Raw genomic sequence first — 124,399 nt, 5'->3', positions numbered from 1 at the left:
CATTGCCAGTTATCGACTCATTGCCAGTTATCGCAAACACCTGATTGCAGTTCTTGCTGCCAAGAGTCACACAAACAGCTCTTAGGTTTAAGGGGCAATTACTTTTCACACAAGGCCAGGTAGGCTTGTATAGTTTTTCTCCTTTAATAAATAAAATCATCATTTAAAAATTGTATATTGTATTTATTTAGGTTGACAGTCTCTAATATTCTCTATTTATCTAATAAATCTGATCTGAAATATGTACGTTTTATAATTAGCAAATCATAAAAACAACACTTTTTCATGGCACTATAACATAAACACAGAATTTATTAATTACTGCAACTCATCTCTTTAACCTGCTGGCTCGCTCACCCAGCCTGTTGTGTCTCACAAAAGAATGATGCTTGGTTCAATTAATACACCAAGTGAACTATTGGCAGGTGATGCTGAGTGCCAGGGTTGTATTGGGACCCTCGGAGGAATTACAGTAACCCAGCCATCTTTAGGATGATGCTATTACTCTTAAGAGACAGACAAAAAGATAGAGTGGGAATAAGATTGCAAATATAAAGGTGTTTATGACCCAGCGGTGACTTGGGGCTCATAGTATTTCCTGTCTGTGTCCCCAGGGAAGGTATTATTCACTTCCATATCGAAAGCTGCAGGATTCCAGCTGAACCTTGAAACTGGAAACATCCGCCCCTAGCATCTCTCCTGACACCCCCACATCACCATTTGTGTGTCCCATAAGCAGAGACTGACACAAAGCCTACAGCGCTGAGATGTCTGTGGGGCCATAAATTCTGCCCCAGCTTATTGAGTGGAGAGGATCGCGCGGCATGCTGCGTGCAATTGCCTCCTGCTGTGGCAGACTTGCACTCTAATCCCTGTTTGCAAGGTCACAGTGATATTTTAATATCCCTTGGCCACAGTGAGTTTCAGTGTTCCTCTTTATTAAAGCTGTCCACACCTGTTATAAACAATTGGAACCGAATTTCTCCCAGGAGGACTGAAGGCATGACTTTTACACAGTCACACACTCAGGCCTCTAGCAATGTAGCTCAAATGTGCTGTCCAGGCTTGTAAAGGAAGAAACAATATATTACACAATGCAGATGCACCAGTGACTTTTCTGCCATGAGAATACGAAGGATAGGTTACCAAACAAGCAAAACAGTATCGGTATGAAGTTACATTATTGGTTTAAGAAATCTGGGTCAGTCACCAGACTTCCACATACAAGCTTGGTTAGTGAAGTGCATTCATAAACTATACAGGTTCCCTACACTGACACAATAAGCACTTAAGAAAAACATACAGATTAATAACTCCTTAGAATTTGACTAATCAGGCCTAAAACACAACCATGTTATAAAGCCTGTGGTACACAGCAAGTCAGTCATAGATCTCTATTTAAATGCTCCAAAAAACCAAAAACAGCACAATTGTGTTGGCAGGCCCAGCTCAGTGGTTTACACTGGCAGTGGTGAGGCCGAGTGGACAGTTCTGGGCTCCAGTGGCTTGTTTTGGGAGTTGTTGTGAAAGATGAACTATCCATGGTGAGTATTTTTCACTGTAAATATGTTTTTTATTGCAGGTTAGTGGGACTCTTGAGGACAGCTTGTCCAAACAGACTGTGCTTCAGTTTTGATGAGTGAAATTCTAGTATTTTATAAACCTGTTACTTCTGAGGTTGAGTTTGATCATATTGGTGACTTGTCTTTTCTATCTGACACAACATAAAAAGTGTTAGTGAAACAACACAACAAAATCTGGTTGGAAACAGCTTTATGTTCTCTGCGGCAGGAAACCCTTCTGGACTTAAGAGACAAGACATCCATGAAAATAATGCAGGATTTTACTGTGATATTATCTGAAATCTGAATCACATTTACAACCTGAGTTTGAAGCAGGAGAATATCAATGTTATGGAAAACATCCTTTCTGGTTCCTGCACCAGAGCAGTCAACACTATCAGACCAGTTGCTCTCACATTGCATGTCATGAAGGCACCAGAGACCACAGATGAGATCATCCCTCGATCCCTTGCAGTCTGAATACACACCCGATTTTGGGGTGGATGACACAACGGTCTACATGCTGCAGAGAGCTAACTGCCAGGAAAAATCAGTAATCACATCTGCCATGTCGTGGATTACTGATTACATGACAGCCTGCAATATGTGAGACGAGGCAGCTCTGCCTGATTTGGTGATGTGCAGTACATCAGCTCCACAGGAGACGCTCCACAGGAAATGGTGCTGTCTTCATTCCTGTTCACCTTGTACACCCAGCCTTTCAGTACAACTCCAGGTCATACCACCTACAGGTACACTGTGATAACTCTGCAGCAATTGAAGTGATGGACAGCAGGAGGAGTACAGAGTACTAGTTGATCATTTTTTGGAGTGGTCTGGAAGGAATTTAATTTCACTCAACTCAGTTCAGGTTTGTACATCTAGTGCCAGATCAACAACAATCATCTTAAAGTGTTATATACTGTAAGGTATAATATTCTTGAAAAGTAAAAACTCCCTTGTAACAGAAAACAGGCTCAGGGAGGAGCAACCATCTGCTGTGACAGGTTGAGAGGCAATAGGAAAAAGAAATTAAAAAGAGAGTATAGGGAGACTGAATCATCTGCTTTTGAATATGAATAAGATGTATGAATAAGATGAGAGAGATGGTGTTCAGCTTCGGAAGGGACAGGATGGCTTCAGAATGCTGATGTGGTGGACGAGTACAAGAACCTGGGCAAGCTAAACTGACCAACACAGTCTCACACAGATGCTGCATACACAAAGGGGTGCTATTTATCCCTTAAGGAAGGTGAGATCCTTCAACATGTGCAGTAAAATGATGGAGATTTTATATCAGTTATTTGTGGCAAGCACAGTGCACACTTTGCTGTGATGTGCTTTAGCACTGGTGACACCAATTGACTGGAGAAAAATATTAGGAAAGCTGGATCTTTGATTGGCTCCAAAATGGATACTTTTTAATCTGTGGTGTAGAGGAGCTCACTGAACAAACTGTTACCCATCACTGGTTTACCCCGATTTCTTCATCATGTCAGTGACTGTAACAAACTGTTTCCATCCCCAACTGAATAATTATCTTATTTATCTATATGCATCTGACATACTTCATACAACACACTGCAGCTGGATTCTATGAACCAAAAAGCATATTATGTGTTGCAGTGTCATCACAGCTATGAGCTATCAGCATCAATCATGCTGCTTTGTCTTTAATAGATGTGAGCATGCTGTCCTGCACACAGCTAACCTGACACATCCAGCCTCCTGCTTCCTGCAAAGGGAAGCAGCAAATGATTAAATAATGAGGAGACCTTAATGCTTCCTCTGGCGGGGCACTCCTCTGTTAGTAAATGACCACTTACAACAGACAATAACTGCCTGCTTAAAGAGCGCAAGCATTAAGAACAGGCAAACACCTCTGGACATAAATATTCACACTATTCAAATGAACAGGCCTGAGACAATATTGTCACATCAGTCAGCAGCAGGGTGAAATATAGTCAGACACACTTTAATAGGCGCTTCACCCTCCCAACCCCCACGTTTGTGCTGACAAAAAGGAAAACACATCTTCTTAATTGAAACACTCATTTCCTAGCTATTTTCTCTTTGCGATGGATTACTCTGACACGTCTACTGACTTTAATTCACAGCCTCGATGAGGGCATTTAGAAGGCCATCTCAGGGATCATATTTTCATTTATCACATATTGACGAATACATTCCTTTTTAAAAACTATTCAGTTAAACTTTAATATATAAATATTGCTGGAGAGAAAGCCTTAAAGAACGCATGATGGAGTGTTTTCAGGGGATTGACTCAGCTTTGCTGGCTGGTGTGAGACAGAGAGAGCGGGAAGTTGTTTGGTTTTACAGCAAATTTGCAAATGCAGAGGATGCGTCTTCTTAAAAAGATTGACTTTCTCACATAGTCAGGAGCTACTCCAGAAAATTAACAGTGGTCTGCCAGCTTCTGTAAATTATCCTGAAAAGTGCACTGGTGGTCAGTGTAGGGCTCTAAACTTGAACAAGCTGAGAGAAAAGACGGGCTGATGGATAGCCATGGTGTCCATCACTTAAACACTTCTGATAATTGGAGCGGCTGATGGCATTTGTCATTGTTATTTACAGATATCACATTCTTTTATGTTGCTTAGCAACACCCAACAGTTTAGTGCTCAATATAAAAATAATCATATTTAGATTGTGCTTTTGTTTTGATAGTCATATTCATCCATTCTTTTCCACTTATTGTTATCAGGTTCACCTGGAGGCTCGAGCCTAAAGAAGACTGAGCAAAAAGAAGAAAGGCATACAATTCCTTCGGGATTAATAAAGTATTCTGATTCTGATTCTGAAAAAGATGACAACAAAACAAATCTCAATAAAAACACAACATTCTTGGAGGAGGTAACTAATAAACTATACTGCCAAGAGCACAAACAAATCTGCATTTTTCTGTTATCCTACTTTTATTCTACTTTTTTTTTATACAGGAGTAATTTGTGTAGCTTTTTTGTTACTATAGTTTTACATTTATCATATATAATTTATAATTTTAAACAATAGTCATGTAAAAAAAAAGACAATTTACTCTATATACCAAAATATTCTAGTGTTAAATTCAGTCAGTGATCTCTAGCACCAGCCTATTTAGAACAGAATGATATAATAATAATAATAATAATAATAATAATAATAATAATAATAATAATAACAACCCTGCGACAGACTGGCGACCTGTCCAGGGTGTACTCCGCCTCTTGCCCTATGACAGCTGGGATAGGCTCCAGCACCCCCCGCGACCCTGAAAAGGATAAGCGGAAGCAAATGGATGGATGGATGGATAATAATAATAATAATAATAATAACAAAAGTGTTTAAATAACACAGTCAAATTTCAAACCTGATTGAAATGCTGTGGTGGGTCATACATTCATAGAGAAAACTATTGCTTCAAGTTATTTTCTGCTAAAGGTGGTTCTACAAGTAGTAGAAGACCTGGGGTGTAACTCCTTTTTTCATATAGTATTAATCCATTCATAAGAGCACTTTTTTCTGTCTGTGCTTTTCTGTCTAACATTCACAGACACCCAGGGAGTAGCCCAAGATGAAATTTTCACCCTGCTGATTGGCAGATGACCTGCTCTACATGATGACCTGGGAATTGATAGGTGTAGCTTTCAGGTATGAAAAGTGAAGCAAAAGTAGAAATGCCTTAAACCAGCCTTATTTTTCATGGTCAGCATCTGGTCACAAAAACACTTTCCTAATCGCTTTAGGGTCTCAGCTGCCATATTATAAAAAAGATGAAGTCCGTTTATTATTGTCGGAAAGGAGGATTATACAGGGTATGCTCCACAACGTGTCAGTCATAAGGTTTTAGCCCATGAGCATGTAGTCTCCTGTACCCAACTTCAAAACATCAAAGTGTCTAAAGTAGACAAACCAGCTCAAGGTTTTACTGACATCTTTACTAATCAATGGGTTAGTGACATCTTTGGTGACATCTTTTGTATTGTGCTTCCACAACGAAATCTATTTTTATACATGGAATATAATATTCATAATTCCCTGTACTTCTTAAACAATTTTAAATGGCATTTCACATTACCTTCCAGTAGCCTTTCATACAAATATTAGACTCTCTTTGAAGCAGAGTCTTATTCTGTATGCCCACAGACATAAAGTGATGACGGAGAAATGTTTGGGTGGAGCTCACTTAAAGAACATCACTTGCCAGAGAGCTAATCAAGAGAGAAGCTGTTTTACAGTTACAGCTCTCTTTAATGTCCAGCCTTCAATCCATCTTTCACCTCTCAATAGTTTTAAAGTGACAAAAATTGATTTCTAGGGGCCTTCTGCCTCTTCCTTCCAAAACTCTTTCCCATTCACTTTTTTCACTTACATTCTTAGCTGATTTATGGCCCTGTTGTTTTTTTCTGTTTGTTTTATTCTTTTTTAACAAACCTCTCTGGTTTTGGTCAAATTTGCTGTCTGAGCAGAATGAACTGGAAGCAAATAAATACATTTGGCTTTACTTTAAATTACTTCTGCATCACTGTGTGCACTCTAAGAAAAAAAAAAAAACTATAAATGTAATATAAGTATAAATAGTAAGATCTTTTGGATGTTAGAAGTCAAGATGGGTTTAAAGACCCTGGCTTGATATGACACACCCTTGGGTTTTCCTATAATTGACAGCGGTCCACCCCATTAACATGACTCCTAGATTAGTTTAAGTTTTGTATCTACATATGCCCTATTTCATGTTAGTAACATCTTTCTTTGTGTGTCTGTGGTTGTTTCAGCTCGCTAACAAGTAACAAGGGATGACAATCCAGACAATGAGATGGGAAAAAGTATAATTAAGCAGAAGACACAAGAGACAAAAAGCTACCAACTAACACAGGAAATGAACATAAAAGCTGAATTATAGAAATGCAGGAACAAGACTGAACTTCACAGAGAGGAAAATAGGGAGGATGGGACAAAAGCTTGCAGCTATTTACAGTAAAAGCTGTAGATTAAATGACATATATACATTTTTTCACCTATTTTTTCAAATGTTTTAACCTTCAGAGAACTCACCTTAAACCTGAAGACAGAAAAAAGTGCTCATGGGTATTGTTGTTTGCCTAATGAGCAAATACATCTTAACTGTTTGACTATTTCCAGAGATCTGAAGATCTGGGAAATGTGAAGAATGCTTCGCATCACCTTGAGAATCTTCAGCTTCAAACCCCCACACTCATCCCCACAGCCCAAAGGTTATCTGCTGCCAGACTCGTCTGCATACACAGTTCAGCTGTAAACCACACTAATGCCTGAACTGAAACTGTTGAATCATGTCCTACAGATACATACAACAAATGCACGAACCAGGACTGTGACTCTTGGTCATGGACTTTAAATATACTAATGAAAAGAACATTTTCTACCCCTAAAATGGAGTAGAAAGAAGGGAATACAGATTTATTAAATTGTTTTAGACAAGGGATATGGACAACAGAATATGACCATGATGTTAAGGCATCATCAGTTTGACACTCATGATCCTTGAGATAGAATTTGCATGACCCTATGTACTTTGAAATTAGTGAATAGGATCAGCAAAGGTTCTGAAATTGTTTTTTAGTGAATGCAGCTCCTTTCTGCATAAATGCATTTGATCTGGACCGATCAATCCAATAATTACCCATATTTTAGCACCCATATCGAGGTACTTCACACAACTGTGAAGGCCGATCAGTCTATATATGGTTTGAGTAACACATGCTGATGTATCTATACAGGGTTTTTTTTTGTTTTTTGTTTTAACAGAAGTTATGTGAAACTGCAGAGAGCAGGAGAGAAAAACAGGAGGTCTCACAAAAGAAACTCAAAAAGAATCCAGCCAATATTCATTCAAAATAAAATGAATGTTTTGGTTCTGAAATGTTCCTGGTTGGATTTGAAGCTGTGCTAAGGATGGAACAGAACTGCTTCAGAGATATAATGTCACAGTCATGTAAATGATGTATTTAAGGGGCTATGACTGAAAAGGTTCTCACAAATCCTCATTTATGGATGGTTGGGCAGGACCTTTCGTGCATACTGGGTACCTTTAAAGGTCCTGTTTAACATGCAGGGCTAATGTAACCATAACCAAAGAATAAAACAAAGCTCTAAAGTGCATGACACATGAACTGTGGTTCACTCCAACTTCCTATATACACTTTTCAGCATCCTAATAGCCTGTGGGTCACCAGTGATCTGTTTAGGGTAAAGATTGGATAGTTAGGTTCACATCTTCCCCTTAATTTACCATTTAATATAGAATTTTCACCTGTATGGTATACGCAAATGGAAATCTTCTAACAGAAGAACTGGGTCCAAGATAAATGTGGAAAGGTTCATCTGAAAGATAAAAATATTTTTGAAACTATGCTTGTTTAACATGTAGCAAAACAAGCAACCTAACTCCTGTTCTATGTTGTTCACTGAGGTTAAGAGGTGCCAAAAATAACACCTGTCTGAATATGAAATGAAGGGAGACTTGCCAAACTTGAATTTCTCATGACTCTTTTTGCCACCTTGAGACATGTGGTCACAGTGTGTTTGATATCTCTTTTAGCACCTCTGCTCCGCTGCTAAACTACATTCCTCCCACCTCCAAAGCCCAAATATGTTCACTCACACTAACCCGTTACCATTAGGCCATTCATCAACGTTCAACTGTCCAAACACGAGAGGTGTTAGGGGAGACAGTGCGGGCAGACAGGTTTGGAGGGTTTCCAGAGCTCCTGGCTGTGAGTATGTGTCAGCTAAACGTGGTCAGACTTATTCTGTCTTCATAAAACATTTTCTAAAGTTTGTCTGTGTTTATGTTTTCATTTCGCAAATATTATTTTACTCTTTTTGGCTCTCTGGGGTCCGTTTTAAAAGTACCACAACATGCTTTGTGTTTTGACATAGAAGCCTATGGTCGATTAGACAGTGTTCCTCAGGAGCTTTGCCAGTGAAGTGATCTGGAAGATCCAGCAGCCATAAGAGCTGGTCTAATGATCTAAATATTAAGGAAATGTGCTTCAGTTCTTCCTTATTAACTCTGTTAGCATAAAACACACCAGACCATCATTTATGAAAGGACATAAGATGTTTCTGTCCCATAATTTGCAGCAATGCACCATCCTACCATCAATAAAAATAGATACCCATGGACTGATAAGTGATATATATTGTGAATGTTAATTAAAGTGAATTTTCCATTTCATGCCACAGCCTGCTGATATGACCAGTATAGAGCCAGAACCTCCTGAAGAGATTATAGATCTCGTATGGCCTGATAATGCCTCTGGATGCCGCAGAAAGAAGTGGAAACTGTGGCTGGAGAACCCTGCTTAGCCTGCTGTCATCATGACCTGACTTAGGTTAAGTGGAAGATAATGGATGAGTGGAGAGATGGATAGGATCAAAACAGGTTACACTGGTTATATGACATGTAGGCTGCCTTATCTTATTTGTGAAGGTTGTTGTCTGTACATAGCCTAAAAGGAAAACCAAAATTCTCATCTTCTTAGGCTATTGCAACATCTTCTGTATAAATTTTTTTAATGTTCTGGGCTCAGACATTTACCAGTCAGTGTGGATGGCCTTGAATTTACTCATCCAGTGAAAAATATGCCCACATTTACCATACTGGGTTCAACCTGATTTCATGAATATTTTAGCATGGGTCTTTGATCTTTGACTGCTTGATAATGTGATGATGGATGTTGCTGACATAGGTTATGGCGATTGTTTGTTTCAGCTTGCTGGTTGGATTTTGTATTTCTATGAATTAAATTAAATTTTGGTCAATTTGGTCTGATGACTATACATACAGATCTCCTGCCACAATGTTACAATCTGTCAGATAACCCCACTGAAAACTGACCCAACCCAGGACTTAAGCTTATTGTGATGGAACTTCCTTTCCCTATTCATCAAGCTTCTCTTGCCTTATTGGCACCCAAAAGGATCCATCCAGCAATGTGGATGTTTTACTGCAGAGAGTGTGTTACTGGGCAGTGACCCAGTGGAGATCTGTGGGTTTATCCGCAGTGGCAGGTTTTACACACAACTCATGGGCCAAACCCACAAATAACACCAGCCGTCTTGTTTGCCATCATTCTCTGGCCTGTTTCAGATTACTGGCTGACTCTTTGAAGTAGGCCGATGAACAGACAGGGTTTTCCCCTGCTTCCCTGATAGAAAAAGACTGGGTCATCAACAGTTCTGCCACCCACCACATATCTTGAATGACCTCTGGTTAAGACGTGTGCTTACTTAGGCATCTGATCAAAGAATCTTGGGGAAGCTGTAACAAAAGGTCCAGTGTGAGGCATTTCCTGATTTCACAGCAGAATCCTCACTGTACTACAAACCTCAGTGTGTTGCCTTTGGAAAACTGGCCTTACCGCTTCATCAAAGGCAACAACTTGAAGTTGTAGCACACTATCAGACACAGAATACTGAGCTTCAGGTATAGTTTATGTTCTAAGGAAAATAAACTTGCATATATCTGTTACAATTTGAAAATGCCCCAATGATCATACACCTAGAGAGGTAAAAGTTTCCACTGAAACATTTATATGAATGGTTTTCAGTTTAAAATGATACAAAGTGCATATGTTAGTGTTACAAAACATCAAATTTTGAGCCCATCTGGACCTATGCAATACTGACATAGATATTGGTTAAGTGCATCTATCTTATTATTTCTGTGGTGCATCACCTAAAATGATTGTTCAACAGTGCGGTGGAGCAGCTAGATGACACTACTATATGAAACAGTGCAGATTAACTCTTTTCATTTAAGTTCAGCCCAAAACCATCATGCAGTTCTGTGAAGCTCCAGTTGGACTTTGCCATATTGCCAGCTGTAATTCAATAATTCTGCACTGGCTGTGTTTTCTTGACCACCTTTTTAAAAACCATTAGAATTGCACAAAACAGTTCAGAGATGTAAATATGAGACGAAATGCTAGCAAAATTTTTTACAGTTGTACAGTTGTAATTTTTTGCAACAATGCACAGCCAGCTGGGAATTGTGTAAATATAATAAAAATGCAGTAAAATGTTATTTAGTTTAATCAATACCTCATCAAAACATTAAAGAAAAACAAAATAACTGATAACCGAAATCACATGGCCATTTCCTTTGAGAAATAAGCAAAAAATATTCAAACAAAACTTTATTATGCTACACAGACAAAATGCCACCACATTTTTACAAATCACATATTACTCCTCACATTTGGTGTGTGTGATGGGCCGTCAGCGATGGTGGTGACTGGACACAAGCTCTCCTCTGATACAGCTGTGGTCAAATCTAATTTGGTATTTGTAAGAGTGCCATCTGTTGGGGACATCATAGGTAATGGTCAATATTCGGGACATTTAAGGTAGAATAAGGGGCGAACTAATTTTGCTCATTATATGGGATGTCCCGTAAATTGAGCAAAATAGCGGGACAGTTGGCAATCCTGTTCTACATCTAGTCAGCTGCAAGTTAATGCTAATGTATTAGTAGGCTACAGTAACTGCTGAGGGCTTTTGCAAACATAATGTTACTCTCAGCGGTCTGAATTAGCCACAGTCTTTGATAGCACCAGTTGTACATTGTCAAATAGTTTGTTATTAATTTGTAGAAACATAGTGGCCTAAAACTAAGTTATATATTTGACTTAAAAATGGAAAAAATGCCCCCAGCAAGCATTTCATCACTGAATAATGGTCAGCTGGTGGCCTTTTCTTGCTGCCTTGTCTTGGATGTCTTGCAGGTTCTGACATCAAAGATATAATGTCTCTGTCAGCTGGACATACTTCTTAAAATCCCCTTACCCTGGACTAACTGGACTTCTAGTAAAGGACATTTTCATTTTCAAGAACTTTGGTTTTAATAATGTTTCTGTTGTTGTTATTTGTATTAGGACTACATACAGTAAAATTTCACACACAACTATGTTATGTGACTTCATACTCAATGCTATCTCCTCATGCTGACATGCTGTCCAGCCCCTCCTGTGTTGTACACACGTGTGGTACAACTGTATGCCGAACCTGCCGCCCTCACTCACACAAAGTTTTCCCTGCAGTGTCATGGACCATTGAGCAATAAAAAGTCTGTAACCAAATCTAGAGTCTAATCCAGCCGGGAAAATCACTGGCTGCTTCTCCACAGAGCCGAATCCTCCCACACTGTCCCCATGCAGCACTGTACAGAGAGACCACATCAGTGGAGCAAATGAAACCACAAGGCACGGCAATGATGTGGGAAGACAGAAGGTTTGTTTGTTACACAGATTTCACTAGTGGTGCTGCTATGGTGTTTGTTACAGTGTTTATAGGAGGTGGGGAGTGGAGGTTAGGGTCCTTGAGTCGGCCAACAATATTGAGTATACCTCTATGCAAACCTAAATGCAGGATCTAAGACAGACTGTGTTATACAAAATGGACTTTATAATTTATACAATTTGACCTGAAATGAGTGAGTGAGCCCATAAACCCATTAGAGAAGAGTTTACTAAGGTCAGACCAGGGGGCTGTTTTCCCATAGACTTTTATAGGGCTGGAAGTCTTTTGCAACCACAGTTATCGTCCTCTTGGTAGACATCAAAAAGAATGCAGGTTAAAGGCACTTCCATGCTGCCTTCATTGTTCAGACCCAGAAGCTATGCCCATCTTTTATACTGTGGTTTAAACCTTCTGTTGGCTCAAAGGGACGAGAGCTAAAACAGTTTATTTCAGACACCTAGGCCCACTATAAGACACAACAACACACACAGCAATGATAAAAGTGTTGACTTTTTTCTTCTTAGAAACACTTCAGTGTTTTAGTGTTTTGAGCACCATTGAGCATCTGGAATATTTCCTTTTTGAAGACTAGAAGCCATGTTGTCAGTCAGTGTTTGCTTTATCAAAAGGCATTTATGATGCCATCTAGAGAGCTCCTCTCCCAACACCTTTTCACCTTCAGGGTTCACTGTCAGGACTGTGCATTCACTGGCACCTACAAAGATATTATGCAGTCCTTCATGCTCCCAGACCTGTTGAAGAAACTTCCACTGATAACCTCTATGGCATGTTTGAGGTACTTGCCTTTCTGATCAAGTAGCTCACTGTCTGCGGTGTCAATATAGGGCACCACTGTAAGGATGTGTTTCCAATTTCTCCTGAGCTATAAAAAAAAAACTAAATGAAACAGCGCATGAAGCAGCAGAAAACTTGAAGAAAGCATAGATGAGTAGATGCAGGCTTTTTAGGCTTATCACTCTAAATGGTAAATGGACTGGTTCTTTTAACACTTTTCTACACTATCTGAGCACTAAAAGCGCTTTACACAACTTACCTCAGTCACCCATTCACACACATTCACACAAGCGCTTTTTTTCTATGCTTTCTCCGTACGTGCTTCAGTCTAACATTCCTACACATTCATACTCCAATGGATGCACTGGAGACGAACTTGGGGTTAGTATCTCGTACAGATATTTGGCATGCAGACTGGAGCAGACGAGGATTGAACAACCAACCTTCTAATTAGTAGATGGATTTTACACTACAATGTAAAAAAAACAAAAAGGCTGAATGGACAAATCATGGAGCTGACAAATGAAACCAATATGGAAGTACCAAAGACAAAAGAAAAAAAGGAGAGCCTCAAAAGCCTCTTTGATTGACAGGTGTCCAGATACAGGCAATTGTAGCTGGTAGCGGGTCTGCTAGGCCTCACCTCCACTAATCAGGGTCACTGAACTGGACCTCTCCACTGGGTTTGTGTTGTTGGTGCCTTTTGGAGCATTTTAATGGAATACCTGAAAATAATATGGCCTGCTGCGCAGTACAGTTTTTTCAAGAAGTTTGTGCAACAGTTTTGATAAGTTCAGTTGTTGTGTTTTATTTGGCTGTTTACACTATATGAATTCAATGATGAAGTTTTTTTATATATGAAAACATAATCAAACATAATCTGGTCCTTATCAGGTCCTCAGATAAACAAATTATACTTTGTTATTATGTATTTAACAGAAAAATTAGCAAAATGCAAAAGCAGTGAAAAACTAAATGCATGTATTCCATATGTATCAACCAGGAGCTGATAATCAAATGCACTTAATTAATTAATCTGTAGCAAACGTAACCAACTTTATAAAATCAGACGTTTTGACAGTTTTCTTGTGCCTTGAAGTGGAAAACATTTAGTATAGCTGCCAATCTTACTAGGAGTGCATGTCCCAGTGTATGAATAATGGGTGTGCTTAATAGACAGCACGTTGTAATATATCGTTATATCATGTGTTGCTGTTCATCTCTCTCTCTGTGTGTGTGTGTGTGTGTGTGTGTGTGTGTGTGTGTGTGTGTGTGTGTGTGCTGTACCCATATAATTAGCCGATATCTAATAGCACTCCACCTCCTGGTCCAAATTTGACCAAATGTTGTATAAAACTGGTTTCTGGACTTCCATTTTGAAGTCCAGAAACCAGTTTTATACAGTCTATGGACAAATCACACCCTCAAGTACAAAACCTGTCCCAATTCAAACACAGAATGGAACAAAAGAGTTCTCTTGTAAATCAAGGTTTTATACATTTTTTGTGTGTTTGTATGCTACTTCTCATAAATGATCTTTTACAGAAGATGCGATCTCACAGATCCATTGTTGGGTTCTTAACCTCTTAATCCCCCTTTTTAACCTCTGAATTCTACAAGTTAACCCTAATACGGGAAAATGCTATGATTTAAATATAATTTTATAGAAATGATAACGTGATTAGGGTAACTGTAAATCACAAATAAATACACTCATTTTAGTGTCTTAAATACTTTTTTCCTCCTGTGTCACAGCCGTATTTGTGTTAAAATAAGAAAATAGTATAAAATAGGAAAATAATTATTTAGGAAAAAAAAGTAATTTTTAGTGACACTTTGAATAATTTCATATTTATGGCGATGTTGCATATTGGTGCTGTATTATAAATGGCAACTTAAAAAAAATAATAATAATAATTTTAAAGTGAGCCAAGTCTTGGTTGTTTGTATATCTCAGTGTTGTTCGTGTGTAATGTGCTGTTTTGTTTTGTGATTAATAAAGTTGAATTTCACTCAACATAGGACAGCACTTTTCTCCACATAAATAAACCCCACCCACTGCCGAGTGTCACAAGGAGTTCAAACGTGTCAATAAGCAAATCGGCTTCGACACAAGCTGGGAGGCATTAGAGAGTAGTGGACCTTCGGCTGATAAACAAGTATAACAGCTGTTTGCTCTAACACGCTTTGCTGATTTTGTTTTTATGTGCAACTGTTTTTATTTTGTATAAAATTGTAAGGTCTTCCTAATAAAGTTTCTCTTTGGAAACCATGCGCACTTTCTCTGAGCTGTGCGTCTCAGCAGCGGTGCCTCAAACTTTTCCAGGAGGAGATCCGGCTCCCTGCGCGACTCTCCTGTCCGGATTCACTTTGTTCCCAATTGCATCCACGGGAGGACCGCCAAACCGAAGCCTGGATTCCAGTGTAGATCCGATCCTTCGCACATCTACGCCGGAGAGCTCTGCGCTATTTTCTCGGCCTCGTGAACTTGTGGAAATCGAGGAAACAGCAGAAGATGAGCCCAAACTTTATTTAGAAGCCAGTGAGCTTTGGAGACAGTTCCACAAATGCGGAACAGAAATGGTCATTACAAAATCTGGGAGGTAATTTTCTAACATTTACGCATGAATGGAAAGGTGTTGATGAATGCGTGCTTCCTGTCACGGTCTCTTCTCCTCGCAGACGTATGTTTCCGCCGCTCAGGGCCAGGTGCACGGGGATGGACAGAAAAGCCAAATATATTCTCCTCATGGACATCGTGGCAGCTGATGACTGTAGATATAAATTCCATAACTCACGCTGGATGGTGGCTGGCAAGGCGGACCCCGAGATGCCCAAACGCATGTACATCCACCCGGACAGTCCGGCTACGGGAGAGCAGTGGATGTCCAAAGTGGTCAACTTCCTCAAGCTGAAACTAACCAACAACATATCAGACAAGCATGGATTTGTAAGTTTTCACCTAACACCTTGTTTTAAAGGTGGCTTTGAACAACCACCATGCTGTCAAAGAGCGCATCAAGACGTGCTGTTTATGGTCTTTTAGTGAGCAATAACACAGAAATCCAGTAAATTCGCTCAATGCGTAAAGTAGCTTGGGGGTGCTGGGAAATTCTTTTCACTTAAGTGTTACTAACGCTTTCCTTTTATTTTTGCTATGCACTATGCTTCCAATTTTGAGTTTTTCTAATTCTTTTCATTTGCAGACAATTCTCAACTCGATGCACAAGTACCAGCCCAGGTTTCATATAGTAAAGGCAAACGACATCCTAACGCTGCCTTACTGCACTTTTAGGACATATGTGTTCTCTGAGACTGAATTCATCGCAGTTACAGCTTACCAGAATGACAAGGTAAGGAATTCTCTTCCCTAGAAAAAAGTGGAAAGGAAGGTGAAGACTTTGAGTCTGCAATCATAAAGAAATGTTTCTTTTGTATCAAATATTAGATCACACAGCTGAAAATAGACAACAATCCTTTCGCCAAGGGATTCCGAGATACTGGCAATGGAAGGAGAGAGAAGAGGCAAGTTATTTCTTATAAGTTACAAAAAAAGAAAATACTATGTACATGTTTGTTTCTATATGAAACCAAACCCTGCAGTACCTTGTTGTGGTTGTGTAGAAGTACAAAAAGGAGTAAATGAAAATTATATGTATTGGTGATAACAATGATATTAAAAAATGAAACATCATGCCAATAACATGATAACATGTGCTTATATAACTGTTTTTTCTCAAACAAAGTTAAAACAATAAACAAAGTCATCAATTAATTTTACTTATAGCATTATGGACACTTTTTTTCATTCTTTCCTAGAGACATCTAGGAAAATACAAAACAAAACCTAAACAAAATTTCCTCAAGTGTATTTTTTATGTGTTATTTATCCTATTTTGTTTGTGCAGTTTTAATTTCTCAACTGGAAATTCAATTTCAGAGTGTTCTCTACTAAAAGAAATCTGAATCCAGGTAGCTGTGACAATTCTTTTTACTGCTAGAGGAGTCAAATGTGCATCTAAAACCTCATGAAGTAATCACAGAGTATAATTATAAACTCAGTGCTAACATCCCCACATTTCTTGAAAAAACACAGACACTTTGGCCTCAATTTGGTAACTGCAGCCATCAGTATTTGTAAAAAAAAAAAAAAAAAAAAAAAAATTGTTGCTTTAGAAGAACATTTTTTCCCAGTAAGCCACTAATCTTGTTTACGGAATATTACTATAAATTTTAGCTTCCCATTAAAAAAGGTCAAATGTGTCTTTGCATGCTTTGCTTTACAGAATGTCTCTTTTACTCTAGGACGCCAAATTTCACACATAAAATCTGTTTCTGAGCTTCTGAGTTAAAAACAAAACAAAACTGCGGAAGTTCCGTTTTTTTACGACTGAACACCAAAGTAATGTCAGTTTGAACAAAACTGCCACAAGTCACTATTACTCAGCAATGATACGGGTGACCTTTTTCTTCTTATTGTGTTGTTCTTGGTTATATCAGGAAACTACAACACTCATCCCACAGCTCTAAAGAGACACAGCTGACTGACGTGAAACATGAACCTGTAAAAGACTCTCCACAGCATTCACACAATTCCAAGTCTTCAGGTGAGCGAATTCACCACTTCACCTGCGCAGTATTCATAATGTCAGTGCAACCCCTATGCTATAAAAAACACAAAAGCTTACAGAACTAAGAAAAGGGTTTAAAAACGTGATGACCATGATTACCGTTGACTTTTCACAGTTTTCGTGGTATTTTAATTTTGTTAATACGATATGATTGGCTCAGTTATATATACACTTAATAGAAGATTAAAAAAAATAAGTACACTTAAAGTTAAACATATTTTAACTTGAATTATCTTTGCTAAACTAACTTTGTATATGAGTGACCTATATATATATATATTTTTTTTAACCTGTATTCAATATTTATAGGCTGTGTTAAGACAGTGATCTGACATTATCCCATACAATGGAATTTTGTTGAATTTTTGTTGTTTGAACAAGTATGAATATGTCTTGTTTCTTGTTTATTTTGGTTTTGCAAGATCCCCACGAGAGTGACAGTGATAAGGACACAAATTCTGAGGAGTTTCCTGGAGAAGAGATGTGTGAAACACACCAGGAAAAAGAACCAGAGCCAAAGGTTTCCATCACAGAAGCAACCATGCAGACTACAGCCAGGATCCACAAAGATGTGGACCTCGGACAAAGTCATGTCAGCAGCCTAACAACTGACCAAGCAAATCGCTGCCAGAAACAAGATGCAAGGACGGAACAACTGTCTGATGTCTCCACCGGTTTTGCATACAGCTGTGCTTATTCTCCAGAATTAAACAGATATCTGTGGGATCCCAGTGTTTCAAATGGCCTTTTCCACTCATCTCGGCTGAACACCTGGCACAGCTGTGCCAACGTGGAGAGAGTAGTGCCATGTGGATTGAGTCCAGCACTGACTCCTCTTCCTATTAATCAACAACATGCAATGGCACAGGTACATAGCAACACAAAACACAATTTGAAAGCTATATCCAATGACTTCTGCATAACCTTAAAAAAATCCATTAGGGCACCCATAGCCTTTAAGTGCCTGTCAAAGTGAGGCATTAAGGCTCACATGATGAGACTTAGAGCATAGGAAGTATTATTAGTAATCAAACTTAAAGAATGGTGTGTTTTAATACTTATTATGCATACTACTGTAGGTAGCATTTAATTGTTGTAAAAAGTGCAGATTTAGCCTATTTTAACTGTTAACTTATACTTTATTTACTTATCTTTTTTACTTTAATTCAACTACAGAGTAAATATGAACAGACACATGAAGCACAAATAGTGTTTTTTATAGCAAAACTTAGTGCATTTTCCATTGGTCATGTTTTTAAGGTGCTTACTACCCAGAATGCACAACAAGTCTTATATCTGTTAAAAAAATGCAGTCAGCATTTCCAAAGAATGTATTTCCAAAGGCTGGAGAGAGGCGCTTTGACCCTCATGTGACTGCAACTTTTTGAAGAGTCTTTCTGACCGGTCATACATGTACAGACTGGCACACTCCACATTTAATACTAAAAGAAACACAAAGGACAAAGCACTGGTTATGTTTTAACAACATATATAGCTGGTTTGTCTGCACAGGAACCTTAAAGGTTGGAAAGGATAATTCACTGTCAACTAGTGTGTTACCTCACTGTGGTCTCATTGGTTATCCTAATTTAAGTAAATATAGCCCATTAATTAATGTAGTGAAGAGCAGAAAAGTAGGATGTCAGATTTTATTTTCAAAGTTGTAAATTTTTTATTAAAATGTCTCATAGTTGTGCATAACTAGACATCCCACCCCCTCCCTCACCCTGCAACCCTGAAAAGGATGGGTAGAAGAGAATGGATGGATGGATGTTGTTCATAATTTTAAATAATAAAAAATTATATTTTTCTACAAATCAAAAGGATTATTTTAAAGAAATTACAGCATAATTACTTGCAAGTTTAATGAAGAATGTGTCTGCTTTTTACATTCTGTAAGTACCCTCATGTTTTATTTTTAACTCATGCTATAGATAACTGAGAAAATTGTCTTCATCTGTATTTTTTTTGACTTAACTTCATATTGTTTGAACTACTTTTTAAGTTTCCAGAGGCTGTGGATATGCCTTAGTTTAGTTTAGTATTTCAAACGGTTTCCAAAGGGATTTGCAGAGTTTTCTATTTTTAAAAAATGCGTCTATATAGATACTCTATATAACTGAATAGCTATAGTTGCAGAATTACCTGCATTTAAGTACCCCTGGAAAAATGAGTAGACAAGTACAAGTAGGAATTCTTTGAATTTTTTTTTTTTTAATTAACACTAAAATGAAAGCCATTCCTATTATTACTTGATCTACTGTACTTTTAGGTTTTTAAAAATAATACACAATACAATAAATACTCATGTAATGTATTTACACTTCTAGAGCATTATGTGTGTTGTAGGTTTTTTTCAGTCTTTCTGGACTGAAAACCACTCTTGACCTGGACTGTTGCTGTCCATGATCCTCGGATAATCTTTTCTATCTATCTTATTCTTGTTATCAGGACCTGATGAGCCTTTCACACTTTGGAGGATTTCTGTTTTATCCTAATTCCAGCTTCTTAGCAACATCGGCCCACTACCTCAACCCACAAGGGCAGTCCAGATTGGATTTCAGAGGCTGTCCAAGCATCCGCAGTCGGGATTACTTCTCCTCTCCGGCAATATTTTCATTTGTTCCTGCAGCAAGTGGCAGTTTCAAATATCTCACCCCCGATTGGCTTACATGGCCTAAGATGGAGGAAAAGACAGAGCAGGAAGTGACTGGAGCCAGGATAAGTAAAGAACAGTGGGAGTCTACTGACCTGTGAGGGAGTTCTGCTGCTTGTTAGTGTCCCTGCATGTGGTTGTTGAGGTTGTTTCCATAACCTTCTAAATTCCTTATTTGGTGCTCTTTTAAACTCATAAGGAATGGTTGTGTATCTCACAAGTCATCAGCAGCTTTGATGAACAGGTAACAAAGACTTTTCATTACAACAAAATACACCCTACAATATTCTAGGGTGTGTTTTTATAGAAACTCTGCTGTCTGATGCATTATATGCTTATCTAATGCCTCCTTAATGCAGGTTCATGTTGCTTTGTGAATGAGGTTTTGCCAAATAACGAAAGTAAAATACATCAACACAATGTCTGAAACAATGGGGGCTGTCTCCATTTGTTAGTTTTCCCCTCCAAAGAACATAAATCTAAATACATTTGTTTTGCATTTGTAATCAGAATCTGATAACCACTCGGCGCAGATCTGTATTCTCTGTCTCACCTCTTGCTCACCCCAAATGTAAGCGTACCACACTGTCTAAAAGACTTGAGCCTTTTACTGCATCTACAGTGTGTTTGGGATCCCTGTCATGCTGAAAAACAAAGTGGTTAGCCAATTAGACCCTCTCCAATTGGTTGTGCATGGCGGATGATAATCTGAACCCTCTTTTCTGTGTTCCATCAATTTTAACATGGTCCCCTGCACCACAGGCTGAAACTGAGACCCCACTGTGTTTTACAGATAGCTGTAAACACTCACTGTTGTACCTCTGTCATTATGTTTTCTACATACTGACAAATGATGAACCAAAAATTCCAAATTTGGATTCCTCACTCCATGAGACCGTTGGATGCTGATTTTTAGTCTAGTTTGTTTTTGTTTAATTTGGCACACCTCAGCCCTTTCTCCCTGTTTCTTTTCCTTAAGAGTACATTTTTTTGACAGCCACCCTTCCACTCGGATCACATCTGATGAAGTTTCAGAGAACAGTAGATGAATCTTAGTGACATTACTTCTTTTAGACCTGCCACTACTTCTTTTGTCTTCCACTTGTCTAGAGTCCTCAAATCACAACAAACTTCCATGTACGTATGAGAAACAGTTGGTTGTAGTGAATGATGGTGATCCTTGGTGGTGCTTGTTTCATACCTGAAATCAAAATGGTAGTTGGTGTTGAGGTTTAAGTTTTTTTTTTTGTTTTGTTTTTTTTAATGTTTCGTATACATATATTTTAGTACGATTAAAAATAAAAAATGGAAGCCTAACTCGTCTTTCAACCTCATCTATTGAAAACATTACAATTTTCATAAAATTTACTTTATTTTGGACTACAGCTCCATAGGACCCAATTCATTCTGATGAGTGCCTCTGAAACTGGGGATTCAGAGATGAGTTCTTCAGTATTTAGAAGTTCTTTGAAGATATTTTGATTTTGCCCATTTTATATGTGCAGTATACTGCATGGTGGTAAAATCTACGTACTTTGCTAACCAACTTTGTTGGCTTTGACACAGCTCATTTACATGTTCTTAAATACTGATTAAAATATTGAAGCTTGACTGTCCTTGCATCTAGTATTCTTGTTGTGGAAATGTAAAATGTAAATTAGTTAATAAATAACATCTTAGATCATGATTGAAATGATATGCTGTCTGATGTATTACATGAGTAATGATTTAATGACTCTATAAAGACATGCAGAACTTCTTGATGCTCACAACTTGTAATCGACCAGTCATTAGCCCAGGAGCATGCCCTGGGTAATCCATGTTTCTTACTCTAATAATGACCATAATTTATAATGTGAACTGCTTTTTTTTTTTTTTTATTCAATAGAATATGAAACTAGCCTCTAAAGTTCTGAAGGAAGTGTTTACTGAGGTCACAGAGAAAGGAAGCCAAGGGTTATTTACCCACAGTGTTCACCCAGGTTTTTCTGCACAAATAGTCCTCCATGTTAAAACACTATATCACCAAGATTTACAAAATAGACTTGATTTTTTTATTCAAAATGATTCAAGTGAGGGACTGAACTGATAAACCCAGCATGAAAGTGTTTACAGAGGTTAAGACAGAGCCACTTCCCACTAGACTTCAACAGAACCAGAAGTTTTTCTTACAACCACATCTATTGCCATCTGGTGGCCGTCAGATAGAATACAGGTTTAAGGGACTTCTGCATTGGCTTCCCCAATCTTCAGTTAACGTTATTCCAGGTAGTAAAGTTGTAAAAGTTGTTTAACTATATACAATGCAATACTCGTATACAATACACACATAAAACAATTCAAGTTCACAAACCAAAAAAACAAACAAACAATGTAGAGCCATTCAAGCATCACTAGCAAAACAAACCAATACATTTTTTGTACTTAAAAACACAGCTGCAGCTTGTTTATAGATACGAGTTGAGGAGGCACACCAAATGAAAATTCTGACTTGGATCTGTCATGATGAGCCTGCTCTATCCATGTATGTTTTTACTGCATCTGCAGTGTGTTTGGGATCCCTTCAGTGTTCCATCAATTTTGACATGGTCCCCTACACCACAGGCCGAAACAGAGAGCCAAACCACGACAGAGCCTCCACTGTGTTTTACAGATACAACTCACTATTGTATCTCTGTCATTATGTTTATATATATATATATATATATATATATATATATATAGTGACATAGAAACATTTGTGCATAAACTACCTAAAGCTATATCGTACAATCAAGACATTCTTAATATTATCATATTATGATATTAGGATATCAGGATATACACGAAGCCAATTTGATTTTTAAAAAAAAAGTAGCTCAACGGAAACGACTTTCATCTCCGACGCTCATTGATGACGCCATTCACACGAGACGGCCATCGAGATCCAAACAAACATCTTTAGCTGAATGTGGCTAGCCAAATGTTACCATGAACAGCTTTGAGGAATAGCTTAGTAGTATTTGGAGTTGACAATGATTTCGGTCAGCTATATTCTGATGTGCGGACAGTTCCTGCTGCTATTAACGGCCATATTGTTACAATGTTTGGAAGGAATCCACTCGCAAAATTCGACGACAACGGAGACTCCTGCTTCTTCTCCCGGTCCGGTTTCTACTTTGCTCCCCTCCAGCGAACCGCCCGACAGTGCAAACTATACGGATCTCGAGTACAAACCTCCGTCACCCGTTGTCCTCTGCAGTTATCTGTAAGTAACTCAGATGCTGTTAACTGGAAGTAGCTATTAGCATGTTAGCATTGGGCAATGCTAACTCTAAACTGACACAGGACTACGTTTATAAATATGTCAATTCATACCTACTTACGCACCAGTAACACTGAACTGGAAGCACCGCATTTCCCACCCCAAACTTATTTTTGGTTAGAAAAACATTTGTTCATAGATTACAATATAATATCTTCAAAACTCGGGCTGTCTTTACACATTTCAGTTTGGCTTGACTACACACCGTAGTTTCTTTGAACTATACCTCTGTGTCTTTTGCTTTCTTTCTAAATTCAATGTGTGGTGAAGACCGGAGGACTTCATCTACTGTCAAGACCCTGTGGATCACGCGGGCAACTACACTGCCTATCAGGAGATGGAACATGTTGGTTGCATCGGGGTAGGTATTGTTGGTGTTTAGGACATTGTACTGTTAGTTAGTGTTGAGTAATCGAGAACATGTCTGACTTTGCGCCTTTTATCTCTACCTAGTGGGGTGGCCAGACCCAAAAAGAGGTGAACCACACACGGGTTTTCTGCACTGCACTCGATGATATAGAATGTGCCGGACCCAGAGAGTTCCTCAGAGAGAATGTACCCTGCATCAAGTAAGAGATGCCACACTGGATAAACAGCTGTTACCTCATATAAAACCATCTTAAGTTCTCTGGGTTCATTTTAGAGTGGATCTGCATCATATTTAAATGTTCAAACATTGCCTCTGTTTCCATATGCATCCAAAATATGTAGAACAAACAGATTGTTGTTCAGTGAATGTAAACATGAATCAGCTGCTTTGCTCAGTATTTCCATTACACCAGAACACATGAATCACTTGGGCTTTGATTTACAGTATGTATGTTGAAAAGAATGTCTGTCCAGGTTTTTAGTTATCCAGGTCATGGTAGTCTTGAGAACTTGAAAAACGAAGGCCGCTGCACTTCAGGTTTATGAAGAGTTTTCACCTCTCATCCAACAGGCTTCTTCAGATCTAAAACAACAAGCTGAGTGGGCCAGCTACTTAACTCTTAGTATGGTTGCACCCCTTTGGAGAATGTCTCTGAAGGGTTGTTGACTACTATTGACCTACTGTTGAGCATGTGAGTTGTCAAATGAGCCAAAGTATTTAAAAGGATGTCATTTTTGTCTCCAGGTCCAATGAGTCAAACCTCTGTGAGACATTGCCACACCCCGCCATCATGTGAGCTATTAAGGTCGCCTGAAGCAAGTTATGAGTGGGGTCAAAATGCCAGAAAAGGGATCTTAAGACTGCACTGTAGGTGGCTCATAGCTTCTATATGAGGCTCCTTTACTTCTCTCAAACCTTACTTCTCTGTCCAAAATGCAAACATTGGCATTCTGGAAAGAGTGACCTTTATCCTTTAGATGCAGATGTACAGCTGAGCCTTGTCCTGTTGAGATGATTCTATGAATTTGTAGCTTGTGTTTGGGTGTTTTGTCTGACGGTGTTGTTAGGTCAGAAGTAGGCGGTATAAACGGTATACGGTAGAAACGATATAAATTTGGCCAGCGGTAGAGATTTTGACTATACCGCTCTACCGCGATAGCACGTGTTGATGGTGTCACCAAGCGGCGCCTGTTTTGGTCGAAAGCATTGGAGCGGCTGCAAACAATATCATCTGCAAATTATGCCGGGCGACAGTAATAGCAAAGAGACGACGCACTTTTGGAATATGGGGAAAGCCAAAAACTTTGCTTCCTCCACTTCCGTACCATTGATTCATTAATGCTAAATTCTCTCGCAGCTGCTCTATTCCCATGTTCTTGCAGTATGTTAATGACTAACCTCGTATTGTAAATGGATTATCTCAGTTGTCCTCCTGACTGAAGTTTGGTCCGTTTATAGCATCCTGCCATGCAGTTGCATTTGTCCCTAACCACCAGAAACCCTACGTTAACTTTTATCAAATGGAAAAATGTTAGCGTTCATCCTTCAGCTTCACTGTGCTAATGTTATGCTAATGTAGCTGTTTTGGTAGCAATCACGTAGGACATCATTATACACCAGCTAGTCCAACTTCAGTAATTCTACAAACATCACTGCTGTTTAGTTTTCTCTCTTCATTTATGTTGGAAGTAATAGCAGAGCTGTGCGTTTTAATTTTTTCAGAAATCTCTCAGTCAGAACATGGCATATCATGTTTAGCTTACCAAAGTCGTACTAGAACATTTTTTGACAGATTGCTGCGCGCCGTGTGCTGCATAAAATTGGTTTCAGGTCAGTAAGCACAACCAGAATTCATACATAAGGCACACTGTCGATTTTTGAGAAAATTAAAGGATTTTAAGTGTGCCTTATAGTGTGTAAAATACGTTGTACAGAAGAAAAGAATATATCGCGATATATATCGTTACCGCACATGCTTCAAATTATACCGTGATATGGATTTTAGGCCATATCACCCAGCCCTAGTCAGAAGTACATTGCACTGGAACCCTGTTTGGCAGCAGCATGCCAAGGAGTCATTTTTAACCCAGGGCGATCCAGTATATGAATGTCATTCTTGTTAATCTGCATGTTTGGCTTGATTTGTACGCTGGATAGGGCTGCTCAATTAATCGAATTTTAATCACGATTACGATCTGGGCTTTCAACGATCATTAAAAATGACTGAGCCGATTATTAGCCCCTCCCTCATTTATCCGCGACACCTTAAAGGCCGGTCCGTGAAAATATTGTCGGGCATAAACCATCCATGGCGCAAAAAAGGTTGGAGACCGCTGATTAAGAGGACCCGAAGGAAGCTCGGAAAGCTAAGCAGAAGTTATTTGGAGAGGAGAGTGACTGCTGTTGATTGAAAAGAGAGGTAAAAAAAAACTTCAGTGGTGTTGCACACTATTTTATATTATTTTTTAAAGTCATTGTTAACCCTTTAAATCCGGTCAGAGCAGCACGCTCCGTTTTGTGTAACTATTTTTAAATCCCTGTAGAACCTGAACCACGTAAGCTAGCGCAATAATTTGTTTTGCATATGAAACCAGAGGAGTTGTACTTACATCTGATGCCATCAGCTTGTCCTCGGTCACGGTTTCCTTCCACATAAAGCTTTGCAAAAATTGCATAAAAAGCGCTTGCAGGAACAAAAACGTAATATTCCAGAAACACGCTTTGCCGATCCGATCAGCTGTTCGTAACACTTCCCACATTGAAAAAGTCGTCAGCCCGAACTGTTGCATGTCCGCCATTTCCTGGCCGAAACCGGAAGTGACATCATTTTCGCGGAAATGTAGTTTTTTACTTGTAGGCCTTAAAAGCCTACACTGGTCATGTTTGACTTTTCTGAATAGTTGCTGGGATGCTTAGAGCTCGAATTGCACTGCTGGAAATAGTTTATTTTGATGCACATGCTGTTTTCTTTGCAAATTTGCATCATAGGATTGTTTTTTTTGTTTTTCCTGCAGTATATAAAAATTGGTGTATCTCCAAGATAAAACTATGAAGACACTCAAAATAAATTTCCTGTTGTTGTAAACTATTTTTTGCAACTTTTTTGTATTTAAAGTTTTGAGGGATAAACCTCTTAAATTTCTCCAAGTAGAAATATATGTAAACAAAACAAACGCGATTTTCAATTTTTTTTGTAATTTATTGCACTTTTTTGCAATTAATGTAGTTACTATGGACTTAATGCATACATATTATTAAAATATGGGCTATAACAGTTATTTAGCAACTTGAAATGCTCCCACAAATGGCACTACAACATGTAAAAAAATAATATAAGCTCTGGTGGACTTGGTTCTATAGTAGGTCTTAAAGGGTTAAATAAATATCGTCAAATAATCGAGATCTCAATTTCAGTGAAAATAATCGTGATTACCATTTTTGCCATAATCGAGCAGCCCTAACGCTGGATGCCTTTCCTGACTTGCCCCTCCTGACAAGTCAGTGTCTTTGATGTAAACTATGGGTTTTAGTGGAAATCTAGTAGCGACCAAAGCAGTCACGAGGAGGTTTTCGTTGCATCACCTTGTTTGTGACCAGTTTCAGCACATTATTGCCAGGGTGTTGTGCAGTAGTTTGTAGTCCGTACATGGGTAGCATGTGTTTAAATATATAAATGGCTGTTCCTGAGTTTCCCCTATCTGTAAATTTTTTTTTTCTAGTTTTACTCTCCTGTAGAGTTCTCACATATGGTCATAGTTTTTGATATTTACACCTAGGGCTGTGCGATATGACCAAAATCTCATATCCCAATATAAGACATCTATCGTCCCGATAACGATATAAATCACAAAAATTTAACATTTTCTGTAAATTCTGTGAATCTCGGGCAGCTCGACTTGCGTGAAGTGTTTCCAGCTGGGCGTCATGTACCTGGAGTCAAGTGTTTTAACCGATGCATGAAACGATGCATTTTTAGACATAAGTTGTAACAGCTGCCGTTTTCTTTGTGAGTATTTATTACACAGCATGCTGCGGGGAAAAGCCTGTTCTAATGTTTGAGTCTAAGGTTTATCTTTTAGCACCTGGCGGCTCTTTTTTGCTTCTAATCCTTAAATACTCTGCATACTCTTTCACATGATTCATTTTTTTTTTTTTTTTGCAACAGGATCTTGAGCTTTATTGTGAAAGGTTTATGTGGAAAATAAACAAGCGGACAGATTAAGACAGAATCTGTGTCAAAAGCGTAGATGTTCCTGCTGACTAATTTCCTTGGCACCTAAGTGGGACAAAAAAAATACAACACTCTTAACATAACCAAGAAAACACTGTGTGCTCAATTTTCACTGTTTACCTAACAGATGAGGTTAAAATGATCTTTGCAGTGATTCACTTGTGAGCCATTTGAATATGGAACGCCAGGACTGCCATAATGAATTAATTAAATACACCATTAAATAATTAATTAAATGTGGCAATAATTAATTAAAATTGGAATTAATTAATTAAATAAATAGTTATGACACATGTAATTAATTATTGACACATTTAATTAATTATTTATGTATTTCACATTTTAATTAATTATTGACACATTTAATTAATTAATTATTGACACATTTAATTAATTAATTATTGACACATTTAATTAATTATTTATGTATTTCACATTTTAATTAATTATTGACACATTTAATTAATTATTGACACATTTAGTTAATTATTTAATGATATATTTATTTATTTCATTTTGGCAGTCCTGGCGCCTGGCTCTCATCATGAAATAATTTTATCTGTCAGCCTCACCCATCAAACTCAGGGGGTGGGGTTAACGCTGCCCATGCAGCTTCTCTAACATTTGATTGGTTGCCGTGCAAAGTAAGTCAAAACAGGTCGATCCTAGAAAATCGATTGCTTGTGTAGACTTGGGGCAGCCAGGTATCCCAGAATGCAGATCAAATCACAGGCAGCAATGGTGGTGGTGTAGTTTTAAAATACCCCGTTTTTCTGTCACCAGCTACACTTTTAACAGTGTTTTAGCCGCGAATGTCGCAACGTATGTCTGGTCAGGTTGTCAACATAGAACATGTTTGCAAAAGTGCTCAGATGTTTTCAGAGATTTCACTAGCTCTGCTAACAATTAGCATGCAGAGTGCACCGAGGGGGTACGTTAACCGGTTTGTTTACATATTCCACTCTCCGTGTTCCACATGTTGCATTCGCAGATTCTCATTTTCACCGAACGATCGTCTCTTTCCGCCTGGTCTTGTGTCTCTGTGCTTCTGTAACATAAAGAACGAGCTGACATTTTTCTCACGAAACCAGCGATCAGCTTAACAGACCCTCAGTTTACCTGCATGCATCCTCCTCCTCATCTGTCAGCTGTTTAACACCTGCTGCTAATTCAAGAAACACGCCTAGTTACCTGGTGATAGTCACAGTTTAACTGGGCAGCCGGTGCTCGATATAACGCAATGTCAGCGCATTTTTCTGCACAAGATAAGTAAATATAGTGTTTTCCCCGAGCGCAGAGCTGCTGGAGCTTGTTTCCTTACAGAGCACTTTATAGGCGAGCCAGCTTTATCAGCGGCTGATGTCCAATCACCGGCACACAGCTTTGAAACCTCAGCTGAGTTTTAGCTCTCAGTGGTTAAACGCTGGACTTCATTCACTCAGGTTCTGTCTGTCGGGTCACGTTTACTTCGCTGTTTTATTTACAACTGAGCAAATCGGTTTGGCTGAGGTTAAAGTTACGTTTCATAACTGCATAGTTTCACAGACGTTTAATGGTTCACTGGCACATGTGTTAGACTGAACTATCATCTAAATATCATCTGTTTTTTAATAGTTATTCAACTGTATTCTAAGCACCAGCTGTCTGTTAGAATGTGATTTTTTTTTTTTCTCTCTCTGTTGGCAGACGTATAAAAATGCGCAGGAAAATCTGACGTGCATGGCGAACTTCAGCGACGATATTTAGGGAGGAATAAACACACATCAAACATAAATGAACCATTTGCCTGTCTCCATAATTGAGAGCATTTTCTCTTCTTATCTCCACACTCTCTCTCTCTTTTTTTTTTTTTTTTTTTTTTGCTTTTTCGGTCATGTTATGTTTACCTGTCAAAGGCTTGTTACAAACTATGAAACACATCGTGCAGACTTCTGGATGTTAGAAGAAAACTAATACTGCTCATGAATGAGACTAAAGGCAGGAAGGTGTCCTTTAAGACTAAACATGTTAATAGGACCTCCCTATTAATATCATAGTTTATGATATAGCACGTGTATTTCAGTAATAGCCTGCTGAGGCCACTATACGTGCTGGCCTCATATCAAATGTGAAGGCAGACTGAGTCTATGTTTGACGTTTTTTATATCTAATCTTCCTTTTCAAACATTTAAACAGCAGCGAGTCTGCAGCTGAGGGAATACAAATTCAAATTGTCGGAACAGGTTTGCTCGTTTCTTGGATTCATTTGGTGATTTATTAAATGTATAACTGTTATTCTAATCTGCTGCTGAGTCTCTTACACTTTTCTTTATGCTGTATATTTTCACGTCTCTGGAATAGTTGGCAGTTAGATAGTCAGCTGGGAAACTTTGTGTTAACTCATGGAGCTGAGGATATCGTGGATATGCTGACCTCGCTGCGTGGTGTACAGAGCGAGGTCAGCATGATTAATATTCACAATAAAAATATTAGCCGAACATCATGAAGTCTGTATGTGTTTCATAGTGTCGAACAACCTTTGTACAGTTAAAGCCAGCAGTTACTACATGACGGAAACACCAACGTTATCTCTTTTATGTGTTTATACACAGGTCACGCTGATTACTGAACAAAAACCCAAAGATCAGATGTTAAACAGATTTATTTGCTCTCTCTCCTCCTTAAACATGTTTTTAATGTTAGTTATAATTCAGAATTGGCGACTGAAACACGTAGGACACATAAGAACATCAGGAAATAAAACACCGATAAATATAACCTCAGTAAAAGTCGTCAGCGGGGGTTACTACAGCTGTGTACCGGGGCCTGCGCTTTGTCGGTGGGATTGCTTGCGAGGCGAGCGGGTCTATCCCACGCTTTGCCGTGAGACTGGGCAGACATCTCCGAAATCATCGAAACACTTTTGCAAAGAGGCTGTATCTTGACAAACCGACCAGACACATGAAGATTAAACCGCTACATTCTCGGCTAAAAAAATATTAAAACGGTATTTGGTAACACACAAACAGGGTTTTTCAAAGCTCAGTTCTGTTAGCTTCCACATGCCGGTTGTTGTGTGCTAGAAACAATGGCCACCAGGCCAAAGCAATGGTTTTGACTCGATCAGCGTTAACCCCGCCCCCTGAGTTTGATGGGTGAGGCTGACAGATAAAATTATTTCATGATGAGAGCCAGGCGTCAGGACTGCCAAAATGAAATAAATAAATATATCATTAAATAATTAATTAAATGTGTCAATAATTAATTAAAATGTGAAATACATAAATAATTAATTAAATGTGTCAATAATTAATTAATTACATATATCATAACTATTTATTTAATTAATTAATTCCAATTTTAATTAATTATTGCCACATTTAATTAATTATTTAATGGTGTATTTAATTAATTCATTATGGCAGTCCTGGCGTTCCATATTTGAAACTGAAACCATTAATTTCATTTTTCAATAACCCGGTTTTATTTGAAATACCACTGAAATGTGTGCTACCTCTTACTGTGAAAGCGTTCTACATTGGTTTGCTGAGTGTAGATGATGCTGGCAGCTCTACAGCAGCAGGCTTCTTTCCTTACTGGCTAACATCCACACTCCTGTACAGAACATGGTTAGCCTATCCTCTGTGGGTAGTTGTGCTAGTTTACGCTGATACAAACTACATACTAGTCAGTGTATGCAGAACCAAACTTTCCTTCTATAACACTGAGCAAGAAGGACTGTGCAATCTGTGGAGCTGCAGTCCTAGCTAGTAGCAAATGGTTGGGTAACATCTTAGAACCAAAGGTGAACTAGTGTTATAGGTATCTATCTGGACTGCGCAGTGAAGGAAACTTAGGCACAGGTTAAAGTCCAAAAAAAAGATTTTTTTTATTTAACCCAAAAAACATAATTGGTTAACTCGTGCAAAAAGAATCAAAATCTTGGGCCCATAAAATAGGTCAAAATAACAGAACTCTACTTAAAGTTGACAACACTACTGCTAACTCAAACAAACTGACCTAACTCAACGTGACAAAGGGGAAACTTAAATAGTGGCTGATCAGCCCACAAAAAACACGAGAAGGGGTAAAACACACAAAACCTAACTAAACCTAACATAATGAACTCCAATTCCTCCCCATGATCCCGAGTTATGGCATGAACCAATTTGCAGTCTTCCTTTGAAGCTCGCTCCGCCCCTTTTCCACCTCTTGGCTCCTTAATTAAGGGACTGGAACAGCTTCAACTAAGGTAACTCAGAAAACAAAAGATTAATCATACATAACAGTGTAAACTAAAATGTGCGCACTTATTTAAGAATGCAGTGTTATGTGGATATGTGAATTAATTCAAAACCAAAACCAGTTATTTATTGTCCTGTAAATTAATTCCTATATTTAAAGACAGACAAATGTGAATGCAATGTTATGTATAAGCCTCTACACTAACATGGTGGATATTACCACTGTGTGGCTATAAGGGCAGCCATCACAGGCGGGGACAAAAAAAACCTGAACAAACATCAAAATCGTGTTTGTTCCTGTGCGCTTTTCCTACAATAAATGCTCAAACTTTTGATGAGTTGTGATAAGGACATTTATTACTTGCTTTACTGAACTTTTTACTCTTATTCATTACTTTTATTTTATTGCCTTAATGGACAACAGCCCTGTGGTAAAGTGCAAACTGCATCCAGGACAGAAATGACATCATTATGCTGCTAACACAACTTTGGTTCTTGACCCCGTACCAGCTGATCTCCCACAGACAGTGATGAGCAGTCAGGCTTATATCATTGTAGCCTCCACTTCTACACGTATATCTTTATACAGTGGCGATCACAGTGAGGCTTCTCAGATGGTTCTAGTCCCAATGCATTGGAGGTCATGTTTCAGAGTATCATGAAAGTAATGTAATGAGTAGTGTAATAAATTGTTTTCTTTAGTGAGTAATTAATAAGTAATGTACTGCATTACTTTTCAGAAAAGTAACATATTTTTGCAGTACTTTTTTTTTTTTTTCTATGTTTGTCTTGTGTTGCTGTTGTCTCACTGTTGGTAAATTACTTTACTTGCTCTTAATTTGTGAAGCACTTTGACTGACATTGTTGTTTTTAAATGTGCTATATGAATAAATTTTGATTTGATTTGAACTCTGCTGGGACTCCAAGGGATCCAAAAATGTCAACTTACTGTATACCAAAGATTGACTAGTCAGTGGCATCACCCGAGTCATGAGAGTGTCTCCCTCACAAAAATCAAAACTGCCCTTTTTGTCGTCTGGGGCTGGGCGCTCATGTATGTACCGGCTCACTTCTGGTGGCCGATTGGCGGGGCCTGGCGCCTGTGGCCCGGCTGGGCCCCTTCCGGGGGGTGTGATGCCCTCAGGCCTCTGGCCTCTGGGCCTGAAGCTCGGTCCTCTCTGGCACAGCTGGCTGCCGGCAGAGCCCGCAGGCACGCCACTGCAACCCCCTCTGGCCTCTGCTCTGTAGCTGCTGGGTGACCTCTCGTTTGGGGCTCTACTCAGCTCTTCCCAGGAGGGTGGCACGGTTCCCCCCCTTTTGGTGGTCCTCCTCGGGTCCTTGTACTCTGGGGCCTCTGGATATCTGGGGCCTGGATCTCCTCCATACCTACTTCATACCCTGGTGGACGGGGCTATGGCTCCCCACACTCCCTAGCAGATCGTTACATGGAGAAACCTTTGGAATACAAGCATGCTGATCCACACAGGTGTGCACACAGGTGTACACACGGGTGTTCACAGACGCAGACTACACCTTTCTTGGCTGCTGCCTCAAAGCACATTGTGCGCTGTCTATCTTGCGTGCTGCACAATATCGTTTAATATTTAGTATCTACTGTTATCTACTGCTAGCTAGTTTATTGTGATGGTGCTGTTTTTTACTTTGTTGCTCTTTTTGTTGTTTGCTTTCTCTTCTGTTTTTTTTTTCTCCATACAGGTGATCCAGGTGTTTTGTTTGTTTTTCTTTCTTTCTTCCCCCCTTTCTCACCGTCTCTTCTCCCCTTTGGTTTTCTTTCTCTCCCTCTCTTTCTTTCATTCTTTCTCCCGGTCCTATCCTCCCAGTCATGTCTGTCCCGTTTGTAGCAACCGAAAATAAAATAAATTCATAATTATAATAAAGGTCAATCAAATGGACCAATATGGCAAGGCCATGATGATCCACTTGGTAAAAGAAATCCACTTGGCATCTTTCTTGGCCTTAAGACAACAATTCTGATGGCTAAAGATCCAAACGGGACACCAAAAAAAAAAAAACCCGCCCTTTTTGAAACCCGGCAACGAGCGAATTGGCTGCACAAAAAACAACACCGTCGTCCCAGAATCTGACAAAAACTCATACACGGTATAATGGGATATTCGCCCGTGTTGCTATAACGACCCTGCGCACATTAGGTGGTACTCTATTGAAATGGAAAACAAGTTCAGCCAATCTAAGTACTAATGGAAAGGGGCTATGAGAGAAGCCAGAGCAAGGGATGATGGTTGTGCTAGACTGATGTTTTTGTATGACTAAGAGGCTCCATTTGAAAATGTAAGACTTGAAGGTGTTTGCAGCACCTGAAAGGTTGTAGCGTTGCAAAAAATCAATTGACTTCATTTCTGCTATCTGGATGATAAGGTCTGGCTGGCCTTTAGTTTCTGACAGACAGAAGGAAATTGACACACAATGGCATGACCTCAGTACCTAGCTAGGATTAACATTATCAGAAGATTACGATTTCTTAGCAGCTGTGCGGTGGTGTTGAAGCCAGGACTGGAGCCGCAAATAAATTAGACTTCAAGCCACTGATCAGGCATGATCTCTTCCTGTCAGACTCTAAGGAATGATTAACATGCTATTCACACACCTTCATATGTCCAAATCAGAGATGAAACATCTAATTAATCATCTGACTGACAGGAAGTGAATTGGCACCTAATTCGAAGTCAGATTTTTTTCAGAAACTACCACAGCCATTTCATTCAGCCTCCCATAAGAGAATGTTTTTCTTTTTCACATTATGAACTCTTTGGGTTATTTATGATCCTGATTAAACTTGCGGCATCTAAAAATAAATGACAGATTCACAGTTGATAAATAACAGTTGGTTACAGCTCTAACCAAAATCGTATTTTGAAGGTGTAATGTAATATTTATTATCTACAGCTCTAAGTTATCTCTCAGTGAACAACCTGACCCTTAGCGCCAATATCTTGATAGTGTGGCATGAAAAGCATATATTTATATCGTTCTTTGCCCCTTTAGAGATCTTCTAGCTGTGAAGCTTTGAAATTCAACATTTGTTTTAGATAACATTCTGACTAATTTAAAATTATTGTTCTAGAAATTGAATTGCGCAGTCTTACACTACAGGCTACATTCACAAAGACGTTCCTACAGAACATCACACACCATACATCAGGGCAATTTGGAGTTCAGTATCCTGTCCAAGAATATATTGACATTCAGACTGGAATTCAAGCCGTGACTCAAACCCCTGACCTTCCACTAGAGGATGACTCACTCTGTGCCTGGAATAACAGTTGTTTACACAGAATTAAACGGTGTCTTGAGACCTTTGTTGTGTTTCTCGGGCTATTAATGAACTTTTTAAAAATGTATGTATGCATATATGTATTTATTTATTGGTGTGTATTTGTCATCATCTTGCGGCCGCTGAAACCAAGCAGTAACCTATGGACCTGAAAAATGAAGCCAGTACACAAGGACCAAAAAGTAGGGGTGCAACGATATTCGTATCGATATTGAACCGTTCGATACAGTGCTTTCGGTTCGGTACGCATATGTATCGAACAATACAACATTTGTAATTTATTTTATCAATTTTCCTTCTGACGATGCTGTCTGTGTTGAGCGCTCAGTGAATCTGCATTCGACTACTCCGCCTAGGCTCGACAGTGCAGCCTAGGCGGAGTAGTCGAATGCAGATTCACTGAGCGCTCAACACAGACAGCATAGTCAGAAGGAAGAGCGCAGGGCAAGCTAGCGAGACAGAAGTTAAGCTCTCCTTGTAACAGGCAAATTGAACCTCATTCAGATCTGGCGTTTGGAATTATTTTGGTTTTCATGTGACGTATGACCCTGAAGGTAAGCGAGTCATGGACTAAAGTAAAACAGTATGTTGGATGTGCCATGCAATGCTCAATTACATTGGTGTGAACTAGTGTGTTAGCGCAGTTAGCTCGTTAACGTGTTGGCCGTCTAGCCCCATGCACGGAGCGATCGGCGGTAGCTCGTTAACGGAGATTTGCCGTGTTGTGGCATTAAGGTCATTTCAACAAGATTAACCTGAAAGCACTAGTGGGAACACAACGAATATGACTGCACATTTACGCCGACATCATCCTAGTGCAAAGACAAATACAACAAGCATGCTACTAACTTTAGCCGAGTCATTTAGACAGCTGTTAGCACATGATTCTCCTTATGCTGCTGAGAATATAGCCCAGAAGAAGCGGATAGTATAGCTTTTATTTTGGAAAGAGCCATTTCTCTGTAATAAACTCTCTTTTCCAAAGATGAGTGATTCCTCAATCAGATACAGGGCTCGCAATATCGCTAGCCCGACGTCCCGGAGCTAGCGATTTTTTCAGTCGGGCTACCAAAATCTATCTCTTCCCTGCCCATCGGGCGATTGTAGGAAAAATATATGTCAATGCTTTTGCATTCTTTCAGAAATGTAGCTGGGTAATTATGTCATTGGCATCGGTGAGCCACTGTCAATATGTGACATATTGAAGTCGCGTTTGAATTTGCGCTTGTTTTTTTGCTTTCACTTTGCAATCGTGCGAACTGTGTATAGAGAGCGACAGCACTGATCTGTGAGTGATGATAATTTGTGCACCAATTCCTCTGACATCGTCTTATTAATCGTTAGCTTACTATGCAAACATGACAAGTGAAATCTCCCGCAGCAAGCTTAAACATGTGAGAGGTTGATCGCGCAGAGAATCGCTGAGCTTATGTGAGTGCATGTGTAAAAGCATTTCAGTTCTGCTGAGCCAAATAAGACAGGTCAGGGTGAAGAAGTGACAGCCAAAGAAAAGCTTACCACAAAACGGAGAAGTTATGACAAATCAGACTATAAGGCAAAAAGAAAGTGCAGCTTTATGGTTTCATGGACAAAAGAATTTCTGTGGCTGCAATATGATGAGCTAAATAACCAGGGCTGCACATAAGTGGTCCGCAGGTGCGCATTCGCTGTCAAAATAAAAAACACGCACAAGGGTTAGGGTTAAATTTAAAAACTGTACTTTTGAGTTAAAATATATATTTATAATTTTAATAAATGACAAATAAAAAATGCATGAACATTTTTTTTGTATCGAAAAAATATCGAACCGTGACACCAAAGTATCGAACCGAACCGAACCGTGAATTTTGTGTATCGTTGCACCCCTACCAAAAAGGGCATTTTCTTCTAATGGCCACTTGAGGCTGACTCCAAAATTGAGTCGATAGCCATAGACTTCAGAGCAGGGTTTTAATAGTTTTGCAATTTTCATTAGTTTTTATTTTTATTTAGTTTTGACTTCAGATTTTCAATTTTATATCAGTTTTAATTAGTTTTTACCAATTGTTTGCTAGTTTAATTTAGTTTTTATTTTTTTGAAAATCCTTAGTTTCAGTTTAGTTTTGATTAGTTTCAGTTATAGTTTTAATTGTGTTTGCAATAATTAAGTGTAACAAAATCCCAGTTTCATCATATCAGTCATGCTCTTCTGGGCCCTATTTCAGGAAGCCGGTTTAGAAAACTCAGAGTGAAAAACGATACTCGGGGTTGAGTAACCCCGAACTGTCCAACTCGGAATATTCGGTTTCAGAAAGGCTGATAACAATTAGTTCAATCAACGCGGAGTTGCTTTAACCCCAAATTAAGCGCGCGCACGAGGATACATAAAGCCCTGATTAGTGGAGCACAGATTAAGCGAGTCACCATGGAGACGGAGGGAAAGAAGGCGCGGTCAATGTATTTTACAGCGCTTGAGGCCGAAGTTCTGATGGCAGCATATGCCGATAACATGCAAATTCCGCGGAAAAAAAGTAAAGCAGCCTCAGCTGCAAAAGAAAGGGAGCATGCATGGCAAAACATAGCCGACAGAGTCAATGCGTGAGTGTTAATTTAAACATTGATCTAGGGATTTCCACCCATTTAACACGTTATTTTATTACTTTTTATTTTATTTTTTATTTTATACATTTTATTTTGTGATGTGATGTGAGCGCGGGTGCAACCCAACAGGCCCCAAACGTTCCTGGCAGCAAGTAAAAATGAAATATAAAAATATAGTCCAAACAGGTAAGGTGTAATTGTATTATGAGCCATAGTGCTTGGTCTGTTTGTCCGATGTAAATCAATTGCAGTTAGAGGCTACATTAATTTTCTTTCTGTAAGCACTAATTGGAATTATCTGAGCACATTACAAGTACATATTTGCTTACTCTGTATGCTCAAATGTGACCCGTTATAGCCAACAGAAAAAAAGCAGAGGCCCGAAAAACAGGTGAGGGTCCTCCACCACCACCACTCACAGAGGCTGAGCAGTTGGCTTCCACATTTGTGATAATGTTGGCAGCATCACATATGATCTTCACAGTGCAGAGAACACAAATTAGCATCCATGAAATAATTTGTTAGTTTGAAATGCTACAGGGAACTATGTACCTGTACATTGATGCTGTGGAAAGACTTCCTGTTCACATAGTCTCCTTCATTTACTGAAGGAGCAATGATTGGAATGTGAGTGCCATCTATACAGCCAATCACGCCTGGGAACCGTGAGAATAAATGTAAAATTTAAGTAGTAGTTCAAGTATCACCACATCATGTATTAAGTTTTGTTCATCCTGCTACCTGCAATTTTGTGGCATCCCTCTTTGATAAATCTTGTGGGTCTATGACCGGGGAACACCACAAACGAGTACAGGAGACGTTTCAGTGCAACTGTAACATTCTTGACTGCCCGACAGACGGTAGCCTTGGAAACGTGCTCAGCGTCACCAATATTATACAGAAAGCTCCCGTTTGCAAAAAACCGAAGTGCAATACAAATAATATGTACAAAACTGAGAGAATGTCCGCGATGTGTCACATGAGCAATATTAGGCCTGAGGATTTTATTCAAATAAATTATAGATTGTGCTGAAAAACGGTAACGTTCACACAGGAAATCATCAGGAAATGATCAAATGTCCAAACGCGCTCTAATCACTCTCTCCCGGCGGAGAGCTCTGCGGAGAATTTGGGCTTCAACATCTACTGGCTCTTCAAGGAAGAGGCACGCCATGTCTGACACTTCCTACAGTCAGGTTTCTGACAAAGAGGCGGAGAAGGTCGGGGTTAGTTGAAGTAAACCTGCTAGGGGGCAGGTTAGCTTCACGGAGTGTGTCGTCATAGTAACTCACTCAGAATTAATCTAAACTCGCTTTGTGAAACCGAAAACCCAGAGTTTTCGTTAACTCAGGGTATACTTACTCAGAGTTTGCACTAAACCGGCTTCCTGAAATAGGGCCCTGCTTATCCTTGGGTATGTTGCTATTCCAGCTACCATACCCTGCACCCTGCACAGGTCGCCTGTCTGTCGCAGGGCTAACACGCAGAGACAGACAACTCACATTCCCACCTATGGGTTCTTTAAATAAATAAATAAATTAGTGCAGATGAACAACCATTGATACCAGGCAACTATAAAATTTATATCTTGGCCCCAATGAGACTATTAACTCTTGCAGCACCGGGTGTTCGTAATTTTGGTTCAAGTGAATTGATAAACTTTTTGAAGGCAATTGACTCACACAGTTATGTAGATATCCCCGTCCTGTTGTCTCGGGATGCATCACGCTGCCTTGCCTGGGGTTAGCTTCTGTTTTCTGGGGATGAGGGTTGAGTGTGCTCCCTTCTCAAGGTAAGCTAGGTTAGCCTTCTTGTGTGAACTTTTCAAGTGCACTTTAAGGTTTGTGGGATTTTTTTTCCCTTTAGAAATGTCCCTTATAATTTGTCTCTTTCCACTACAAGACACTTGCTTTATCCAAAACACAGTCATATTCAAAGTAATCCCAAATTGGATTCTGGCGCTTTCTCCCGACTTTTCCTGACATGATTCTGCGCGTGGACGGAGCAGCAACACAGACGACTCGACTAACGTACTTGCCACCTGCTGGCATAATGAGACACAGCAAGAAAAAAATCTGGAAACTAAACTTCATTTTCACCCTTGACTATTGTATGACACACACACATCTACGAAAACTAAACACATTTTTGCTATAAATTCAGTTAATTTGAGTTAGTTTTGTGAACACTCATTACAGTTTTAGTTAGTTTTACTTTTTTTGTTTTTGTTTTTATTTTTATTTCCGTTAACGAAAATGTTTTTTCACTTCTAGTTTTCGTTATTTCGTTAGTTTTCGTTAACGATAATAACCTTGCTTCAGAGCCTGACCGATACTACAAATATGTATCGATACATATGTGTAGTTATTTATTTCCTCATGTGCACTCTGCCTGACTTTGCACAGACCAGCTGGTTGTTGTGGTAGTGTTGTCTGACAAATAACATGGTCTGCTCTGTGGTAGATGTTTGTGCTGTGGTTTTGGTCAGTGAAATTGGTGTACTAGTCTATTAGCAGCTGTACGTCTCTGTATGTTATGTAGTTTGTGGATCCTGCACATATTCATTACCTTATTAGTCAGAACTCCACAATCTCACCCAGATATGGTCACTTCTTGATGTATACATTATTTTCAAAATGAATATGATCCACCTTGCCTCTTCAGTAATTTTCTCCACAGGAAGAATTTTATCAATTCAAAATCAAGTTGCTCTCATGGATCTTTTATAGAGGAACGCATTTGTGCTTTAAAGACCTTTTCCACAGTGACAAAGCGTAGGCTCACCACTAGATGGCAATGTTTAGCCATAGGATCACAACTTCTTTTTGCCCTCATAACTTCACACCACACACAGCATTCATGAGCACATCAGGCTAATCTCTATAGTAACTGCATAGACATCAGACATTTGCAGTGAACGGGCACAATCAAAGCAGCACCTGTACAAAGACTGTGCTGCCTCCCAGGCTTCAGATAAACCAGGCTCAAATGCTCAGTTTCCCCCGTGCCTCCGTCCGCCAATTATACAATACAGAGCAGGTGTTTCTTTTATTCTGTCCGCTCCTTGTAGATCACAACTGCAGGTTGTCTACACCTTTTCTTTTTAATCTTGTGGCTTGTTTAATCATTATGATTAAAATATATATCTGTTTGTGTTTGTTTATTACCTTCTTGAGCCATATGGGGCATCCACAAAGGATGAGATTGTCGTAACCAGACTCTGTGAAATGTCAGTAACTTGCTGCAATCTGAAATAAAGTGAACTGATGCCGATTTAAACTCTTTCCAACTTTGGAACCTGGCTGAGGTCCAGGTGTGTAAATGAAATACATTTTGCAACTCATCTAAATTCTTGCCATGTGTTTTACAGATACACTGGACACTACTTCATCACCACACTGCTGTATTCCTTCTTCTTGGGCTGTTTCGGGGTTGATCGTTTCTGCCTGGGCCACACAGGGACTGCGGTTGGGAAGCTGCTCACTCTGGGAGGCCTGGGAATCTGGTGGTTTGTAGACCTAATTCTGCTTATCACCGGTGGACTGATGCCCAGCGATTATAGTAACTGGTGCACATACTACTGAGAGCGACAGCAAACCGCAACTAAGGACTCCGGCCACTTTGCTGTCTGATATTTATCAGCCTAATAAGGAGGACTCCCAGGACGTGGCCTCTGCCTGAGTTGGCTTACTAGAAGTGGAATCGGGGACCTCCTGAGGGCTCCTATGGGGTTCCCAGGAGCTCCAGTGAAAAAGGAGGAATAATTTGCTATCATTAAAATAAATTCAGTTCTTGGAGAATGCATAAAACTCAAGGCTTTTACAACAGCTACAGTGATGGTGGTTTTTCCAGTTTCCTGATTTCTCAAAAAAGGTCACTTTCATGCTTGTAGTTCAGTTCATTTTGTCCGATATGAGTGGAACAATATGATTCATTGTTGCCGTTTAGTTCTGGTCTGCTGGAATGGGCTTCTGGTTTTTTTATTTTGTTGAATGTCATCCTGCATCCTGAATGTCAGTACCCACAATGGAGAGAAAGATGAGTATATTTCCAGTGTAGCTGGTTTGTTACACCCACTTTCTAATCAAGCATACAGATTCACATGGATTAGGACACAAGCACAACATGTTATATCAAAGGGTTTAGACTTGCAGCTTTCTTTAGCATTGATGCTCAGTAGATAGGCTTGGTAGAAATCAGTTTGCTTTCACAGCACAGGCTGCCACCAGAGTTCATTTGGAAGCAAACGGAGGCCCCATGATCCAAAGGTTGCCTCAACACCACATCTGTCCGGGCCTGGGTAACAGTTTCTGCTGCCCGTTTGGCTCAAAAGTGTTGTTAAAGCTGGTGCAGGCTGAGATTTCATGAGGAAAGGACAATTCTGGTGGAGGTGTGAACGCAAAACTACCAAATGGAGGATTTTATGGGAGTTTGCGTTTTAGGCGTGTTATACTCTCATTTAATGTACTCAAACATGCTCACAGTTTTGTGGAAATCCAGAACTTACAGCAACAGTGTGTTTGTTTTTTCACGGTGCAGACAGCATGAACTCTAATTCTGAGGACAATTCAGTTCGTTTGTGATTTACGAGTATTTCATTTTTGATGTCTTTCATTGGATGTTTGGGCCGCTTTCCTTGTTTATGCGGGCGTCTACAGTTTAAGTTTCTGGACTTCTTTATGTCATCCAGTAAAGACAATGAACCAGGCTCCTTTCTTTGTTGCTGTCGGGAGGACAAAGTAGAACTATCAGTTATGGTATTTTTGGTTCAAGCATAGCCTGTATAAAAAAATTGACACGGTCAGTCATGCCACCCGTTTTGAAGCCTCGAGATGAGGCTTTTTGGCCATCTTCATCTTGGTGTTTTAAAGCTGGGTGTGCGGTGTGGATCGGACAAATCACATACTTATTGGCTGCCAACTTGTTGTTAATCAATGAGCATATCTCAGATAATCCTGCTTTCTCAAATTTAGGACTAAATATGACCCAAAATGAGTGACTGAAAACATAAACTCATCAGGAAAGTGTTTGACCCTCGGCCCTCACCTAGGTATTTTCCCATACACTGTTACAGGACCAGGAGTACATATGGACCCGCAGCCTTTGCCCCCTCATGTTTGCTCATCCATCTTTTAAATGGCCTACAGATATAACCCTACATCAGTCCTTCAGCAGTGTTGGGTGTATCGTGTTGTAAAGTGCAAAGTCACATATTAGAGTTGGGTACTTTCAGCTGCCCCTTATCCATTCCCAAAGCAGTACATTTTACACCCGATTTATCCGAGCTGAGGACCAGCACTAGGAGTAGCTTGTGACCCCCTGGCTGTGTTTGTAGCTCCTCTTCCATGTAAAGTGAAGGTGTTAACCAGTACACCACAGAGGCATTAGAGAACTACTGTTCACATTTTGAAGAAGCACCTGCAATAACCCATCACTCTGAGGGAAATGAGGTGTGTTTCTGGTTATGTGGTAGAGCACAAGCTGCCACTATCAGCTACATTCAGAGTTACAGTAGATTACACTCCTAGATGTATAACTAGTGTACCCAGACTAAATTCAAATAGAAAGGTTTATTTTTTTGAATGCAGAAATATTCTAAAGGTAATTAGTTTTCAGTTGTTAATGCTGTAATTATGCAATATAACAAGTTACTTTTAGAAGTAACATTACCCAACACTGGACCTCAGACAGAGAAAGCATAAATCGGTCTTTACAAACAAGTTAAAGCACATCAGCACCGGTGACCACGTGGTGTCAATGTGTCCTGGAAGCCTTGTATATGCTATAAATGTCTCAGGAATAGAAAATTGAAACTTCAGTGTTGATGTATCCTAAATTTGCAAGTTCTGTGGCTCGGTTCATTTTGTTGCCTATGTGACTTACAAACTGAACACGAATCTTCCATTCCATAAAACACTTAGCAGGTTTCTTCTCCTGAGGGCAACATCATACACAAGTTATCACTTTTTCCCTCTGTCAAATTACTCGACAGACCAGAATTGACCCTTCACTTGCCTCTTCCACCAGAGCTGTCTGAATTCTGTATTTTTATATTGCAGGGTTTTTTTTTTTTTTAATATGTTCTTTCTTTACTTGGAATGATTAACATTGGAGCTCCAAGCAAGCAGCACAGCAGGCATGGACATGCACAGCAGTCCTATTAGTCACATTTCAGATATCGATGTAGCAGTCTTCTGTATTAACTCAAGGTTCCTTACTTTTGGAAGGGGAAAAAAAAGTCTGCTGTGTGGAAGCATTTACCTCCAAAACCTCATCTCATCCGAATGTCTTAAACTAAAACAAATTTTGATCTCCATTGACTTTCAGGAGTGAGGCTCAGGTCTCACATTAAATATTCAAATCTTCATCTCCCACTTTGTTAAATTTCTAATCTTTACCAGGACCCAGGGTTTATGTGCTGTTCCATAGATAGAGCTCATTTCATTACCTAAGGATATGTGAAAACCCTCTTAGCTCTCATCGTAAAAAGTTGAAGAAGACACCATCGTCAATGTGACGACTCATCCAGCAGCAGGAGTGTGCTTTCAACAGGCAATATATTTTCAGCTGGCTAAACATCCTTTGTAGAGTGAAGCATTAAAACACTGCTTTACATAATTTAATTTTCCACTTAATTCATAGAGTGACGGTTTATATGCCACTTGAAAAAAAGATCTGCACACAGTTTTTTCCAGGTACCATATCTCTCTTTTAGTGTGATGTCCTCCTTAAAGCTCTGTACACTTGCCCTACATTAATATGTTTTGAGACATATATTTTCTTGAGTTTTTCAGCTTGTACAGATATAGATATTGTATATGATATGGATCCAAATGATGGAAGCATCACCTGAGCTGGGTGTTAATGTTATTTAACTTTGATCCACACATTGCTAATTTATGTCTGATTTTAAAAAAAAAAAAAAAAAAAAAAAAAAAAAAAAGATGAATTCATGGGAATATTATTGGTATTGTTGAGACCAATGTTTACTATAAGACGTATTTTTCTTTTCTGTACTCTTAAACCTTCAAACCAGGTGTGTGCATAGGAGGTCCAATGTTCCCTTTTCTGATGGTGTTAAAAAAAATCCAAACTTTCTCATGTTTTCATTGTTCCCAGTCCTTATTACCCAATAAAAAGTATCTGGGACATGGTGTTCTTTACATTCATTGGAGTCTAGTTAGTGCTGGGGTAGAATGTCAGTAAAAGAGTGTGTTGCCTCCTCTCAGTACTTTGCATTTTGACTGAGGTTATAGATTTGGCATGATTAAAAAAACATTTTTGATATTATCTATGGTTTCAGACAATTCAATTCAATTTTTCAATAAAATTTTATTTATATGGCACCAAAACACAACAACAGTCGCCTCAAGGTGCTAGGTTTCAAACATTAGAAATACGCATTAATACTATAAAATATTACACATACATAGTACTTTTTTTTTTTTTTCTATCAGTGGTTTAGCACAGTGTTTCAGCAAACAGACTACAGGTACCAACATTTAAATAATTTTGTATGATCTTATTTAGTCTTGTTTTACTGTATTTGACAGGTGGTCATAAAACACTTCATCAGTTTTGCTGACTTTGGTTTTATTTATTTATTTTACTTATGAAATAACCGGATAGCCATAGATTTAAAATGTTAGATAATAAAAACTCCTCTCATCTACATCAGCCAGTGATGCTTATGTATGTACAGATTTTTATATTACACATATTATTAGACATAAGTTTTTAAAAATCTCTACCCAAACATACCTGATCCATCCATCCGCTTCCACTTATCCCTTTTCAGGGTCACGAGGGGCGCTGGAGCCTATCTCAGCTGTCATACGGCGAAAGGCAGGGTACACCCTGGACAGGTCGCCAGTCTGTTGCAGGGCTAACACACAGAGAGAGACAACCATTTGCACTCACATTCACACCTATGGGCAATTTAGATTGATCAATTAACCTATCCCCACTAACTGCATGTCTTTGGACTGTGGGAAGAAACTGAAGTACCTGGGGAGAACCCACACAAACACGGTGAGAACATGCAAACTCCAAAGAAAGAAAGACAGACCCTGGTCTGATGGTAGAAATGAACTCAGGATCTTCTTCTGTCCAGCAACAGTGCTAACCACCATGCCATCCTTGGCGGCAAGAACTGCAATCAAGTATTTGCAATAATGGTAAGTCTTTTGGGCCCACCCTTCTTTGTAGAACGGTATAAATTCAACAACACTGGAGAATTTTAAAGCACTAATGTCATGTTTAAAACATGTCAAAACAACTCAATCAGTCCCCACTTTTGATTAGGTCACTCTTTCTTTTTTTTTTTTTTCTTTTTTTTTTTTTGAGTCATTCAGAGGTGAACTTTCTGGTGCTTCAGGGAGTGAACTTGATGCTCTGGTCTACTTGTCCCGTCAGTGCACAGAACATGTTGATCCCCCGATGTCTTGGATCAACATGATGATGTTTTGAAAAGAATGAGATGAGCTTTTGTGTTCTTTTTAGTCAGCAGTGGTTTTCACCTTGAAACTCTCCTATGGATGCCATTTTTGCCCAGTCTCTTTATACTGTTGAAATATGAACACTGACCTTAGCTGAGGCTACAGTTCTTCACATGTTGTTCTGGTTTCGTTTGACACGTCATGGATCAGTTGTTGACACAATAATGGAATCATTTTGGTAATCCTTTAACTCCTGAGAAGGTTCTGTCTTTCAATACTGATAGATGTTAATGACTTTGTTTCCCAGCTGTTAGTTTAGATCAGGGGTGAGAAACTCTAGGCCTCAACTGCCAGTGTCCTGCAGGTTTCCTCCCTGGGTCATCACACCTGAATCAAATGTTCATTACCAGGTTTCTGGAGGACTTCAGGGCTGTGTCCCAATCCAGCGACCGCACGCTTCGTAGTGCGCATTTGGAGACCGATTACGTCACAGCGACGTGAGGAAGGGTGTCCCAATTCGAAGTGTACTCCAAATGCGGTTGACAAATGTGCAGTTCATTTCCCCAAATTTGAAGTGTGGTCCAATGTAGACTTCGTGGTCCCATATATCCCACAATTCATAGCGTGGCGGTGGGTGTGGATATTTTGTTCGGAAAAAAACGGCGGATGCCTGAAGCGGGGTGGCTAAAGAGTAAACTTTCAAAAGTAAGTGCTGAATATTATGTCACTTATTTATGTGCGAATGTTTAATAATGAAGAACATTAAAACATAACATTATTAAAACATTGGCCACATATCGGCAAAGTTATGTGACATTAGTGATGTTTGTACTTTCAGCGTCAGCTTGGTTTTAAAGCCTTTAAAATATATGCCGTTAAATAGTTGACCTTAATCTTACAGAGAATGTGATGATTTTATGGCTAATTCACAAGCAGGATTCCCTGCACTGTTAATGTCAGCTATGTTATATTGCTGCCTCTGTTTGGTGGTGTCGAGCCAAACGGACTTTAACGTGTGTTTGAACGAGCTGACGGTTCACTCGTTAAGCTGAAAGAAAGATGCTTTAAACACATGTGTCCACTGTACCATCTGGGAACTCTTCTTGTTTAGCACTCGTAATAACACAAACACTAAATCCTCCTTCTCTTGTGCTGTTTTGTAGCAGTGTATACACCTGAGACTGTCACCTATCTGTCTGTCCTGCACTCTCTCTCTTTTTCTTTCTCTCTGATTGTGGAATAAAAGTATGAACATGTATTTATAAGTTACACTTGTGTTTGAATCCTGCAGCTTATCACACATTTGATTTCCATGTGTGACAACTGCAAGTGTCCAGAGTGAGGACAGACTGAAGGACCCACTGCTGCACATCATCTGTGAGGCTTTGCACCCCTGATGATCCACCAGGACAAACTCAGCAGTGTGTGAGGAAGAGGAGGAGGAAGAGCCAGCAGCAGGTGACAGATGGAGAGAATAGACAGACTGTTCCCTGTTTGTGAAGGACTGCTAGGAAAGTTTAAAATAACTAATTGCTTGTCCTGAATCAGTCTTATTAGGTAATGTTCAAATAATTTTATCATTCCAGTGTTTTCAGTGTGGGAGAAAGTACTCAGGGCCTTCAAGTTGAACACTATGAAAGGCAGCAACCAGTTTAATGTTCAGAAACCTAAAGTATCAGCAGCAGAATGGACCTAAAAATAAATGTTTGTTTCAGTTCTATGAAGCTTTGAGTATTTTGGATTAGTAGTACTGCTGTGTTTGTTGCATCATATTGCTGTAATTGTTTATATGCTTTACACTGTAAAAAAAAAAAAAAGTGCTGTTTTTACAGGAAAACCCTGGCAGCTGGGGTTACCAGGGACTTCCTGTAAAAACGCTTTACAGATGCAACTTGTAAATTGATTTACAGTGAATGAATCTCAGATTAAAACTGTTAAATCTACAGGAAAAAGAAGTTAATTTCACACATAGATGTGATATATAAATACACTATTTCCTGTATCTTTTACAAGTAATAAATGCTTTTTGTGGATCCATAAACTGCAAAATTAACAGGGAAATATCGTACAAAGAACTAATTTAAAATGGTAGAACTACGGTGAAACAGTGCATATTAAATGGAGCTGCTCTGTAAATTATACATAAAATCTATGCTGAATATTATATGTTTTAATGTAAAATTTTAACCATAACCCAGCAAATTTCTTACTGCTACGCCTACACCCAAACATGCAAAAATACATCTTGAGAAAACACAAGAGAGGAAAATATCACTTTTGGGAAATTTATTTTGCAGCCACATTAGCAAAATGACAGCAAATGGATCCATTTTTCCAACTAACACAATATGCAAGGCACACAGCAACTACACAATTCAATCAAAATATAGGCTATAAAAGCTGTGGAACATTCCTGCAAAGCAAGAACCATGTTCATGAAACAAGCATTTGTTAGACCCTCCACCAGAAAAAGTTAAATAACCTGTTAAGACTTTAAAACAAAAAACACATATTGTGCCAAAAATGATCATAATCACCGTGCAACGCGACACGCACCCTGCTGTCACCACAACCATGGCCCTGGTCAGAAAACATCAGCAAAACCACGTGGTGAAACAAACCTACACATGTGGTCTAGAAACACTGCAGTAGCAGCATGTTGTTTTTTTTCTTTTCTTATGTAAATAAAGAACATTCCTACAAAGAAAGAACATCTTCATGAATTGGCTTCATGCATTCGACCAGTAAAAGGTTCCAGTACACATTGTGGAACAAAATTAACTAAGTAAAACTAACAGTCCACAGAGAGTCAAGATTTAGGCTTAGCGCCACTTGTGGTCGGCAAGATCCTGAATCAGGGTGAGGACTCGAGGGTTCACACTGAGACGACGCTTTGAGTTTTTGTTCTCTACTTTGGTTCCTTTTTCTGGGTTTATGGAGAAGAAACACCTGTAGAATAACAATCATATAAAAGTTTATTAAGCATTTTTATAATTGATCAGTTAAAATACACGTACAAAGTAAGTAAAAATTAAGTATATACATATATATACACACAGTCATGGCCATGACCACGTTCAAGACAAAGTATAACCAAAATGCTGTGGGGAAGTGAACAATGCATGGTCAAAAGTATTGGCACCCTTCACGAGTGTCTTATGCAGTGATATGTCACACTTTAGCATTGTTAAAATCCAAAGCAAAGGTTATAGGTAGTCAGACGTCAGTTGACGCTTGGTCTAGCCCTGAGTCTCGGCCAGGCTTGGACCCGGATTCAGACTGTTAATATATTTTAAAAAACCAAACAAAAAAAAACAACAACAACAAAAAACAGAAAAAACAACTGAAACCGGCTCCAAAGCCGACCGAGACTCAGAGCCAGACCTGGACTCGAACCACATCAAAGCCAGACTCCAGATCCCAGAGTCTCAGTTATGAGAAATAACAAAGCCATATTTGTTCACCTCTGAAGAAACTCTAAAGTGGAAGCCAGCTCAGATGGATAATGGATGTTGAAATTGTAGTAGCTCCCGAACATGAGGCACAGTGCAGAAATGAAGGAGGATATGTTTGTGCTGACGAGGTTCCGATCAATACTCAGCATGTATCTTCTTGAGGAATAGCAGGACTGTCCTGTGAACAAATTATTTAACAGGTTATATCAATAAACACGGCAGTCACATGACATTCTATAAAAAGTGCACTTAACAAGAGAGAGAGCTATGAAACAGACTTACCACACACGATAATAGTGGGTGTCAGAGGCACTTGCTCCAGTTGTACCTCATCTGCCAGACATGTATCTTCAACACAGAGAAGCATGGACTCCTCCTTCTCTTCAAAGTAGCTGAGCAGAAGCAGGACCATCTCTTTCACATCATCTGAGCAGCCACTCTGCGGTCCCCGCATCCTCTGAAGCCTTGCATAAGTCTGAAGGAACACCTTGCTTTTGCTGACAGCAACTGTGGTCAAGTAGTCCAGTAGCCTTTTCCCCTTCAAATCCAAATTACGTGTGAATGTCTCTTTGAGGTCAATCCCAGTAAGTTCCTTGAAGTGGACAGACATGCCAAGTTCATCAAACCAAAACGGCCACTCCTCCCTAAGGCATTTGATACTTTTCCCCTGATTGACATGTTGACGTTGTGTGTAGTAAGTGGACTTCATTAGACTTTTTACCTCTTCTGGATTGGTGTCAGCTTGCTGGAACATCACCTTGAGTTTTTCCATCTTTTGCTGTTGGCTCTCTGGAGTTTCTTCAAGAGGCAGAAATTCTACATTCCATTTAATGCACCCGTATGTATCCTGCATGGCTGCTCTTTCTTCTAAAGGGATCTCGTCTGTGTGGTCTGAGTCAGTCTGATGTTTTCTTTTTCTTATTTTGGGTGTTGAAGTGCGCCTTACATTTTCAATTCAGTTCTGCAAATTTTTGACAAGTGAAAGGTAGCCTGCGCCAACAATCTCACCCTCTATTAAATCTTGCAGAGAATTGGGATATTTTGCCACCATTTTTCTTGCAACGTCAATTGAATGTTTTCTACCTACATGTGGGCATTTTTCCATCATCTCAGTCACAACAATCCGGACCATTTGCCTCCTCAGTTTTGGGCGAGGCCTTTTCCCCCTCTCAAGAAAATGCATCACTTCTGCAGGAAGTTTACTCCATGGAATTTCAAAGTTGTCATCCCATTGTGTGTCACATCCTGGGCTGCTGGAGGAGGTCGACGATAGACTTTGGGGTGAAAGTGAGAGCAATGACAGCGACTGGGTTGATGAGGCTTCCACAGATGATAGCGAGCTGTTCTCTGGAGTTTGGTCTTTAAATTACAAAACAAATACAATTATGATTCACACTGTATGTCTGTTCATGACCATCTCTGCTTTTGAGTTTGAATAGTTGTTTGTTGTTTTTACTTACATTTCTGTTTCCAAGCAGAAAGAAGCTTTCTTGCTTGTACAGGTCTTAATGCTGTCTGTGATGCCTCAAAGGCATTTATTTCATTTATCTTTAATGTTTGCTTAAAGTAATTCTTTTGTATGTATTTAAGTTAGAAAGAACAGTAAAAAGAGTTAAAAATGTTAAGAAGCTTTAATTTTGAAGGTGAACTTGCTAATAACCTCACTTCCTGGTGGGTTACCTGTATTGCTTGATTTCCTGTTTAATTCCTCTTCCTGGTTCTCTAAGAGGGAGAGTGACATGTGGTCTTGCTCTGAGGCTTATCCACAGCCATCCACTTGGGAACATTGTTCAGGCAACGCCGTAAGTGTATATATTTCACGATGAAGGTGTTAAAAAGGCATAAATAGTGGTATTTGTGAAAAATTATATTTTATTTGTGATTCATGGAGGTTGATTTGTACATGTTAAAAAAGGCAGTTTTGATGATGATCATTACTGTTGCTAAAGCTAACACGAAGGTGTAAGGTCACATTTTGAGTTATTTCGTGATGCAATATTTATGTAAACGATCATTTTTTCTATTCTGTATTTCCTTTCAACTACAGTTTTCACCGCTTGTCAAATGAAGATTCTGAGTAAAAAGTCAACTCTACTCGGACTCGTGTATTCATTGACAGAGGTTTAGCTTGGTGTTTGATCGGAGTTGCTACACTCTGCAACAGAACACTACAGTGAAAAGGCGGCACTCGATGGTCCTACGTGTTTGTGATGGCAGCAAGCAACAAGTCATCGGTATCAAATTCCAGGAGCAACGTGACATCAGCATCATCTGTAAGTGCGGCTCGCGCCAGAGCTAAAGCAGAAGCTGCTAAGGTACGAGCATCATATGCTAGCCAGGAGGCTAAATTAAAATTGGAAAAGGCTGCTAGAGAAGCAGAAAGGAAAACTAGAGAAGCTCAAAATCAGTTGGAAGCCGCTAGAATTGATACAGAGCTGGAAGTGCTAACATTAAATCGTGAAGCAGACGCAGCCATCGCTGAAGCACAGGTGTTAGAAGATGTAGCAGAAATGCATGGAAATGTAGAAAATGTGAAATCTGAGTCAGAAGACAGGCTTAGATTGCAACGTACTAGTGAATATGTTTGCTCTCAAAATGATCAGAATCAGTCTACCTTTGCACCAGTATCTGTCCCACCTGTTAAATCTGTAGACCGTGCAGAATCAGAAGACAGTTTCAGGACATGGCATCCACCTGTAAGCTTAGCGGAATTCCAACATAGCAATAGCAAGCCCAAGCCTGAAGTGGATAATGGGACGTATCCACCCACAACAAACCTGTCTAAACTGACCAGAGCTGAATTGAAGACCGACGTCGAAAGAACAAACCCTCGCACGTATATAGGTGCTCAATCACAAACACCCCGGCATATGCGTCCAGTGAGCGTGTCACAACCACCAGACCCTCTGGCACAATATTTGGCGCGACGTGATCTCGTTACGTCAGGACTGTACCAATTTGATGATAAGCCAGAGAATTTCCGTGCATGGCGGTCCTCATTCACTAATGCTGTGGCTGAGGTTCAACTTACAGAAACACAAGAATTAGACCTCATGACCAAATGGTTAGGAAAAGAGTCTGGACAGCAAATAAGATGCATACGCTCAGTGCATGTGAATAATGCAGGTTTGGCTCTGCGCAAGGCATGGGAGAGGCTGAATGACTGCTATGGTGCCCCTGAGATGATCGAGCAGTCACTGTTTCAGAGACTTGACAGTTTTCCAAAAATTGCAGCCAAAGATCACATCAGATTACGTGAACTTGGGGATTTGCTTATGGAGATACAAGGCGCCAAGGAGGATGGATACCTCACTGGGCTGTCATATCTAGACACCTCCAGAGGTAGGGCTGCTCGATTATGGCAAAAATGATAATCACGATTATTTTCACTGAAATTGAGATCTCGATTATTTGATGATATTTATTTAACCCTTTAAGACCTACTATAGAACCAAGTCCGCCAGAGCTTATATTATTTTTTTACATGTTGTAGTGCCATTTGTGGGAGCATTTCAAGTTGCTATACAACTGTTATAGCCCATATTTTAATAATATGTATGCATTAAGTCCATAGTAACTACATTAATTGCAAAAAAGTGCAATAAACTACAAAAAAATTGAAAATCGTTTTTTGTATTTTTTACATATATTTCTACTTGGAGAAATTTAAGAGGTTTATCCCTCAAAGCTTTAAATACAAAAAAGTTGCAAAAAATAGTTTACAATAACAGGAAACTTATTTTGAGTGTCTTCATAGTTTTATTTTGGAGATACACCAATTTTTATATACTGCAGGAAAAACGAAAAAACAATCCTATGATGCAAATTTGCAAAGAAAGCAGCAGGTGCATCAAAATAAACTATTTCCAGCAGTGCAATTTGAGTTCTAAGCATCCCAGAAACTATTCAGAAAAGTCAAACATGACCAGTATAGGTTTTTAAGGCCTACAAGTAAAAAACTACAATTTCCGCGAAAATGACGTCACTTCCGGTTTCAACCAGGAAATGGCCGACATGCGATTGTTTGCGCTGACGTCTGTTTTACTGTGGGAAGAGTTACGAACAGCTGATCAGATCGGCAAAGCCTGTTTCTGGAATATTATGTTTTTGTTCCTGCAAGAGCTTTTTATGCAATTTTTGCAAAGCTTTATGTGGAAGGAAACTGTGACCGAGGACAAGCTGATGGCATCAGATGTAAGTACAACTCCTCCGGTTTCATATGCAAAACAAATTATTGCGCTAGCTTACACGGCTCAGATTCTACAGGGATTTAAAAAATAGTTACACAAAACGGAGCGTGCTGCTCTGACCGGCTTTAAAGGGTTAACAATGACTTTAAAAAATAATATAAAATAGTGTGCAACACCACTGAAGTTTTTTTTAACCTCTCTTTTCAACCAACAGCAGTCACTCTCCTCTCCAAATAACTTCTTAGCTTTCCGAGCTTCCCTCAGGTCCTCTTAATCAGCGGTCCCCAACCTTTTTTGCGCCACGGACCGGTTTATGCCCGACAATATTTTCACGAACCGGCCTTTAAGGTGTCGCGGATAAATGAGGGAGGGGCTAATAATCGGCTCAGTCATTTTTAATGATCGTTGAAAGCCCAGATCGTAATCGTGATTAAAATTCGATTAATTGAGCAGCCCTATCCAGAGGTATTGGACCCATAGTAGACAAGCTCCCATATGGGCTCCAGGAGAAGTGGGTGTCATCTGGGTTGTGGTACAAAGAAGAGAATAACGGCTGCTTCCCTCCCTTTAGTTACTTTTGTAACTTTGTCTGTCATGAGGTAAAGAAGCGAAATGACCCCAGCTTTATTCATCAAAGCAACGGCGCAAACCCCACAAAACCAGAAAGATTACCTATGAAGAGCTTTAACACCAACAAGTCTATCGCAGTTCACAAAACAGATGTCTCTACAATCAACAACGACCCTAACAAGAACTGCCCATTGCACAATAAACCTCACCCACTTAAAAAATGCAGGACATTCAGAAACAAGTCCATCGATGACAGGAAGGCCTTTCTAAAACAGAAAGGAATATGCTTCAAGTGTTGTTCTTCAACTTCACATGTTGCCAAAGACTGCAAATCTTCCGTGAAATGCTTAGAGTGTGAAAGCATCTATCATGATGCAGCTATGCACCCTGGCCCACAACCTCAACTCACCAAGGCTCCTCCACCACCACAAGAGAACGGCGGGGAGGGAGAAGATGACTCTAATGTAACTGATGTTAGAACCAGCTGCACAGAGGTTTGTGGCCCCGGCCAGTGGGGTCGTTCTTGCTCTAAGATCTGCCTTGCAAAGGTCTACCCCAAACATTCAAAACACAAAGCCATTAAAGCTTATGTAATTCTGGACGACCAGAGCAATCGCTCATTAGCCAGGCCAGAGTTCTTTGAGCTGTTTGGTGTGGAGAACAAACCACTCTTATACCATCTCAGAACATGCTCCGGCGTCATCGAAACGTATGGCAGGAAGGCAGAAGGATTCCAGATAGAGTCGTTGAACGGCAACGTTCTCATACCTCTTCCACCACTCCTTGAGTGCCCTGAAATCCCTAACAATCGAGCTGAAATCCCAACACCAGGTGCAGTTTTGCATCATCCTCATCTCCACCATATAGCCAAACACATCCCTGATCTAGACCCAGAAGCAGAGATACTCCTGCTGCTCGGGAGAGACGTGCTTAGAGCACACAAGGTCAGGCAGCAAGTTAACGGGCCACACAACGCTCCCTTTGCACAACGTCTCGATCTAGGCTGGGTGGTGATAGGGGAGGTGTGCCTAGGTAATGTGCATAAGCCAACAGTTGACACATTCAAGACCCATGTGCTAGACAGCGGTCGCCATTCCATATTTCAGCCCTGTGCAAGTTTCATGCAGGTCAAAGAAACACAGCCAAGCTTCAACAAGTCTAACAAAATGCCAGAGAGGATGCTAGGACGCACAGTGTTTAACCAATCTGAACATGATAACAAACCTGCCCCATCAATAGAAGACATCCTCTTCCTAGAGATCATGGATACAAATGTCCACAGAGATGACACTGGTAGTTGGGTTGCTCCATTGCCGTTCAAGGAACCACGGCAACGTTTGCCAAATAATAAAACGCATGCGGTTAAGAGGTTTGAATCCTTGCAACGCCAATTCAGGAAGAAACCCGAGATGCAGAAGCAATATGTGGCATTCATGGAGAAGATCATTGCCAACGGTCACGCAGAGATGGCAGCACCCTTGAGGGAAGATGAAGAGTGCTGGTTTCTTCCATCATTCGGGGTATACCACCCACAAAAGCCCAACCAAATCAGGGTGGTTTTTGATTCCAGCGCTCAGTACTGCGGGGTCTCCCTCAATGACGTGCTTCTGACTGGTCCCGACCTCAACAATTCTCTCTTGGGTGTCCTTCTACGCTTTCGAAGGGAGAGAGTAGCTATCCTCGCCGACATCCAACAAATGTTTCACTGCTTTTTGGTCCATGAAAGGCACCGCAACTTCCTCCGGTTTTTGTGGTATGAGGACAACGACCTCACCAAGGCAGTTATCGACTATCGCATGAGGGTTCATGTCTTTGGCAACTCACCATCTCCGGCTGTGGCCATCTATGGTCTGCAAAGAGCCATTGCTGAAGGTGCCCAGAAGTACGGTGCCGACACAGTGAAATTTGTGGAAAGGCACTTTTACGTGGATGATGGCTTGGTGTCTCTCCCATCTGAAGCAGAAGCAATCAACCTTCTCCAACGGACTCAGGCTTCACTTGCTGAATCAAACCTCCGCTTGCACAAGTTTGTGTCGAACAGTCCGGCAGTCACTGGAGCTTTCCCGCCAGAAGATTGTGTCCCGCTCATCAAGGATCTGGATTTGAGCGGAGAGACAGCACCCATGCAGCGCAGCCTGGGTTTGCTTTGGGAGATCAGAAAAGACACATTCACATTCTCTGCATCAACTATTATCAAACCTTTCACCCGACGTGGAGTCCTCTCTACCGTCAATAGTGTTTTTGATCCAATGGGTATGCTGGCACCCGTCACAATCCAGGGACGAGCTCTTCTTAGGGAACTTAGTTCGGAACTGACTGACTGGGATGCACCTCTCCCAGAAGACAAGCTGAAGAAATGGGAAACCTGGAGAGATTCTCTTCAAGTCCTAAAGGAGCTTCATGTGCCATGTGCATACACATCAACCTCGCTCACCAAAGCTGTGCGCACAGAGTTGTTTGTATTCTCAGACGCCTCAACTATGGCCATTGGGGCTATCGCTTACTTGAGAGCCATCCAGGAGGATGGAAAAGTGGAAGTAGGATTTGTTATGGGCAAAGCCAAATTAGCACCCCAGTCTGAACCAACAATCCCGAGGCTCGAACTCTGCGCTGCTGTCCTTGCAGTAGAAATGGCGGATCTCATCCGGGAGGAGCTGGATCTGAAATTGGATGCTGTCAGATTCTACACGGACAGTAAGGTGGTACTCGGGTACATTTGTAATACGACAAAACGCTTCTACACATATGTCCATAACAGAGTCCAACGTATCCGACAATCTACCAGACCAGAACAATGGCATTATGTGTGCACGGAAGAAAACCCTGCGGACCATGCATCCAGATCTCTGCCTGCATCCCATCTGACCCAGAGTTCTTGGTTCACCGGACCTTCATTCCTGCATCAGTTATCTGCAGAAACAACACAAACCAGTGAGACGTTTGAGCTCATCGACCCGGGAAATGACTCAGAGATTCGACCACAGGTACGCACCTACACTACTCATCTGAAGGAACCTGTACTTACCCCTGATCGCTTTCGCCGTTTCTCCACCTTTACCTCTCTACTGCGAGCAGTGGCTTTCCTTATGCATGTGGCAAGATCTCACAAACATTCAAACCAAAACAGCAGGTGTACGGGATGGCACACATGTTGCTTACCTCGTACTGTGGATGAAATAGCTCAAGCAAAACATGTCATTCTGCAAGCAGAACAAATGCCAGCCTTTGCCAAGGAACTGTCAGCCCTCCAAGCAAACAAAGTGGTGCCCACAAACAGCCCGTTGCATAAACTCAGTCCAACTTTGGAGAGTAGTCTTATCTGCGTTGGAGGCAGACTGAAACATTCTCAACTAACGTGTGAAGAAAAGAACCCAGTAATCCTACCCAAGGACAGCTACGTTTCCTTACTGCTCGTACGACATCACCATGAGCAGGTGAGACATCAGGGTCGACATCTCACAGAAGGTGCTATAAGGGCAGCTGGACTGTGGATTTTGGGTGGGAAGCGACTAATCAATTCAGTCCTACACAAATGCGTAATCTGCCGGAAGCTGCGTGGGAGACCGGAAGAACAACGTATGGCCGACTTACCGCCGGAACGTCTCAAAGTTTGCCCTCCCTTCACATACGTGGGGCTTGACGTCTTTGGACCTTGGTCTGTTGTAACCAGACGCACCAGAGGAGGACAGGCAGAGAGCAAACGGTGGGCCATGATGTTTAGTTGTTTGAGTTCAAGGGCCGTCCACATTGAGCTGATTGAGTCTATGGACGCATCTAGCTGTATAAATGCTCTCAGGCGGTTCTTCGCTCTCAGAGGCCCTGCAAAAGAACTTCAGTCTGATTGTGGGACCAACTTCATTGGAGCTAGCAAGGAGTTGGAGATGGATAATACTGTACAGGGGTACCTCAGCAAGCAAGGATGTAGCTGGAACTTCAGACCTCCACATGCTTCCCACATGGGAGGCTCATGGGAACGGATGATTGGTGTTGCCAGGAGAATCCTTGATTCAATGCTCTTGCAGCAAAAGAGTCACCTGACCCATGAAGTGCTGTCAACACTAATGGCAGAAATTACAGCTATCATCAATGCACGTCCACTCCTACCTGTGTCTACAGACCCAAACCAACCTTTCATTCTTTCACCAGCCATGCTCCTCACACAGAAATCAGGAGTTCCACCTCCTCCAGGAGATTTCACAGACAAGGACCTCTTCACAAAACAATGGAGGCAAGTTCAAGCGCTCGCAAACCAGTTTTGGGCCCGTTGGAGCAAAGAATACTTACCATCCTTACAACAAAGACAAAAATGGACAGTGACACGCAGAAACCTTCAAGTTGGGGATCTGGTCCTCCTCAGGGACAAGCAGACCATCCGCAACTACTGGCCCATGGCCATAGTCACAGCAACCTTTCCTGGGAAGGATGGACATGTGAGAAAGGTTGAAGTAAAAACGACCGACCAAGGTGACACAAGAACCTTCCTTAGGCCAGTTGCAGAAGTAGTTCTTCTGCCTAAGGACTGATTTAAGGACTGTTGTTTGGACTCATTCAAGTTCATAGTGGCCTCACACAGGCCAGGCGGGGAGTGTGATGCCTCAAAGGCATTTATTTCATTTATCTTTAATGTTTGCTTAAAGTAATTCTTTTGTATGTATTTAAGTTAGAAAGAACAGTAAAAAGAGTTAAAAATGTTAAGAAGCTTTAATTTTGAAGGTGAACTTGCTAATAACCTCACTTCCTGGTGGGTTACCTGTATTGCTTGATTTCCTGTTTAATTCCTCTTCCTGGTTCTCTAAGAGGGAGAGTGACATGTGGTCTTGCTCTGAGGCTTATCCACAGCCATCCACTTGGGAACATTGTTCAGGCAACGCCGTAAGTGTATATATTTCACGATGAAGGTGTTAAAAAGGCATAAATAGTGGTATTTGTGAAAAATTATATTTTATTTGTGATTCATGGAGGTTGATTTGTACATGTTAAAAAAGGCAGTTTTGATGATGATCATTACTGTTGCTAAAGCTAACACGAAGGTGTAAGGTCACATTTTGAGTTATTTCGTGATGCAATATTTATGTAAACGATCATTTTTTCTATTCTGTATTTCCTTTCAACTACAGTTTTCACCACTTGTCAAATGAAGATTCTGAGTAAAAAGTCAACTCTACTCGGACTCGTGTATTCATTGACAGAGGTTTAGCTTGGTGTTTGATCGGAGTTGCTACACTCTGCAACAGAACACTACACTGTCATCAAATCTGCCTCCGTTACGAAGCGTAGATCATCACTTGTCTCAACTCCAATGGACTGCAAGTGCTCCTCCAGGATGTTTTTGTTCACAGCTTGAAGTTCTGGTAGGACTTCCGTGATGGCGACATCTAGGAAGGTTCGCTCTGAGTCACTCATACTTGCACTGAAGAAGAAATGCCACATCCAAACAAAATAGAAAATCACATACAGTTCATACACTTGATGGAGCAGGGTGGGGATCAGGTGACACTTATATTAATGTTAAACTATTTACAGTGAGAAGTGAGCTATTAGTTGGACATTATTTTGCCACAATACTATGCTTTAGTGGAATGACTCGGTATTCTTGAAGAATGTATGATACCAAAGGATAGAAATCAGGCAGGTCATTAATGTTGATGCACTGTAACCCAAGACTGTCCTTTGTCACAGAATACAGATGGTATTCTGAGAGGAAGATGCCTTTGTGGATATCCATTAGAACATACACAGATGTGTCATTTTGAATCAAGATGAGTAGAAGTTCACCAAACTCCATACACTCGTCATTTCTGTACACAAGAAACTGTCCCTTTTTATATGCAGTGCCCTTGTACTGAATGTCTGTGGTAACTGTGGTATTGCTTTCTGAAAAAGCTAACTCCCTGACCGCATGCTGAATAGTGTCACTGTAGAGGTTGGGATAAAACGCACAGCTCTCCTTGACTTGCAGCAGTTCACGGCATTCTTGCCCTGCTAAAAGATAAGCCTGATACATCTGATGACGTGTTGACAAAGTTTGACAAATATTTTTGAAGCTTTTCAAGTGTCTGGCACATCTTTTGAAGTAACTGTGTTTACATTCAAACCTAAGCGTCCATAACCTCATCAATGGACCAAATTGCAACAACAATGCTGAATAATGGCGCAAATAGTGGTGCTTGGGTTTTAGTTTAATTCCAGGAAACAACATCTCTCTCATCTCCAAATATTCTTGGATCAAAATGTCAGCGAATGCTATCTGGGACAAGGAAATGCTCTGAGCACAAATAAGATCCACAATGTCTTTCAACTGGAGAGCTAACTGCCATACTTCATCCTCATGGTTTTGTACTTTGTCACCAATCAAAACTGGCAGCAATCTCAAAAGGTTCCAGTTTTGAACGGCTTGCCCTGATAATTTGGATCCGTCAGGTTTGACAGTACATGGCTTTGTAAGTGCTTCGGATCCTTTATATTTAAACTGTTTAATGCGTCTGTTTAGAAGGGAGTATGTGAACCATTTTTTATTTTTTATAATGTTCTTCAGGTACAGTGCTAGATCATATGACGCAACTCCTTCAAAGAGGTCATGACCTAGACAAGGTGGGAGACCAGGCTGGGATACGTGAAAAGACTGAAGGGTATTGAAGATGGAGTTTACCTTTATTCCTCTGACGTCTTGGATAGTTTCAGACTGGAGATCAGCAACAGCCGCGTCATATGTCTCTGGAGTGCGTGGAGGACCACAGGCATTCGGATCAGCATAAAACTCACTTCGTGTTACTTCACAGTACCTGCAAAAATATTGAGAGCAGCTGAAGTTTTCTGTAAACCCTCCTATGCAATGAGAACCCAAGTTGTCCCCAGCAATACAGTAAAGACCCCCTTTTACTGTTTCTCCATCTACATCTATTCCATCTGTCTCCAAAGATTTCAGATCTGCCAACAACTCTGAGAAAACTTTGGCTATTCCAAAGCGCTTGAAGTCATTCTCAACACACAACAAGACTAAAAACATGTTATCTGTATTTGAACGCAAATGAATGGGTAAATTTGCTAATGACAGATAGACTGCAAGAAGTTTGTGCGTTTTTTTAGCAGAACCCAGGGGATTCACTACCTCAAATGAATCTTGGTACAAAATCAGTTTGAGGCTTTCAGGGTTTTCATTAAAGAACTGGTGACATTTGAAAATTTTGCCATCATATAAATCCTTAAAAATTTCTACATCAGGACCCCCAAACTGTTGTGACTGTGTATTCCTCCATAACTGTGACTCTAAAAAGCTCTTCAGGGTTTCTCCAACTGGTATGTAGTAAGCACATTTTTCTGTCATGTTTTCATCCATTCCCAATGGCACTTTCTTGGGTTCTGTGTATTTAAACATTTTTTTGAATGTTTGATTTCTGGTGTGACTCTTTAATGCAGTCACAGATTTTAGTGACTGCTTCATCTGATAGGTTCATTTCATTTTTTAGTAAACAACTTACCTTATTAATTGTGTAGGCTTGACCCAATTCGTGCACATTCTGCATTTCCTCAGCAATACTCTGTATAGTAGAGGCAGGAATTAGCAGCTGTTCTTGCAGTTTAAGGTAAAAGAGACACATGTTTCTGAGATAAGAATGACTATCCTTCTCTGGCATATCACTGGCTGAACTAGCAGATGCCATGGTTTCATGTGTGTTTTCTGAATATTCTGTACTGTCATTTGGGGGCTGAGGACGAGATTCCTTGTACATGTCATCAATACCATCTGGGGAACAAGCTTTATGCTTCCTACACATGTGAGAAGTAAATGATGACTTTTTTGTAAACATATGCTTACAACCACTTACTGGACATGACACAGACCTGCCCTCTGCAATATGATCGTTTAAGTGAGACACTAGCTCTTTCACTGTTTGAAAATGGCGGGCACATAATGAAACCGCACATTTTAAATCTGCAACAAGAGCTTTAGGAGTAGCTTGAAGTGCAGGTGCATTGTGCACACGATAAAAATGCCCCTTGAAAGCAGAGTACGTGGTGAATGTTTGGCTGCAATTGGCGCCAACACATTTAAAAATACAACAAGGCTCATTCTTATGCACTCTGCAATGTAGTACATAGCCTCATAATGTGACCAATACCTTTTTACAAAAGACGCAGATGATCATTTTTAGTATTTCAAAAGTTTGCCTGTGCTTTTCAGCTGAACTAGCATGCTAGCGCTAGGTTATGAGCATTGGTCTAAATATCAACTGGTGCTTTTATCTCGAAAAAACGTCGCCAAGATATTGAACTTACCGTGCAGACTTTCTGACGAACAAACACAGATCCTCAAAAAACACTTGAAATCGTATGTTTGTAATTTGTCCTAACAACGTAGTTGCTGAAAGTTCAACGTTTTCTTCTCCCGTCTTCTCTCTCGTGCTGGCTCGTTAGCTATAGTCGTGAACTAGGCGCTTTTCTCCTCCCGCCCTCACGTCATTATCCAATCAGAGACGAGCTTCAGATGCACATTCAAAATTAGGCGCGCTCAGTGCAACGGTGAGTGGCCTGAAGTAGCTTACAGCTCTGTGGAGATGAGGCACCATAGAGATCCTATGGGAGGCACTGTAAGTTTGTTTAGCCTGTAATAATGAGACATTGCTGACCTAACCCAAAAAAGTATTCTAGTCTAAGTATCACATTGCAATTAAAAGAAACATAAAGAATACAAGCATTATGACAGAAGCATTACTTAGTCGTTAAATAATAATTTCTTATTGGTTACCCTACAATAGGCTGCAAATAGCCCGAATGATTTAAGAAAAAAACACGATGTAAACAATTTTAATTGTATATTTTTATATAGCCTATAAATGGAGAGGCAACCTCTCAGGTTCACAATGACATCTTCTGTGAAAACATTTTTATTAGTCCTATCCATGACTTTGCATCATTTCATGAATCATGTTAAAAGTAGGCCCAGTACATCCATGCAGTTGTAAAGTGACTTACATATAGGTCATGTGTTTTTAAGAAAAACTGACTAAAACTGTGATTTTTACAGTATTTGCATGTCAAATTAACATGATTGTTTGGTTATGAGTATTACGGTGTTTCACTGTTTTTATTCACAGTATTTGTAGTTTTAACCAATAAATTTGATTATAATCACACATTCATGTTGTAAATATAACAGGAACATTCTGTTTAAAGGTTTACAATAATTCACTGTGATCGAAACAGGAAAGTTGTGTTTTGGGGTTTACTATACATTTCTGTAGGGGTTTTACATGGTTTTTATGTCAATTTCACTGCCCTTTTTTTTACAGTGTATATATTCTGAGGTAAGTTGATCTACAGTGGGGCAAAAAAGTATTTAGTCAGCCACCGATTGTGCAAGTTTCCCCACCTAAAATGATGACAGAGGTCAGTAATTTGCACCAGAGGTACACTTCAACTGTGAGAGACAGAATGTGAAAAAAAAAATCCATGAATCCACATGGTAGGATTTGTAAAGAATTTATTCGTAAATCAGGGTGGAAAATAAGTATTTGGTCAATAACAAAAATACAACTCAATACTTTGTAACATAACCTTTGTTGGCAATAACAGAGGTCAAACGTTTACTATAGGTCTTTACCAGGTTTGCACACACAGTAGCTGGTATTTTGGCCCATTCCTCCATGCAGATCTTCTCGAGAGCAGTGATGTTTTGGGGCTGTCGCCGAGCAACACGGACTTTCAACTCCCGCCACAGATTTTCTATGGGGTTGAGGTCTGGAGACTGGCTAGGCCACTCCAGGACTTTCAAATGCTTCTTACGGAGCCACTCCTTTGTTGCCCGGGCGGTGTGTTTTGGATCATTGTCATGTTGGAAGACCCAGCCTCGTTTCATCTTCAAAGTTCTCACTGATGGAAGGAGGTTTTGGCTCAAAATCTCACGATACATGGCCCCATTCATTCTGTCCTTAACACGGATCAGTCGTCCTGTCCCCTTGGCAGAAAAACAGCCCCATAGCATGATGTTTCCACCCCCATGCTTCACAGTAGGTATGGTGTTCTTGGGATGCAACTCAGTATTCTTCTTCCTCCAAACACGACGAGTTGAGTTTATACCAAAAAGTTCTACTTTGGTTTCATCTGACCACATGACATTCTCCCAATCCTCTGCTGTATCATCCATGTGCTCTCTGGCAAACTTCAGACGGGCCTGGACATGCACTGGCTTCAGCAGCGGAACACGTCTGGCACTGCGGGATTTGATTCCCTGCCGTTGTAGTGTGTTACTGATGGTGACCTTTGTTACTTTGGTCCCAGCTCTCTGCAGGTCATTCACCAGGTCCCCCCGTGTGGTTCTGGGATCTTTGCTCACCGTTCTCATGATCATTTTGACCCCACGGGATGAGATCTTGCGTGGAGCCCCAGATCGAGGGAGATTATCAGTGGTCTTGTATGTCTTCCATTTTCTGATGATTGCTCCCACAGTTGATTTTTTCACACCAAGCTGCTTGCCTATTGTAGATTCACTCTTCCCAGTCTGGTGCAGGTCTACAATACTTTTCCTGGTGTCCTTCGAAAGCTCTTTGGTCTTGGCCATGGCGGAGTTTGGAGTCTGACTGTTTGAGGCTGTGGACAGGTGTCTTTTATACAGATGATGAGTTCAAACAGGTGCCATTCATACAGGTAACGAGTGGGGGACAGAAAAGCTTCTTACAAAAGACGTTACAGGTCTGTGAGAGCCAGAGATTTTCCTTGTTTGAGGTGACCAAATACTTATTTTCCACCCTGATTTACGAATAAATTCTTTACAAATCCTACCATGTGAATTCATGGATTTTTTTTTCACATTCTGTCTCTCACAGTTGAAGTGTACCTCTGGTGCAAATTACTGACCTCTGTCATCATTTTAAGTGGGGGAACTTGCACTGCACAATCGGTGGCTGACTAAATACTTTTTTGCCCCACTGTATAGTGTTACATCATATTCTATAAGGATGTTATATGTTTGGATACTTTCTGCCCAGTTTGACCCACTTAGCAGAAGCCAGCCTGTTTAAGGCTCTGATATCTATTCTGTATGACTTAAAGCAGTTATGACATGGTCTGATTTTCTCACCCAATAAAGGAATATTTAATAGAATGAAGTCTACTCTTCATTCTATCAGAAACAGTTATCACAGCTCGTACATTTTCTTTTTACACATATATGTAAGCATTGAGCCAAATGTAATAATGTCAACATATTAAACAAACAATATTTGTCTCTTATATATAATACATCTATATATACACTGTCAGAGATACTTGTCTTTGAGTGAAGATTTAAGGTGATATGAAATTCAAATAAATGCAACTTGAATCTTTACTGAAGCTCAGTATTTAACACAGAGTTCAAGTTCACTGCTTTAACAAATCATAATAATCGAATAATAAATATAATATTGGCCATATTATTATATTTACATTACTAACGTGAGATGACTTTAGTCTCATGAACAACATAAGCTAATTGTTATTTACTAACTAATCTTAAAATGACTGTTCAGTACAGAAATGAAGCCCAACAATCATGTTTTTACAGTCCTGTGGTCTCATCCTCAGATACTTAACAAATCAAAATGATCTCATGAAAAAAATGAATGAACAAAAAAACATTTTTTCGCCTTCATTTCTGTCAAACAATGCTGTATGAAACGTTTCTCGCAGTTAGTATCATGGTTACTAGCAGGGGCGATTTTAGCCCATTTTTGGGGGTGCTTCAGCAAAATGGTTTGTTCCAGCTCGCCTCTCCCCTGCTCTGGCTCTACACTGAAAAAATGGGAATTGGCAGGCTTTTGAATTTGCACAAATGAATTTAGTTAATGCTACACAAGCCTCTCATGTTTCTCTTATTTACATGATTAAATAAAGTACCATTTACTCGATTATAAACAATACTGAGACTACTCATTTTTCTTGCATTGATTTAAAATGACTAAATTAGAATACTAAAACCATTGTAATCATGTTTGACCACAACTGGAAATGATGCAATATATTCATAGACAACAACTAAATGTGATTGGATAATAAGACCGACCTTATCCAATAAGACAACAACATAATTTAAGGAGAGCGCAATTGACCGCCAGATTCTGGAAGACTGTTCAGCCACATGCAACCTTTGGCACTGAGTCAGGCATAGTGAGAAGGTAAGTAATTTAAATACATTTGTTTTAGTTGGGTACGTTTTCACAGAATTGTTGTAGTGCATGCTATATGAAACGTAATCTGTAATGCATCTACATGTTGTTTTTACAGTGCTAGCTAAAGTTGGTATTAGCTTTGTGGCTAAAGCTAAAAAATATTAACAAATTGCACATAGTCGGGAGAAAGCAGCTGTTGTCGGTCAGATATGGAATTTATGCATGTGACAGAGAGCACTGACGTTTTTGATGGCTTAGCAAGTTAAAACGTCACTGAGAGAGCAATAGTGTTTGTGTTACTCGTGCTAGCTATGGCTACATTGGCTAATTAGTCTGGCTGTAACCGTCAGAGTTTCAGAAGCTGGGAGGGCCACAGTGCCATACCTTAATTCTTGCTGATGACATGCACTCAAGTTATAATAAGGATCCTGACACCTTAGACGTAGGTTTAAGAACCTGTGCCCATAAATGCCAAATCATTTTTCCATTTAGTCATTGTTTTAGGTGAAGTGTCACTTATTTGACTATTCTATCGGTCATGCCCAAATAATACAGCAGATATCTACAAGGAGATACGTTTGTTCAACAGACTATGTCTTATTAAGTGATGTATTGTGAATTTTCCAACATCGGCCCAAAACAAATTAGGACCCTTTCCCCCCCCCCCCCCCCCCCCCCCCTCTTTTTTTCTAGTTTGTGTAGAACATATGTGAGCTGCTTCTCAAAGATTGGTACTTTAAAGAAACCATTGATGCTCTTCTGGACTGGAATACCTTTTTTCAATTAAAATGAATGTTTTTTGTGATGGTGGAATTTTTACTTTTATGATTACAGAAGTCAAAACATCAGATGATGATAGCTTACCATCTAAACTCCCCATCTCTTGGCAAGTCTGAATTAGAGAGCTCAGCTGTATCGGCCTTTCTAGTGGATTTGCTTAAAGAGGAGATAGCTTAAGTCATTAGGTACATATTCCCTGACATTCTAGAGGTCAACCTTGCACAGTGTGTGACATAAAGAGTATAACTTATAGAAATGGAATGGTACTGGCCCAAAGGGCAGCAGGTGGATTGCCAGAATACTGAAAAACCATATCTGCATTGTACCACAGCATATTCTACATTGTCAGAGAGCTTGGTGGCTGGTACAGAGAGCACGACAGAGCTTTTGAGCTCCGCCCAGTATCCACAAGAATATTCACTCTCGCTTCACTCTGTGAACTCCTTGATACTTATCCATTGGTTGACTATGAGATTGGATCAGTCCACATTGTGACTTTAAAAAGGCATATAGAAATAAAAGGTGTTCATATAAGTGTAATAGGTTCAGTCGCATGTATTTCATTAGATAAATTCTTCTTTTTTATGTCTGATCTTTATAACTTTGAGTATTGGGTATGGATAGCTTTATGAAAACTAAACTGAAAGGATTCTTTCTGAATGTCTGATATGTAATTCTTTGTTGCCTACAGAGTCCTATGGGGAGTCCTATGGTCCTAAAGACTGTTTTGGCTGACGGAACCTGTCGAAGGCTCACTCTCTAATGGAGCGCCTGAATCAACTGAGGATCTCATCGTTGAAGTCAAGAGACAGTGTTGTCTTCAGGGCAGTTTCAGACTTCAGTTTATGGATTCCTTGTTTGGGAATGAGTTTCTTAACCTTACCTCAGTTTCAGAAGTAGCAGACAAGGGGACTCTTAAAGCTATTGACATGTCAAAGCCCACCACATGGACATAAAAAAGAGTAACAGAGTTGGTGAAACTCAAGATGGAAAAGACTTTTTCATACAGAAGACATGAAGTTGTTCGTGATGCACCAATGGTGGAGGCTTTCATGGCAAGATGGCCTGCTCTATTTGATTTCCATGAGGTAAGGTTTGCCTCATACACGGTGTTCTTGTGGTATTAGTCTAAAATGGTTAAGGCACAGTTGTTATTTGACAGCCCATTTCTTCAGCATGAGTGATTGCGGCCTTCTTCCAGGTATTAAACCTTTGAAGCTCATTTCTCTGTGCTCATGTTTTCAGATCAACGCTGAGTTTAAGAGAATTGCCACTATCCCCCCTCAAACAAAGTTCCTGGCTCAGCTGGATCTCCACTTGGACAACCTGGTGAAGTTGGTCAACAGAAGAGGAGAGCTTGGACTAATACTGAAAAGAATTGTGGCACAAATGGATAATGTAAGTGATAAAGCCTCAACATTCACTTAACACGATCCTCTTTGGATGAAATTTTATAATTGTGGAAGATTTCAAATGTTTCCCATGATAAATTCTCTCATTTTGTATTTTTACATCTGCTTGTTTTTTTTAACCTTCACTTTGTCAACTTATTATTAATTGCCAGTAAACCTATTATTAATTTGTGTGCCTTTACTTTAAAAACATTCATGTAAAGTACACTATTAAAACTTAAATGAAGGACAAGAGCTGAATGAAGATGCTAATTACATACATTTCATTTCAGTGTGAAGATGTTGATGCTGAGTGTGTTAAGGGAGTGTGTATCTACATGGGTGAAGACCCTGGCATGCTTATCCAGGAGTATGTGGTATGTACTTGTCTTTTTTTTTTTTTTTTTTCTTTTTGGACTTTCCACAGTGTGTCATATTACTTACTTGGAAATGACTAACATGGCTTCTTTTTTACAGGGCATGGAAGAACGTGCCATCAGTGAGACTGTTGAAGACACCACTGTTTGAATTTGTCTTCTTAAAGAGCAAGCTTCAGCAGATGAACAAGAGTTGTCCTTGCAGGCATCAGGGTGGCGAAGACTTTGGATAATGTAGCATTTGCTGTGATAATGCTATTTGGACTCATGTATGCATTAAACCTTGCCTACCCTGCTGACCTTCGCTATAACTTCGACGTTTTCCAGAAGGTTTTCATGGAACTGGATGGAGCTAAACTCTCTAAAGTTCTTGCTTTCAAAAACCATCTGTTTCATTGAGAAGTCAAAGACTGCACTTCTGCAATTCTTTGCAGTTTTTCATTTTGTGTTCAGTAATGTTATACTGCTTATGTTTTTATTGCTTTCCCCTCGTGTGACTGCAATGCAGGATAATTTTTCCTTTTGGTATCATGTTGTAAGAAATTTTTACTGACGATTTTTAGCAATATGTTCTAAGTCAACCTTAATGTCCTGCTTACATGTTTAAAATGAAGATTAAAATTCATGTAGGTGTTTGGTATTAGTTATGTAACAATGTCATTTAAGGCTCAACTTAGTTGAAATCTTATACAGGTAAATACATGTACAGAAGCTGAAACTGTTGTCAAATAACACACAAGTTATATTTGGGTAAATCTGTTTATTCATAAAAGCGTGTTGCTTTTTTTTCAGGTAGTCTTAATTTAGTTTACATTTTCAATTGTGTAATTAATACAAATGTTATATGTAAGAGATGACAGGATCATCTATAAGCACTTTCTTTTATTTGCTGCTGAGGTCAGTTTTTTGTGAAATATTTGCAAATATATTCTCAAACTAACTTTTTCTTTTAGTTATTTCTGCAGGCTATCTTTAAAAATGTGTTAACAAGTTTACATGGATGCGATTTTGGACTTGTTCATGGCAGAATTGCTGCTTTCACTGCTGTTACAGTTTAATAAAGGTGAATTGTTCAGTAGCACTCACAGTCTTTGCCTTTTTTGTCAATAATAATCAGTTAATATTTCAATTGAAAAAATTAAGTAGGATTTAAAGCCATAATTTGTGTTGCAGGAACATAATTGCAATGTGTTTACATTACATAATATCATTGCGTACCACTGGCAAATAAAAATAAGTTGGTGTTAAACATTAAAATATATTGACATTATGCAATACATTGATATTATGATAATAGATTAATATTAGTACATCAAACATGATTTTTTAAAGTAATCTGATGTAAATAAAATACTTTGATCTGACAAGCATTAATTACTTGAGGGAAAGTGGAAAATTAAGTCAGTCATACTTATTCATATTATGTGGGACCGATGTACACAATAAAATCAAGTAAATTGAAAGAACTTTTTTTTTCAGTGTAGTGCTCTTGCTGCCAGAGCGATGGTGGCTGAGACGCAGCGGAGCGGAAGTATAAGTGCCTGGCTTAAAACAGGACATATTAGCTGCATTTAACCTTCAGTTACTCTTTATATAGTTAGGTAGGAGTCAGACCATGTTTCTTTTTAGCTGAAAAGCATTACACCCAGGTAACCTGTTGAAAACGTGTTTTCCGACAATGTTTGCTACCCTACAATCCCTCCTACACTGTAGTAATGTTAGGTTTGTAGCATAAACCTATTCGCTGGAACGTTAAGACAATATAATTACACTGCTAAGCAAGACACAAATAGGCAAAGTTCTTCATGTTACTCGTGCACGGGAGAGAACCGGACAACCGCTTGACTCCAGTTGGTCTCGTCCGTTCTCCCGTATCACTGTCCTTTTATTGAGGTTACATGAATATGCATAAGTTCATTAACATATGACGTCTACATACAAACAAAGAGTACCTTGCCTCTGTGTGTGTGTGTGTGTGTGTGTGTGTGTGTGTGTGTGTGTGTGTGTGTGTGTGTGTGTGTGTGTGTGTGTGTGTGTGTGTGTGTTGCTGATCAAAGGGTCAAACATCCTTGGTCAGGAAGAGGGTAGCCTCCCCCTCACCCTAGATGGTTCATCCTAGATAACACGGTGAGGAAGTCCTGCAGTTCATCTAAACAAAGAGCACTTAGACTAGAACAGACGCAACTACGTTAATCCTACCATAAAATAATAAGACACGGTATGACCTCTCATGCTCCCAAAGTGCTGTCTAATACACACAAAGTTTGCAGACTATCAAGGATCAAAACCTCTACCAATCTACAACTAATTACAAAACTCTAAGCATATATAAGTAAATATTTCTAAGCATAAATGACAATCAACAATACAAATCTAACATTTCCCCCCTTTTTGACCTTTATGCCTGAAAAGTTCCCAGGTATGAATACCTCATGTCTGACAGTTTCAATGCAAACATTTTTATACTCAACATATGTCAAATCACCCTAAATTACTGAAAAGGTACACAGTTCAACAAATGTATTAGCAGTTATCCCATTCATTGAGCTCATCTCATGGCAAACTGCATCTTACGAGCAAACAAAGAAATTGTTAATTTAATAGTGAAAATAAAAAAGTAACATTTTCAAAAACATCTCAGCTTGGTAATGCTTCCTCCAGGTGTGCACATCACATGTCTCTCTGCAGAGTGGTTTGAGTTCTGCAGGGCGTCATGAATGTCTCTTCCAGTTGTTTCCATCGTTGTCCATAGGACCAGAGTCCAAATGTATGTAGAATAAACATTCAAACATACCAGTTAGTTTTGTTGTTTGTCAACATGGTTCTCAGCTATTTCCAGAGCTGCAGACCTCTCAGCACTCTAGTTTTATGGCCTCCCATTACCTCACTTCAGGCCTTCATCCTGCGAGGGGGATATTTATGACTCCTTCATTGTCCACGCTCTGCAGAGAAACACCTCTGTGGAAAGGGTGCAGGGTTCTCTTGTCTTACTGCTGTTATGATCCCAGCAGCCTTCAGAGTGTCATCGTATGCACAGTACAGTGGCACAGCATTAGGTGATGTTCATAGGAAACTGCTGTCATCACCACCATAGCTTCTGGTTCCTGTGCTTTCACAGAATCATGATGTCATCCTCGAACTCCTTCTGCGCTGTCGATGGAGCTTGGCACGCTCCCCTCATCCCACGAGTTTTCATGTTCCAACGCTGCTGAAGGTTTAAGGCAGAGCACGTCGTACACCTTAGTCGTCTTCCTCAGCGTCAATATTGAATCTTTCATTTTATTTAAAATCTTGCTGTGGGAAGTCTCCTCTTGATTTCCTGGAAGCTTAGTAGCACAGCTCTCTGTGTGATGTCTGCTGTGCTGAAGATGATCTCTGATCCTCCTGAAGCCTCTCTCCCATCTTGTGGACAATCCTCTCCTCTATTTTGCAGGCAGTTTCATGGTCCTTGCTGTGGCTCCAAGGTCTGATTTCATGATGGGCCCCAACCAGCTTGATCTTTGACCTCAACCACTGCCTGGTCCTGTCAGCTATGCGCTTCTCACTGGGCCTCTGAAGATTTCTCAGGAGATTACTGCTGCACCTGTATTTCCTTGCTAGGAAGACAAACTATTTGGAGAGTATGTCAACAATCATCAAACCACATTCTTTAGTTCAGTGAACTTCACTTATAGGCCATCAAAGCCTCATCTGAACATGGGTGCACCACTTGCATAGGTTTAATATTTGTAAATAAAACGGCTAATCACACAAATCACTGCAACAATAATAAAAAACATTGTTTAATGTTAATCCTTGGACCCCTCCTCTTGACGCATGGACACACCCATGAGTCAACTCATCAAACCTGGATTCCAGTCTTAAAGAAAAAGATTAGCTAGATCATATCCCAGGCAACATCAGGGCATCTCCTCCCCTGGAGCAGCACCACCCTGGACCTATAATCCTGCAATGAAAATGTTAGTGTGCCTTGCATATTAAGTTTGCTTAACACCTGGCTCTCCCAGGAGCCTGCATACACACCATCATGGCCTGGAAAACAAAATCTGGAAGTAAAATCAAACTCCATACCTGTAAACAATTGTATCATAAGGACAAGAAGCATTCAACATCAGCAAGACAAGTGTCATGTGCAGGTTTTCTCAAATCAGTAAACTACAATTATTTTCATAAGTCGCCTCAGACATGGATCATCCCATGTACTCAGGCAACATTAATGTAATCGGTGACTGCTCTTAAGCAAAGTCACTCCACTTATATATTACTATGGGCTCAAAAGTGGCCAGCTAATGAGCCCATATCAAACTATCCCAGAAACACTGTATCTCTTATTTGTTTTACTCATGTCACTTGTCCGTTTCAGCTGAATCTTCCACAGCATTCTCAAAGAAACTAACATTAGCAATACACATTGACTGTAGTCAGACAGAGGTCAGACACAGGTCAACAGGTTCCAGAGGTGCCATAAAAACACCATAAAGTCAACCCTAGCTGTGGAAAGAAGTAACACCAGTTCTCAACACAGGAAATTTCACACATGTTATTCACATTATCAAAGTAACCTTCACATTTTCCCATCAACACAATGCAACAGCATCACCACTCATAACCTGTAAACACAGTTTTCCTCACACATAAACCCAGAAATCCTGTAGTAGGAAAAAACATCAACCAGTCGTCCTGGTATAAATCGCATCATCAATTCACATGAAGAACTGGCATGCTGTAAGAAAAGAAAATGCAAATATTAACGCTTGCGCAGGCGTATGCATACTTTGTCACAGATATCTCTGTGAGCAACTCAAGCCTATGAATAACACACCTGATAAATGCACAGACACAGAAAATGGCATTTAAAAGGTTAAATCATCATGCAACCTCGAGTGTTGCTGTCATCTTTCTGCTCCTGTAAAGGGAAGCACACACAGACTCATCTGCACCCCTGCCAGGCGGGGGTCAACTTCACACAGTCGTGTTACATCAGTAAAGTCTTGTCAGCTTTTGTCAGCTTTTACCAGTCAGTCAGTTTGTTTTCCTTTCACTCACTCATTCATGCATTCATTCTTTCTTTCTTTGCTGATAGTGGAACCTATCGTCGCATTTAGTTTCCACTCTCAGCAAAATGACGTCATTTCAAAAAGAAAAAGAAGAACTTTAGTTTGGATTACATCGCTGAATCCTTTTGGACTGGGACTGTCATTTAATAATTGTCCCAAATAAGTGGCTTTCTCCAGAGTCCATTTAAATGTGGAGAACTCACTTGGCACAATTTTCTCGACGACGTGTAGCATTTTTAATTCCCGACATGCAGATCTGCTTAAAGAAAAGAAAATAGACAAACAAAATCAGTGCCTGTTCAAAAGATAAAAATGAAAAATAACAGAGATTATCAAACAAAACTTTCAGTGCACTGTGAAAGTATCAAAATAAAAAGGCCTTGTTAAGTCATGACACAAACTCCTCATCTCAGGTAAATCATACCATTAGCATGGTTCATCATACCATCATACTAATCGGCAGGCTCAACTTCACAACAAAAGAAAAATCATCAGCTAGATTCACTCCAAATCAACCATCAGCTGCACAACACACAACATAATCCTAATGTCTTATTAGCTATGAGTTTAATCCCCAGGTCTGTGTTCTTCACTCATTTAGGCCACAGATCTATTCTATTCAATTTTCCTTTTCCCTTCATCATAAAACATGTGACATGCTGTCATGCACTTCACAAAAGAAGTCTGTTCTGACGTATTCAGAGTTGTGTATCTAAATACAGGATTCACTCGCACATCAAAGCAGGAAACTCAGTGTTTTAGAGTCTCCACTCAACACACAACAACTCCAACACATCTCATTCACTCGTGCTAGAATTCAGTCACCTTTCATTAATCTAAAACCGATCACTAATTTGCATATCAACTATTAACCCACTAAGTTGACAGGACGACAGAAAAGCATGTTCAAAATAGTATCACAAAAGACAATTTCCCCCATACAGTAAATTACTTATGCTGCCTCAATCAAGCAGGAAGCTTCTCCCAATTTACCATTTTAACAACTAAATTTATTGTCTGATCACTGGTTGGTCAAACCAGGATCTTTTTTTCCCACAAAAGTTAAACTGTTGTCCTGCAACTTGTAGAGTCAATTTTTTTCTTTAGGATAAATTCAGTATTTGATAACAAGTGTCTGCTAAATTGACACTATTGTAACACTGATGAAAGATAACAAGCTAATTTTCATTACATGTGTTTGTGTTATTAGGCAGGTCTAATGCATGTCTGTGGAGCTGCATCTCCAGCAGAGCATGTTCTTAAAGCTGCCTTTCCTACACATTTCTCTGCTATTATTTAATCATTTCTTAACTAATGTGCTATGAGTCTTCATGAGTCATTTTGTGTTTGGAATTGTTAGTAGGGTTAATGCATGTTCTGCTTGTGTGTGTGTGATTTTGTATACGTTTCTATTTTCGCAATGTTTCAGACTCCGTCTCAATTTTCCAACTTAAGCAGTCAGTTTTGTTTTTCCCCAGGTTTGCTAACCCAAATTTTGATTTCCCACATTAAATAATTCCTATGTGTTCTCACCTAGTCTTCTCACTCTGTTGTCCTCTCCCACTTCAACAGTCCAACAGCCGGCAGTTCTCCTTCAGCTTTGTCCTGTGTCCCACTGTCTCTTCTTGCCATTTTACTCCACAGGTGGCAAATGTCAAACTCCAACTGTTCAGTTCTCCTCAAACGTTTTCTTCACATGCACAGTGAAGTCACAGCCACTCTCACTATTGTCCTCTGATGCGGTTGACTTCGTGCTAGTGGCTGAAGTGCTGCTGCTGCTGCCTTCCTGGGCGACTTCTTAGCAGCTGCTGCCGGTTTCTTGGCTTTGGCCGCGGCGGGCGTCTTAGCTTTGGTCTCAGTAACCCTGTTCATCTTGAAGGATCCGGAGGCCCCGGTGCCCTTGGTCTGCACCAGAGTGCCCTTCGCCACCAGACTCTTGATGGCGGTCTTGACACGGGCCTTGTTCTTGTCCACATCGTAGCCTCCGGCAGCCAGAGCCTTCTTGAGAGCGGCCACGGCTTTCACAATCAGCTCGCCCACGCTGAGGCCGACCTTCTTGGGCTTGGAAGTCATCGTCTTCTTCTTCTTGGCCTGAACCTCGGCGCAGGGCGCAGGGCGTGTTTATGATGGAGCCTTTCCCACCACAGCGCTGGCACGTTGAACGCATCACGAAGGGTCCATTTCTTTCATGTCGCTAGCCAGCATGCTAGCTGCATGTGGCTTGCCCGAGTCACTCAGTCCTTTTTGAGCATTTCAACATGCTGCCACCGCCATCTTGCTCGCCCCTCCGTGGAATTCATCCAATCAGACAGGAAGATGGGTTTGCTTTCTTCTGCTGCTGTTTATCCACATTGCTGCTGTCTCTTTATCATGGAGCTGCATTCCTTATCTTCAGGGAGGAGTGAGCTCGCTTGTGAGGTTGAGAAACACATGGCACTGTAAATAAGTCAGCCAGAAACTTGGCCTGCATGTTTCCAATGATGTTAAACTATAACTTTCTTCCGACCGCTGCATGTGGAAAATTGATTCAGGTCTGCTTTTCACCTGAAAGTGACAAACTAAGACATTTCATTATTATCATCACTGCTTAATCAACACATATCTCTCTCTCTCTCTCGCTCTGTGTTTTTGTGAACAGTCCTTTCTTAAAAGCAGAAAATGAAATTATAGTTGTTTTTTTTGGTTGATCAACACAAAACCTTTTTCCTATGATTATTTTTTCCTACAATATAAATTCTCCCTCTTATTCACTCTTTTTTTTTTTTTTATTTACAATAGCTGGTGACCTGCAAAATCACCGCTGTCACTCACAATCAAAGGCAATTACTCTTGCACAGCGCACAAAAACACTGTGATGTCAGACACATTCACACTCACTTTGTCATCTGCAAAAATAAATCACATGGCTGATGATATGTGCCATGGTGATCCGTAAATATGATCACCAGTTTATTTAACTATTTTTCAACCCAACAAACAAATAATCAAAAACATGATGCTGATGTTATGAACACTCTACACACAAGTCAAGATGCAGGAAAACTGCTCATGGAAACGTTGCACACTCCAGTTATCACAGTTATCATAGCGCTGTTTCCCTCTCTTAGAGTAGTTCTCAGACAGCTCTCGATCTGATAATGTGTAGCCTGCTCATCAGCTCAGAAGAAAAAAAAAAAAACTGCAACGCAACATCACACAGTAGTTGCTCTGCCCACAGTGGCAAAGTCTTACACTTTCATATTCAACTCAGCTTCTCCATCATGTACTTTTAGATGTTTCATACAGGGTTCAGCATATTAGTTGTTTTCACAGGTGTGCTCTACATCTCAACAATGGTTCATAATAAGACGACAGTCTTCCACACAGGTCAAGTGCCTCTATGCACTTCAGTAGTTTAAATATTTATCTATATCACTTCACCTCACATGTCATCGTACTGAATTTAAGCAACCACAAGCGTAATGTAGATGACTTTTAACAACTATCCACCTCAATTACGTCTATGGTCTGGCACACAGGCTGAAGAGTTAACGTTTTGTGTCAGCAAGGGGTGGGGGGACAGCCACCCACCAGAGCATAGCTGCTGATGTGGGCTGGCCTTCTCCACACGCTCTTCAAGGCTGGTGTGTTTTCTGAAAACTTCTAACATTTTAATCTCTTCCATTTTTAAGCCTGCGATTAACCGCACGGCTCAGGTCCGCGTGAAACCCGCGTGACCGCGCTCGCGTGAACCCGCGCAGCTGTGGAGCCGTCGCTCCCTCTCTTTTTTACATAAATACTTTGTGCTGCCAGGAGCAAAGTCCAGCACAAACGTCTGTCTCCCTCCGACTCACTCTTGGTTGCTTAGAAACCCATGATAACAACAACAGTCGGTGTCACAGACCACATGTTCTGCTCCGCACACACTCACACAACAACAACAACAACAACGACGACGACGACAACAAAAACAACACAAAATAGGCCTATCGTCCAGCACAATCTGGACCCCGCGGAACTTCTCAACGCCCCACAAAGCGGCGGAGAACTCACCTCTAGCCACACAAAGTAGCGAGGAACCTCTTGCTCCACAAAGTAGCAAGGAACCCGGGTATCGCTACACAAAGTAGCGAACTTCTCAACGCCTCACACAGTGGCGGAGACTGCACAACGACACGGTTATAGAGTCGGCCTCTTCTCAACGCCTCACACAGTGGCGGAGACTGCACAACGACACGGTTATAGAGTCGGCCTCTTCTCAACGCCTCACACAGTGGCGGAGACTGCACAACGACACGGTTATAGAGTCGGCCTCTTTAAACTTACTTGGCGTTGCTTAGAGTGTAATATCAGCCCGAATCCCGCCGACCGTCATTCATCGAGGAGAAAAGACAGACCGCGAATCCACAGGAACTTCCTGGCTGACGTCAGGCTTTCAGCGTGCCTCTCCTCCCCTCGGTGAATGCGATTCCAGGGCTCCGGCATCGAAGGACCAATTAATGTTAGGTTTGTAGCATAAACCTATTCGCTGGAACGTTAAGACAATATAATTACACTGCTAAGCAAGACACAAATAGGCAAAGTTCTTCATGTTACTCGTGCACGGGAGAGAACCGGACAACCGCTTGACTCCAGTTGGTCTCGTCCGTTCTCCCGTATCACTGTCCTTTTATTGAGGTTACATGAATATGCATAAGTTCATTAACATATGACGTCTACATACAAACAAAGAGTACCTTGCCTCTGTGTGTGTGTGTGTGTGTGTGTGTGTGTGTGTGTGTGTGTGTGTGTGTGTGTGTGTGTGTGTGTGTGTGTGTGTGTGTGTTGCTGATCAAAGGGTCAAACATCCTTGGTCAGGAAGAGGGTAGCCTCCCCCTCACCCTAGATGGTTCATCCTAGATAACACGGTGAGGAAGTCCTGCAGTTCATCTAAACAAAGAGCACTTAGACTAGAACAGACGCAACTACGTTAATCCTACCATAAAATAATAAGACACGGTATGACCTCTCATGCTCCCAAAGTGCTGTCTAATACACACAAAGTTTGCAGACTATCAAGGATCAAAACCTCTACCAATCTACAACTAATTACAAAACTCTAAGCATATATAAGTAAATATTTCTAAGCATAAATGACAATCAACAATACAAATCTAACAAGTAAAATCAGCAACATTTGACCGTTCTGTTGCTCCCATTGAAATGTATACAGCCTATTTAAAATCTAAAACTTCAAATTGTCCATAGCCTACTGTTGGTTACAACTGTCCTGTTTGAAATGGATACTAACTAGCTAACTGACTGAATGCCCATTAACCTTATAACTCCTGTTGTGTGTTTGCGTGTGTGTGTGTGTGTGTGTGTGTGTGTGTGTGTGTGTGTGTGTGTGTGTGTACAGACAGACAGCCAGGTTCATAATGGATATAAGGAAGTTTTTTCAAAAAAAAGGAGCCACATTCAGGTAAAAGTGTAAAATCAAATGATCCGTTAATCAAGAACAATGTTGCATCAGTGTTTCAATGTTTATATCTTTTATTAGATGTTCATGTGGTTTGGTTATTTGCCTTTTGGTTGAAAGTAGACTGAGAGAGGACTTTTTGTTAGCGATCTTAATAATTTTTCATCTAATTGAATACAATCTATACAGTCCAAATAGGGAGAGAGGAAAGAGGAACGTGAGGAGAAAGGGCAAGGTCAGGAAGAACCAGGTAAGAAAACAGACAGGGAGCAGTGACAGGCAAAACAGAAACTGTTAAACTGACAAATAGAAAAAACCTAATTTTACTCACACAATCTGGAAGTTGTGTTCTCCCTATATTAAAGCTACTATACAGAATCTGAAAAACAAACTGGGTTGAAACATTGTTGACCCTCTTTAACAACATTCCAACATAACATTATAATTGATTGGGGAGATTAAAATTAATGATATATTTTTATGTGGTTCAGCCACAACTCTACTAAAACCTCAGCCAGTAATAGGTAGGCCAACTTTTGGACCGTTCAGTTGTCTGTATGACTGCCGCAGTACGTACATCACATTTGCACACTATCAGAAAGTGCCAAACAGCCCTGGTGGAGTGAGGAGCTGTAAAGAGAAGCAGATGCTCTGTTTATATTCTAAAAATGTTTTAAGCTTGTTTCAAAGATTCTGTACAGCAGCTTTAAATGTTTTCCAAAAGCACACATACACTTATCAGTGTTTCTCAAACTTGTTACAGTGTGTACCACCTGAAAAAATGCAGCAAATTTAACTTTAGCTGTCTATTTCCTTCTTACAGCTTTCTATTAAACAGCTGGATCTAACCAGACATGTGTACTGTCAATTAAATCAAATTATTTTTTACAGAATTCACCTGCTTGCTGCATACAAATCTACTACTGCACATTCACCTAATGTATATAATATATAATGTTGTTCTTCTCTCCCCCTTTTGTACAAGTCGAGGAGCGTATCAGGTTACATTTCACTGCGTGTTATACTTGTATAACTATGCATGTGACGAATAAAGAATCTTGAATCTTGAATTATGAGCAGTGTGCTCATAACTTCATAACTTGAGACTGGAAATATTCATTTGTACCTCTGATGATTTAATTGAATTTCTGAACTTTCTGTGTGACTAATGAACAGCTGAAGAAAAAAAAGGCATAGATCTTTATAAATGCTACTATGGTGTTTTGAACATGTTACATCATTGAAAGATCTTATGGTGGTGCTAATTACCAACTTGTGGCTGATATCCAACTGTTTGCTCTTCTGGACTTGTGAATTGTTTCAGAATTCTGACAATTTTGAAAGCAAAGTAAAACAGGCAAAGATTCATTACACTGTAACTGAGAACCAAAATGCCAAAAAACATCTTCTTTTCTATGATGAGGAAACTGTAACCCTCCTAAAAGGGAACCATAAAACTAAGGTAATAGCATGTTGGGGCATTTTGGCACTGCTAATTCTTATACTTCTGCTTTTTGGAAATGCACAGTACAATTGGATGGAAACCCAGCTACTTGCAGACAGACAGTGGTATCAGTCAGTTTCTTCAGGGATGATCATTAGCGTAACATCCCCATCCTTTCTCCTCACCAAAACAAAGACTGAGGTGCTGTGCTTGACGGCATCGCTCACTTCCTGAGTGGTGTGGACAGGGTGTCCATTGATGCCAATGATGACGTCATGATCAGTCATACCTCCCCTGCAGAGATATCAACACCATACCATCAATCACAAGCTGAAAAGGTGTCAAACTCTAAGGAAGACACCAGTAACTTTCACACAAGACAAGCCTGCTCCTGTGTCAGCCCCCCCCCCCCCCCCCCAAAAAAAAAAAACCCCTTCACTGATTGTAAATCTCTTCACTGGCAGATATTTGCATGTTAGGTATGTACATTTGCTGATCGTCTTGCTGTTGGCAGGATGACAGTAGGTTAGTAGGTTACTAGACTGGCAATCCAAGTTGTCACTGTGAATTGACAGGCTGTGCTGTAATGCTTGGATGTTAGTCAACTGCTGTGTTCTGTGCAAAGTATAAGGCTTCAATGTCATGGGAGGACAATTAAGAATATAGTCTAAAGAAAGAGAGAAGGATTCTGTCTTCCATAAAAAAGATGTCAGCATTGCCTTTGGGAAGTGCAAGAATAATGAGTTTAATCTAAAGCCTTGAGAACTGCAAGAAATTTCTTAATCCACCCAGAAAGGCCTCCAAATGCCAGTTCACAGCAGATATTGTTACACTCTGTAAACCAGTACCAAAACAAGTCCCAACTGTGCAGCTTTGCAATAAAAATAAGAAAATACATAAATAAATGAAGCCCACAGCTGTGGTATCCAACTTTGAAAAGATTTAATCTGTAAAACAGTGTAGCATTTAGGATAACAATAGGAAAGTGTCTACAATAATCTCTACAATGTACACTTAAAATACAGCAAACAAAACCCATAACATTAAAGCTGCACTGGATATTATATTGAAGAAGCAATGCCTTTCCTGTGTAGTTTATAATGGGAAAGTTACACTCAAATGAATCTCCAGGAAATGTATCACTCAACTCTAAAGACTATGTTAGTATCTTTTAGTAAACTTAGCACAATAGTGAGTAAGAAAACTATCACCTGTGATGAATCATAACACAATATGATAATCAAACTTCTGATAATCAAAGATAATCAGAAGTCATCGAGGTGGATGTGTGTGCATGCATACAAAAAAAGACCTGTTGGCTGAAAAATAGCCATCAACAAGATTCTGGAATAAGTATGGTTATATATGTGACTATTTTTCTCTTCAGAATTGGTAGAGTTCATTTCAATCTGTTGGTTTTCTGGCACAGACCCAGTTTTTAAGCATAGTCCACAATTTTTTTTTGTCAGGTTGGAGCTGGGTCTAATGTTAGCCTGCTTTATCCATGGATGTGTGTTTGAGAGCACTGACAAGTCAAAACACTGAATTGTGTCCAAGTTTTAACTGTCAAACTATTGATTTAAGGTGAATCTGAAGAACTTTGATTTATTAAATATTCCACCTACTCTGTGCAATGTTCCAGTGTATGCAGCAGATACAGTGGAAGCTTAGCTGCACTGTACCGGCAGCTAAACAGCAATGTTCTCAAGTTTGAAAGCTCTTCAATTTTATAGCTGTTCTTTCTTGGTTGACACCCCCTCAGTCGGTGTGATGTAACACTTGCTTCACTGTTGACAGTGACACTAGTGTTCCAGCCATTTCTAGTTCATGGCAGACTCAAGCCTTAGTAATTCCTGGGTCTTAAATAATTTTCTCTTATCTGAGGAAGACAGTTTGGGTCTTCTTCCAGACCATGGCAAACTGGAGACACATACAAATAACTTGTACTTATTTACAGTTGTTTGACTGATGATTCTAAGCTTGAATCTAAGTTTGTGGGATGGCCATTTCAACCCTTTTGAAAATTTCTGGACTAGCCAAGTCAATCAATTTAAATTAACTCTAAAATTCTGCCAAGAAAGTGGTCAAATATCCTACCAGAAGCTTATTGATGGCTACTAATAATATCTGGTTAAATTGCAACTTACTAAGGGATATTTAACCAACTATTAGTGGAGGTGAATATATACTTTTCTAACTTATTATAATCATTTTTTTCCAAGGTGGAATGATTGTACAGCATACATCTGGAAAGACTTGAAAACAAGAACTGGGTGCATAACTTCCATGCCCAGGTTTTAGCATTAAAGTACATACTTGTTGATATTTTGCTTTGACATAATGATCTGAGATCTTTTATAAGGAATCATAAGAGTTTCAGAGTGAGACACAGAGCATTGTCAAGTTGACACACTTTGGGAGGAGAAAGAAGAGAGAGGGTGCTGCTATTTGGGCCTGACATCACTCCGAACAGCATTCCTGATGTGATGTTTACAATATGATAATTGCCCTCAATATCAGGGGATAGCAGGAAATAGCCACAGATCAGAGATATGCATGAATCTCTGGGGTGTCACAGATGGAAGCCATAACTTATAACAATAAACATTTTTGAAGCACTGAAAGCACTAATGGCTCTAAAACAAGTGTTTGTCCAAGGCAGCGCCATCTTTTGCCCCATATTTGTCACATAAGCAACACGAGGCAACTCCTCCACTATTCTCACATCGCCTTTTTGTGCTGGAAGTTCTTTAGATGTTTGGCTACCACCAGATTAGCCTGCTTTGCAACCCAGCAGCTGGAGTCTCTGTTTTTTTAAATGTAGATTGTCAGACCTACACTAAACAACAATGGAAGCTAACAGGTCCAGGTGTTAAGTTGAATATGCTGCATGGATCCTTGACTATGATCTTACTATTAGGGCAGGTTGGTCAGGCAGAAATCTGACGCTTTTCAGAAAATATCCAGAGCTTGATCTCCGGATGCCAAGTTCTAATAGTACATTTCTGCCCCCTACCTATTAATTTTCAAGCTACATGAAATCTCAGTTTTTCACAAAAGAATAAATGTATTGCAGCACAATTCTTACCTGGATGCAGCTGTTCCAGGTATTACCTCATAGATGTAAACACCTGAGCTCACATCTGGAAATTCTGGCTCATGTTCCTTGAGATCTCGGATTAAACTGGACAATCACACAACAACAGAGAAACAGGTTATCCCACTGGTTGAAATTTGTTTCATATCTCATCAAACATCTACATTTTATTTTGAAATGACAAAAGTAATTATAGTTTATGCAGTATTAAATACATGCCTATATATTTCAAAAGGGCAATAATTAGTACGAAAGGTGTAGTTCAGCTAAACCTCTGAGTGGTAGTACTACTGAAATTCAGTGTGCAAGACAACATTACAGGAACACCAGATAAGAAATTTGTGGTTTTTTTAAATAAAATTGGTCAAAACCATGCATCTATCTTTTTACTTTTATCTGGTTATTTTACTGTTTCTTCATATCTTTGATATCTATATTGTGATATTTACTGATCGATAGGTAATGGTAACTGCACATGCTACCTTTTTTTAAACTATAATTCCTATGAAGATGCTCCTTGCTAATTGGCCACTTATTTGATAATATAGACATTTGATATAATATTTGTGATTTTCAAAGTAAAAAAAAGGAACTTTTTCCTACTCAGAGTTTTTTTGTGTGATTTTAGATCCGTATGACAAAATGAAAACAAACTGTAAATTCATACATGTGAAGTTGTGCTGAAAAGAATGATGTCAAACAAGGCAACGTAAATAGTCTTCAAAGGTGAAATATAAAGATAAAATCAAAAGTAGTCAAAAACAGCCAATTATACCCTCCAGAGGCTTAAAGATATGCTATTCACAAATAGAAGCAGGTTGTTACTTCAGCATTTTACATGAATCTGCACTTTAGTAGTCAGAGTCTGCTGGCCATTTAAAAAAACAGGAAGGTTTAAGGCACTGGTACTATTCAATTCAATTTTATTTATATAGCGCCAAATCACAACAAAAGTCGCCTCAAGGCGCTTCATAGATACAGAGAAAAACCCAACAATCATATGACCCCCTATGAGCAAGCACTTTGGCGACAGTGGGAAGGAAAAACTCCCTTTTAACAGGAAGAAACCTCCGGCAGAACCAGGCTCAGGGAGGGGCGGCCATCTGCTGCGACCGGTTGGGGTGAGAGAAGGAAGACAGGATAAAAGACATGCTGTGGAAGAGAGACAGAGGTTAAGCTGTTACCCTCCTGGACTGCCCTTTCACCCTCTGTTTGGATCAAACCCCTCTGCTATGACAGTGCCTGTATATGGCTCCCCAGCCTTTTAAGTTCAAGGTGGTCCTTAGGCCGGTCCTGTCATGTCTCTTTGTGGCTCACTCGCAGGGTCCCTTGCCCGTGCTGCGTCTCAGCCAGTCCTCAGACCTGCGTCCAGGTGAATTTGTGGTGGCAGTAGGAAGCCCTTTCTCTCTGCAGAACACTGTCACCACTGGCATTGTCAGCACTGCCAATCGCAACAGCCTAGAGCTGGGCTTTAAGGACTCTGACATGGACTACATCCAAACTGATGCCATTATAAATGTGAGTGAATAAGCATTATAAACCTATTGATGCCTTTCATTTTAACTGCCTTTATTTGTTTTTATTCTTAATGAACAATGGGTAAGAAAATGTTTTTGTTTTTTTGTATTATTCATAGTATGGAAACTCCGGTGGACCGCTTGTCAACTTGGTAAGAGGATTTATAGTGCTGTCACGTGTAAAGAGATAAGACCAGGCCATTTGCATGTTTGTTATGCTTGCTGCTATGTAGGCGATTTTCTTGTTTTATTTATGACTGTGTGGACTAAGGTCATGATATTGTTTTATTTAATACCCAGTATCTTCACTCTACTCCCTCAGGTTCAAAATTAAGCCTTCCACAAAATATTTTAGGACAAGACCCGATTATGGAGGTCTTTGCATTGTTACTATGGAATAAAATGATACAGATTGTATATTCATTTATCAAGGTTGCTGCCTCCAGCCTGCCTTCCCGAAAATTGCAGCTTTTTTCTAAAGGAGAATAGTTGCCATACCGAGCATGCATTTTTTTAATTGTCCTTTGCTGTGAAAACACAGATAAGTTATGACAATAACCAAGACTGATGATTTGCATTGTGGGTAAAAAGAACACTTAATAGACACTGAGTTGTGTTATGTGCAGTGGAAGAAAAGGACACAGTACTGCTGTTTCTTTCTCTACATGAGGCAAAACTGTGAAATCAATGAAGACCACAGACACAGCTGCCCCTCTATTTTGTGCTTTTAACAGGATGGAGATGTAATAGGCATAAATACTCTGAAAGTGGCTGCTGGAATTTCTTTTGCCATCCCTGTGGACAGAATACGTCAGTTTCTTGCCAACTCCTACAACAGACAAGCCAGCAGTGAGCAGAATCGTATGTTTTTGTCACAGCATCCAGGAATTCAGTTCATGATAACATTTATTCAGTGATAAAGTCATATATATGTGTTTATTTCCCCTCAGGAAATTCACTACCAAAAAAGAAATTCATAGGTGTCCAGATGGTACAACTCACACCATTGTAAGTAAAGGAAAATTCATTTTTCCTAAATTGTCCTGCATTTTAAATGAAGCTAGTCTTAGCTAATTATAGGCCAATCTCCAACCTTCCTTTCATAACAAAAATCCTTGAAAGAGTAGTTGTCAAACAGCTAACAGATCATCTGCAGAGGAATGGTTTATTTGAAGAGTTTCAGTCAGGTTTCAGAGCTCATCACAGCACAGAAACAGCTTTAGTGAAGGTTACAAATGATCTTCTTATGGCCTCTGACAGTCGACTCATCTCTGTGCTTGTCCTGCTAGACCTTAGTGCAGCATTCGATACTGTTGACCATAATATCCTATTAGAGCGATTAGAACATGCTGTAGGTATTACAGGTACTGCACTGCAGTGGTTTGTATCATATCTATCTAATAGACTCCAATTTGTGCATGTAAATGGAGAGTCCTCTTCACACACTGAGGTTAATTATGGAGTTCCACAGGGTTCAGTGCTAGGACCAATTCTGTTTACATTATACATGCTTCCCTTAGGCAGCATCATTAGAAGACATAGCATACATTTTCACTGCTATGCCGATGACACCCAGCTCTATCTGTCCATGAAGCCAGATAACACACACCAATTAGTTAAACTGCAGGAATGTCTTAAAGACATAAAGACCTGGATGGCCGCTAACTTTCTGCTTCTTAATTCAGATAAAACTGAGGTTATTGTACTCGGCCCTGAAAATCTTAGAAATATGGTATCTAACCAGATTCTTACTCTGGATGGCATTACCTTGGCCTCCAGTAACACTGTGAGGAACCTTGGAGTCATTTTTGACCAGGACATGTCCTTCAAAGCACATATTAAACAAATATGTAAGACTCCATTTGCGCAACATCTCTAAAATTAGAAATATCCTGTCTCAGAGTGACGCTGAAAAACTAGTTCATGCATTTATTACTTCCAGGCTGGACTACTGCAATTCATTATTATCAGGATGTCCAAAAAACTCACTGAAAAGCCTTCAGCTAATCCAAAATGCTGCAGCAAGAGTACTGACAGGGACTAGAAAGAGAGAGCATATTTCTCCTGTTTTGGCTTCCCTTCATTGGCTTCCTGTTAAATCCAGAATTGAATTCAAAATCCTGCTCCTCACATACAAGGTCTTAAATAATCAGGCCCCATCTTATCTTAATGACCTTGTAGTACCATATCACCCTATTAGAGCACTTCGCTCTCGCTCTGCAGGCCTACTTGTTGTTCCTAGAGTATTTAAAAGTAGAATGGGAGGCAGAGCCTTCAGTTTTCAGGCCCCTCTTCTGTGGAACCAGCTTCCAGTTTGGATTCGGGAGACAGACACTATCTCTACTTTCAAGATTAGGCTTAAAACTTTCCTTTTTGCTAAAGCATATAGTTAGGGCTGGACCAGGTGATCCTGAATCCTCCCTTAGTTATGCTGCAATAGACGTAGGCTGCCGGGGGATTCCCATGATGCATTGAGTTTTTCCTTTCCAGTCACCTTTCTCACTCACTATGTATTAACAGACCTCTCTGCATTGAATCATATCTGTTATTAAATACCTTCTTCAGGAACAAAAGGCAGTACACAGCTGTTTCACACCTTAGGGTTCACACTCCCTTGCTACCTCCCAGAGTCCTCGAAGAGACAAAATACTCTTCCTGTGGAGTGGTCTGCTTCCCCCAACTTCCTTACTACACCCCCACCATTTGTCTTATAGTGTGAGTGTGGAACATGTTTAAATCCAGTGGCACCAAGGCATTATAAAATAAAATAATGTGATTAATACATAAATAAAAGAAATTCCTATACAGGGGGCAAACTCCTCAAGATGGGTGGTGACCATGGTGGCCGTTTAGAAGTCGGCCATCTTGGATACAACTTATGTTTTTTCAACAGGAAGAGGGCCATGTGACACATCAAACTTATTGGTAATGTCACAAGAAAAACAATGGTATGCTTGGTTTCAATGTAACATTATTCTTTCATGAGTTATTTACAAGTTTCTCTTTGTTCACAGCCATTGACATGTCAAAGAGGTTAACACGTGAGGAGTGGATCGAAATCGTGTTGATATCTGGTGAACGCAGTAACCGGGTCATTGCAGCAGATTTCAATGCAAGACTCCCTACAAGACCACCCATCTCCCATGCTACAGTTAGCAAACTGCTTGCTGGTTCAGTGTTGGATTTGCCAAAATGTGGACGCAAGAAAACTTTCACTAATGAAGGAAAATCAGTGGCTGTCCTAGCTTCATTCAGCAAGAGCCCACAGCGTATCACTCGCCGCATGTCACTGGAGAGTGGCATTAGTCGAACATCCCTTCGGCGGATGTTAGCAACTCACAAATGGCACCCTTACAAACTCTAGCTACTGCAGCATCTCAACGAGGATGACCCAGATCGGCGCACAGAATTTGCAGAATGGGCAAAACAAAAATTGGAACAGGACCCTCAGTTCACGCAGAAGATTTTGTTCAGTGATGAGGCAAACTTTTATGTGAATGGTGAAGTTAACAAACAAAACTACCGCTATTGGTCTGACACGAACCCACATTGGATGGATCCCTCCAAGACTGTTGGAACAACAAAAGTGATGGTTTGGTGTGGTATATGGGGTACAACGATAGTGTGTCTATTCTTCATCAATGGAAACCTCAAGGCCACTGGGTATTTGAAATTGCTACATGATGATGTGTTTCCCTCTTTGTGCATTGAAGCTGGCACGTTCCCTGAGTTTTTCCAGCAAGATGGTGCACCACCACAATATGGGTGCCATGTCTGAGCATTCCTAGATGAACAGTTTCCTGGAAAGTGGATTAGTCGTCGTGGGCCAGTTGAATGGCCCCAAAGGTCTCCCGATCTGACCCCCTTAGACTTTTATCTTTGGGGTCATCTGCGGTGTTGCTATCAGTGTGTGAAGAGTGGGAGAAGAGGGTTGCATTGACAATCCAACACAATGGGCAGTACATTGAACACATTTAATAAGTGGTCAGAAACTTGTAAATAACTCATGAAATAATAAAGTTACGTTGAGACCAAGCACAACATTGTTTTTCTTGTGACATTACCAATAAGTTTGATGTGTCACATGGCCCTCTTCCTATTGAAAAAACAAAAGTTGTATCCAAGATGGCCAAATTCTAAATGGCCACCATGGTCACCACCCATCTTGAGGAGTTTGCCCCCGCACATATACTAATGTGCCACAAACAGGACTTTAATATCACCAACTATTCCCACGTTATTACGGTGTATCCATATAAATGGCCCACCCTATATATCAGATCTATAGTTGGGTGTTCTGGATGCTCAGGTGAAGAGAGAAGCTGATCTTTAAATTGATCACCACCTGGTGATGAGTTTGGGGGGGAACCCAAATATAGTGAGGATTCATTCGGCGCGTCTAGCAAGATCACAAGTACCTACTTCCTGCTGAACTTTGACAGGATGCTGCAGTGGAAGGAATATTTTTGATTATCTCCCCAATCCCACTGACATGCCTTTCATAGAGGAAGCAGAGTATGGAGATGAGCGGGGTGACTCACCCACCACTGGGGGGTGAGGTCACTTTGGCAGTTAAACAGGTCTTTGATGCCAATGCCCCTGGCATGTATGAGATTTGCCCTGAATTCCCAAAGATCCTGGGTGTTGTAGGGCTGTCTTGGTGCCACGCCTATGCAACATCATGTGGAGATCTGTGCCAATGCCTTTGTATTAGTAGACTAGGGTGATGATTCCCATCTTTGAGTAGAGGGGTGTCCTCTAAATATTGACAGCTCACACTACTTAGGGTCTCTGGACAGGTCTACACTAGGGTACTACTGAGGAGAGTCTGTTCATTAGTCAAACCTAGATTCAAGAGGAACAATGTGTTTTTTGTCCTGGCTTTTATCCTCTTGAGATATTCGAGTGGAGAATTTGCCCAACCAGTCTGCATGTTATTTGTGGACTTGGAGAAGGTGTTTGACATCATCCCTTGGGGGATCCTATTGGAGGCACTTTGAAAATATGGACTGTGACCGCGTGCGCCTGTTCGTCTTTGTCTATATGTCAGGTTGGGTCTCTCTGGGTACATCTCAGGCCCTCCAAAGTACGGAGGCCTATCTCCCCTCACCACACTCCCTGCCGGTGGCTGATGCCCTCACACGTTGGTGTGTTGGTGGTCCTTGTCGTCTGGGGCTGGGCGCTCATGTATGTACCGGCTCACTCCTGGTGGCCGATTGGCGGGGCCTGGCGCCTGTGGCCCGGTTGGGCCCCTTCCGGGGGGTGGGATGCCCTCAGGCCTCTGGGCCTGAAGCTCGGTCCTCTCTGGCACAGCTGGCTGCCAGCAGAGCCCGCGAGCACGCCACTGCAACCCCCTCTGGCCTCTGCTCCATAGCTGCTGGGTGACCTCTCGTTTGGGGCTCTACTCAGCTCTTCCCAGGAGGGTGGCACGGTTCCCCCCCTTTTGGTGGTCCTCCTCGGGTCCTTGTACTCTGGAGCCTCTGGATATCTGGGGCGGAGAAAGCTTTGGAATACAAGCATGCTGATCCACACAGGTGTGCACACAGGTGTACACACGGGTGTTCACAGACGCGGACTACACCTTTCTTGGCTGCTGCCTCAAAGCACATTGTGCGCTGTCTATCTTGCGTGCTGCACAATATCGTTTAATATTTAGTATCTACTGTTATCTACTGCTAGCTAGTTTATTGTGATGGTGCTGTTTTTTATTATGTTGTTCTTTTTTTGTTTGCTTTCTCTTCTGTTTTTTTTCTCCATACAGGTGATCCAGGTGTTTTGTTTGTTTTTCTTTCTTTCTTCCCCCCTTTCTCACCGTTTCTTCTCCCCTTTGGTTTTCTTTCTCTCCCTCTCTTTCTTTCATTCTTTCTCCTTGTCCTATCCCCCAGTCATGTCTGTCCCGTTTGTAGCAACCGAAAATAAAATCAATTCATAATTATAATAAAGGTCAATCAAATGGACCAATATGGCAAGGCCATGATGATCCACTTGGTAAAATAAATCCACTTGGCATCTTTCTTGGCCTTAAGACAACTATTCTGATGGCTAAAGATCGAAACGGGACACAAAAAAAAAGGACTGTTTGGAAGTGAGAACTTGGTTGCATTGACGACAATGAGTTGGACTTGTTTCTAGTGGCTGTTGGACTTTGCTGGGGCTGCCCTTTGACACAAATTCTGTTTGTAACTTTTATAGACAGAATTTGTAGGTGGATTTTGTCTCTGCTTTTTGTGTTTATGTTGGCTTTACCAGGTGGTGGCCTCCAGCTTGCAGTGGAACAGTTCATTGCTGAGAAGTAGCAGGAATGAGAATCAGCACCTCCGAGCAGGAGTTTAAGTATGGGTCCGGCAAGAAACCGTGAAGGAGACACAGCAAATGGACCATGGCAGATTCTAATGCTAGCTTCTGCAATAGCCTCAGAAGATATGAGTTGCCCACTAAACCTGAGATAAACCAGTAATAAAACTGTTATACTTTTTTGTAAGGTTTCCATTGGTGAAACGATCCTTCCTCTGTGAAATTCAACTCATTCAGAGACCAGCTGTTTATGGTCTCTCAAAACTAGTCCTGCAAGCAAAAATCATGTTGCTGAATTTTAGAAAATCTTCCACTGCATAACTTGTTCCAGTCACTCACTTGTTCAAACATTATTATTAGCAGTTTTTTTTCTTTTTCTGTTGAGATTTCTGTTGATGTTGATGAAGGTTAACTGTCACTGGTTGGAAAAGGTTGCCAAAGCCCTACGGTGGAAATGAGTGTTTAAAGTGCATTTTTTAATACAAAAACATTTAGTTGTACACCAAACGAAAAAATGCTTCAGCTTGACTCTGCCTGGTTCCTCCTTTGCCAGGCTCACGCCATTTATCTCTAGTGGGAATTGTAATGCTTCATTTAATTTATAGCTGCACCTCCCGGGGTATGGGCTCTTATGTCACAACAAATATGCCTTTTAGGCAAGCTTTAGAACCCCTTATGCAAAGAATGTATCACAGAGTGTTAAAGCATTGTACAACTGTCACCACTCCCAGGTTTTTAAAAAGAGAAAACTCCTTCAGCTTTAAAGCAGTTAAATCCAGTGATGCTTCTGGTTAACTTCTGCTGATCTTGAGGTGTTCCTGTATTCAGATCAGCCCTAAAGATGTTAATCATGTGCTTCACACTGAGTGCCGTCTGACTGAAGTGGTTGGGAATAGAGCACCTGCTACCATACAAAGCAGCCAGTTCTGTATGAGCAAGTCTAAGTTGGAACATGTTTTATTCAAAACCGCTCTTGTAAGTATACACACAAAAAATAGCTGGGGCTTTGAATTCATGATACATGAACAAATAGCACCCCAAAGGAATTCAGTCTGCAAATTGGCCATGTTAAGGAACAGAGTCTAATTTTGGTAGGCAAAGGCCCTTGATGACTCTCTCCCTGGATTTCTCACTGCTTTGTGTGCAGGATTAATACACTTTGATGTTAGCCTCTGATGACAAGCTACTCAGCAAGAGGAAACGCACCACTGATTTTGCCTTAAACCCTTGGGGAGCCCCACAAAAACAGCAGGACACTCACATCTGGATCGATTTTGATGAGAGCGATGTCCATCTTCTGATCCACATCCCTGACCGCAGCTTCATAATGTACGCCACTTTTCAACTCAACTTTTATCCGCTGTTTGTTGGTAAGCACGTGAGCATTTGTGACAATCCAGCCATCCTCTGACACTATAAACCCAGAGCCACTCGACACAGAGACCTCACTGGAAAATGGCACTCTGGCAGTAAAAAAAGATTAATAGCAAAGGTCATTTTGCATCTAAAAGAGCATTTTGAAATGCTACTTCATTTTTCTGCTTTGGTTTGGTTTACCTTTGAAAAAGCTCCAGGTGTACCACAGCTGGGACAATCTTATCCACCACATCTGCAATGAAGTTAAACTTGTAGCGTATACTTCCCGGATGCTGTGCCCCTTTTAGTATAAAAGAAAAGGCATAAAAGTTTTCAAAAAAATTTCTTTAATAGAAAAATGAAATCTTAAAACTTAAACAGACTTTATTTCCAAAACAGTCATGTATCGTTTAAAAGAAAGTGGGGCTGTAAAAAGACTCATACAAAGAGCTGGAAGCAACAAACATCTTCAGCTTCTGTTAATGTTTGGTCGAACCTAGTTATTACTAGGTTCAGTTCATTACTGGCTTGTCTTATTAATGAAGCCTTTTATAGATTTTTCATTTGAGCAGTAAAGCTTTTTTATGAGTATTATTTTTAGGGTTTTGTCATTTTAGAGAGGTCTTAACTAGATCGAATGCAGTCATTTACTTGTTATTAAGTTGACTGCACTTTTGCTGCCATTAGAGAAGCCAAGATGGGAGAAAAGGACATTATCTGCCCTGCAGTTGTTTTGCTGTGTCCGTGTTTTCTGGCCCTCCGCCAGAACACCTACACCTGTATGCACTAGTTTACTCAGTCTCCTATTCAGAATTCAAACATTTATATCAACACTTTTGCTTTGCGTGTCTCTGAATCTGTGTATCATGTGACATGAAGATAATAGTTTCATTTACAATTCTTTCCTTATCAGACTTACAGAATACTTATCAGGCAAGTACTGGCACATTATTACTCCACTCAGAGCTTGTATGGTTTTTAATATTAGTGGGATCACAGGCTTACTGCAAACACAAACATCTTCATTGGTTTATACAAAAGCACACACAATACCCACCCATATGTTTTTGCTAGTATAGATTAGAAGCTTCCTATTAATCTGACATGAAATAAGTCTGATGCTTGAGTGCTCATGAAAGGAAATGGAATTTACCCTGCTTTGGAAAACAGTATTTTCCTCACTTGGGGGCAATATCTCCCAAGTTCTCCTTAGCTCGGTAAACAAACTTGTTGGTCTGAAGCTGCCAGGTTCTTGAGCTGACGCCGTGTTCGTTTGCACAAACAAACTTGTCTGTGCAGAAATGGTCTTAAATGCAAATGACAGTCTGTGTTTTTGCCAAAAGCTACTTTGGCAAAATGCCAACTATTTCTGCCTCTGAAAGCTCTTCCAACAAATCAAGAGTGAGCTCTGCATTGACAGGATAAATTTGTAGCTTTCAGTATCCTCTCAATTACACAAAGGACACACAGCATTGCCAGCTTGCATGTTGTCATGTTGTCATATTGTCATCACACATTAAATTCAACATTTCTATTAAGAATTTATACCGTAAATTATGTTTGTTAAACTTTTTGGGGCCTTTTTATGGATTTGTTTTTGATAGGGATGGTGAAGGCTAACAGGAAAGCGGAGCAAAGACATGGGGGGTCGGACTCGAACCAGCTGCTCTCAGCCGTGCGGCATATGGTCTCCTGCTCATCCTAGTGAGCGAAACCTGCGCCCAGTAAATTATATTTTGTTTTGTTTTTAGCAGGAATTGTTCTTAGGCACTTCAAAAAAGTTGTAAAGTGAAAATTACATGCATTACCTGATGAATAGGGCTGTGTGATATAACCAGAATCTCATATCCCGATGAAAGACATTTCTCATCCCAACAACGATGTATATGGCAAAATAGTGCTTTTTCTGTAAATTCTGCCACTCTCGGGCAGCTCAACTTGTGTGAAGTGTTTTCAGCTGGACATTGTGTACCTAGAGTCGAGTGTTTTGACCAATGCATGAAACTATGCATTGTTAAATATAAGTTGTAACTTCCGCAGTTTTCTTTTTGAGTATTTATTACATGGTGTGCTGCGGGAAAAAGCCTGTTCTAATGTTTGAGTGTAAGGTTTATTTTGAGCACCTGACGGCTCTTCTTTTGCGTCTCATCCGTAAACTCTCTCCATACTCTTTCGTGTGATTTTTGCGTATGTGGTAGAAGAGGTTTGTCATGTTTGACTCTGCGGTGGGGACTAGTTTAGGAATAAGGTCCTTGATTTGTTTTGACTGGTCCTTCTGTTTGGAGCTACCTGTTTCTGCCTCATCTTTAATGGCTATGCTGGTATTCTCTGTGCCTGCATCCATGTGATGACCATCCAAACAATGAAAAAAATTAAATAAACAGTGTATCCAATATATTTCATCATATCGCGCAGCCCTACTGATGAAGTAGTTTAACCTTTTGTTAGACCTGAAATATACAAATGAAAATGAAAACAATGTAAATTTAAAATAGCTTCCATCTAGAAATTTGGATCCATAGTGTTGGGGCCATTATGCTGGCATAGTTTTACAAGATTGCAGCAAATCACTGCAAAGACCTCATCCGTCACTCACATGCTATGACCTAAGCAATTACAAATCTCAACCCAACTGAATGATGTTTTAGATGGCACTCTCTATTGTAGTCATTATCAGCAAAACATCAAATGACAAAGTAGCTTGAAGGGATGTGATTCCATCCTCCAGTTTCAGTCATGTTTTATTCATGTAACTTAAGGTGCTTTATAAGCCACTGAAGATATGCTCCTCTGTAAATAACGCCCATATTACCTGGTATTCTGCACACAGCCAGTAAGGAACACAAATAGTTCAAGAGTCAACTGAGCACTTTCTGTTTAGTTTATGCTCTTTCTCTCTCTCTCACATACACACACACACACAATCTTCATCTTGTATCAACAGAAATAGCAGCCGTAAATATCCCAACATTTCTCGCCTGTCTGTTTCCTGATCACCTTGTTTACAGCAGAGGAAGGTGATGAAATGTAACGACAGGACTCCCGACATACACACTGTTATCTGCAAGTCATAGGGCAGCACTGTCCTCATTTTATCTTATGTAGACTGCTAGCAGTGAGGTTATCAGCAATTTCTGATATAAACTTTAAATTCACTTCACATTTTACTTTACCCAAGTGCTAGTTACTATCAGAATATTCAATTTAATATATTAGCTAAATCCTAGTACTAGTCCCTAATCTGTGCTTATGATCAAGTGGCATATTTGGCATTTTATATTAATGATTAGAGCAAAAGAGAAGGCATAGACTGTATAGAAAAGATGGATGTAACTTTGAGGTCTGAAGTCTGAAACCAAAGTACAATTGACTTAAACCTGCTTTCTTTATAATGGCCAGTAGGGGGCCACATTTGTTGTTGCAAAAAAACCTTGCAGAAAATTCTTCAACTAGTAGTTTCAATTCTTATTAAATACAAAATTAATTACATTCATTTGATAATGTTGTCATCAACGTCATGTGCCACCTATAGGTTGTATTAATGGGACTTATAGGCAGCACGGAGGTGCAGTAGTTAGCAATGTCACTTCCCAAAAAGAGAAGCTCCACCAATCAGTGGAATTACTGACTCTAAGAGATATTGTGAGGCTGAGGATTCCTTCTTGGAACGGTTATGCCCAGGACCTAGTAGCTGTATGACCTTTCTGCGTGGAGTTTGGATGTTCTCCCTGAGCCTGAGACTCTCCACAGGTTGTCTAGCCTCCTCCCACAGTCCAAACACATACAATGTAATGTTAGTCAGTGAGTCTAAAGTGACAACTGGTTAGCCATTTATGTGATATTTGGTTAAAATCTGGTGCAAAGGTCACAGAACTCTTGGACTGAAAACTTGGACTGTCTTCAAAGATTTCTCTGAGACTAAATGAACTCGTACATCTGATGAAGACTGTGGATATATGGCAATGAAAGGGGATTCAGTATGTGGAAGACTGTTATGAAAATGGACATTTTGTGTCCTTTGAACAATTGAAGAGCAAATGCAATCTCCCCAACAAGCATTGTGATCTTTTTTAGAGCAAGCACAGGCCCTCAAATTGCTATCCGATTGTTCAGTCTGACGTCACTAGCCGGGTCATTCTTACTATTCGGTGCCATTTGAGTCCTAATGACATAATATGGTATATTTAGTGTAAAACTTGTCTAATGCTTATTTCTAAACCATTTTCTTGTATGTTTAACCCCCGTCTACCATAGAACACATTGATATATACACAGGATAAATACATTAAAAGTAAATTACTTTTATTTTAGCACAAGTCACTAAAGAACTATGTCCCCAGTCATGCTTGCTCGACTTCAGTTACAAATATAACTTAAAAAAAAAAAAAAGAAATCTAGATTTTTCATCATTTCTGGATTGGCTTATTTCTAATGTTCCTCATCAAATGTTCTTTTTTATTATTAATGCATGTTTAATACTTAAAATCTTTAAAAAATGTTGTGTCCCTGAATCAACTGTCACCCCTGTTACTCTGATAAGAATTCCATAGAACACATCACCTGATTATTCTTTTAGTCACATGACACTCCCGGATGTAACATATTTTGGAGGGAAAACTTTCAAGAAGAAGACGAGTAAGTACCACTCTTTAATCAACCCTTTTTTCAATGTTTTAGCAAGATTTTGTAATGTGGCAAAGCATAACACGTCCAACCTGTTACGCTTATTAATAGTGGAAACAATTTTTTTTTTGTAATTTTTATAATATGGCTAATAAACATGTTAAAAATGGTTCTTAGTGGTCACCATGTACTAGCTTGTTGTTCATCATACTAGTAGTAATGGCTAAGTTTAGCATAAAATCTCCCCCCTGATACCGTCACCCCTGTTATTGCTATGCACTGTAACAGGGGGGACGTAAGATGATAGAAGTTTAGTGTTTAGGGTTATTTATACAAGTGTGTATTGGTAATTATTATTAACCTGTATATATATACTTTTAGAAGATTTTGAATAGTATACATTTGTCAGGGAACGGCACCAATGTCTGCTGCGGAGAAGCAGCGGCGCTACCGAGCACGTCGTGATGCTGACCCTGAGAGAAGACAGATATATCTCAATAAAGAGAAAGAGAAGTGGAGAAAGGACAGAGAGGAAGGGGGAAAAAAAGAAAGTGGCAGATCTCAGTGAACGACAGAAGAGAGCACAGAGAAAGCAGTGGCGAGAAAGGAAAAGAAAGCAGAGGGCTAGTGCCAAAGGCAGGACAGAATTTGAGGCTATGAATACTCCTCCCCTAAGTCCAGAATATTCCCTAGAGCCAGAAAATGCCCCGCAACCAGGACCCTCAAGGTTAGAAGAAGAGTTGACAGTTCAATGCTTTGCTGATTAGGTAGATTTTGTATTTGACTGATAAAACGTGATTTTGCCCTAAAAAGAGAGAGAGAGAGAGAGAGAGAGAGTGAGTGTGTGTGTGTGTGTGTGTGTGTGTGTGTGTGTGTGTGTGTGTGTGTGTGTGTGTGTGTGTGTGAGTCTACCTGCCTAATACATTATAAACATATAATATCCAACGTCTATCTTATACTGTATCTAAACATTTATCTAAACATATATATATAATAATTGTGACAATATTTCCTGTGTTGTAGGCAATACATTGTTGGATGAAGGAATATTAGACAGGGAAGAAGGAGACTCAAGAATGAAATTAAAGAGCTAAAGGCCTTGTTGGAAAAGGAAAAGAGAAAAAAAGAAAAATACAAGAAGAGGTGCCAGCGTTTGGGTGGGGAAAAAAAATCCCCACGTTCTAAAGTGGATGCACTGCTGCGTCATGAAACAGTTAGCAACACAATTAGGAAAAGACTATTACTGCAGGAATCAATCATTGAGGAAATCAGGAATAAATACAAAAACACCAAAAAGGAACGAGAGAGGCAAATTATTGCAAAAACGACAATAGGAAAAATTATAAAGAAATACAGGCTACAGAGGGCTGCACAGACAGCTCTAGGCTTTTCAAAAAAGCGTGGTCAAAGACAAGATGGAGGGCTCATAACCTTTGAAAGAAAGGAAAGCAATAGATTACCAGTTGATTGCAAGCAGAAAATAAAGGCCTTCTTCTTAAGAGATGACGTCAGTCGGATGACAACAGGACGAAAGCAAACTAACTCAAAAGAAAATAAAAAAAACAGAAACGTTTGCTAACTGATTCACTGAAGAATCTGCACCATAAGTTTCTTTCAGAAACTGAGCATCAGGTCTCATATTCTTGTTTCTGCACCTTAAGACCATTTTGGGTTGTGGTGCCCACAGAAGCTGATCGTGAAACCTGTCAGTGCAGGACACATGAGAACTTACAGTTCATGGCCAATGCCCTGTATGTCCAAGGTCTGTCAGCAACAAAACACATTGAAGAGATGGTAGATGCAACAATGTGTGATGCTAAATCCAAAGTCTGTGCATATGGTGAGTGCAAAGACTGTTTCAGTACAACACACACACTCTTGAGACCTCCTAACAACACAGAGATAGCCTTTACCAAGTGGTCTCTAGAAGAGAATGAAAAGTTAAATGATGGAGAGGTATCTGGTAAAAAGTCAACAATTACAGTGAAGACAACTGTCATGACAACAGAGGATGCACTTGCAGGGGAATTTCATGACGGACTACTCAGATTTAGGCGGCACGTCTTTAATATCCGATGGCAGTATAGGGCCTACAGACAACTGAGAGAAAATCTGAGAAACGATGAATGTCTGCTACATGTAGATTTTTGAAGTTTCTTTAAGGTGGTATTTTTTGTCACTGATGTTATGTCCACCCTGTTACCTCCTGTCCACCCTGTTTCTCCTCTGTCCACCCTGTTACCTGTGTGTTTCTTTTGTTAATTAAATCAAATCAACAAACATAATGCATGTCTCTTTGGTTATTGGGAGGGAATGAATCAGCAAAATTAAGTTACTTAAAAATGGAGCCAATTTTTTTTTAATATTCCCTTCGAATCTAAAAACAATCTTTTGAAATTACACTGTGTCTTAAAACTGAACCTGTCTTCTTTCAATATAATGCTTGTTTAAAATACTTCCTTGAAATTTCCTTGCAGATTTTAAAAAGGGACATTGTAGCTTTTAGAAAATGTAAATATTACTATAACTGTGCATTCAAAACAGTTATTAATAGAAAATTGAATGTCCTGTAACAGGGTGGACATTTGGCACGTCATGGTAAAGACTTTGATTTTAAAAAATATTATAATATAATATCCTTAGCTGGACCAATACATTTTTCTTATAGGTTGAAAATCCCTCTTTTAGATGAAATGTTAAAATAATTCAAAATTTTTTATTTTTTGATGAAGAGTGATCACACTGAAATGGCACCGAATAGTAGGAATGACCCAGCCGTGTCTGGGTCTAAACTCCGCTGCAGGTCCATATATCAAACGATCACTATGGCATTACTGAGAGTTGAAAAACTGTTTAAAGTCTTTCATCTTTAATAAAATGATCAGCGTTCTGCTCTACCAGGTGTAACAATTGAGTTTAACATCCAGGCATCCATGAAAACGGAATTTATGACATTTAACGGAGTTAGAAGTTAGCAGGGAGTTAGCTCGCTAGCTTCTATCTAAATACAATATAGCATGTCCTGACTGCGGGGTTTTGGAAACAAATTAAAACGTATAGCTCTGTTATCACTTCCAGCATAAATGAAGACAGAAAACTAAACAGCAGTGACGTTTGTAGGGTTACTGAAGTTGGGCTAGCTGGTATATAATGATGTGCTACGTGACCGCTAGCGACACAGCTATGTTAGCATAATATAAACAAGCTAACTTTTTTTCCACTCGATAAAAGTTAACGTGAGTGTTGTCGGTGGTCAGGAACAAATGTAATCGCATGGCAGGATGCTGTAAAAGGACCAAACTTCAGCCAGGAGAACAACTGAGATAATCCATCCACAATACGTGGTTAGTTATTCATATACTGCTGCATGGGCTGGGCTGTAGTTACATCCTAAGGTTTTAAAAACTGAGCTTAAATAAATGATTAGTGGTAATAAAAGCCGAGGGAGGTCAACAGGGATCACTGACTGTTTTAGGAGCTTTTTGAGATCAAATAGAAGAAAATACATAACATTAAACATGTTAACAACAAAAAAGCCGTATTAAACGCAGACTACTTTAAACCCGGAAGTAGGATTAGTCGCGTCATCACTGAACAATCGGATAACTGATGCAGACTTGTTCATCACAATACAGGGCAAAATGTATTTCTAAAGCATGATCTGTGTTACAGAATCAGAGTCCAAAGCCAGCTTTGCAAAAATCAAGAGTGAATATATATACTTATGAACACTTCGGGTCAGATTTATGCTATAATAGTTTGTCAGCTACAGTTAATTCCAAATGCAGACTTGCCTTTATCAGCTCACCTCACTCCACAGAAATTACATAAATCCAAACCTAAATTTCCAGATATGTATTTTAAGTGTGGTTGACAAGCTACATTAGTCTGTTTTGTATTGGAGCATTCTGGAGAGTCTAAATAAAGATTTTAATAAGATAAACGGTAGCTTAAGGCTAGATCAGTCCTGATGCTGGAAATATAACAACAGAAGTCATCCAGTGTGCTAACATATACATGTTTAGATTGCGTAAGAATCATATTATTTTGAATAAATATAAATAACATGACGCTAAGCTTTGGCCAATGAATGTGAGCTAACAACAACAAGGTCGCGGGTATGGCTGCGACCGTAGGATAGGAAAAAACCCTAATATGAAGGTATTTTACTGTGCATTTTACAGTAATGTTCTGTTCTTCTAGAATATCATTAAAGTTACGTAAATAGACTTTGACTTCACATTTTGAATGTAAATTAACGTTAAATCACTGTAATGTAATACAACATAATTGTCTTGATCAGAGGTGGAAAGAGTACTCAAAATTTGTACTCAAGTACAAGTACTGTTACACTGGTTAAATTGTACTCAATTACAAGTAAAAGTACTGGTGTTAAAAAAATACTTGAGTAAAAGTACAAAGTACTGTTCTCAAAAACTACTCAGAGTATTAATTACTTTTTAACAGACTGATGTTTTATTCTGTTGTCAATAGCAGGCATTCAACTCGATTCACCAGTATAAATATTTATGTTCAAAGCACATTTTTCAGATGAACAAGGTATAGAAAGGTAACTTGTTTTGTAAATAAATGCAGATATAAAAGAAGGAATTTTGTTTGTTAAAACAATGACAAAAATGTTTCTGAACATGCGTAGAACCATTTAAACTTTTCCCCATACACTGAACAACAGGCAGGTAAGTGCCTTAATCTCTTAGCATTTCTTTCACACTTTACTTTCTGAACCTTTTGTTCAGTTTCAGCAAGAGCTGGTTTTCTAAATTAACAGAGGCAATCCGACTTCGTTTGGCAGTGAAGAGTAGACCAGCACAGCTAAAAAGTCGTTCACACGCAGCAGAAGCAGGCAGAGCTGTGTTCAGTTTAAGAGAGAGGTTTTTGATGGCTGAGAAGGAGTGCAGCAGCTCCATGGTGTCTGTGGCACAAGCAAGATAACCATCAAGCTCAACTGCACTTTGCAGCCTTCTGGAGATTGGTCTGGAGAAGAATTCATCTTCATCAGATGACTCTCTTTGCTGATCCTCACTCTCATGCTCTGTCGTTTCAAGATGTTGTTTGATGTATGTCAAGGCTGTAATTGCAAGTAGATAACACAATTTTGTTATTTAAATTTCAGTGATTATTCCTGAACACAAATTTAAAATCGGCAAATTCTCAAAAAGGATTGTTTAGTATTCAGGACAGACCATCAATAACTTACAATGTATTAGGTGAAATACTCACTTAAGCATGTGTTCAAATGTAAAAATACACAAAAATGGGATCACATGATCACTCCTTGAATCGCTACCTTATCGTGGTGGAGGGGTTTGTGTGTCACAGGGATCCCAGGGGCTATGTTGTCTGGGGGCTTTTGCCCCCTGATAGGGTCTCCCATGGCAAATTTGCCCTGGGTGAGGGACCAGACAAAGAGCGATTCATAAGACCCTTATGAAAAGGACATCGAGGGAACAGTTTACCCTGCCCGGGATAGGGTTACCGGGGCCCCGCCCTGGAGCCAGGCCCGGGGAGGGTGCCCGAGGGCGAGCGTCTGGTGGCCGGGCCTTAGTCCATGGGGCCCGGCCGGGCACAGCCCGAAGAGGAGACATGGGCCCATCCTCCCGCAGGCCCACCACCCGCAGGAGGCGCCATAGGGGTCGGGTGCATTGTGTGCCGGGTGGCGGCCAGGAGCGGAGGCCCTGGCGGACTGACCCCCGGCTGCCAAGACTGGCAATAGGGACATGGAATGTCACCTCTCTGGTGGGGAAGGAGCCTGAGTTATCAGAATCAGAATCAGAATCAGAATCAGAATACTTTATTCATCCCGAGGGAAATTAGGGGTTACAGCAGGCAGCACGCTAATGGCGCATGCGCACTCACAAAGGAACCTTCTGACCAACTTTACACAAACATCACATTGGGCAGACATGTCAGAAGGTAGGCTGATAGGAAAAAAACAACGAAAATACACTACATGAGGTAAGAGGAGGAGAAAAAAAACTCCACTCAGACTGAGCTCCTAGTGGGAGAACAGTTTGATAAAAGAAAAAACACCTCAGCACAAAAGCACATGACTATCAATACACCATAGAAACACGAGACAAGCAACAGGGGCGGGTAAAGGGTAAGAGAGAGCCGGCGTAGACAGCGCATCCGGTCCTGCAGCATCTGTGCTGGTCCAGTTGACTGCTATCATCCCCGGTAGGGCACAAGCATCGAAGACGTTGGAAAGGGAGGGGGATGAGTGAGTGCTTATCAGTGTAAGTGTGTGTGTGTGCGTGTCCATAGTTTAGCTGAGACAGTGTCCTTCGGCCTATCAGGCTAAGTAAACAGTCCTCCAGCCAATCCAGGTGTCCTTCATGGGGCGGGAAGAATAGTCATCACACAGTCGTTATCAGGGAGTTGTTTTGGTGGGCTCCAGCCTTGGGCCTGCAGCTGGAGCCGTGGTGTCCAAATGTTGAATATTGTTGATTTCTCCTTTGTGAGCAGCTCGAATTCTAGCACTCCGAGGCTGGTCTCTCGATCTCCCGTTGAAGAGCTGCGAGCCTCCCCATGATGGTATCAAACTTCTGTTCCGTGGTGTTGTCAGTCTTTTGATTCTGAGACCTCACAACTGCAGTGATCCGTTCCGCGATGTTTTCCAACTGTCGCTCAAGGGTCTCATTTTGAGCAGGCCTCTCTCTGATGTTTCCCCTCATACGCTCAATGGTGTTGTTTTGAGCCTTCACAGCAGCTGTAAACGTCTCCAAGGTGTTGACCATATTACGTTCGTTGTGAGAGGTCGCACCTCGTCCCGTCGCTTCGAATCCAGCGGGCAGCCTTGTGGGGGTTTGAACAGCCGGTTCCGCTTTCTTATTTCTCTGATAAACCAGGGCTAAGCCAACGCCGATCAGCATGAACCCTGTTATCATGGTTCCGAATAGGTAGATATCTTCAGCGTCCTCGATCGACAGTCCCGCCAGGCACACGGTCCTCCAGTTCTGCCACCCGTCCATCGTGTAACCGGCAGGGAAAGTCCCTCCAGGGCACTCAGGCTCTCCCGAGCCCCGACTTCTCGTTGAGAAAAGGGTGTCAATAGCACTCAGAGACCAGTTGATCAAATCCATAATTCTCTTTTAGGTTTAGAGAACGACAGTGAGAGACTGTTCCAGGGAAAGTAAATTCACACAAGACAAGACAAGGACATAGAGGCGAAGCAGGGAAGATAAGGGTGAGGAGGAGAGGAGAAAGTGCGACCGCCTTCGCTGAGAGCTCAAGACAAAGTGCGTGAGGTTGAGAGGTACCGGCTAGATATAGTCGGGCTCACCTCTACACATGGCTTGGGCTTTGGAACCAGTCTCCTGGAGAGGGGCTGGACTCTGTCTCAGTCTGGAGTTGCCCCTGGTGAGAGGCGGCGGGCTGGGGTGGGTATCCTAATATCCCCTCGGCTTGCTGCCGGTACGTTGGGGTTTTTCCCGGTGGACGAGAGGGTTTGTTCCCTGCGCCTTAGGGTCGGGGAACGGGTCCTGACTGTCATCTGCGCTTATGCGCCGAGTGGCAGTTCAGAGTACCCAGCCTTCTTAGAGTCCCTGGGGGGGGGGGGGGGGGGGGGGGTGCTGGAGGGTGCTCCACCTGGAGACTCTGTTGTCCTGCTGGGAGACTTCAATGCTCACGTGGGTAACGACAGCGAGACCTGGAGGGGCGTGATTGGGAGGAACGGCCTCCCTGATCTGAACCCGAGCGGTGCTCTGTTATTGGACTTCTGTGCTAATCACAGTTTGGCCATAACGGACACCCTGTTCGAACATAAGAGTGTCCATAAGTGCACGTGGCACCAGGATGCTCTAGGCCGTAGGTCGATGATCGATTTTGTAATCGTATCAGCAGACCTGCGACCATATGTTCTGGACACTCGGGTAAAGAGAGGGGCTGAGCTGTCAACTGATCACCACCTGGTGGTGAGTTGGATCAGGTGGCGGGGGAAGACGCTGGACAGACCTGGTGCACCTAAACGCGTAGTGAGGGTGTGCTGGGAACGTCTAGCAGAGGCCCCAGTCCACGAGATCTTCAACGCACACCTCCGGCAGAGCTTCAACAGCATTCCGAGGGAGACTGGGGACATTGAGTCCGAATGGACCATGTTCAGCGTCTCCATTGCCGAAGCTGCTGCATTGAGCTGCGGCCGCAAGGTGGTTGGTGCCTGCCGTGGTGGTAATCCCCGAACCAAATGGTGGACACCAGAGGTGAAGGGAGCCACCAGGCTGAAGAAGGAGTCCTATCGGGCTTGGTTAGCCTGTGGGACTCCGGAGGCAGCCGACAGGTATCGACAGGCCAAGCGGAATGCGGCTCGGGCAGTGGCTGAAGCAAAAACTCGGGTGTGGGAGGAGTTCGGAGAGGCCATGGAAAAAGACTTTCGGGCTGCCTCGAAGAGATTCTGGCAAACCGTCAGACGTCTCAGGAGGGGAAAGCGGTGCTCTACCTGCACTGTGTATAGTGCTGGCGGAGCGCTGCTGACGTCGACTGAGAAAATTGTCAGGCGGTGGAAGGAATACTTCGAGGACCTCCTTAATCCCACTGACACGTCTTCCGAGGAGGAAGCAGAGTCTGGGGATGAGGGGAATGACCCGCCAATTTCCGGGGGCGAGGTCACTGAGGCAGTTAAACAACTCCTTGGTGGCAGAGCCCCTGGTGTTGATGAGGTCCGCCCCGAGTTCCTGAAGGCTCTGGACGTTGTAGGGCTGTCCTGGTTGACACGCCTCTGCAATGTTGCGTGGAGATCAGGGGCAGTACCTGTGGACTGGCAGACCGGGGTGGTGGTCCCCATCTTCAAGAAAGGGGACCGGAGGGTGTGTTCCAACTACAGGGGGATCACACTCCTCAGCCTCCCTGGGAAAGTCTATGCCAGGGTGCTGGAAAGGAGAGTTCGTCCGTTAGTCGAACCTCGGATACAGGAGGAACAATGCGGTTTTCGTCCTGGTCGCGGAACACTGGACCAGCTCTTTATCCTCTCCAGGATACTTGAGGGTGCATGGGAGTTTGCCCAACCAGTCTACATGTGTTTTGTGGACTTGGAGAAGGCATTCGACCGTGTCCCTCGGGGTGTCCTGTGGGAGGTGTTGCGGGAATATGGGGTGTCTGGCCCATTGCTACGGGCCATTCGATCCCTATACAACCGTTGCAAGAGCTTGGTTTGCATTGCCGGCAATAAGTCGGACTCGTTCCCGGTGGGTGATGGGCTCCGCCAGGGCTGCCCTTTGTCTCCGGTTCTGTTCATAATTTTTATGGACAGGATTTCTAGGCGCAGCCAAGTGGCGGAGGGCTTTCGCTTTGGTGGCCTCAGAATCTCATCTCTGATTTTTGCAGATGATGTGGTTCTGTTGGCTTCATCGGGTGAGGGCCTCCAGCTCGCACTGAAGCGGTTCGCAGTCGAGTGTGAAGCAGCGGGAATGAGGATCAGCACCTCCAAATCTGAGGCCATGGTTCTCAGCCGGAAAAGGGTGGAGTGCCCACTCCGGGTCGGGGATGAGTTCCTGCCCCAAGTGGAGGAGTTCAAGTATCTCGGGGTCTTGTTCGCGAGTGATGGGAGAAGGGAGCCGGAGATCGACAGACGGATTGGGGCTGCAGCTGCAGTAATGCGGACGCTGCACCGGTCCGTCGTGGTGAAGAGGGAGCTGAGTGTAAAAGCGAAGCTCTCAATTTACCGGTCGATCTACGTCCCTACCCTCACCTATGGCCACGAGCTGTGGGTAGTGACCGAAAGAACGAGATCGCGGATACAAGCGGCAGAAATGAGCTTCCTCCGAAGGGTGGCTGGCCTCTCCCTTAGAGATAGGGTGAGAAGTTCGGCCATCCGGGAGGGGCTCAGAGTAGAGCAGCTGCTGCTCCACATCGAAAGGAGCCAGCTGAGGTGGTTCGGGCATCTGACAAGGATGCCCCCTGGGCGCCTCCTGAGTGAGGTGTTCCAGGCATGTCCCACCGGGAGGAGGCCCCGGGGCAGACCCAGGACACGCTGGAGAGATTATATCTCTCGGCTGGCCTGGGAACGCCTTGGTATTCCCCCGGATAAGCTGGAGGAGGTGGCTGGGGAGAGGGAGGTCTGGGCCTCTTTGCTTAGGCTGCTGCCCCCGCGACCCGGCCCCGGACAAAGCGGATGAAAATGGATGGATGGATGGATGGGATCACATGAATCCTTACCAGCCTCTGTTACGTCTGCTCTGTCAGTCCAGGAAGTCTTGAACTTGGGTAAGAGGACTGCAGCTGCAGCCAACTCTGGATCCTCCATCATCGCTCCAAAACGCTTTTGAAGGCCATTTTGCAGGGCTCTGATGAGTGGCACGCATGTCTTGCTTGATGTCTCCAGCCTGCTAAGTTTGGACAGTAGTTGTTGGATTACTGGCAGGAGCCATCCCATAAAGGAAGTGGACTCAGACTGAAGGATGTTTGAAGCTTTCACCAGTGGCTTCATGGTGGTACAGTACTCCCTTAGGAATGCAACTTCTGCAGGACTCAACCTGTAAGACACAACAACAAAACCCACCATGACTATAATAGGGATCTTCTGATTTAATATTAAGAGTCTGCTCACGTTTTTAACCATACATTAAGGAAAATTCACAAAATTTGAAACCATATTGGTAGGTGTCCAATTTTACTCACATTTTCACCTTGAACTCCTCACAAATGCTCCTGATGGCATCTTCCCCCTTCTCATCAATGATGCGTATTATCCTTTCAATGGCAAGGTAGGTTGAATTCTATCGTGTTGCATTGGGACGAATGATCTGTAGCTCACACTTGTCCTCTACCACTTCATTAGCCAAATGAGATCGGCCAGTTTTGTTCCAAATGGCCTGGCATTTTGCAAAGGTTGCACGGGAGAGCCTCTTGTAGGTGTCATTCATGCTCTCTGCTAGGGCAGCATCAGTTGTTGCCACAAGGTTTAGCAGGTGACATGCACATCGCTGATGAGGCGGAAGTTGATACTCCAAACCAGAGTCTTCATCAAGAATTGCACTTGCCTCATGGTAGTCAATATGGTCAGTCAGGTCAAGAGTTTCTGGGTCTGCGTCATCTTCAACTTCATCTGCATCATTTTGTGCCCCAAACATGTGGAAGGCCTTGACAAAGTTGGATCCACTATCAGTTGTGGTTCTTACAACTTTGCCTCTAATCTTGTATTGGCAATGGATATCATCAAGCGCACCAGCAAGCATGTCAAATGTGTGAGACCCTCTCAATCTTTTGCATGCTAGTGCTGCAGATCTTCTTTCCAGGGACTCTTCCTCTATCCAATGGCATGTGACTCCAAGGTAACTTTTCTGATGAGCTGACCAACAATCAGTAGTGGTAGCAACAAATTTGACTTTATCCAATGCTGCAACCAAAGTCATCTTCATGTGATCAGCAGCTTCACAGATTCTGGCACGGACAGTGGGTCTGGAGATGACTTTGGCTTGAGGTTGTAATGTGGTAACCAATTCTTTGAAAGATGGCTGTTCTACCACCGCAAATGGCTGTAGACCCTCACATATGAAATTGATGACAAGCTTGTCAACAGTTGCTTGTGGAACATGTTTGTTTGCAGTTCTCAACATCAGGTCTGGTAACTTGGCTTGCGTATTTGCTGAGAGCTTGTTTGGTGTGGCTGTGGTCTTTCGCTGTCGAGATGTTGATGCCACAGTGATATTGTACTGCTCAATCTTCGATGGATGTTTCCTCTGTAGAGATAAATATTATCATACGTCAGGTTCATACATTACTTCATAACATCACTGTGATTAACACTAAAGGAAAACACGTTTTTAAAACATTATTCAACTAGACTTGAGCTAATCTTTGATTGTTGAGCATAGTATAAAAGAGTGGTGAATTGGTCAAATTTTGCAGATATATTGCTGTATTTATTCACAAGTGTAAACCAATTTTGAACAATCATTGCAAAAAACATGAATTTCTGTATACATTCTAAGTTCTGTAATATGTATACTATCTGTAAAAAGAGTATCGACCAATGTATCAGTATCTAAATTTTTAACTCCTTTTTATCAGTATCACCCTAAAGTTTTCAGTATTAGTCAGGTCCTAAAAATACTAAGAGAGCAAAATATGTGTATCTAGCAAATCTAATTTAAGAAAAGGGATCACATACACAAAAATGCTGCCCATACAGCTAACAAATAAAAACAATCCACATTATGTTCTTTAAAAAAAGATATCATATTGGGAAACATATAACCCTACTGATTAAGAGCCATGTCACTATGATAGACCTATATCAGGCCAATGATACTGATCAACTGATCCATCAATCGGGCTCTGGTACATGTCAGCTGAGAGCTGGAAGATTAATTTGAGATGCAGCTCAGCACTGTGTTCAAGTTTTAGTTGTTTTTTTTTAAATATAGGGCAGCTGATTGTAGGCCTGTGAGTTTTAAATGACTACAAGTTTAATTTATTGTAATGACGGTGGTTATCCAAATAATAAGCTAAAACATTCCTACGAATTTAGCTCAATTATGCATGCACACACAAGCACATTAGCTAGCTCCGTCTTATTTTAATATCAGGCTAACCAATGGCGGTGACAATATCTTAGCCAAACTAGTAACCTTAACACACATGAAAAATAAGAAAGCAATATCATACACGTATAGTTGTAAAACCTCTTACCTCAATGTGTTTTTTTAGATTAGACGCTGAAGTCTTGTAAGCTGAAATGACTGTAGAGGTCAAACAAAGTTTGCACTGCATCTGGACGCTGTCTCCTTTTCTCCCTCTGTACACGAAAAATTCCTCCAGGTACGGCCACGGGCATGCGTCCTCCGTCTTTTCTACGTCGTTTTCATGGTTGACAGTGTTGTCCTCTGGCTTCTTTGTCTCCAAATCTTCCGTCTATAAAGTAGTTTATACTCCACCATTTAGCACCTCTAGACACCTGTGCCTGCTGCTGCAGCGGAGTTTATTCTTTGCTTACGTCTTAAATTGGCGCGGTCTCGATTGCACGGCGTTATTGGCTGCAAAAATGCAGACGAAAGGTTTGAATATTAAGTCAAATTGTGGGCGTACTCAGTAGTGACTTTTGATTTTATAAGTAGCGAAGTAGATTACATGGTGTAAGTTGTACTCAAGTATGAGTAAAATTACACACTTGAAAAATTACTCGTAAAAGTACAAGTACCCAAAAAATTTACTTAATTACAGTAACGTGAGTATTTGTAATTCGTTACTTCCACCCCTGGTCTTGATTATTAAATGTATCTGTCTGTACATATGCATATTTAGATTGTTAAAATACATTCACAAATGTATCATGATTTCACAAATATCTGTCCGTTATTTGAAAGATTGAACTGTTGAATTCAAATGTAATGCTATGGAAAAGTATATAACATGATCCCTATGAGCTTGTGTTACATCACATAAGTATTATTATCGTTGCTAGTTAGGTCGTTCGTGGCTCAAGAGTTGGCAGTTCGCCTTGTGATCCGAAGATTGCCGGTTCGCGCCCCGGCTCGGACACTCTCCGTCGTTGTGTCCGTGGTCAGGACTCTTCACCTACCGCCTACTAGTGATGGCCAAAGGGGCCGATGGTGCGATATGGCAGCCTCGCCTCTGTCCCAGGGCATGCAATCAATTGTTATTTAAATTAACTGTATATTTCTGTACATTTACGTATTATGATTCATATTGCCACATTCAGTGACCTTGTTTATAGGTAATTTCATTGTTTGATCACGTAAAAATGTTCCTAATTTAATGTCTAAAAGCACTTGGAAAAGGCAGAATCCCATGTCAAATTAGCGCAACAAACTCTATTTTCATTACTGAAAATGACCGTATTTTTATGGGACAGTTATTTTCTGTTATTTCATGGTCGTATTTTGGCGCCCCAGCTGCCGGAATATTACTGTTGTTTTAGGATGTTTTTTTTTTAACAGTGATAGGGTAGTTGAGTCTTTGCACTTTTGTTCCATGCTACGCACAAGACCTTTTGATGCAGGCAACTGCAAGCGACAAATAAAGGCATTCATTCATTCATCTCTGCTTAGCATTTTGTTACATTTCATGATGCTGGGGAAAACTGAGTGTCCCCATCTCCACTTCTTCCATTAAATAAATGGCAGATACCAGACACAAGAGTTTCCTCTGTTTAGGGTAAATCTAATTGGATGTGAATGGATTACTTTGTGCTATGCAGCCTTCCTTTGTGATATATTCTGATTTATACCGTTCTACTCACATACCGCAGAGGAGGTCACATATCTATGAAGCCAGTATCTGAGCAAAGTGAAGGCTATATTTAATCCTTCTGACAGGGATATTCCCATCTCCTTTTTGCTATATTTTATATTTTACGGCCTCATCTACATTGTCAGTGCTCAGGGATTTGCATAAACCAGCTTGCATAGGCAAGCAGTTGGAGGTCTAATGCATGATGTATTCTCTCACCTCTTTGGAAGGCTGTGATAAAACGTGCAACTGAAAATGGATAGGACAGGAAGGGAAAATGAAGAGGATATATTTGGGTGGCAGTGTGGTGCTGGGTTTCTCTCAGGAGAACGAAAAGCCATCAGTGGAGAATTTGAGAATGCACTGTTTTATGTCACATGAATATGCAGAACATTATGAGGTTCCCTATATCAGCATATTCCAGGAAGACAACTTTTCCCAAGGTAGATGATTTTGAGTCCGACACATTCTGGGGAATGACTTATTAGCTTTATGAGTGAAATTAAAAAGCACAGGTGAAGATGAGTAGCCACGAACCACAGAAATAGAAAAAACTGAGATTTACAGCAATCTTCAGCGTCACAGGAGCAGCAACAGACCAGCTGAGGCTTAACATTTGAATAAATCCAAGAAATGTGAATCCTATACCCCCCATAATGCAACAGCAGTCACTGCTTTTCTTTAGATGACTTTGCCAGATGTCTATTTAACGCTTGCTAAGAAGATACCACCCTCTCCCCCTAAATTTGGCTAAAAAGTGAAGGAAAATTGTTGCCTCCTCAACACCTCTGCAAACTCCTTTGACAATTTATGGATTAGAACTCGGAATCTTCTTGCTATTCAGCAGCAGTACTAACCATTGTGTCATCACTAGTATATGGGAACAGTATGTTTTGATTGTCCACGGGGCCATACAAATAATATCACCAGGCAACACACAATGAGAAGACCTACCATCCCAGGAGAGACAAGAGTTTTGTAGTTATGTAAGCACGTAAGTGGAACTCCCACATACATTTTCCCCAGAAATATTTATTAAATCACAGCATTTCTGTCTGTCTAACTAATTTAAAAAATTCTCAGCAGTAAGTGGGCATAATTTTATCCTCCAGTGCATTTGATCTGCCACTCATTTTTGAAAGTTCCAACTCCGAACCCAGTTTAAACTGATTTTAGCCCTGATGTTTATACAGTAGACCATTTTGACAACTGGTCAGCAGAAACTGGCTCAGTGGTTTACTGAACCGTTTTCTGAGGTTGAGTCGTTAATTCGGGCTCCATCATTCTTTATGATCAACATGCTTGATTTGGCTAAGAATTTACACCAAATGCCCTTCCTAATACAACACTCCCCATTTACCCTGGTTTAGGACTGGCACTAGGAGTTCACTGGCTTGTTGCCCTCCTCTTCTTGGGTTTATCAGAAGATGGATACACTGTAGTCATAAATGGATGGTTGGTGGTAAGAGGCTTGTCCAGAAAATTTCACCAAAAACTCAACATGGTGCTAAACTGGGTGACATCACTGTATTCATCTTTTATACACAGTGTATAATAGCAGTAGAACTTGTGCATTGTCAGAAACACTGGTGTTAAGGAAAGATATGCTGTTCAACATCATTACCTTTTAAAAGTCTAGAGACCTCAACTGTGGACTTGTAAGAAAAGTCCCCAAGTTCATATGTGAAAACTGATTGCTATTACACAGCTATAGCATTGCTTATACTACTCTATTAACGCCACTGTATAATTTAGTTCATCTTTATCAAACTATTAATCCTTAATTGGCAGAAAAGTATAACATAAAGAGAAACAGAAGTACGAGGATGCATTTTTAATTTGGTTCATTATCGATTTTATGTAAAAAAAAAACAAAACAAAAAAAACAAAAAACCTTTGTGCAGCAGAAGTAGGTTACCCCCTTTGTTTAGAGGCTACGGTGTCATCACGCGTCAGGACATGCACTCTGGCTTCTCTGAAATCACTTATATGTTAATTTACCTGCTCCACAGAAAATGTTGTCATAAGATCATTCTTCAGTATTATTCACAGTTTTAACTTTAACAATTGCTGTTTCATATCAGTTATACACAGATCTCTTTTTAAAGAAAAAAGGAAAGAAAGAGGAAAACAACAAAGATGGGATATTAGACCAAAGCTAATATCCCACAGCTTACCAGAGTCACACCGACCCCTCTGGATTAAAAACACTGGGGAGGTCTCTCCGAGCTCGGCTCTCCTGTTCTCGGCTCTCAGGCGGCAGATGCTGGGGTACGTCCTGCCGTCGCTGCCACACACCGGGCCGGAGGAGGCACACATGCACAGGCTGTGCAACCCTCCGGCTTTCCCCGGGCCTGAGTCGCACCGCAGCCCGTTACCGCAGGACAGGTGGCCGCTGCTGCGCTTCCCGCACGCTTCACCTTCCCCGGCCGCACACACCACGCAGCAGCCGCAGGCGTCCTTTACCTGGCGTGCGGTGGGGCAGGACACTGAGAGGTGGCACACACCTGTAGGCAGGTTTGTCTTTCTCTTAGCAGGCCTGTATGGACTGCAGAGAACACAAGCGTGAGGTCAGCGAGGCTCTTCATCGTGTGAAGAATCAGTTTGCAGCAGTCTCTGTGCTCTTAAAGAGGCTGCAGGTGTAATGCACCTAAACGGAGCTGGTCTTCTTACAGCCCCCAACACTGATGGCAGTGAGGTTCGAGTTGCAGCATGTTGCTCCTGGCTTCTACTTCGTATTGCTGCATGCTGTATCACATTAAAGGACAATGGAATGCAGCTGCAGCACGGTTCATGGTACATGTACGCGGCTTTTGTGTGAGAAAGCAAGGGTGGTGTAGGGCCTCCAATTAATGGAGATAAAAATGCATATGATGATAAATGGTTTTTGTCTTTAGTCTGTGGTGTATAATTAGAGTGCAGGATTTTAATACTGCAGCAAGCCAGAAGGCCGAACAGATCAGAACTCACAATTACAAGTAAATGCATCATTTAATCATTTGTTTTATCACTTGTCACACTTTCCATGTCAATGTGTGTATCCTGGGAATTTTTAACAGTGAACATTAAACTGCAGCATGTGGACGCTTTAAGGCTATAGTCCCCAAAATTTGTGTATTTTTTAAAAATGGATTTTTCTTAAGGTCCACATGAAAAACACACAAAAGTAATGACATGCACAGTCAAAAGCACGCCAGAGCAACAGGTGGTGTAACCCTAGTCACTGTCTACGTAAGTAATGTTTATTTATTGAGCGCTTTGCACAGACATAAAGTCAGAAAGCGGCGTACAACAAAGGTAAAAACTAGGAATAATCGCAAACACAGTTAATAGCAATACAAACAATGTTCAAATGAAATAACAACAATAAAAAATAAAAATAATAACCAGATAATAAAAAACAGATCAAGTAATGATAATAAAAGAATCTCAACAGAAGGCCAGAGTTCACAGAGTCAGTTGAATGTAGCAGGAGAAGTAGACTGATCCAAAGTCCCGGTGCCACAGACCTGTTTACCCCTAGTCTTTAAAATTTGTATGAGGAACAACTAATAGATTTTGAGCCCGTGAACAAAGGCTGCGGACAGCAGTGTATTAAACAAGCTTTTGAAATAAGCAGTCTGGATTGTGTCCATTTAGTGCTCTGTGTGTAAGTATGAGAATTTTAAAACAAATTCTGAGGTCAGTTGGAAGCCAGTGTAAAAATATTTAATAGGATTAATGTGAGCTTGAACACTAGAACATGTAAGAAGTCTGCATTTTCCACTTTCATTTTGAAAAATATCTCTGTCCACATAAAAACACAGAAAATTGAAACAAGAAGTCAAGAGCAACAGGTATCCGGTTGTTCAGTGATGACGCGACGAATCCTACTTCCGGGTCTAAAGTAGTCTGTGTTTAATATGGCATTTGTTTTGTTAACATGTTTAATGTTATGTATTTTCTTCTATTTGATCTCAAAAAGCTCCTAAAACAGTCAGTGATCCCTATTGACCTCCCTCGGCTTTTATTACTACTAATCACTTATTTAAGCTCAGTATTTAAAACCTTACGATGTAACTACAGCCCAGCCCATGCAGCAGTATATGAATGACTAACCTCATATGTGGATGGATTATCTCAGTTGTTCTCCTGGCTGAAGTTTGGTCCTTTTACAGCATCCTGCCATGCGATTACATTTGTTCCTGACCACCGAGAACACTCACGTTAACTTTTATCGAGTGGGAAAAAAAGTTAGCTTGTTTATATTATGCTAACATAGCTGTGTCGCTATGTGCTATGTGTAGCACATCATTATATACCAGCTAGCCCAACTTCAGTAACCCTACAAACGTCACTGCTGTTTAGTTTTCTGTCTTCATTTATGCTGGAAGTGATAACAGAGCTGTACGTTTTAATTTGTTTCCAAAAACCCCGCAGTCAGGACATGCATGCTATATTGTATTTAGATAGAAGCTAGCGAGCTAACTCCCTGCTAACTTCTAACTCCGTTAAATGTCATAAATTCCATTTTCATGGATGCCTGGATGTTAAACTCAATTGTTACACCTGGTAGAGCAGAACGCTGATCATTTTATTAAAGATGAAAGACTTTAGACAGTTTTTCAACTCTCAGTAATGCCATAGTGATCGTTTGATATATGGACCAGCAGCGGAGTTTAGACCCAGACACGGCTAGTGACGTCAGACTGAACAATCGGATAGGTACAGGTATAACTTTCATCCATCCATTCTCTTCTATTTAGCCTTATCAGGCTTGTGGGGAGGACTGGAGCCTACCCCAGCTGCCACTGGGCTAGAGGTGGGGCACACCCTAAACAGATCACCAGTCTGATGCAGGGTCAGCACAGAGAGACAGAAACAGACAACCATTCACACTCACATTCACACCTATAGGCATATTAGAGTTACCAATAAACCTAACCCCACATGTCTTAAGACTGTGGGAGGAAGCCAGAACCCAAGTGGTTCCATTTTGAAGCCTGAAGATGAACATTTTTGCCATCCCCATCTTGGTGTTATGAAACTGAATGAGAGGTGGAGGGAGAGTTTATGATTATGATTATGAGTTTGATTATGAGACTGCATGCTCATTGCTTACCGTCTTATGAGTGACAAGTCGGTAGGCCATCAGTATATCCTGGGTAATCCTTCTTTCTGACACTTTAGATGAACAAAATTTACAAAATGGGCTTAAAGCTTTAAATAACATTCCCTGCACTGAGCAACTGAGACCATAAGTGAGGAGCAAAGTGTTTATAGAGGTTAGAGAACCATTTTCCCATGTGCGTGCAACTACAGATAACGCCCCCTGCTGGCCTTTAAAAAGAATGCAGGTTTAAGACACATATTAGATTAGATTAGATAAAACTTTATTAATCCCTTGGGTGGGTTCCTCCAGGAAATTCAGTTTACACTAGCACAGCACCAACAGAAGTTCCATGTTACAGAGTTGGACTACCAAAAAATAAAATAGGGATAAATAGGATAAATAGGAATATCTGTAAAATATACCCATTGATGAGATGTAGACAGCCCAAGTCTATTGCACATTTCAACTATTGTAAATATATTGCACAGTGATTGTTGCACAGTCAAATATAAAAAAATATTGCACAGTGAAAAGCACTACAGTTTAGTTGTTCTCTCCCTCCTTTGTCCCCTCCCTTTCCCCTCCAGTGAGGAGTTAAACAGTAGACTTTGGAAGAAGCAACGCATGCTGAGCAGACTCCTCTGGCTGTTTATGACCATATGCAGTGGATGCCCAGTGTTGTCCATAATGTCCAGCAGTTTCTTTAATGTCCTCTTCTCTGCCACTGCCACCAGTGTCCAGCTTCATGCCGACCACAGAGCTAACCTTCCTGCTAGATTTTACATGTACATATAAAGTGTCGCAAAGCATAATTTAATTTCATGTATGAGACTAATTTAGTTACATTCTGACTGTTAAAGCATCTGTCCCAAGCCAAGCATCAGTCTTTGAATAAATATGAAACTGTTTTTCATGGCTTGAGGGTAGCCCAAGGATAAAGCATTAACAGCCCCAAACAAGAGGCAAAGTACTTGAGGTAGGTTCTCAAGGCCCTCCATTAAATACCTCCTTCAAAAAGAATGTTAGTAGACTCTGGTTTGAGGTGGAGAGGATTTGAAGAAATGGGCACTGCTTCATCAGAGACAGTCAGCACTCCCAACAGACTTTCCTCACTCGCACAATCCTGTTTTAAAGCAAAAAAAAAAAAAAAGATTAGTTATTAGAAAACTGTTCCCTTTTTGAATAAAAAAAAACTCCTCCCTGTCTTTACACCAGGTGGAAATCCTGAAGTGCTTTATAAAAATTAAAAGAAAAAGAAAGAGAAAGAGTATACAATCAGCATTAATCTCTCAATTTAAGTCTTGGTAAAATCTCCATATCAAAAGGAAATTTTTCCCACTACTATGTGGGTTCCCTTAAGATGCATCTATAAAAAAGGTTATTATCACAGTGAGGTTTTACAGTACAAGGCTGCACATTCTTGTCACATCTGATCTGAACTGAATACTGGACAAACAGAGTACGCCATTATTAAAAACATTCAAAAGTCATTAAACAAGTATTTATAAAGACAATAAAAATAACACCATATCTGGCAGTACAGACAACACTTACTGACTGGAGAAGGAAAAATCCCTGTTTTTTTAACTATCTATCTAGCTCAGTAAGATGGCCATGAACGTCTGCATGCGCAGTGAATACCTCAGGCAGCAGAAACCCAAGAAAGAGAAGGAACCATCATGGAGGGACAGGCCCCTGCATGGTATGTACCACCGGCAGATAGATGAAGTGGCTGACATCCAGAAATCCTACCAGTCCAAAGCTGGACTGAAAGACAGCACAGAGGCACTAATCATGGCAGCACAGTAACAACACCAGTGCACTTACAACCCCAGCAGGTTCCCTGCCCACAAAAAACTACTTCCGTTTGCATAACTCATTGTCTTTATGCTTTTAATATTTTGTTCTCAAGCACTTTGTGTTATTTATGTTAAAAGGTATGGTACAAAGAAAATGTTTACTTTTACTTACTTTATTTACTTAACCAAACTGACGTAGACCTGCAAACACTAGGCAATCAGAACATGCACTTTTTGTTTTAATTAAACTGTTCTACTGAGTCTTGGAAGTCAGGGAACAAAGAAAATAATCATACTCCATCACACAAAACAAAAAACTATTCAAATTTTATCTCAAAAGCTATATTTTGGCCTTTTCCAAAATATGGTTAGAGTAGAGCTAGGGTGACTTAATCTGTGATGACTTCTTAAACATTTTTCCAATTTTTTGCAATTATTCATATCTAACTTGTTAATAATAATAACAAAAATAATTTCAGAGTTAACATGTTATAGCAAAACAGCACTGAGCATAGCTTTATAACTAATCAGTTATGATTTTATCTTGCACAAACTTGACTTGAGCTCAAAGACAGGCTGTCCAATTTTTTTTCTTTTAAATAAATAACGCTGTTCAATCTTTTGTTCACACTTGCGCTTGATATTCAAGTCGGCTTCTTTCAAACGATGCAGGTTTCATTCTAATTTGCTTTGACCATGATGTTCTTTCTTTGGGTTTTTCGGCCTCATAATTAACTGTCTGCTCTTGTTGTGACTGAGAGAATAGCTCTGTATCCATCAGAGGCTCCGTATTTCTCTCACTTAAATTACACTTGTTGGAGGACCAGTGCCTCCGAAGGTAGAACCTATTTGACACTGTTCCTTAAAACTAGTTAAATGTTAACTCTAGGTGACACACCCATGTCATGTGGAAGGGCTTCTCAGAACAATCCCAAGTGCCCTTTGATGCACTCATAGCATGATAATGTAGAATGGACACCAAGCTCGAAACCTCTTTGTCCGGTTCATGTTGTGGTTCTTGGTCCTTTTGAACCTGCATTTTGTGTTTCTTGTGTTTTTTATGACCTTTTGTGTTATGGTTTATTATTCTTAGTGGGAATCCTGAGTTTATTCAATGTTAACCTATGTACCTTTATTCTCCCCTCATGTCTTTGTGTTTAGGTGTGTTAGTCCTTGTGCCTTATCTCCATTTTCTGTGCCCATGTTCCCTTCCTTGTGTGTGTCATTCCATGTTTCTATGTTTATCTCCTTAGACCTTCTTGTTTTCCCGAGCATTTGTGTCCTCCCAGTCTGTTGGGGAGTAACAGAATACATGTACCGGCGTTACGTATTTAAAATACAAAATATGAGTAACTATATTCCGTTACAGTTACCGTTTAAAAAGGTGGTATTCAGAATACAGTTACTTTGTTGAAATAAATGGATTACACAGTGGTCTTATCCTGTTTCATATGTTAGGCTGTCCCCTCTCTATTTTTGGTAATTCCAGACCGATGGAAACTCAAACAAAACACGCATTAAGAGGCTCTAATGCCTGTGTCTCAATCTTGCGGCTCATGTCACCTCTACTTGCGGCCCGCATGAAGAAATATTATTAAAAATTATTATTCAAAAAATGATTTAATATGAAGGCAATAGGCAGAGTGTTACAGGCATAACCCTAAAGTATGTAGCCTCATGGGCAGTGTAGTCCATGCTGCAGGGAGAATGGACTGCCATACCCGTCATGTATCTGTGAGCGCCAGGGAGGGAGAAAAAGAACAGTCGAAAATTAAGAGTTGTCACCAACCAGAAACGGTAGATGGAAACATGTAAATATAATAATAACCACTGCAGCCAAAAAGAGTGCCTGACGAGCCCAGTTGTAAGTAAGCTATTAAGACTCGACTGCACACTGTGTTCGTGTTTTCCTCCAATACAATACGTTCTGTTGGAGCAGCCTTTCAACACCTCTCTCTGTCTCTCGTTCGCAAAGTTGACCCAGACAACAAAGTAAACCTAGTTTTCGGTTATGAGCCCGACACGGTACCCAACGTATTAGCCAGAGGGCCCTTTACTATGGTTAGGAGCCGCGGACCTGTTTTATATATATTATTATTATATTTTATATTTGTATTATATATCTTTGTTGATCTAGAAAAAGCATATTATAGGGTGCTAAGAGAGGAACTTTGGTGCTGCATAGGAAGATCAGGGGTGGCAGAGTAGTATGTGAGGGTGGTGGCAGACATGTATGAGCACAGGTAGACAGTTGTTGTCATGGTCCTGGGTCGGTGACCCAGCGCTTTTAGTTTGTTATCATTTTCTAGATGATTGTTTAGGTTCTGTGTTATATTCGGTCTGCCTCTGAGTCTGCGTCTGTATCTGTCTGTCTATGGTGTCACCCCATCTGTTTGTGAATCTGTCTGTTTAGTTCAATGTCTTGTCTGGTTCCATGTGTCTGAGTTTCCTGTTTTATTGTGAAGGTCCGTGTCGTATGTGAGTGTGATCAGTTTACGTTTCCCCTGTCCCGTCAGCCCAGATTCCTCCCAGCTGTGTTGCCCTCTTGTCTCTCATCCCCTGATTACTGGTGTGTGTATTTAAGCCCTGTGTGTTTTCCTGCCTGTTGCCGGTTCATCTGTGTAACTCCGTGTCAGTCTGTGTTCCTCGGTGTCAGTCTGTGTTCCTCGGTGTCCTGCTCGTCTCTCTGCCTCGCTTCCCTTTTTGTTTCATCTCAGGTTTGTCATTTAGCTTTCCCAGTTCAGGTCTTTAGTTTTGTCTTCCCTCTTGCCTGTTTTGCCTTCTCACCACTGTGTAAATAAACTCACCGGCATCTCATCCACTGCCTGCATCTTGGGTCCTTCTTCTAACTCCACACGGCTCGCCTCGGCAGCCGGGACAGTACGAACCGGCCACTATCGACCCAGCAGCATTCAACCCGCCCAAGGAGCTCCGGGAGGACATTGTTTACTCCGTGGACAAATTAATTAACGCGTGGCTGGAGCACGAGGGGAGAGAATTTCGCCAAGCCGTGGCTAATCGGCTACAGCGCTTGGTTTCTGGTCTCCCCTGGCTGCTCAGCTCACTTCACCCGCTCGCACAGAATTTCATTCTGAACGGACTCCGTCTTCACCCCCCGGCTGCTACCACCCACCCTGCAACTCATGCTTCACTGCCCGGTCCGACAGAGGATGTTCTGCCCGGCCCGTCAACCCAGCCTTCAAGGGGGAAACGGCGCTCACGCTGCCGACGCTCCTCGCCACAGTCGGACCTGGGGATTTCCGAGCGGCCAGCTGTGGTGAGTGGACAGGACAGTATTGTTGGTCTGAACTGTGGGACCGTTTACTCAGGGGTGATGTTCTGTACGGCACAGGACAAAAACTGTTTATCGCCTGAAGCTCAGTTAGCCGCCCGGCCAGAAGCTCAGTTAGCCGCCCGGCCAGAAGCTCAGTTAGCCGCCCGGCCAGAAGCCCAGTCGCCACCTCCGCCACATTCAGCCTCACAATCCAGAGCTCAATTACAGTCACAGCCGGACTTATTACAAACCATGTTACAATCCATAGCCCGGTCTGTAGCTCAGTTGGCAGAAGAATCATCAGCTTTATCCTCCGTTCAGTCTCCAACTTCACCACCGTTGTCATCACAACCATTATGTCAGTCACCTTCAGTTCAGCCTCCTGTTCAGCAGCCACCAGCCCTGCATCCTGTGTCAGTTGCTTCACCTGTAAAACAATATAAGTCAATTCTACCCGAAAGACACTATTCCTCGCCCATCCATTCCAAGCAGAGAGACAAATCTAATAATAATGTCAACATTCCTCAAAGGCTGGCCAGTTCTGAGACTGAGATGCACTCCAGGGCCTCCCCAGAGGCTGGGTTTCAGCCCCCATCAGACTCTGGACCCCTGGAGTTTAAGAAGCCAGCTGAGGACTGCACCCGGCTGTCGCTGCCTGAGCAGGGTCAATGCTCTGCGCAGCTGCAGGCCGCTATGTGTTTGCCAGAGGCCCGCGTGCCTGCTGGTCCTGTTCTGTCCCTGCCAGAGGCCCGCGTGCCTGCTGGTCCTGTTCTGTCCCTGCCAGAGGCCCGTGTGCCTGCTGGTCCTGTTGCGTTCCTGCCAGAGGCCCGTGTGCCTGCTGGTCCTGTTGCGTTCCTGCCAGAGGTCTCCGCACCTGCTGGTTCTGTTCTGTGTGTGCCAGGGGCTCCAGTGCCCACTGGTTCTGAGACTGTTTTTGCTGGGGGGCCCGAGGAGCCCGTCCAGCGTCCTGCCTCGTCAGCTGGGGGGCCCGAGGAGCCCGTCCAGCCTCCTGCCTCGTCAGCTGGGGGGCCCGAGGAGCCCGTCCAGCCATCATCTGCAGTCTCATCACCCTCGCCTGCTGCAGTCTCATCACCCTCGCCTGCTGCAGTCTAATCACCCTCGCCTGCTGCGGCCTCTGAGTCTTCAGCCTCGCCTGGTCCGGTTTCAGCATCTGCTTCAGCATCGCCTGGTCCAGCCACTGCTTCATCCTCGTCTGGTCCGGCTCCAGCATCCTCATCAGCTGCTTCGCCTGGTCCGGCTCCAGCATCCTCATCAGCTGCTTCGCCTGGTCCGGCCTCCGCTTCTGCATCCTCATCAGCTGCTTCGCCTGGTCCGGCCTCCGCTTCAGCATCCTCATCAGCTGCTTCGCCTGGTCCGGCCTCCGCTTCTGCATCCTCATCAGCTGCTTCGCCTGGTCCGGCCTCCGCTTCTGCATCCTCATCAGCTGCTTCGCCTGGTCCGGCCTACGCTTCTGCATCCTCATCAGCTGCTTCGCCTGGTCCGGCCTCTGCTTCTGCATCCTCATCAGCTGCTTCGCCTGGTCCAGCCTCCGCTTCTGCTTCAGCCTCTTCGCCTGGTCCAGCCTCCGCTTCTGTTTCAGCCTCTTCGCCTGGTCCAGCCTCCGCTTCTGCTTCAGCCTCTTCGCCTGGTCCAGCCTCCGCTTCTGCTTCAGCCTCTTCGCCTGGTCCAGCCTCCGCTTCTGCTTCATCATCCTCGTCTGATCCAGCCTCCGCATCCTCATCATCCTCATCAGCGTCGCCTGGTCCAACTTCAGCTTCAGCATCAGCATCGCCTGGTCCAGCTTCTGCTTCAGCGTCCTCATCAGCTTCGTCTGGTCCAGCCTCCACTTCGCCTGGGGCTGCAGGGGCCACGCAGCCTTCAGGTCCCCTACTACCACCTCCACATCGT

General features: G+C 41.0%; 6 protein-coding genes, 1 long non-coding RNA gene and 1 pseudogene across 8 annotated transcripts; 4 read left to right on the top strand and 4 right to left on the bottom strand.

The window, feature by feature from the left end:
• Positions 1-14,746: 14,746 nt before the first annotated feature.
• On the top strand, positions 14,747-21,624 carry LOC308403885 (uncharacterized protein). Its single transcript, XM_080893681.1, has 7 exons — positions 14,747-15,244; positions 15,324-15,591; positions 15,848-15,994; positions 16,090-16,166; positions 17,142-17,248; positions 17,695-18,140; positions 19,724-21,624. Exons 1-7 carry the CDS (start codon positions 14,913-14,915, stop codon positions 20,027-20,029), a joined length of 1,683 nt encoding a protein of 560 aa, XP_080749807.1. The 5' UTR covers positions 14,747-14,912; the 3' UTR covers positions 20,030-21,624.
• Positions 21,625-22,835: 1,211 nt separating this feature from the next.
• tm2d2 (TM2 domain containing 2) lies at positions 22,836-45,280 on the top strand. Its single transcript, XM_080894257.1, has 4 exons — positions 22,836-23,175; positions 23,503-23,593; positions 23,686-23,801; positions 41,320-45,280. The coding sequence occupies exons 1-4, from the start codon at positions 22,943-22,945 to the stop codon at positions 41,531-41,533; spliced, it is 654 nt and encodes a 217-aa protein (XP_080750383.1). The 5' UTR covers positions 22,836-22,942; the 3' UTR covers positions 41,534-45,280.
• A 3,929-nt stretch (positions 45,281-49,209) lies between these two features.
• Positions 49,210-51,356, bottom strand: LOC308403916 (uncharacterized protein; the record flags this gene model as incomplete). Its single annotated transcript, XM_080893709.1, has 5 exons — positions 51,303-51,356; positions 50,564-51,201; positions 50,125-50,434; positions 49,852-50,020; positions 49,210-49,336 (listed from the first exon to the last, which is right to left on the bottom strand). Exons 2-5 carry the CDS (start codon positions 50,693-50,695, stop codon positions 49,210-49,212), a joined length of 738 nt encoding a protein of 245 aa, XP_080749835.1. The 5' UTR covers positions 50,696-51,201; positions 51,303-51,356.
• Positions 51,357-54,982: 3,626 nt separating this feature from the next.
• On the top strand, positions 54,983-60,012 carry LOC308403914 (uncharacterized protein; the record flags this gene model as incomplete). The annotated part of the gene is made up of 2 exons (XM_080893708.1): positions 54,983-59,474; positions 59,720-60,012. One exon carries the CDS (start codon positions 54,983-54,985, stop codon positions 59,123-59,125), a length of 4,143 nt encoding a protein of 1,380 aa, XP_080749834.1. The 3' UTR covers positions 59,126-59,474; positions 59,720-60,012.
• An 8-nt stretch (positions 60,013-60,020) lies between these two features.
• On the bottom strand, positions 60,021-63,941 carry LOC308404968. Its single transcript, XR_013973239.1, has 3 exons — positions 62,880-63,941; positions 62,081-62,140; positions 60,021-61,384 (listed from the first exon to the last, which is right to left on the bottom strand). It is a non-coding gene; the product is annotated as an uncharacterized lncRNA (long non-coding RNA).
• A 1,497-nt stretch (positions 63,942-65,438) lies between these two features.
• On the top strand, positions 65,439-70,286 carry LOC308404320 (uncharacterized protein). The gene is made up of 5 exons (XM_080894343.1): positions 65,439-66,754; positions 68,220-68,616; positions 68,774-68,926; positions 69,213-69,296; positions 69,397-70,286. Exons 2-5 carry the CDS (start codon positions 68,515-68,517, stop codon positions 69,445-69,447), a joined length of 390 nt encoding a protein of 129 aa, XP_080750469.1. The 5' UTR covers positions 65,439-66,754; positions 68,220-68,514; the 3' UTR covers positions 69,448-70,286.
• Positions 70,287-71,256: 970 nt separating this feature from the next.
• On the bottom strand, positions 71,257-79,457 carry LOC308403834 (histone H1-like). The gene is made up of 2 exons (XM_080893607.1): positions 78,645-79,457; positions 71,257-78,524 (listed from the first exon to the last, which is right to left on the bottom strand). The coding sequence occupies exon 2, from the start codon at positions 76,424-76,426 to the stop codon at positions 76,046-76,048; it is 381 nt and encodes a 126-aa protein (XP_080749733.1). The 5' UTR covers positions 76,427-78,524; positions 78,645-79,457; the 3' UTR covers positions 71,257-76,045.
• A 1,905-nt stretch (positions 79,458-81,362) lies between these two features.
• LOC308403913 (serine protease HTRA1-like) lies at positions 81,363-114,914 on the bottom strand (annotated as a pseudogene). The gene is made up of 6 exons: positions 114,504-114,914; positions 93,700-93,799; positions 93,404-93,605; positions 85,649-85,821; positions 84,323-84,418; positions 81,363-81,528 (listed from the first exon to the last, which is right to left on the bottom strand). The product of its transcript is annotated as a serine protease HTRA1-like (transcript).
• Positions 114,915-124,399: the final 9,485 nt, after the last annotated feature.

The sequence above is a fragment of the Rhamphochromis sp. 'chilingali' genome (assembly GCF_963969265.1).
Source record: "Rhamphochromis sp. 'chilingali' genome assembly, chromosome: 10".
Taxonomy (NCBI): domain Eukaryota; kingdom Metazoa; phylum Chordata; class Actinopteri; order Cichliformes; family Cichlidae; genus Rhamphochromis; species Rhamphochromis sp. 'chilingali'.
This window is presented reverse-complemented; position numbering and strand designations above follow the sequence as displayed.

Coding starts and splice junctions, on each gene's coding strand:
- LOC308403885 (XM_080893681.1), top strand. CDS start 14,913: ATGCGCACTTTCTCTGAGCTGTGCGTCTCAGCAGCGGTGCCTCAAACT. Junction 15,592..15,847: donor TATCAGACAAGCATGGATTT/GTAAGTTTTCAC, acceptor TTTCATTTGCAG/ACAATTCTCAACTCGATGCA. Junction 18,141..19,723: donor AACAACATGCAATGGCACAG/GTACATAGCAAC, acceptor TCTTGTTATCAG/GACCTGATGAGCCTTTCACA.
- tm2d2 (XM_080894257.1), top strand. CDS start 22,943: ATGATTTCGGTCAGCTATATTCTGATGTGCGGACAGTTCCTGCTGCTA. Junction 23,176..23,502: donor GTTGTCCTCTGCAGTTATCT/GTAAGTAACTCA, acceptor TGTGTGGTGAAG/ACCGGAGGACTTCATCTACT. Junction 23,594..23,685: donor AACATGTTGGTTGCATCGGG/GTAGGTATTGTT, acceptor ATCTCTACCTAG/TGGGGTGGCCAGACCCAAAA.
- LOC308404320 (XM_080894343.1), top strand. CDS start 68,515: ATGGAAAAGACTTTTTCATACAGAAGACATGAAGTTGTTCGTGATGCA. Junction 68,927..69,212: donor TTGTGGCACAAATGGATAAT/GTAAGTGATAAA, acceptor ATTTCATTTCAG/TGTGAAGATGTTGATGCTGA. Junction 69,297..69,396: donor TGCTTATCCAGGAGTATGTG/GTATGTACTTGT, acceptor TCTTTTTTACAG/GGCATGGAAGAACGTGCCAT.
- LOC308403834 (XM_080893607.1), bottom strand. CDS start 76,426: ATGACTTCCAAGCCCAAGAAGGTCGGCCTCAGCGTGGGCGAGCTGATT.